General features: G+C 44.2%; 2 long non-coding RNA genes and 2 pseudogenes across 2 annotated transcripts, besides 1 other annotated feature; 1 reads left to right on the forward strand and 3 right to left on the reverse strand.

Moving 5' to 3' along the window:
* LDHAP1 (lactate dehydrogenase A pseudogene 1) lies at positions 537-2,181 on the reverse strand (annotated as a pseudogene).
* On the forward strand, positions 27,721-95,584 carry LOC101928306 (uncharacterized). Its single transcript, NR_125893.1, has 3 exons — positions 27,721-28,073; positions 40,733-40,858; positions 95,395-95,584. It is a non-coding gene; the product is annotated as an uncharacterized LOC101928306 (long non-coding RNA).
* On the reverse strand, positions 27,741-27,977 carry RN7SKP113 (RN7SK pseudogene 113; annotated as a pseudogene).
* On the reverse strand, positions 29,065-30,286 carry LOC107986218 (uncharacterized). Its single transcript, XR_001741497.2, has 2 exons — positions 29,592-30,286; positions 29,065-29,378 (listed from the first exon to the last, which is right to left on the reverse strand). It is a non-coding gene; the product is annotated as an uncharacterized LOC107986218 (long non-coding RNA).
* Positions 102,243-102,392: an enhancer, noted in NCBI's record as "active region_21235". NCBI's record gives its function as "activates an Ori minimal core promoter by ATAC-STARR-seq in GM12878 lymphoblastoid cells {active_cell/tissue: GM12878}" and the evidence as "EXISTENCE:reporter gene assay evidence [ECO:0000049][PMID:35858748]".

Below are 121,013 nucleotides of genomic sequence, written 5' to 3' on the forward strand. Positions count from 1 at the left end.
CTACTTTACGTGGTTGTTCTGATGACTAAATGAGATAATACTTTAAAAATGCTATCAGTGGGTGTGACATGCTGCGGTAGGCAGAATAATGGCTCCCAAAGATGTCCACTTCCTGATCTCCTGGACCTGTGACTACATTAGGTTCATGGCAAAGGGGAATTAGGGCAGCAGGTGAAATTGAGCTTGCTCATCAGCCATCCCTGAGATGCGGAGCTCATCTGGGATGATCTCGGTAGCCTGATGTAATCGACAGGGTCCTTATAGGTGGAGGGGGGAGGCAGAAGAGAGAGAACCAGACCCATTGTAACCTGAGAAGATTGTGGCCCACAATTGGTGGTTTTGATATGGAAGAGGAGGTCATAAACAAAAAAATGGAGGTGACTTCTGGAAGCTGGAAAAGGCAAGGAAACAGATTGACCCCTGGAGCCTCCAAAAAGGAACATAGTCCTGCTGGAACCTTGATTTAGACCCGTGCTGGATATTTGACCTACAAAACTATAAGAATATCTATTGTGTTGTTTTATTTTTATTTTTTTTCACTGTTCAAGGTTTATTGGGGGTTTTAGTTGGTATGACACTTGGATAGTTGGTTGCATTGTTTATATGTAGATGTTTCTTTTTGCACTATACGGCAATGTGTACGACTGATATATATCGTCCACAGAATAAGATCCTTTGGAACAATTATGCACAAGACATGCAATATTGGATTTATACACTGGATCCTAAGATGTGACTGATTGGAAAAAAATGTTGGACTAGGCATGTTCGGTGAAGGAGCCAGGAAGTTATATAACACACAGTAAACATCCATCTGGCTCAAGGGGTAACTGCAGCATTTGCAGCATTGGCAGTGGTGCCTCAAAGGTGGTAGACTTATAGGACTATGCGAGATTAGTACCATGAAGCATCAGGATATAGCTGTAGGATTTTACAAACCATGCCTCTTTCTAACTTTAGGAATTGATGCTTTTCCAAGTCTGTCTTAATATTACTGCTTTAATCACAGATCAGATAAAAAGGACAACATGCACAACCTCCAACTAAAATCCTGTTGTAGCCTAGACAGTGAAGTGGTGTGATCTCAGAAAACTTTAAAATTGCAGCTCTTTTTGGATCCCCCAAAGTATCTGCACTCTTATTCAAACAGGCCTCTTCCTCAGGAGTCAGAGTCACCTTCACAAGGTCTGAGATTCCATTCTGTCCCAAGATGCAAGGAACACTAAGGAAGACATCATCCTTTATTCCATAGAGACCCTTAATCATGATGGAAATTGGGTGTCCCACCTAAGATTCATCATACTCTCTGCCAAATCTGCCACAGAGAGTCCAAAGGCCCAGGAAGTGTAGCCTTTCAGTTTAATCACCTCATAAGCATTCTTGACCACCTGCTTTTGAACCTCTTTCCACCATTCCTTATCTGTATCAGTCCCTAAATCTGGATGCAGAGTCCTCAGGGAGACACCAGCAACGTTCACTCCACTCCATACAGACACAGTAGAGTATCCATGTTCCCCAAGAACTCACCTATGACAGCTTAATGGGTGAACACCCAGCCTTTCCTCCATCAGGTAACGGAATTGGGCTGAATCCAGACTGCAGCCACTTCCAATAACACGGCTTTTGGGAAAGCCACTTATCTTCCAAGCCACACAGGTCAAGATATCCACTGGATTTAAAACAATAAGCAACTTGCAGTTGGGCTGTATTTTACAACATTAGAAATGATGAATTTAAAGATGTTTACATTACACTGGACCCAATTAAGAGAGCTTTCTCCTTCTTGCTGATGTGCCCCAGCTGTGATAATGACCAGCTTGGAATTTGCAGTTACATTATAGTCTTTGCCAGAGACAATCTTTGGCATTCCAAGGAAAAGGCTGCCATGTTGGAGATTCATCATCTCTCCCTTCAATTTGTCCTCCATGACATCAACAAGAGCAAGTTCATCTGCCAAGTCCTTCACTAAGATACTGATGGCACAGGCCATGTGAACAGCACCAACCTCAACAACTATAATCATATTCTGGGGGGTCTGTTCTTCCTTTAGAAGATTATGAATCAGCTGATCCTTGAGAATTGCCATATTGGACTTCAAACCAAAAGGAATCGGGAATGCACATCGGGTGGCCATCGGGGGCACATGGCAAGGAGATCTGGACTTGGTGGCAGCAGCTCCAGACATTGTGTTGTTTTAAGCCACAAGTTCTTTGTAATACGTTACAGGATCAATAGAAAACTAATCACATATGGTAGGCATTGAAGAAATATAAACTTTCAATTTCCTTTTACAACGGTTCAGATGTTTCTTTTCTCACCCCCTAGAGAGCAGACATCGTAAATTTATTTGCAATGACCAGAACCACGCCAGGCATACAGGAGGCACTCTAGAATAGATGAAAAAACAAACTAATGAATATGGGTGTCTTGGTAACTAGCATTGGTTGTGTTCCTAAGGTGTGATGATGTGGTAGGCTGAATAATGGCCTCCATACATGTTCACGTCCTAATCCCAAGAACTGGTGAGTATGTTACCTTATAGGCAAAGGGAATTCGCACCTGTGATGAAATTAAGGTTTTGAGATAGCATGATGGTTAATTTTATGTGTCAACTGACGGGGTCAAGTGATACTCAGATAGCTGGTAAAACATTTCTGAGTATGTCTGTGAGGGCCTTTCTGGAAGGGATTAGCACTGAATCAATAGACTGAGTAAAGAAACTCTGCCTTCACCAGTGTGTGCGGGCATCAAACAATCTATTGAGGGCCAGGTAGAACAAAATAAGTGGAGGAAGAACGAATTTGCTCTGTCTTCTTGAGCTGGAACATCCATCTTCTGCCCTTGGACATTGAAGCTCTTGGTTCTCGGGCCTTTGGATTCCAGGACTTGCTGGGAGTTACACCATCAACTTCCCCTGGATGGGGGTGGTCCCGGTGGTATAAGTCCTGGAGCCAATTCCCATAATAAACCTCCTTTTCTATCTCTCTAAATATCCTACTGGTCTGTTTCTCTGGAGAACTTTGACTAGTACACACAGTATTAGTTTTCTGTTGCTGTGTAACAATGTTACCGCAAATTTAGCAGCTTAAGAGGGCACACATTTACGAACTATCCTGGATTATCTGGGTTGACCTAATGTAATCATAAGTGTTTTTATAAAGGGACACAGAAGACTCAGAAAAGTGATGTGATGATGGAAGGAGGGGTTTGAAAAAGCTACACTGCTCGTTTTGAAGATGAAGGAAGGGGCCATGAGCCAGGGAATAAAAATGGAATTTAGAAGCTGCAAAAGATAAGAAAATAATTCTGCCTTAGAGCCTCCCCAGGAGTAATCAGCCCTGCCAATGCCTCGATTTTAGCCCAGTGAGACTGATTTCAGAATTCTGACCTCTAGGACTGCAAGCAAGTATATTTGTGTTGTTTTAAGCCACTAAGCTTGTGGTACTCTATGACAGCATCTATAGAAAACTAGTACAGCTGAGTATAGGAGAATGGCTTCCTTCCCACTGGCTGAGTGTACATCTGAAAGGTGGTGTATTTTGCCCATTTTCAGAGTGGGAAACTAAGACTGTATTAGTTATGTATGATGGTGTTACAATGTTACTATAAACTTAGCAGCTTAAGCCACTTCACATTTATTATCTCATAATTCTACGGGTCAGGAGTCTGGGCACAGAATGGCTGGGTCCTCTGCTCTATGCCTTCACAAAACTGCAATCAAGATATTGGCTGGGGCTGTGATCTCATCTGAGGTTTGACTGGGAAGATGATCTTCTGTGCTCATAGGTTTTGGCAGTTCCTTGTAGGCTGCTGGACTGAGGGCCTCACTATCTTTTTTGGATGGAGGCTGGAGCTGCCCTTAGTTCACTGCCATGTGGCCCTCTCCATAGGACATCTTACAACATGGCAGCTTGCTTCTTCACACCCAGCAAGAGAGGTTACAATCTTTTGTATCGTAATAATGTGCATCTCGTCACAAATCATAGGCCCCACTGACACTCAGGGCAGGGGATCACACAAGAGTATAAATGTATTAGTTGTTTTCACACTGCTATAAAGATACTACTTGTGACTGGGTAATTTGTAAACAAAAGAGGCTTAATTGACTCACAGTTCCACATGGCTGGGGAGGTCTCAGGAAACTTACAATAATGGCGGAAGGTGAAGGAGAAACAAGGGCTTTCTTCACATGGTGGCAGGAGAGAGAGTGAGAGGGGGGAAATGCCACAGACTTTTAAACCATCAGATCTTATGAGAACCCACTCACTATCACGAGAACAGGAAGGGGGAAATCCACACCCATGATCCAATTACCTCCCACCAGGCCCCTCCCCTGACATGTGGGGTTTACAATTCAACATGAGATTTGGGTGGTGACACAGAGCCAAACCATATCAATAAACATGAGCTTATGGGGCCACCCCAGAGATTGTCGACCATAATGACCCAGAGAGGGTCATTATGAGTTGGAAGAGTTGGAAGCAGGAAGTTAGTGGCTCTCAAAGGGAGGCAGTGTGATAAGGGAGTCAAGAATATTTGCCCAAGGAGACTGTGTTATATCAAATTCCAACTATGGCACTTCTTGACCTTGAGAACATTACTTATTCTGAGCCTCAGTTTCCTCATCCGTAAAATGGGAATGATAGAGCACAGGCCTCGTAGGACAGCTCTGAGGTTACTAGTTGATCTGAATGTAAAGGACTCTGCTCCTTGGAGGCCCTGAATCAATGCCACTCATGTTCACTATATTTCCTCCAAATTGGTTTGTTTTGCATGGTAGGGTGTCTGTAGTTGTAGATTCCTGAAAGCAGTTTGATTGGCAGCAGAGGATGCTCTTTTCTCCCAGTATCCATCAATCCAGTTTCCCTTTGATCATGGGATCCACCAGTTTGGGTTGGGTACGTGGCCATATAGCTGAAACCACTTTTCTTAACACCCCTTGCAGCAAGGGGTATGACCAAATTTTGATAACAAAATTTTGTGTACAAATTTCAGTCAAAGGGGTGTGAGCAGAGCCCATAAAAGGAGCACTCTTCCTCTCCTCTCTTCCTGCAGGTAGGAATGTGACAAGAGCACGCTTTGACACCAGTCATGGTGACAGCTGAGAATGAGCTAGAGTGCCCTGCTTCCCAGCTCCTCACCAGCCCTGGGCCATCTACTCAGACTCTACACAAGTGAAAAATAAACTCTTTCCTTTTGAAGTCACTGTACTCAAGGTTGCTTGTTAAAACAGCCTCATCTGGATCTTATTTAGTACATAGTTGTTCACTGGCTTTAGCTGTGAAGAACAATCACATGCAGCCAGATGGTATAGCCCCTGCTTTAGAATTATGTGTGAATCCTGCCTGAGCCTGGATTCTCCAAAAGCAGAGCTGGAGACAGAAGCTTTTGTTCGAGGACTGTTAGGCAGTGTGGTCCCAGGATCAGGTATGGGACAGCACGTGAGGCTGGGTGGAGGAGTGCCTTGGCTCCACCTTCTGTGACTTCCTGATCTCCTCCAATGATTCCACGAGAATAGTCTCAGAGCAATCATTCAAGGTAGAGAGAGTGCAGAAATTTTCCAATGACTTGAAACTCCTGTTGGTTAAAGGTTAGCCTATTTGATGTTTATTCCTCACTGTTCTAAATAGTGCATGTGCCCGGCCAAGGAGGCTTCCTGCTGTATCCTGAGCCCAGTATTAATAAACGCTGGGTGAGATGCTGTCAGGTCACTGTTGCAGGAAGCTGGGAAGAGCCTGTGCAGACCTGGCTGCCACAGCTGGGGCTATGATCATAGATAGATGAGGCCAAGAGGAGCTAAAGTGGGGCACAGGAGAGGGCCCTGGGAGTCATCAGAGGTGGTGGGTCAATGAGCCAAAAGCCATGCTCACTTCCCCCGAACTCAAGGTGTCAGCAGGGCTGTGTTCCCCCACTCCCAAAGGCTCTAGGGGAGGATCCTTACTGCTTCTTCTAGCTTTTGGTGGCTCTAGGTGTTCCATGGCCTGAGGCTGCAGCATTCCAATCTCTGCCTCCATACTTATATGGCCTCCGCTGTCTGTATCTCTCTCAATGTGGCTTCTCCTTTTCACTGTCTTATGAGGACTTGTCATTGGACTTATGACCTACCCTAATCCAGCATGAACTCACTTTGAGATTCTTACCATAATTACATCTGCAAATATGCTGATTCCAAATAAGTTCACATTCTGAGGTTCTGGGTGGAAATTTCCTTTGGAGGCCACCCCATTCAACCCATGATATACACATTTAAAAACCATCTGAAGGTTTTCCACTTTCTGTTTTAAGGGTCTGAAACCCAACTAATTTACATAAGACAAGGGCTGACATGAGACTGGGAAGGATGGGAGTGGACCTGACCTCAGACATGATCAGGCAACCTTTTTTTCTCTGTTTCTCTCCATTTCCTTCCTCTGTGCCTTGGCCCTGTCTTCTCCCTCTGACAGTGAGCCTTGTCCAAGCAGGAGGAGAAGCAGAGTCGCAGGCCACTCCGAGCTCCAGCCAAGCCAGACAGGAGAGACTTCCTTTCATGGTGACTATAATGAAGTCCCAGACAAGGATTCTCTTGGCCCAGCTTGGGTCACACTCCTGAAAGGAGAGGCATGCAAGGATGCTGCGGGCAGCAGGTGCCCACAACCTATCAACTTAGTGCTCTAGATGCCCAGTGTTTATCTCCTGACTCTCCCACTGCACCTAACAGTGTTCTTCCCAAATCCTCCACGCTGTCTCCCCACTGTTCCTGGCACATACTGTTTTCTCTGTGTGAGCAGTCTTCCTGGGGAAGTCTTACTACCCTGCCCCTGCCCGCAGCCCCCAGCCCTGGCTAAGCTGGGACTCTCCTCAGTGCTCCCTTGACCTGCTTTGTTTCCAGCAATCACCAAGCTTAACACGTGTGTCCCAATGATTTAGTGTCTCCCTCACTGCACCTGAGCTCACCGTGACCAGGCACCAGGTCGCAACATCCTAGCGAGCAGGAGCTTAGGGAATGTGCACTGAATGAATGGAGGCATGAGTGAAGGAAATCTTGGGAAAGCTGGGAGACGAGTCATGGCTGGAGGTGTGGTGGGCAGTTCTGGGAGGCTGTATTAGTTTCCTGTGGCTGCTGTAACAAATGAGCAAAAACTGGTGGCTTCCGACAATAGCAATTTATTTGCTCACAGTTCTGGAAGCCAGAGGTCTGAAATCAAAGTGCCTTCGGGATTAGTTCCCTCCTGGAGGATCTGAGGGATAAATCATCCCATGCCTCTCTCCTGGCTTCCAGTGGTCATCAGTGATCCTTGGTACTTTCTGGCTCATAGACAAACCTCTCCAGTCTCCACTCCATCCTCACATGGCCTTCTCTCTGTGCTTTCACATGGCCTGCCAATAACAACATCAGCCATTGGATTCAGGGCCCACCTGAATCCAGTGTGTCTTCACGTTAATTTAAGTAATTACATCTACAAAGACTCTATTTCCAAATACGGTCATATTCTGAGGCTCCAGGTGGACACAAATTTTGGGGGAACATTATTCAATACAGTATAGAGACCTTCTATACACATTTCAGAAGGTTCTCTGAGGCCTGAAAGCACACCCTCCCCCACTTCCTCCTGCTTCCTGGGGTCACCTCCCAAACAAACTACCCACACCCAAGCTCTGTCTCAGGCTGTGCTTTGGGGGGCACCAAAACTAAGACGGGGTAGAATGCATACCAACTTCAGATCTCTTTTTAGTACTGGCTGTTGGGGCCACCTAGTTCCCCACCCTGCAGCTAAGTCGCCACAAACAGCCACAGACCAGAGACTCTATGATTACAGTTAAAGTCAATTGGAGACTTAGTATGTACAATTACTATTGTCCCCACTTTACAGGCAAGGATACTGTGGACCCGATCCATTCTATCACTTGCCCAAGGCCATATAGCCAAGGAGTGACAGAGCCAGGTTGAATCTAAGCCACTCACCTGCTGAGCACAGGTTCCTGCCCTCTGTGTCTCCAGGGATCCCATTGAGCACCTGATTCCCTGTGTCCTTGGGCCAGCCACATGACCCCTTGACCTGCTGCATGTGGCCATTCACATCTGCCTTGAATTTCGCAGAGGTCATGGCTGAAGACCAGGATTCTTGCTGATGTCCTCAACAGGGGAGGCTCAAGAAGGAAATTCGTGAGTTGTTTCCTTTTCACGCTTTTTTTTTGCAATTAAAATTGTTATTTACTTATTTAACTGACAAATAATAGTCATATATATTTATGGGTATGAAGTGATGTTTTTAATATATGCGTACACTGTAGGAAGTTTAAATCAAGCTAAATAACATATCCATCACCTCACTTATTTATTCTTTTCTCATAAAGTTTAAAATCTACTCTTTTAGTAATTATAAAATATACAATACATTATTACTAATTGTAGTCACCATGTTATGTGACAATCACAAAACCAACTCCTCCTGTCTAAGAGAAACTTTGTTTTGACCTACATCTCTCCTTTCCCCATTCATGACTCCCTCTCTAGCTTCTGGTAACCACCATTCCACTCTGTTTCTATGAGGTCACCTTTTTTTAGATTCTGCAGGTAAGTGAGCCCATACAGTATTTGTCTTTCTGTGTCTGGCTTATTTCACAGAGCAGAATGTCTTCCAGTCTCATCCATGTACTTCCATGCAAACAACAGGATTTCCTTCTCTTTTTAAGTCTGAATAGGATTCCACTGAGCATATATGCCACATTTTCTTTATGTATTTATTCATTAATGGACACTTTAGTTACTTCCATATCTTCACTGTTGTGAATAATACTGCAGGCGCACAGATACCTCTTTGACATATTGATTTTAATTCCCTTGGGTATATACTCATTACTAGTCCATTTTCATACTGATATAAAAAATTGCCTGAGGCTGGGTAATTTTTAAGGGAAAGAGGTTTAATTAACTGACAGTCCAACATGGCTGGGGAGGCCTCAGGAAACTTACAATCATAGCAGATGAGGAAGGGGAAGCAATGCGTCTTCTCCACAAGGTGGCAGGAAGGAGGTGTGCTGAGCGAAGGGGAAGGAGCCCCTTATAAAACCATCAGATCTTATAAGAACTCACTCACTATCATGAGAATAGCATGGGAGAAACTGCCTCCATGATTGTTACATCCACCTGGTCTCTCCCTTCACACATGAGGAATATGAGATTTGGGTGTGGACACAAAGATTTGGGTGTGGACACAAGATGAGATTTGGGTGTGGACACAAAGCCTAACCATATCAGCTCAGCAGTGGTATTGCTGGATCATATGGTAGTTCTATTTTTCAGTTTTCTGAGGCACTTCTGTTTTTCTTTTTTTTTTTTTTTTTGAGATGGAGTCTGGCTTTGTCATCCAGGCTGGAGTGCAGTGGCGCGATCTCAGCTCACTGCAAGCTCCGCCTTCTGGGTTCACGCCATACTCCTGCCTCAGCCTCCCGAGTAGCTGAGACTACAGGCACCTGCCACCATGCCCAGCTAATTTTTGTATTTTTAGTAGAGATGGGATTTCACCATGTTAGCCAGGATGGTCTCGATCTCCTGACCTCATGATCCGCCCGCCTCGGCCTCCCAAAGTGCTGGGATTACAGGTGTGAGCCACTGCGCCCGGCCAGTTTTCTGAGGCACTTCTATACTGTTTCCTTTAATGGCTGTACTAATTAAAATCCCAACAGTGTGCAAGTGTTTCCTTTTCTCTCCACCTTCACCAACACTTGCTGTTTTTTGTCTTCTTGATAATGGCCTTCACATTTTTTTTATAAGGTAAATGGTGGGTTTGAAAAGACGTTCTTGCCTTGATGAAGATCCTTTGTACCCAGAGCATGGCATAGGGATGAAATCTCAAATTACAGTCATGGGCACCCCTCCCTTCTGCCCTGTGCCTTCTCAGGATTCTCACTTGCTCTGGCACCTCTTAGGCTCTTGTTTTGCTGACCATGTTGAGGGGTGGAGAGGATGAGAAAAGGAGGAAAGACAAGAGGACTGATTGGGAGCTGGGGGATTGGGAAGGGGAGGAGAGAGAGAAAAAGATAATAGCAATTGTCATTAGACTTTGGGGACAGAGACAGCAAAGAGCATATCTTATTCTATTTGTGGAATAAACTCCCCTTTCATCGTTCTTTCAGAACCTCCTTTAGAAGAGGTTGACATTGCTGGCCAGTGGATTGGAGCCAGATTTCTGCTTCTCTTGGTGATGACATGTTGAGAAGGTCCTGCAGGAATTAAGACACAATATGCTGCAAACATCAGAAGGCTCATTCAAGGTGGCTTAACCTGTAAGGGTGGAACATATTGGCTCAAACACTGGGAAAGCTCACAGGTAGAGCAGGCTTCTGGGTGGGTCCACATATCATCAGATGGAAGCTTAGTTTCTGTATGATCCTCTTGGTTCTGCCAGTCTCTAGGTATCATTCATCAGGTTTGCTCTCAAGCTGGCTTCCTCCAGGGAAGCCAAGGGGTTGCTGGAGGCTCCCAGAGCTACATGCTTTCTCCTTCACTGGAGAAGAGAACAGGATTCTCTTCCCTTAGCCACCAAACAGAAGTTCCAAGCTTTATTCAGAATGGACTAACCCAGGTCACCCACCCATAGTCCGTAAGCATGGCTTGGAGGTTGTGGAAATTCTTCAGTTAGCTCAGTCTAATCCGGGCCCACCCTCAGACCTGGGTAGAATGGAGTGAGTCTTCATCAAACCACACAACTGCTATGCAGTGGGGTTTGAAAAGTTGGGCATTTATGGCTGCCTGAGCCCTTATGGTGCCTTTACGTATATTAGGAAAATGTGCCACAATTTGTCCTTTACTTTGGGGGGATGCCCCAGCATACCCTAGATCAGTGAACCTCTCAAAACTTCACCTTTATGGCAGTTCTCACCCTTTGAAGCCCATACATCTTAAGGAGGAGTCAGTGTGGTAGACCAATATGATATTCTGGGTTGAACCTAGATGGTCCAGGGTACTTCAGCCTTTCTGTTGCAATCGAAAGTAGGAAAATGAGACTACTCATGCAACAGAGAAAAGCTATGAATGTGTACTGATACCCATCCCTTGTGAATGCATGCTGTTTCCAGTACCTTTCCTAATGGATATAAAAAATAATGCATTCTGCACATTAATAGCCACATACCACATATTAGAAGCTGCATTAAATTTCTCTAGTAAAGATACAATGTCTGGCACTGTGGCTGCAGTTGGGTCATTAATTGGTGAAATTTGCCATAGTCCACTGCTGTCTGCCATGATCCATCCAATTTTTCCAGAGGTCGGGCTGCTGAATTAAATGAGGATATGATGACCATCTGTTTACTCTTAACGTTTTTGAGGGTGGTACTAATCTCGCTACATGTGAAATTGACTTTGGTTTACTATCTTCACCAAAGGCAGAGTTGTTTCAAAGGCTTTCCCTACTATAATGGTTTCCTCCCGGATTTTCCTACTACAATAACTTTTACTCCACAGGTAAAGGAACCAGTATGAGAGTTCTGGCAAATTGTCTATTCTGACTATACTTTTGGGAACTGGAGAAATGACCCAGTGGACATACTATGATATGAACCTGAGCCCTGAGTCCATTTATACCTGACTCTCACCTGTTTCTACCCTCATGGGGGAACCATGATGGCCCTTTGGCATTTTTCAGTGTCAACTTGGACCAGGTATCAAACAGTTCTCAAAAGACTTGGGCATTTCCTTTCCTTGGTGTAAGATCAGCCAAAATAATGTCCAGAGGCTTTTTTGGGAAGATATCAGGGAATCATTTCTGTATACTCTTCAGTGTTACATGGTCTCTCATCATGGAAACAGGACTCTTTTTTAATGAACAAATTCTAGAGAATCCATTCTTAAAAATGGGCAAAGGATTATGACTTTGCATGGGAATGGCTGGAATCAGAATTCTGCTCATTTATTTATTTATTTTTGTTGCTACATAGTAGATTTGCATATTTCATGGTGCATATGATAATTTAATACATTTGTATAATTTACAAAGATCAAATCAATGTAATTGGAATATCCATCACCTTAAATATTTGTCTTTATGCTAGAAACATTTGAATTATTCTCTTCTAGCTGTTTTGAAATATGCAATAGATTATTGTTAATTGTGGTCACTCTATTGATCCATCAAACACTACGTCATATTTCCTCTGTCAAACTGTATATTTGTACCCATTACTCAGCCTCTCTTCATCCTCCTTTCCTCACTACCCTTCCTAGCCTCTGGTAACCACCAATCTACTCTCTATCTTCATAAGATCCACTTTTCTTTAGCTCCCACATATGAATGAGAACTTGTAATATCTGTCTTTCTGTGCTTGGCTTATTTCACTTAACATAATGAACTCCAGTTTCATTCACATTGCTGGAAATGACAAGACTTCATTCTGTCTTATGACTGAATAATATTCCATTGTGTATATGTGCCACACTTTCTTTATCTGTTCATTTGTTCGTGAACACTTAGGCTGACTCCATATTTCAGCTACGGTGAATAGGGCTGCAATAAACATGGGAGTGCAGATATCTCTTCAATATATTGATTTTCTTTCTTTTGAATATATATCCAGTAGTATAATTGCTGGGCCATAAGGTAGTTCTATTTTTAGTTTTTTGAAGAGCCTCCATACAGTTTCCCACAGTGGCTGTACTAATTTACATTGCCACAGTAGTATATGAGGGTTTCCCTTTCTCTACATCCTCACCAGCATCTGTCTTTGATGACAAATGATAGAAGCCATTTTAACGAGAGTGATATCTCATTGTGGTTTTGACTTGCATTTCTCTGATGATTAAGGATATTTAGTATTTCTTAATATACCTGTTGGCCATTTGTATGTCTTCTTTGGAGCAATGTCTATTCAGATCTTTTGCCCATTTAAAATCAGGTTATTCTTCTTATTATTATTATCATTATTATTCTTTGCTATTGCATTGCTTGTGCTTTTTATATATTCTGGTTATTAACCCCTTGTCATATAGATGGTTTGCAAACATTTTCTGTCATCCAGTAGGTTGTCCCTTCACTTTGTTATTGTTTCCTTCACTGTGCAGAAGCTTTTTCGCTTGATGTAATCCTATTTGTCTATTTTTGTTCTGGTTGCCTGTGCTTTTGAGGTCTTACACAAAAATATCTTTGCCCAGACCAATGTACTGGACTATTTTTCCAATGTTTTCTTCTAGTAGTTTCATAGTTTCAGGTCTTAGATTTAAGCCTTTAACTCCTTTTGACTTGATTATTCTCCTGCATATGGTTATCCAGTTTTCTCAGAACTATTTATTGAAGAAACTGCCCTTTCCCCATTGTATGTTCTTGGCACCTTTGTTGAAAATGTGTTGGCTGTGAGTACATGGATTTATATCTGGCTTCTCTATTCTGTTCCACAAATAGATATAACTGACATTTGCAGAACATTTCACCCAGCCGCTACAGAATACATATTATTTCTATCAGCACATGGAACATTCTTCAGAATAGAACATATGTGAGGCCATAAAAGAAGTCAACAAATTTCTAAAAAGTAGAAATTATATCAAGTATTTTCTCTGGCCACAGTGGAATAAAACTAAACAAGAGGAACCTCAGAAAATACACCAACACATGGAAATTAAGCTACATGCTCCTAAACTACAAGATGTCAATAAAGAAATTAAGAAGGAGATTAAAAAACTCCTTGAAACAAATGAAAATGGAAATACAACATCCCAAAATCTATGGGATAGAGTAAAAGAAATACTAAGAGGAAGTTTATAGCAATAAATCCCTATATCAGAAAAGTAGAAAGATTTTAAATAAACAACCTAATAGTGCATCTGAAGGAACTGGAAATGCAGGAATAAACCAAACCCAAAATTGGTAGAAGGAAAGAAAGAATAAAGATCAGAGCAGATATAAATGCAACTGAAATTTTAAAAATACACAAGATCAATAAACAAAAAGTTGTTTTTTTGAAAAAATAAAATCAATAAACCTTTAGTTATACTAAGAGAAAATAAAAAGAAGACCCAACTAAATAAAATCAGAAACAAAAAGGGAGGCATAACAACTGAGACTACAGAAATACAAAGAATCGTTAGAGACGATTACAGACAACTATATGCTAACCAACTGGAAAATCTAGAAGAAATGGATAACTTCCTGGTTACATACAACTTACCAAGTCTGAACCATGAAGAAATGGAAAGCCACAACAAACTGATAACTGTAACAGGATAAAAGCCGAAGTCAAAAACTTTCTCATCAAAGAAAAGCCCAGGGCTTGACAGTTTCACTGCCAAATTCTACCAAATATTTAAAAAAGATCTAATGTCAATTCTATTCAAACTCTTCCGAAAAAATTGAAGAGGAGGGAATACCTCCAAACTCTTTCTACAAGGCCAGTATAACCTTGATACCGAAACCAGACAAGAACATAATGAAACAAGAAAACTACCAGCCAGTATCTCTGATGAATACAAATGAAAAAATCCTCAACAAAATACTAGCAAACTGAATTCAATAACACATTAAAAATATTTGTATCATGAAGTGGGATTCATCCCAGGAATGCAAGGATTGTTCAACATACGCTAATCAATAAACATGATACATCACATTAACAGAATCCAGAACAAAAAACAAATGATCATTTCAATAGATGATAAAAAATCATTTGATAAAATTCAACATTGCTTTATGGTAAAAACCCTCAACAAACTTGGCATAGAAGGAATATACCTCAAAATAATAAGGACATGTATGACAAACTCACAGCTAACATATTACTGAATAGGGAAAAATTGAAAGCCTTTCTTCTAAGATCTGAAACAAGACCAGGATGCCCACTTTCACCACTTTTATTCAATATAATACTAGAAGTCCAGACAGAGCAACTAGGCAAAGGAAAGAAATAAAGGGCATGTGGAATTGGAAGGAAGAAATCAAATTAGCCTTGTTCACAGATGATATAATCTTATATTTAGAAAAACCTGAAGACTCCATCAAAAAAAGGTTACAACTATTAAACAAATTCAGTAAAATTGCAGGATACAAAATCAACACACAAAAATAAGTAGCATTTATATATGCCAACAGCCAACAATCTGAAAGAGAAATCAAGCAAGCAATACCATTTACCATAGCTACAAAAGTTATAAAATACCTAGGAGTCAACTTAACCAAAGTAGTAAAAGATCTATGCAACAGAAACCACAAAACCCTGATAAAAGAAATAGAAGAGGACACCAAAAATATGGAAAGATAGTCTATTCTCGTGGATAGGAAGAATTAATATTGTTAAAATGACAATGCTACTCAAAGGAATTTACAGATTCAATGCAATCACTATCAAAATACCAATGACATTGTTCACAGAAATAGAAAAAATAATCTTAACATTTATATGGAAACACAAAAGACCCCGAATAGTCAGAGCAATCCTGAAGTAAAAGAACAAAGCTGAAAGTAGCCATATGTGGTGGTGCACACCTGTAATCCCAGCTATTCAGGAGGCTGAGGCAGGAGAATCACTTGAACCCAGGAGGTGGAGGTTGCAGTGAGCTGAGATCATGCCACTGCACTCCAGCCTGGGTGACAGAGTGAAACTCTGTCTCAAAAAACAAACAAACAAACACAAAACAAAACAAAACAAAAAAAACAAAGCTGGAAGTATCACACTACCTGATTTCAAAATAGACTACAAAGCTATAGTTACCAAATCAGCCTGGTACTGGCATGAAGACAGACACATAGACCAAGGGTCATTCATTCTTGTTCTCTTTTGATTATACATTGTGATACCTATTCTTGGTTTTCTAGCTATCTTACCTTAGGAATGCCACATTCTATTAACTGTGTCTATAGGTATTTGTGGATTAGGGACCCCTGGTTTCCTATTTAGGGTAATTATCCTGACAATTAAGTGCTGCCCCTCTACTCTGCTATTCTGGGATCTTATCATCCCCATTGCTACTAAGTAGCCCAATTTATCATAGCATCTCTCACCATTGGCCCAGATTACAGAGGACAGTCACTAGGAGCTTAATGTTATTTCTGCTGCTCTTCCTAGAGCATTTAATGCAGTCTTGGTAAATGGAGCATCCTTCAAAGCCTTCCTGGAGAACAGAGTTAAAGCCAATAGGTTTTCTGGTTTGATATACATATCCATAAGGCATGGACACTTTTGTTAATCTTTTGATCCCTTCTTCTAGAACATCCTATCACAGTTCTGGCATCTCTAGTTCATATAATTAGGTCCATCACTTTTCCTGAGCACCTAAAAACAGCATGTTAGAAACTTCTCCTGGGCCGCTTGCCAAGATATTAAATGCTATAAAATGAGAGAGTGTCCCATGCCAATAAAATCCCCCGTACCCGGCTTTATATTCCAACTTTTCAATCCAGCACCTTCAGGGTCTGCTCCTGAGAAGATGCTCAACTTCCTGCTGGTATATATTAGCCAGTCCAGAAACTTCACTGGGACCTATTATCCTGGTCATCCTTTGGAATACTTACCACTTCCCTTCCTGGGTCACGCTGAGATTTGAGGCTACCTATTAGTCTGATGGCTAGAAGAGGAAATGAGGAAGATTCTGAGGAGGAAAAGTGCTGTCTTGTAGGGCATCCACCTCACTAGACCCATGTACGGTCTTCAAGCTGTGGACCCCCATTAACTTCCAACAAGGGGGATGGGCCACTCTTTAGGGTCAGAGGGCTCAAGGGAATTTCAAAGTTCTCGGTTACATCTATGCAAATATCTCTAATCCAGGTCTCAAGATTCTGCTCTGTGCTTCTGTTCCTCTATGTCACAGAAGACTCACCTAGGCTGAGCAATCAATCTTCCTTGAAGTTCTGCTATCTTCCAATTAAGTCCTGTGTCTGGTCTCCAGCTCAGTCCAACTCCAGCTGCAGAGAAAAAAGTCACTGAAACCTTGCCAAAGAGATCTTCTGATTCTCACACTCATCTTTTAATTGGTGATTTATCAATCTGAGCCTGTGGTTTTCTCCCTTCCATTCATCTGTGGCAGGGGTCCCCAATCTCTGGGCTGTGGACTGGTACCGATCCTTGGCCTGTTAGGAACTGGGCTACACAGCAGGTGAGTGGTGGGTGAGCGAACATTACTGCCTGAGCTCCCCTCCTGTCAGATCCACAGCGGCATCAGATTCTCATAGGAGCATGAACCCTACTGTGAAGTGTGCATGCGAGGGATCTAGGTTGTGCGTTCCTTATAAGAATCTAACTAATGAGGGATAATCTAAAGTTGAACAGTTTCATCCCAAAACCATCCCCTGCCACCACAGGCCTTGGAAAAATTGTCTTCTATGAAACTGGTTCCTGGTGACAAAAAGGTTGGGAACCTCTGATCTATGGTGTTTAGCAACAGCTTCTCAGTTCCACAGATCTTACCATTACTGTTTCTCCTATATCTCTTGTTTTAGTCAGTTTGGGCTGTTATAACAAAAATGCCATCTACTGCATGGCTTAAACAACAGAAATCTGGCTGGGTGTGGTGGCTCATGCCTGTAGTCCCAGCACTTTGGGATGCTGAGGCAGGTGGATCACCTGAGGCCAGGAGTTCGAGACCAGCCTGGCCAACATGGTGAAACCCCATCTCTACTAAGAATACAAAAATTAGCTGGGCATGGTGGTGCACTCAGGAGGCTGAGGCTGGAGAATCGCTTGAGCCTAGGAGGTGGAGGTTTCAGTGAGCCAAGATCGCACCATTGCACTCCAGTCTAGTTAAAATTTAGTTAGGAGAAAGAAAAAAGAAAGCCAGAAATCTATTTCTCACAGTTATAGAGGCTGGAAGTTCAAGGTCAAGGTGCCAGCTGATTTGGTTCCTGGTGAAGGCTCTCCTCCTGGTCTGCCGACAGATGCCCTCTGACTGTATCCTTACAAGGCAGAGAGAGATCATTTCCCTCATATTTCTTTTTTATAAGGGCACTAATTCCATCAAGACAGCCCCACCCTCATGACCTCATCTAAACCTAAGTATCTCCCCAAGGCCTCACCTCCTAATATTATCCCCCTGGGGATTCAGTCTTCAATGTATGAATTTGTACCGATACAAACATTCAGCCCATAGCACCTCTCAAACTTCAGAAACATTGCACAGGTAAGTGAATCGCCCTTTCACCTATATATTGCCCCAGTGAACACAGATAAGACTCTTAGCAATTGCACTGTTATAGCATGCCAGGGATGCCCCTGTTACCGGTGATGGGTTCCTCATGGCCATCGGGCTGGCGAGGGATCCAACTCCAGATTCCTGCCCTTAGGGTCTGTTTCCTAGAGCTGCTTCGCCAGGACCCAACCATGCCCACACCCGGATCTCAGCCTGCCAGCCCCCAGAATCGTGAAAAATGAATGTCTGCTGCTTATAGGTCAGCTCTAAGGTAGCTTGCTTAGCAGCCTGAACAGACTAAAGTGGATAGAGATCTACATTTGTTTGAGCACACGCTAGGCACCATCTTCCCATGGCATATTCCATATTGATTTCTTTGTTGCCCTGTCTATTTATCATCTAACAACCCATCGCCAACTTCATCCTCAGATAAACCAAAGTGACTTGTCATGTTCAAAATCCAATTTGGTTAAAAACAAAGCTGAGAGAAAAAAAACAGGTCAAAGAGGCAATGAGGGTGAGGAAAAACAAAGGCAAGCCAGGGTGAAATTGGTGTGTGAAATTTTGACAAAGAGGTCAGGAGACTTGGTAGAGCTGGGTCATAGATTTTGTGCTGACCTCTCTAGCAGCCAATGCTGAGAGCCATGTGATCAGGCACGTGATTGTGTCTGCAAGGTAGCACTAAATGGGTTGCTCAGAAGCCCATATGGTGCTAAGAGTAGCAAGATTATTTCTGGTACTAAAGCTGAGCCTGGTTGGGCACAGTAGTTCATGCCTATAATCTCAACACTTTGGGAGACTGAAGTAGGAGGATTGCATAAGCCTAGGAATTTGAGACCAGCCTGGGCAACATAGTGAGACCCCATCTCTACACACACACACACACACACACAAACACACACACACACACACACACACACACACACACACACACAATAGCTGGGCATGGTGATGCTTACCTGTGGTCCTAGCTGCTTGGGAGGCTAAGGTGAGAGGATCACTTGAGTCAGTCAGGTCAAGGCTGCAGTGAGCTAAGATTGTGCCACTGCTCTCTAGCCTGGGTGACAGTGAGACCTGTCTCAAAATAAGTAAATAGGTAAATGAAATACAGCTGAACCTTCTCCCACAAGTCTTCATGGATGACACATGGGAGGATGACACTGTGTGAAGCAGTGAGCAACGTCCTCAACAATGCCTGCCCAGTAACCACAGTGGGTGGTTTCTTAAAGCAGCTCAGTTGAGGCCCAGATAGAACAAAAAAGTGGAGGAAGAATGAATTTGCACTCTCTTCTACGTCCATCTTCTCCTGCCCTTGGACATTGGACCTCTTTGTTCTCTGGCCTTTGGACTCCAAAACTTACAGGAAGTTACACCATCAGCTTCCTGGTAGTATAAGTTCCGGAGCCAATTCCCCTAATAAGCCCTCTCTTATAGCTTTCTATATATCCTAACAATTCTGTTTCTGCTGTTCTTAGCACTGAATTTATCACACCAGAATGAAACATCATAACCTCTTTTTTAAGGGGGATTAGGTGGGATAAAATGTAGACTAGTTAGGAGAATGGGTAGACTCTAACTTCTCCATCAGTACTTTGTTTTCTTCTCAACTGAGCTTCTAACCCTGCTGCATGGTGGTCCCTGTAGTTCTATTTTTTGTTGCCAGTGAGGTGTTCACCTGTCCATTTGTACAGCCATCCACACCAATCTGCATTAACACTCTCTCCAACCCTGTGAATTAAGCCTTACTGTCTCCATTTTCAGTGGGGCCAAGAGGACTGAGTGACTTGCCCAAATTACCCAAGTAGTAAGTAGCAAACTTGGGTTCCAAACCCCCATCAGCCTGATTCCAAAGCTTGGATCTTTCCCTGCACCATACCAGTTGGATTCTTGTCCTCCAGGTGGCAGACCCAGGGAAAGTAAGAACTGAATGGTTTTACTAATCTTACAAAATGGCAGCCAAGCCATGTCCATTCAGATATCAACTTCCTCACTCTCCAGTAGTCCCCAGGAACCCATGGAACAGCCTGTTCTTTTGACTGGATGGCAACCAGGAGGAATTTCTGTGTTTTCTAACCAGGCCTCACCCTTCTCACACTTGCCTTTGTTTGCTGCTCTCTAGTTTCTCAAACACAACCCCCCTGATTGACTGTGGGTGGCTGCCAAACACATCTGGCCCAAAGGAAGTCCAGAATAGCAGTCAGTCATCCAGGTGTTGGGTAGACCTAGCCAATGGGTCATCTGCGGTCAACAGTGCCACCCCCTGATTGGCCTGGGTCTGGCCCTCCCCCCTCTTCTTTGGAGCCTTCCTTCTGAGGACAGGCCCTGGGGAAGGGGGAGGGAAAGGGACTGGGCCAAACATTTGGAAACGCTTGCCTTTCAAAGAGTCAGCCAAAAAAAGAGAGATTTAAACATTTCTTCTACCACACAATTGAGGAAAGCTTAGCTTGAAATTTCATAATTTTTATGCTTCATTAAGATAAAGTGTCATAGATAATGTGCAGAACTTTGGTTTGTCTGCAGAGGTAGAACCCACCATGGACCCCTAGCATGGGGAAGCTGCTGGGAACCCTGGAGGCTCCAGAGCAAACTCCTCTTATGTAGATGTGGAAATAGCCCAGAGAGGGAAAGGGACTTGTTACACTACAGGGTGGCCATGCTGGGATTTGACTCTGGGGATCAGGAAAACCAGTGCTGTTCTTTCCCTACTCCTGCCTCTCAGCCTCTCCAGCCTGTCCATCAAATGGAAGGGGTCTCCAGGCTGGGTGGTGCAGACTGAGCAGGAGGAGGGGCACAGAGTACCAAGGCCTTGTTCAGGAATGGGCAGTCACACTGTCTGAAGATCACTGGCCATGCATTTCCAGAAAATGCCATTGTTTTACAAATCCTACTGTTTAAGTTCAGGAATGGGCAGTCACACTGTCTGAAGATCACTGGCCATGCATTTCCAGAAAATGCCGTTGTTTTACAAATCCTACTGTTGTTTAAGTTCAGGCTCCAGGCAAGCCAGTTTGCTGAGCACCCTTGGCTAGGTGCTTGTGGGATTATCATGACTGACCCTGTCTGTTGGCTCTCTAAGGTTGCAGATGAGTAATCCAAGGCAGAGGGAGATGATGCAACCCAACAATGAGAGAAAAGCCAGGATTTGTACCCAGATGATTCATTCCTTCCTCTGGGCACCTGCAAGAGTTTTCAACAACAAAAAATAACATTGTATGTAGCCAAGGTTTTGTAGGAAGCAGAATCCCACCCAAAAGGGCCCATAGAGGCAAAATTTAATGAAGGAACCATTTACAGAACTGTGGGCAGGGTTAAGGAAGCTGGCAAGGGATGTAGAGGCTCTCGGTGCTGGTAACGCAGGAAGTCATCACCTCCTTTGGGTCTGAAGAGATGAGGGAGGAAGTAGTGGTATTGGCAGCCAGTAAGAACTATGGCAGGGACCAGGGGTTGCCCTGCTGCCAGCCGCTTCTGGGATTTGTCTGGCCCCTGAAATGGTTTAAGTTTACAACTTGGTCATCAGAAAGCAAATCCCCTCCCTCTCTCCTTCTCTCCCACCACCCCCAACACCTGTCAGTGTCCTCACTGGCTGACCCCACCTGGAAGGCAGGGTGCAGGGGACCCTGAGTGCTGCAGCCTATGGATTAGATCCCAAGGATACACCTGCTTTGAACCATATGGCATTTTCTACAAAAAACAGGCTTCATTGCCAACACTTAGAAGTTGGAGCCATCACATAAAATTCTGTATTTCTGGCTTCTTTTGAGGAAGAGAGAAGATTTGTTATCACTGGAACTGTGTTCCGTTTGGCAGAGGGAGGCTGAAGTTGAACCACTGCCCTGATTAGGGCTGCTGTGTTTGCCAGCCCCACTCCCTGTCCTCTCAAACCCTACCCCTTTTTGTCCATTGATGACTCCCGCCTGGGACCCAGAGTTGGTCATGTGCTTGGAGGGAAGGTAGAAAAGCAGGGCCAGGGAGGAGGAGTGACTCCGCCAGGGTCACCAGCACCAGGACTGGCACTCAGGTCCTCTCTCCTGCAGCCCCAGTTGAATGTTCTTTCAAGGCGTATGTTGCTGTCTTGTGGGGGCTTTGCCTACTGCTGTGATTCCCCCCAGTCCCAACTGGATCTGGGACTCTTCAGCCTGTGCCATGGGGGCACAGACCCCTGCAGAGCCCACCCTTTTCTGAGTTCATGTCAGAGGATTGGGTTTCATTTCAGGGTCAGCATCTCCCAGGCGTGCAGCTGGAGGAGGAAGCCACCAGCATACGGGCAGATCTGCAGGTGGCTGGGCTCCAGGTTTAACAATGATCCCTCCCATTTATCCTGGTGTTTCATACCTCACAGTACCCTCACAGCCAGTGTCCTGTGAGCTCTGGGATGGCCCCGCCAGATGAAGGAGGAGGGCTCCAAAGGGGGCTGCTGGGTCGGGGGGCAGGTGGCAGCGCTGGGGCTGAGCTGGGATTTGACTCCCTATGTAGGTCGTCTTGTCAGGAGCTCACTGCAGCAGTCTCCCTGGAACTGGGTCCAACTTGTTGTGAGGAGGGGTCACCAATTTAGCTTTGGATTTTTCTAGATTGGCTGCATGGTAGTCCCAGGTCAGGTCACTGAATGACAGGGCACAGGAGTCTACACCCAGACTCTTAGAGAAGCTGGGCTCACACTTTGGTGCCCTCTAATGCCACCACCCCTGCCCATCTATGGCCTACATTCTCAACTGAGGCAGCAATAATCCCAGCTCCAATCTGGACTCTGCTTCCTGGAGTGGCAGGGTCTGTCCTGCTCTGGCAGCACCTGCCCCTGCAACTTCATTCAGGGATCTCCTTCCTGCATTTCTTGTCCAAGGCTTGGACTCACTCCTGTCAGCTCCAAAAACCCATGTCTTCCTCATTTCCAAGGTGGAACAGGGGCTAAAATCTTTTAAGCCCACTCCCACAGAGTGAGGGCAGAAGAAGAGTGCTCATTCCATATCACAGGTTGTGGAGTCCCTGGAGAGTCAGATCTGCCCTCAGCCACTATGTAAAACCCACCTCCTGCACAGTTCCATTTGTCTTCAAAGCCTTTGTCATCATTTGCCACATGATACGTTAACTTGCTTGGTTTTCATTGTGTCTCCCTGTTCTCATGATAGTGAGTGAGTTCTCATGAGATCTGGGAAAAGCCACTCCCATGATTCAGTCTTCTCTACCTAGTCCTGCCCTTGACACATGAGGATTATTTAATTCAAGGTGAGATTTGAGTGGGGACACAGAGCCAAACCATATCATTCCACCCCGGCCCCTACCAAATCTCATGTCCTCGCATTTCAAAACACAATCATGTCCTTCCAACAGTCCCCCAAAGTCTTAACTCATTCCAGCAATAACCCAAAAGTGCAAGTCCAAAGTCTCATCTGAGACAAGTCCCCTCCACCTATGAGCCTGTAAAATCAAAAGCAAGTTGGTTACTTCCTAGGTACAATGGGGGTACAGGCTTTGGGTAAATACACCCATTCCAAATTGGAGAAATTGGCCAAAACAAAGGGGCTACAGGCCCCATGCAAGTGTGAACTCCAATAGGGCAATCATTAAACCTTAAATTTCCAAAATTATCTCCTTTGATTCCAGGTCTTACATCTAGGTCATGCTGATGCAAAAGGTGGGTTCCCATGGCCTTGGGCAGTTCTGCCCCTGTGGCTTTGCAGGGTACAGCCCTCCTTTCTGGCTGTTTTCACAAGCTGGCGCTGAGTGCCTATGGCTTTTCCAGGCACATGGTGAAAACTGTCAGTGAATCTACCATTCTGGGGTCTGGAGGATGGTGGTCCTCTTCTCACAGCTCCACTAGGCAGTGCCTTAGCAGGGACTCTGTGTGGAGGCTCCAACCCCACATTTCCCTTCCACACTACCCTAGCAGAGGTTCTCCATGACAGCCCCACTTCTGCAGCAGACTTCTGTCTGGACATGGAGGCATTTCCCTACATCCTCTGAAATCTAGGCGGAGGTTCTCAAACTTCAATTCTTGACTTCTGTGCACCTGCAGGCTCAACACCACATAGAAGCTGCCAAGGCTTGGGGCTTTCGCCCTCTGCAGCCATGTCCTGAGCTGTACCTTGGCCTCTTTTCACCATGGCTGGAGCTGCAGAGAGGCAGGGCACCAAGTCCCTAGGCTAAAGCATAACAAGAGTCACCTTTGCACCTAAGAAGTTCCCAATAAGTTCCTCATCTCCATCTGAGACCACCTCAGCTTGGACTTTATTGTCCATATCACTATCAGCATTTTGGTCAAAGCCATTCAACAAGTCTGTAGGATGTTTCAAACTTTCCCTCATCTTCCTGTCTTCTTCTGAGCTCTCCAAACTGTTCCAACCTCTGCCTGTTACCCAGTTCCAAAGTCACTTCCACATTTTCAGGTATCTTTATAGCAGCATCCCACTCCTGGTACCAATATACTGTATTAGTCCATTCTCATGCTGCCATAAAGAACTGCCCAAAACTGAGTAGTTTATAAAGAAAAGAGGTTTAATTGACTCGCAGTTCCGCATGGCTTGGGAGGCCTCAGGAAACTTATAATCATGGTGGAAGGTACCTCTTTACAGCACAGCAGGAGACAGAATGAGTGCCAAGCAAAGGGGGAAGCCCCTTATAAAACCATCAGATCTTGTGAGAGCTCACTCATTATCATGAGAACAGCATGGGCAAATTTGCTTCCACGGTTCAATTATCTCCATCTGGTCCCGCCTTTGACATGTGGGGATTATTACAATTCAAGGTGAGATTTGGGTGGGAACACAGAGCCAAACCATATCACTTCCCCTCTACATGATGTAAACTTTACAGGGGTGGGGACTGAACCTGTTAAGGTTCAGTGCTGTATCTTTTGTGCATGGAACAGTGTCTGGCATATCATAGGTGCTCCAAAGTATTTGTTAAATAAATAAATGCCCAAATATTGTTTGCCTCCTGTGGGGTGGGTGTCTGCCCCTCATCTCTCCCGTCTTTACCTGTCCCCACAGGTGCTGCCCCCACTCTGAGCTGTCAGCCCCACCCCCTGGCCACTCCAAACTAAACTATGATGCTGCTACCCCCATTGATTCTGGGGGATGCTACCTTGTATAACCCCTGACGTCATGCTCCCTGCTGGACTGGGCTAACATATGCCACAAAACCTAGATTAGTTAATAATGCAAGAAACACTTGCCCTGGGACCCCAGGGGGTAAGGCTTTGCCTTCTAAGTTTACAATCTAGGGGTTAGAGGGCAGAAAAACAAACAACAAACATGGCACCAGACATTGGGTGTGGCCTGGGGAGGACAACAATGTCACATCCTTCAAGGGCGGGATCTTGGTGAGTTGTTGGGTGTCTTCAGTTGCAGATGTCAGAAGCCAAATGTAACCAGCTTAAGTCCAGGAGGAACGTCTATTGGCTCAAGTCCTCAAAGATGGAAAAGGAGCCTGGACGTTGCAGAAAAGCCAGCTCAGCCGGAAACAGAGTGACATTTTCTCCACAAGAGTACCTGCTTCTGTTTGCACACTATGGCTTAGTTTTCTTCTGCTACAGTTAACTGGGGAGACATGCCCCTGGAGCGACATCTGACTCAAGAGGAAAGGGTCTTCTGTCTCCTGCTCCCCCCTGGAAAATCCTCTGGAAGGATGAGGTTGACTCCCCTGGGGTACGAGCTCCCCCTTGGGCCCAAGACTGTGGTCTAAGAGATGAGGCACCAGGCAGCCAGGAGGTCTCACACGCACCTCTGTGAGCAGAGAGACGGGGGCTGCTACCAGACAAGGAGGAAGAGGGCAGGGATTGCACAAAGGGCTCTCTCTAGGCACTCCCTGGGATCTGGGTCTGCAGCCATATCACACCTCCCTCTCCTTGGCCCACCTAGTTGGGCTTCTTCCTGCCTGGTGGCCCATGCTGCAGAAGACCTTCATGCCTTGCTGCTGAAACTGTACACGGTATCGCCCTGTGCCTAAGGCTACTGAGCTTCCACCCTGTCCCAGAGTCTAGATGCCCTCTGTCCTTACCTGCCCAACAGAATGGTCGCTGCTGCCTACCCACCAGCCTCTGCATATGCCCTCCCCACACCCCCGCCCCCACCCCCACAAAAGCAAACTCCTATTACCCTGTAACAGTCAGTGCAAGTGCCAGCTTCACCATTCTGAGCTATTCTTGGGGTCTCAATGCCCCAGGACCTCCTCAGGCTTCCTTAGGCCTCTGAGCCCAGCAGGCTGCAGAGCCAGGGACTGAGGGCTGGGCCATGATAGGTCCATGCCCTGGAGCGCGGATCTGCAGAGTGGCTCTTTTTGGCTGAGCAGGGGCCATCTTGGTTTAGTGCCTGGACTGGGATTATTTTCCTCTTTTCTCCCCTGGTGCATCTCTCCCTGCCTCCCTGTGCAGACGGGAACCCCGGGAAAGGCAACTGGAGCCCCACTTTAAGTGATGTGCAAAACATCCCAGGGGCCAGCAGGCTAGTGCAGTAAAGGAGAGGCTGTCGGGTGTGTGGGGGTAGGGAGGTGGGGGCTAGGTTCCCTTTACCTGGTTACCTTGGAGCCCATCTTACTAAAGAGGATGGCTTCATTAGCTAGGCCCTGGTGTCCCAGAGTTCTGGGTAAACAAATTATCTTGAGGATCCAACTTCCTGGGTGGCTTTGCCTGACTTCACTTCCTTGGAAGCAACCTTGAGTTCCTGGATACAGTTGTGCCTGCCACTTGCCACTCAGAGCTGTCCAGAGAGGACACACCAAGCACACCCAGAGTGGGAAGCTCTTGGAGGGCAGAAAGGCCCAGTGGTCAAAGTAAGCAGATGCAATAGAACAGGCTGAGGGAGCCCAGCAACAATAGCACCAAGAACCCACTGCAGGCCAGGCATCCAGAGAGCACGCTCTGTGCCCACATGCAGCTCACAGTCCAGTGGCTGGCTTGGCTGTGGGACGCCAGTGACTCACTCGGTACTGTTCAGTCCATGTGAATCATGGCGCCGCTGGTTGCCCAGGCCAGGCCCCCGGCCAACCTCTGCACAGCTGGGTAACATTAAGAACTTGGCGACGCCCGCAGCATGCAGCAGATCCTCTGGGCCCTCCTCTTGCTGTTGTTGTTGTCAGATGTTGATGAGAGTTTGGGAAGCAAGTAAGGAGCGTGTTCATTCTGGGCTGGGTCAAAACTGGGCCGGGCTGAAGGGCAGGGTGGGCCTGAGGTGACAGCCTGCAGGGCATCTGGCCCCTCTTTAGCTCAGTTGTCAGCTCTGAGCCGTGGCATCCTGGGTGCATTCATGATCTTCCCCATGCCCCAGGGTCCCCATCTATTAAAGGGGACATTGGGGGACCCTGGGAGGACTGGGTGAGAGTGTATATAGAGAATACCCAGAACAGTGCTGGTACATACCAGCTGCCCCACACACCTTGGCCATCCTGGGTGCCTCAGTCTCTCCTGTGTCCCTTTCTTCTCCCCCACCCTTCCCCGTCTGCCACCCCATTCACACATTCACACCAGCTACAGTTGGCGGGCATCCACGTTCTCTTGAGGGTCCACCTGCTTTTTCCCATCCTCTTTGTCTCCTCCCTCACCAAGCTTTTCTTAATATTTTAAGCTCTAGAGCCCTAGAATGTTCCAATTTCTAGCACTCTAGAACATTCTATGCCCCAACAAGCATGTGCCTCTTTGTCTTTGCTCACTAGATTCCCTCAGCCTTCAACACCTTGAGAGCTTGTTTGGAGGCCCTAGCAGGGGTGCAAAGCTACTCATATACCCTTGGCTGAAGACCAGTCCTCCTCTATCGGGGATTGTCGTGAGTGCAGCTTTGGGAAGGACGCATATGGAGTGGTGAGGGAGGAAGGGGACACCTGCCTAGCCAGCCAGATCAGCCGAATCAACTTTGGCGATCAATGGGGTGACAGATGTCACAGCCAGATCACCCTCACATCCCCCTAGCCTTGAACACCTTTCCCCATCTTCTTCACCTGGCACTTTTTCTTGTGGCAGGAGATGGCAGGATGAGATTGTGGTCTTCCATCCACACAGGTAAGTGACAGTCCTCAGCTCAACTCACCTCCTCTGTGTAACCTTCCTAACCTCACCTCCCCACCCAGGTGGACTCAGCTGTGTCTTCCTCTGTGCCCCATGGAGAGGTGGACATCTGCACCCCACAGTGGCCCACCCCATTGCTCTGTGCTCACTTCCAATTTCCTCCCACTTAGGAGCTCCTGCACAGCAGACAGCCACTGGGGCAAGCTTGTGGGGGCATCCTCCCACACTTTTTGTAAAACTAAATGAAGGACTAACAGGAGGTGCGGAAAACGCTGGCTTGGCAATTAGGAGAGCAAAGCTTCCATGTTCTCCCACACCCCCAATCTTTGTCCCAGACCTTGTCAGGCCTTGCTTTCTATTTGAGGACCCCAGGACTCTGAGAAGACCCAAAGCCAACCTGCTCAGTTGCCGGCTGAAAACCTCAAACTATCAAGAACATTGAACATGGTCTCCTTGGGTGCATTCAGGAGCTTTATGAATGCTCCAATTACCCTGTAGTCACGTGGTAGGAGAGAGAGATGGAATTGGGAAGAGACCTGAGAAATTGTTTTTTTTTTTTGAGATGGAGTTTTGCTCTTGTTGCCCAGGCTAGAGTGCAATGGTGGGATTTTAGCTCACTGCAGCCTCAGTGTTCTGGGTTCAGGTGATTATCCTGCCTCAGCCTCCCAGATAGCTGTGAATACAGGCATGCACCACCATGTATTTTTAGTAGAGACGGGATTTCATCATGTTGCCCAGGCTGGTCTCGAACTCCTGACCTCAGGTGATACACCCACCTTGGCCTCCCAAGTGCTGGGATTACAGGTGTGAGCCACAATGACCAGAAAGACCTGAGAAGTTACCGTCATATTTCAGTTAATGAAATCCTTTGACAGCTTTCCGCTTTGAGTCCCCTATTGCAAGTACATCTGCAGGGAGGTGTGGAAGTGAGGCAAGCAGGGGATGTGGGGAGAGGTGGTGATATACCCAGATCCTTACAATCATCTAAGATTATTCAGGATTTATTTTTTTTAAAGTTATTCAAAGATACATCAAAGATTAGATTCCTGGAAATGGGGAGAGAGTTCAGTCTCTGGAAGGTTAACACTGTGCAGCTGATTTGTCCAAGTCCGACCGATTTTTCTCCCTGAAAGACTGCTGGGCCTTGGGACCCTGTAATTAGACTGCTGGGAGCCCCAGCCCTCTTCCTTCTATTTCCTTCTCTCCATTGCCTCCCGAATGTCCCAGCCTCCTCCTGGCTAGTAGATGCTGATGGCCCTGGGTGACCATCCAAGTGGCTCCAAGCCTTGGATTTCTCTCCTAGGAAATAGAGAATAATTTTTTTCTATCATGCTCATAGGGAGGATGAGGGCTGTGGAGACAAAGCGGGCTCAAACATGAGAAATAACAAATTTCCTATCAAATGTAAAATGGTGAAGAGGAAAAGGAAGTGGGCAGAGAGCTGGGGCTTGTGGTTCTGAGCCATGGCTTCCTCTAGTTCATGAAGGGATGGACCTTGTTTGAGTCACTCACCATCTCTGGACCCTGGTTTTCCTGATGTATGAATAAGTGTCTTGGACCTGCTCATTTGGGGGATGCGGCCAGCTTCCAACTTCCAGACCCTGCATACCCCATTTCCTGACTTAGCAGTCCTTGAGGAGAGGTTCCCATCAGGTTTGGTGAAAGTTTCTTTCCAAAGGATACTGCCATGGAATGCTGGGTCAGGATCTACTCAGAGGCTGTGGCTCCCTCCATCTCTGAGACCATGCTAGCAGACTGGGGCTCTCACATTTTAAAGCATGTTATGGAGTCTGACCTGGCCTGGATTTCCCAGCAGTGGGATTATGTCCTTCTGACTTGGCCATCTGAAGTAGGACCCCAGGCAAGAGGACACCTTCTCAGAAACTATTCATGTTTATGAAAGTCATTCATCACTGTTGAGGGAGTGAGGCTCCCTGTTCATGGCAGAATTTCCTCCAGGATTGGTTTCTCCAGCAGTGAGCTGTCTTGCCAATACCACATAGAAAGCTTGGGGGTTGAGGGTGCTAGTGTCTTGGGCCAATCATGATGTAGATGCAGACATTAGCTCCAGTTCCTTCCTGCTTTTGCCACCTCCTAGCCGTGTAGCCTCAGAGAAGTCACTTGACATTCCAAGGTCTCTGTGTCCCCATAGGCAGAATGGCAGGAAAGAAATTCCCCTGCCCATCTCATAGGGTGCTGTGAGGCTCAGAGGAAACAGTGGGTGGGAAGGGGCTTTATGATCTGTGAGGCATTATTGAGTCATGTGCTGGGGTGATTCTTGCTTGTCATGGTTACTTATCAATGATGATGACAGTACCCTGCTGTGACAAGTCCTCCAGTCAAGTCATGTTGCTGAGGACAGGAATGGTTGAAGTGGGGCAGACTTTCCCATGTGGCAGAATGGGAGGAGCACAGGAGTGGGAGTCAGACCTGGCTTCCAGCTCCACCACCCATCACTGCCACAATTGGGGTGGATCCTAAAATCTGATATGGTTTGGCTCTGTGTCTCCACCCAAATCTTATCTCAAATTGTAATCCCCACTTGTCGAGGGAGGGGGGTGATTGGATCATGGGGGCAGTTTCTCCCATGCTGTTCTCCTGATAGTGAGTGAGTTCTCACAGGATCTGATGGTTTTATAAGCGTTTGGAAGTTCCCCCTTTGCTCTTCTCTCTACTGCTGCCTTGTGAAGAAGGTGCCTGCTTCCCCTTTGCCTTCCGCCATGATTGTAAGTTTCCTGTGGCCTCCCCAGCCATATGGAACTGTGAGTCAATTAAACCTCTTTCCTTTATAAATTATCCAGTCTCGAGCAGTTCTTTATAGCAGTGTGAAAACAGACTACTACACCCCCAAACCTGGCTACCCCATCCATCAAAGAGGGACAATAATAGTGTTGCCCAATAATTAGATTGCATTCACCCAAAGCAGACCCCAATACATAGATTTGATTGAAGTAATTTATTTGGTGATGACCCAGAAGTCAGGGGTCAGGAAAGAGAAGTGAGGCAGAAAGGGAGGTAAATTCATTCTAGTGGGAAGATGGGCAGGTCTTCACCAAGGGCAACCGGGCTTGATCCCCCAGGAGCCTCTTCAGGGGTACATGGAGCACACCTCAGAGCTGCCCCACTGTGGGGTGAGGAACCTGGGTGTTTATCCATTATCTATGGGTTGCTCTTAGGGTGTTAGTGCCTCAGAACCCCCCCCCCCACACACCAGGTGTGTGGACCAAGCACACCCCTGTGACCAGAGAACACCCTCAGCCACAGAGATGCAGGAAGCCAAGGCTATGTTTGGGAACTCTAGGGTAGGCAGAGGGGCATGGGCCAAGAGCTGATGGCACCTGCTGTGCCAACTCGGTTGCTGTGAGGGTGATGCTTAGAACAGTGCCTGGCATGTGACCAGCTCCAGAGAACTCACTTATTATTATTATTAGCTATGGCCCAACTTCCTCCATTCCAAGTGAACCCAGAGTTTTTTTCAGCATCAACCTTTCTCCTCGTAGCCATGGGCTTCAAGGGAGGCTGACTCCAGCCCAGCTCCAGGGCTGGGGTCTTGGTTGGTGTCAGTCAGTCATGGCCCCCATCCATAGTGCCTTCTCTAAAATTTTCCTCAGGAGAGGAACTAGAGCACAGGTTTACCTCCAGGATAAGCTCACCTTCTCACACGGTCAATATCCGTGTGTCTCCTTCTTTAAGAGAATAAAAGACTAGGTTGGGGAAGTTCTCCTGGATAATATACTGAAGAGTGTTTTCCAACTTGGTTCCATTCTCCCAGCCACTTTCAGGTACACCAATAAAATGTAGGTTTGGTATTTTCATATAGTCCCATGTTTCTTGGAGGCTTTGTTCATTCCTTTTCATTCTTTTTTCTCTAATCTTGTCTCCATACTTAATTTCATTAAGTTGATCTTCAATATCTGATATCCTTTCTTCCACTTAATCAATTCAGCTATTGATACCTGTGAATTCTTCACAAAGTTCTCATGCTGTTTTTCGGCTCCATCAGGTCATTTATGTTCTTCTCTAAACTGCTTATTCTAGTTAGCAATTCCGCTAACCTTTTTTCAAGGTTCTTGGCTTTCTTGCATTGGGTTAAAACATGCTCCTTTAGCTCAGAGGAGCTTGTTATTGTCCACCTTCTGAAGCCTACTTCTGTCAATTCATCAAACTCATTCTCCATCCAGTTTTGTTCCCTTGCTTGCAAGGAGTTGTAATCCTTTGGAGAAGAAGAAGTGTCTGGTTTTCGGAATTTTCAGCCTTTTTATGCAGGTTTTTCATCATCTTCATGGGTTTATCTACCTTTGGTCTTTGATGTTGGTGACCTTCGAATGGGGTTTTCATGCAGACATCCTTTTTGTTGATGTTGATGCTATTCCTTTCTGTTTGTTAGTTTTCCCTCTAACAGTCAGGCCTCTCTGCTGCAAATCTGCTGAAGTTTGCTGGAGGTCCACTCTAGACCCTGTTTGCCTGGGTATCACCAGTGGAGGCTGTAGAGCAGCAAAGATTGCTGCCTGTTCCTTCCTCTGGAAGCTTCATCCAGAAGGGCACCTGCCAGATGCCATCTGGAGCTCTCCAAGATACTCCTCGAGAAGAGCAACCCCAAGACAGATAATCATTAGATTCACCAAGGTTGAAATGAAGAAAAAAGTGTTAAGGGCAGCCAGAGAGAAAGGTCAAGTTATCCACAAAGGGAAGCCCATACACTAACAGCAGATCTCTCTGCAGAAACCTTACAAGCCAGAAGAGAGTGAGCTTGAATATTCAACATTCTTAAAGAAAACAATTTTCAACCTAGAGTTTCATATCCAGCCAAACTAAGCTTCATAAATGAAACAGAAATAAAATCCTTTACAGACAAGCAAATGCTGAAGAATTTTGTCACCATCAGGCCTGCCTTAAAGAAGCTCCTGAAGGAAGCACTAAATATGGAAAGGAAAAACTGGTACCAGCCACTGCAAAAACATACCAAATTGTAAAGACCATCGACACTATGAAGAAACTCCATCAACTAATGGGAAAAATAACCAACTAACATCATAATGACAGGATCAAATTCACACATAACAATATTAACATTTGCTGGGGATAGGCCCCCAAATCTGGCCATAAACTGGCCCCAAAACTGGCCATAAACAAAATCTCTGCAGCACTGTGACATGTTCATGATGGCCATCATGCCCATGCTGAAGGTTGTGGGTTTACCAGAATGACAGCAAGGAACAACTGGCCCACCCAGGGTGGAAAACTGCTCAAAGGCATTCCTAAGCCACAAACAACAGCGTGAGTGGTCTGTGCCTTAAGGACATGGTCCTGCTGCAGATAACTAGCCAGAGCCCATTCCTTTATTTCGGCCTATCTGTTTGTTTCCCGTAAGGAATATTTTTAGTTAATCTATGATCTATAGAAACAATGCTTATCACTGGCTTGCTGTCAACTAATATGTGGGTAAATCTCTGTTCAGGGCTCTCAGTTGTGAAGGCTGTCAGTCCCCTGATTTCCCACTCCACACACTATATTTCTGTGTGTGTGTCTTTAATTCCTCTAGTGCCACTGGGTTAGGTTCTCCATGACTGAGCTGGTCTCGACAACTTTAAATGTAAACAGGCTAAATGTCCCAATTAAGAGATACAAACTGGCAAATTGGATAAAGAGTCAAGACCCATTGGTGTGCTGTATTCAGGAGACCCATCTCACATGCAGAGACATATATAGGCTCAAAATAAAGGGATGCAGGAATATTTACCAAGCAAATGGAAAGAAAAAAAAACAGAGCTTGCAATTCTAGTCTCTGATAAAATAGACTTTATACCAACAAAGATCAAAAAAGACAAAGAAGGGCATTACATAATGGTAAAGGGATCAATGCAACAAGAAGAGCTAACTTTCCTAAATACATATGCACCCAATATAGGAGCACCCAGATTCATAAAGCAAATTCTTAGAGACCTGCAAAGAGACTTAGACTCCCACACAATAATAGTGGGAGACTTTAACACCCCACTTTCAATATTAGATAAATCAATGAGACAGAAAATTAACAAGGATATTCAGGACTTTAACTCAACTCTGGACCAAGCAGACCTGGTAGACATCTACAGAACTCTCCACCCCAAATCAACAGCATATACATTCTTCTCAGCACCACATTGCACTTATTCTAAAATTGACCATGTAATTGGGAGTAAAACACTCCTCAGCAAATGCAGAAGCATGGAAATCATAACAAACAGTCTCTCAGACCACAGTGCAATCAAATAAGAACTCAGAATTAAGAAACTCACTCAAAACCGCACAACTATATGGAAACTGAACAACCTGCTCCTGAATGACTACTGGGTAAATAACAAAATTAAGGCAGAAATCAGGAAGTTCTTTGAAACCAATGAGAACAAAGATACAACATACCAGAATCTCTGGGACACAGCTAAACCAGTGTTTAGAGGGAAATTTATAGCTCTAAATGCCCACAGAAGAAAGCAGGAAATACCTAAAATTGACACCCTAGCATCACAATTAAAAGAACCAGAGAAGCAAGGGCAAACAAATTTAAAAGCTACTAGAAGATAAGAAATAACTAAGATCAGAGCAGAACTGGAGGAGATAGAGACACAAAAAACCTTCAAAAAATCAATGAATCCAGGAGCTGGTTTTTTAAAAAAATTAACAAAATAGATAGATTGCTAGCAAGACTAATAAAGAAGAAAAGAGAGAAGAATCAAATAGACACAGTAAAAAAATGATAAAGGGGGTATCACCACTGATCCCACAGAAATACAAACCACCATCAGAGAATACTGTAAACACCTTTATGCAAATAAACTAGAAAATCTAGAAGAAATGGATAAATTTCTGGACACATACACCCTCCCAGGACTAAACCAGGAAGAAGTGGAATCCCTAAATAGACCAATAACAAGTTCTGAAATTGAGGCAGTAATTAATAGATTACCAACCAAAAAAAGCCCAGGACCAGACGGATTCACAGCCAAATTCTCCCAGACGTACAAAGAGGAGCTGGTACCATTTCTTCTGAAACTATGCCAAACAATCAAAGAAGAGGGACTCCTCCATAACTCATTTTATGAGGCCAGCTTCATCCTGATACCAAAACCTGGCAGAGACACAACAAAAAAAGAAAACTTCAGGCCAATATCCCTGATGAACATCATTGCAAAAATCCTCAATAAAATACTGGCAAACCGAATCCAGCAGCAAGTCAAAAAGCTTATCCACCATGATCAAGTCAGCTTCATCCCTGGGATGCAAGGCTGGTTCAACGTACACAAATCAATAAATGTAATCCATCAGATAAACAGAACCAATGACAAAAACCACATGATTATCTCAATAGATGCAGAAAAGGCCTTTGATAAAATACAACATCCCTTCATGTTAAAAACTCTCAATAAACTAGATATTGATGGAATGTATCTCAAAATAATAAGAGCTATTTTGACAAACCTACAGCCAGTATCATTCTGAATAGGCAAAAGCTGGAAGCATTCCCTTTGAAAACCAGCACAAGACAAGGATGCCCTCTCCCACCACTGCTATTCGACATAGTATTGGAAGTTCTGGCCAGGGCAATTAGGCAAGAGAAAGAAATAAATGGTACTCAAATAGGAAAAGAGGAAGTCAAATTGTCTCTGGTTACAGATGACATGATTATATATTTAGAAAACCCCATCGTCTCAGCCTAAAAACTTCCTAAGCTGATAAGCAATTTCAGCAAAGTCACAGGATACAAAACCAACGTGCAAAAATCACAAGCATTCCTATATGCCAATAATAGACAAACAGAGAGCCAAATCATGAGTGAACTCCCATTCACAATTGCTACAAAGAGAATAAAATACCTAGGAATACAACTTACAAGGTACGTGAAGGACCTCTTCAAGGAGAACTACAAACCACTGCTCAAGGAAATAAGAGAGGACACAAACAAATGGAAAAACATTCCATGCTCATGGATGGGAAGAATCAATATCATGAAAATGGCCATACTGCCCAAAGTAAATTATAAATTAAATGCTATCCCCATCAAGCTACCACTGACTTTCTTCACAGAATTAGAAAAAACTACTTTAAATTTCATATGGAACCAAAAAAGAGCCCATATAGCCAAGACAATCCTAAGCAAAAAGAACAAAGCTGGAGGCATCACACTACCTGACTTCAAACTATACTATGAGGCTACAGTAACCAAAACAGCATAGTACTGGTATTAAATCAAATATAGAGGCCAATGGAACAGAACAGATACCGCAGAAATAATGCCACACATCTAAAAACATCTGATCTTTGACTAACCTGACAAAAACAAGCAATGGGGAAAGGATTCTCTGTTTAATAAATGGTGTTGGGAAAACTGGCTAGCTATATGCAGAAAACTGAAACTGGACCCCTTCCTAACATCTTATACAAAAATGAACTCAAGATAGATTACAGATTTAAATGTAAGACCTAAAACCATAAAAACCCTAGTAGAAACCCTAGGTAATACCATTCAAAACATAGGCATGGGAAAAGACCTCATGTCTAAAACACCAAAAGCAATGGCAACAAAAGCCAAAATTGACAAACCGTATCTAATTAAACTAAAGAGCTTCTGCACAGCAAAAGAAACTAGCATGAGTGAACAGGCAACCTATAGAATGGGAGAAAATTTTTGCAATCTATCCAACTGACAAAGGGCTAATATCCGGAATCTACAAGGAACTTAAGCAAATTTAAAAGAAAAAGCAAACAACCCCATCAAAAAGTAGGCAAAGGATATGAACAGTCACTTCTCAAAAGAAGGCATTTATGTGGCCAACAAACATGAAAAAAAGCTCATCATCACTGGTCATTAGAGAAATGCAAATCAAAACCACAGTGAGAGAGTGTAAATTAGTTCAGCCATTATGGAAGACAGTGTGGTGATTTCTCAAGGATCTAGAACCAGAAATATCATTTGAAACAGCAACCTCATTACTGGATATATACTCAAAGGATTATAAATCATTTTACTATAAAGACACATGCACACGTATGTTTATTGAAGCACTATTCACAATAGCAAAGACTAGGAACCAACCCAAATGCCCATCAATGATTAACTGGATAAAGAAAATGTGGCACATATACACCATGGAATACTATGCAGCCATAAAAAAGGATGAGTTCATGTCCTTTGCAGGGACATGAATGAAGCTGGAAACCATGATTCTCATGCAAACTAACACAGGAACAGAAAACCAACACCACATGTTCTCACTCATAAGTGGAAGTTGAACAATGAGAACTCATGGACACAGGGAGGGGAACATCAGACACTGGGGCTTGTTGGGGGATGAGCGGCTAGGGGAGGGATAGCATTAGGAGAAATGCCTAATGTAGATGATGGGTTGATTGGTGCAGCAAACCACTATGGCAAGTGTATACCTACGTAACCTGCACGTTCTGCACATGTATCCCAGAACTTAAAGTATAATAATAATAAAAAAAGAAAACAAAAGGCTTTGGCATTTTTCCTTTAGTACCCTCCCTGTCTTCACAAAGGTCTCGGGTTTGCAGTCAATGTGCCTGTTTCTTGTTCTGAAGTCTGGAGGGCTGGGCCTAGAAAGCAGGAAGGCAGTCATTTGTGATGAAACTGAGAAAGTTGGATGAAACTTCCACATTCTTGCAAATTCACACCTTCTCTGAGTGCTGCACTTAGCCACGTGCTAAGTATTTCAGTGCCTTCTGGGGGCCTGGGAGGCTGGATGAAATTATTGAGTTATGAAGCAATTTTACTTGGAATGAATAGTGAATTTTTTTTCTTGCAACAAAGAGACACCAACGTGTATTTTTGGTTTTTGGTTTTTGTTTTTGTTGTTTTTTTTTCCTTTGCAATTAATTTTAGGAAGTACTTGTGAATGCAATCAAGGTGAGGGTGGACAAAGTCATACTCGGCATTGTCTCAGAGCTGCAGAGCCAAGCAACAGCCTTAATGAACAAAGCCACATGGTCTTGGGGTTGGAGGGAAGGTTTATAACTGACTCAAGGCCTCAGCAATTGTGGGACACTGAGGGCTCACTCAGGCCCAGAGATGTGGGGAACCCTGGAGGCTGGGAGGCTTCCTTGACCCCTGCATAGAAAAACAATGCATCAGGGAGAAAGCCCTTCACTTTTGCTGCTTTATAATGGCCTGATGGAGCTATGTGGACCCTTCAGGTAAATTGGGACACTGGCTATTATAAAAGAGGTGCACAGGCAGTGAGGGGGAGAAGTTAATAATATTAATAATAATTCTGATGATTACTCTGCACGAGGCACTATTTCTATTCCCTATAGCTCTCCTGCAAGATAGACATTACTAGGCCCATTTTTATGTGCAAGGAAATTGAGCCTCAGAGCATTAAGTAACTTGCCCTGGAGCATGTGTCTGGTAGCAGGGCAATCAACTGTCCCAATTTGCTTGGGACTGTCGTGGTTTTAGCACTGAAATTTCTGCATCTCTGGAAACCTTCTATTCTGGGCAAACTAGGACAGTTGGTCACCCTAGAGGAGTCAGGGCCAAGATGACAGCCAGGTCCACCTGGTTCCCAAGACTGTTGCTCAACACCATACCAGCCTCATATGTAAGGCAAAGCTCTTTCCCATAAGGCCGCATGAATAGGAAGCTTCAGAAGAAGAATTTGAACCTAGGACTGTCTTCCTCCAGAGTGGGTATTTTCTTACCAGGCCATCAAGACAGGAGCACCTGACTGTTGATACACAATGGCAGAAGGTTCCAGAATACCTGTAGCCCTGTGGTGCTTCTGTGAACCGATAGGTAGGCCTAGTGGTTATGCCTTTCCAGGGGCACACATATTCCTGGGGGAGAAGCTGGAGTCTTTGCAGCATCTGCATCCTGGCCCTGATTTCAGGCCAGGCCTGGTGGAGAGCAGGGATGTCCTAAAGCTTTGAGGAGTGAAGGAGGGAGGAGACTGCACACAAGTTTGCTTTCATTTAAAGAGCAACACCAGGCTGGGCACGGTGGCTCAGCAAAATGCTGTAATCCCAGCACTTTGGGAGGCCAAGGCGGGTGGATCACCTGAGGTCAGGAGTTTGAGACCAGCCTGGCCAACATGGTGAAACCCCATCTCTACTAAAAACAAAAATAAAAAAATTGGCCGAGCATGGTGGTGGGTGCCTGTCATCCCAGCTACTTGGGAGGCTGAGGCAGGAAAATCCCTTGAACCCGGGAGGCAGAGGTTGCAGTGAGTTGAGATCGCACCACTGCACTCCAGCCTGGGGTGACAGAGCAAGACAATAAATAAATAAACAAACAAAGAGCAACACCAATGTTCAACTGCTCAATAATCGGCAGACACAAATACAGATATAAAATAAAGACCAATTTTAGTTGAGGTGTCACTTCTCTTTGTCTCTCTGTCTTTCTCGCTCTCTCTCTCTCTTTCTCTCTCTCTACATACAATGTGTATAAATAATATATAACATATTCTGTCACCATATTTATATGCTCACAAAAGTTTTTCAAGCTGTTTCTCCTTCCTTGAAGCTGTTTTGAATTTATGAGCAACTAGAGTAGAAAACTTATTCTTCATTGTGGCTGGCATTAAACATCACATTTAGCTCCTTGTCCTAATTATCCCTAGATTTGTTTCTATGTTTTGCTACTCCCCGGAATCCCTGTCTTTCCAACCTCCCTGGTTCCAGGACCCCTGGGTCCTCATTCCTTGTAGGTAGAAAAGATCCCAGATGGAAAGATGTGCCAGCCGAGTCTATTTCAAGTGACTTTGCACCTTGGCTGTTGGCACACTGCTGGTGTGTTCTGATATCTGTTCTCCCCTCTTTCTACGGTAATAAAAGCCTGACGTTTTGGCTGAGCACACAGCCACCCCTGAAGTAAAGACTACATTTAGCAGCATTCTTTGCAGCCAACTGTGGCTCTTTGACTAAGTTTTGGCCAAAGGATATGAGTGTGACTTATACAAGCTCTGAGTTATGCCCTTAAAGGGAAGCCTTATACCCTCTCCAGCACCATTTCTTCTCTTCCTGCTAGTTGGAATACAAATGTGTTGGTGAACTCTTTGGGAGAATTTCTTCATTTATTTAACTGGGATAATCTTGAATAAAAAAGCAAACAAAGAAAAAAGACTCCATGGTGAATAACCAGCAGAAATAAAAGACAATAGAAATAGACCTACAAAGATGTCAGATATTCGAATTATCAGAGGCTGACCACAAAACAACATCATAGAGATGGCAGAACAACATCCTGGGAGAAGCTTGGGTTCCTGATACCTTGGGGGCTGCCTGGCTAGCCTGCATATGTAAGGGAGAAGTCAGTGTCTAACTTGGGCTTCTGCTATGGTAACTGACACCATGTCCGAGTAGCATACTGCTTCTCTGTAGCAGCTAATTTCATTCCTGAGTCATTGTCTTCCAATCGTTATGTTAGTATATGCTATCTTTTGGATATGGCTTATTTGGCCCTGCCAAGTCTCATGTTGGAATTTGATCCCCAGTGTTGAAAGTGGGGTCTTGTGGGAGGTGTTTGGGTTGTGGGGGTAGATCCCTCATGAATGGCTTGGTGCCATTCTTGTGGGAGTAAGTGAGTTTTCATTCTTAATTCTTGCAAGAGCTGGTTGTTGAAAAGAGCCTAGTACCTCTTTCCATCTCTCTCTCAGCTACCCCTTCACCATGTGATCTCTGCATACCAGCTACCTTTTGCCTTCTGACATGAACGGAAGAAGCCTGCAGCCCTCACCAGAAGCAGATGCTGATGCCATGCTTCTTGTACAGCCGGCAGAACTGTGAGTCAAATAAGCCTCTTTTCTTTATAAATTACCCAGCTTTGGGTATTCCTTTGCAGCAACACAAGTGGACTAATAATAATATATTTATTAGCAGAGTCATTTTCAGAAATAGCTTAAGCTGACACCAAACAAAATCTTCAACTTCTAGGGCTTTTTAAATCATAATTTTGGTGAGAACCTGACCACTCTTTTTTTAAATGATGGCAATTGCAAGGGTCCAGAAAGATCTAGAATTGGTTGGAATTGGTAGAAAAAGAGGAGATGAAGATGGTGGAGGTGAAGGATAAGGCATGATAGCATCTAACCTTTATTGAGTGATAACTCTGCCCCAACACTATGCTAAACACTTTACGTATATACTCCTGTGAGTTATGCACTATTACAACTTCCACCTTGTAAGTGAGGAAACTGAGGCTTACTGTGCCCAGTCACACTGGTTTCCCTGCAGGTTCTCTCTAACAGTGTGCTTTGTCCTATGATCATCACTTTGCATATGCTAGTCCCTCTGTCCTGAATACCCTTCCTACCTCAGGTTGCCAGATACACAAACAAAACTCAATGAATAAACAAAAACAGGAGGTGCAGTTACATGTGAATATCAGATAAACAATGAGTAAGATTTTATTATAAACACATCTCATGCAATATAATAATGTTATGCTAAACATTATTTGTTGTCTATTTAAAATTCAAATGTAACTGGGTGCCTGGGCAGCCCCATTTCTTTTTCTTTTTATTATTTATTTATTTATTTTTAGGCAGAGTCTCGCTCTGTCACCAGGCTGCAGTACAGTGATGCAATCTCGGCTCACTGCAACCTCTGACTCCCTGGTTCAAGCAATTCTCCTGCCTCAGCCTCCCAAGTAGCTGGGATTACAGGCACACGCCACCACACCCAGCTACTTTTTGTATTTTTAATAGAGACCGGGTTTCGCCATGTTGGCCAGGATGGTCTTGATCTCCTGACCTCGTGATCCGCCCGCCTTGGCCTCCCAAAGTGTTGGGATTACAGGCGTGAGCCACCACGCCCAGCCTTGGGCAGCCCCATTTTTATCCCAACCCTCTTCCTTTTTTTTTTTTTTTTTTTTTTTTTGAGGGACTCTTGCTCTGTTGCCCAGCCTGGAGTGCAATGGTGTGATCTAGGTTCACTGCAACCTCTGCCTCCTGGGTTCAGGTAACTCTCATGTCTCAGCCTCCCAAGTAGCTGTGACTACAGGTGTGCACCACCAGGCCCAGCTAATTTTTTTGTATTTTTAGTAGAGATGGGGTTTCACCATGTTGGCCGGGCTGGTTTCAAACTCCTGACTTCAGGTGATCCGCCCACCTCGGACTCCCAAAGTGCTGGGATTACAGGCGTGGACCACCATGCCCAGTCCCAACCCTCTTACTTTACCTGGATATTTCCTGCCTACCCTTCCAATCTCAGCTTGAGTGCAACTTCCTTAGGGAAGCTTTCCCTGACTCATAGCCCAGAAGGGGCCCCTTTCATATAGCTTCTCCGGGACTATGCATCATGCCCTCACAGGCCTTACCTCCATTAGACTGTTTGATTAACACGCTCTCCCTCAAGTGGACTGCAATGACCTTGATGGCAAGGTGCGCACCTGCTTTTGCTCACCACTGCATGTCTCCCCCGCTCCTCGCACATGCCTGGCACATAGCAGGAACATGATAAAAAGAATTGTGAAATGAAATAAAGGGCGGTGGAGTAACTGGCCTAAGACAACCCACTTAGCAAGTAGGAGAATTAGGAGTCAATGCTAAGAAGCAAAGGCAAGAGATGTTTGAAAGGAAAACATCCCTCCTTAGCATGGCCTCTCAGGCCTGCTACCTGCCTCCATAGCCCCTCTTAAGGAAGGCAGCTCCGTGGGTTAGTCACGGGCCCTGGAGCAAGACTGCCCTAGATGGAACCCAGGCTCAGCCGCTGAGAATCTGGATGGTCATGGGCTAGCCACCTCACCTCCCTGGGTCTCAGCTTCTCTGTCTGTAAAATGGTGACCAAAACTTCTGGCAGGGCTTTTGGAAGGATTAACCGAGTCAAGACCTATGAAGCCATAGAACAGTGCCTGGCACCTCCTATGTGCCCAGTAAATGTGAGCAACTGTGGTGCCACCTCCACCTCGCTCACTGAGTTCCAGCTGGGCTTGCAGAGTGCTTTCAGACCCCAGGGCCTTTGCATGTGCTATTTCCTCTGCCGCTGAAGCACTTCTCATCTTTTTTTTTCCTGGTCAGCAAATTCTCATTCTTGAAGGGCCTTTCTTCGGCCGGGTGTGGTGGCTCACGCTTGTAATCCCAGCACTTTGGGAGCCCGAGGCGGGTGGATCATGAGGTCAGGAGTTTGAGATGAGCCTGGCCAACATGGTGAAACCCATCTCTAGTAAAAGTATAAAAATTAGCTGGCTGTGGTGGTGTGCACCTGTAATCCCAGCTGCTCAGGAGGCTGAGGCAGAATTGCTTGAACCCAGGAGGCGGAGGTTGCAGTGAGCCAAGATCACGCCACTGCACTCCAGCCTGGGTGAGAGAACAAGGCTCTGTCTGAAAACAATAACAACAACAGAACCTTTCTTCTTCCCACCCACTGAAGTTTCATACTCTTTCCCTCGCCATCCTGTTTCACTGGAGCCCTGTGTGCAGTATGTAATGAAACGAATATTTGGTGTGTATTTGTATAGGGTCTGTTTTCTTCTACCAAACTAAGTTCTACAAGGACCTCTCCTGATTTGCTCCCCACAACATCCACAGTGGCCAGCATAGCACGAGTCATACAGTAGGCACTCATGGTGAACTAATACACAGTGACAAAACCTGCAGGACCTGGTGGCTGTTGGCATGGAGTAGGGAGAAGAGAGGACAAGGAGGGTCCTGAGAAGTGGGGAACAGCTTTGCCTTTAATGGAAGCAGGGCATGGGGAGGTCCCTGGATGCCATTCAGCTCAGTAAATGTTTATTGAGTGTCTGCTAGTTTTTCTACTTCTTTCCCATCAGTTAATCATACAAGCTAGCTCAGAACATGGAAAACATCTCATGGGCCAAATAACGCAGATGAAAGCTCTATGACCTTGGAAGCTACTCCCATAGCAGCTGCCTTGAGATCTCTATGTGTATCTAGGCACAGATGGAAATAAGAATCATAATTGATGCCAGGAATTGCCAATTTAAAAATATAAATGATATACAATGATTTTTAAAAATCCCATAAGATACATATATTTTCCATTTTGCAGAAATGATAACTCAGTCTTAGAGGCAACAAGAGATTTGTCCAAAATCACAGAAAGTAGCAGGACTGTTGAGATTTTACCCCTTGTCCACCTGGCTCTAAAGCCTGTGCTGTTGCCCCATTTACCCTGCAGCCTCTGAAAAGCTGAACCTTGACATGATTGGTCTGTCTGCCATTCCCAGCTTAGCTCGATACAACAGGAGCCAGAGGTCTCATGGTTCAAGCACTCAGTACTGACTAAGCACACCCTCTAGGACCTTGGGGAGCAAGGGGAGCAAATTCAGCAGTCATTATTCTGATTTGCTATTCTTTCATTGATTCTTCCATCTTTTGATTTACTGATTAATGTATTCATTCATTCATTCTACAAAATGAATTGCACAGGCAGACATGTAAATAGGAAATTGTAGCAAGATGTGATTACCTGGGAGTGGCAGTGTTGGAGCAGATTGGCCCTTGTGCTACCAAGGTTCCTAGGATTGGAGGACCAGACAAGTTCTTGAATCTCTAGGACGGGGTGCAGAAATGGAAATCCACTGGAGACATCAAGCATGGCAGCTCCTGTCGGATCCCCGGGAAGGCCAAGCACGTCTCATCTCTTGTTATTCCTCATGTCCTTGCTGCCTTAATCAAAAACAATCGCAGTATGTGTGACTTAAAACGAATGGCCAAGAGGGATAATTCAAAACAGGCATGTCTAGAACTAAGCACCCCACTGGATGGGAATCAAGTGATTATGTGAACAAAGAGAAGGTATCAAGTCAGAGGCCATCTGTTCATTCACAGGCACTCCTCAAGGACTCAGTGCCAGGGCCAGGGCCTCATGGGGCCTACAGTCTAGGGGGCAGAAGAACAATGAACAATGACCATGCAGCAAGCCATGTGCTGGAAGGAGAGATAAACGCAGAGCTGTGAGCCTGGCGGTCTGTGTCTGTAACTGTCCATCTCACCTCTTTCCACACTCAGGACCTGGAGGCCAGAGCATGCCTCTTCGTCGTGTCTGTCTCCCCAGGCAAGGCTGCCAGAGTGCAAAATGAAAATGGCGGGCCCCTTTTTCAAAAAGGAGAAAAGATGTTGACATAGATGTGTTGAAGAGGGATCACTTTTACACCGCTGGTAGGAATGTAAATTAATTCAACCACCATGGAAAACAGGGTGGAGATTCCCAAAAGAACTAAAAGTAGAACTACCATTCAATCCAGAAATCCCATTACTGGGTATCTACGCAAAGGAAAAGAAGTCATTATATTGAAAAATACACTCGCACAAGCATGTTTATAGCAGCACAATTCACAATTGCAAAGATATGGAACCAACCTAAGTGCTCATTGACCAACGAGTGGATAAAGAAAATGTAGTATATATGCACCATGGAATACTACTCAGCCAAAAAATTGAACAAAATAATGTCTTTTGCAGCAATTTGGACAGAGCTCGAGGCCTTTCTAAGTGAAGTAACTCAGGAATGGAAAGCCAAATATCATATATTCTCACCAATAAGTAGGAGCTAAGCTAAGAGGACACAAAGGCGTAAGAGTGATCAGGGACCCTGACGAAGTAGGGAGTAGGGTGAGGGATAAAAACTACATATTAGGTACAGTGTAACTGCTCAGGTGACAGGTGCACTAAAATCTCAGAATCACCACTTAAAAACTTATCCACGTAGCCCAAAACCACCAGTATCCCAAAAAATATTGAAAAATAAAGTTACTGAAATATAAAGCATCTTTTCTTTTGTGGTTTTCTTCTTGCCCTGTGATTCTTTAAATTTACTATTAAACTGCAATCATGGCAGGGTGCAGTGGCTGGCTCATGCCTGTAATCCCAGCACTTTGGGAAGCTGAGGTGGGCAGATCCCCCACGGTCAGGAGTTCGAGACCAGTCTGACCAACACGATGAAATCCCATCTCTACTAAAAATTAGCCAGGCTTGGTGGTGGGCGCCTGTGATCCTAGCTACTCAGAAAGCTGAGGCAGAAGAGTCACTTGAACCCAGGAGGTAGAGGTTGCAGTGAGCTGAGATCATGCCATTGCACTCCAGCCTGGGCAATAGAGCGAGACTCCATCTCAAAAAAACAAAAACAAACAAAAAAACCCTGCAATCTAAGTTAAAATAAAACTAAAAATCCTTAGCATGAATTTTATCACTTATCTTCAAACTGTGTGATGCCAGTCTTCCATGCAAATATGAGCTCATCGATCTCTTATATAGAATCTCAGGAATTACACTTTCCTATCCTATCTTGTAGCTCCTCTGGGCACATGTATTTCATTCTTACCTGAACACTGGAAACGAGGCACAAAACAAACTCATCGGTTTTGGCTGCACCTCTGACACACACACATTCTACCGATGCTCTCTATCTGCGCCTTCCTGCTGAGTAAGGAAGGACTGGACAAAAAGGGAATTCTGTCCTGCCCTGTCTTTCTTTCAATGCCATCATCTCCAGTGTTGGTGACTGGTTAATTCAGAGACGCAACATCAGTACAAAAGGATCGGACAAAGTCCCTCTGTCATTCATGTTTCTTTGAACATCATGGTCCTCTTTCTGCATTTTGACCCAAGTTCAGGTTGCAACAAAAAGCATGGGCTCAGGGGCAGTTGGAGCCCCTGTTACCGAGATGGAGAGGCCTCATGCTTGCGGTATAGTTGCTCTGGGTCACGCTGAACTCTCATGAATCATTGATCCATCAGAATTCTGGACCAGCTGAGTGCTTCATGGAAATGGGGTGGCAGGGAATGGCGGGTACACTGGACACATGCTGTGGTATTTCCTCTGCTCGTGTGCAGGCGCTATTGTCCCATCAGACTTTACTCACAAAACACAAGTTCAAAGACAAAGCCGTTAAGAATTTCAAGACTGTGATAGCAAAACATTAAACCAAGCATGAGGCCCAAGGTCTTGGTAAACTTTTGCTGATGAATGAAAACTTTCCCCAAGGTGATCGTATTTGACTTAGGATCAATTGGTCAAATAGAAGTCTTCTAGGCAGGGAAGGGGGTAAGATAGGCCTAAGTGGAGGCAGGAGAAAGTATACCATGATGGGAAATTGTGGTCAAATTGGCATGGCTGACGGGTCTCGTGCCAGGAAGGGAGGGGCACTTACGAGGCTGAATAGGAAAGCTGGAGCCAGACTGGAGCCATTTTTGTCTTCTAAACTAAGGACACTGGAACTCTACTCACTGACAATGGGAAACAAGTGAAGATGCCTTCAGGTCTTGGGTTCAGAAAGAGGACTCCATTGCAGGGGAAGCCGGATTAGAGGAACTGGCAATGAGACTGATGCAAACTGTCAAAGCCCAGGGCCATGTGGGCTGGACCTGGGTAGTGCTTCAGGACTGGCAAGAGGGGTCCGTTTGAGGGAGAATTCAGAGAGACAACGAAGAGAGGGGGTGAGCAGCCTGCAGGAGGCAGAGAGGCAGGTGGGAGCTGAGGGCAATCCATGGCTTGCTTTCCCATTTGGTCAGCTGTGTTTTCTAACTTCTGAACTCAAGAGCTTGGAGACACTACAGGGTTGAGAGACCTCTGAAAATTCCCTTTGGATCCCACTGCCTGCAATTTCTTCCATTTACTGTTTTCTTCTGCTTAGGATGAGAGCATTTAAGCAAGGGAAGGAAAACATTGTGCAGGGCATGCTATTTTTTAGAAAGCCCATGGCACAAATAAAAAATATAATATTTCAAGGCTTCGTTTGTTTGCAAGGAAGAGACCGTGTCTACCTATAGGTTCTGGACAGCACCCCAAACCCCACTGGCCTCTGTAAACACTCTTGGATGGTAAATAATAGTAGCACCAGTGTTAAATCTATTCATTAGGGTCTTGGCATGAGCATACTATGATTTCAGAAGTCCCTCTTGAATTCTAGGAAACAGAACTTACTGCTTGGGGTTTCTATGCAGAGTTATTGCTGGAGAAAGGTGGAAGAGCGTGTTTGTGCCAACGGAAACTTGTTATTTTTATTTACTTATTAGGTCATGAGCATCATCCATACCTTACACTTGCAACATAAATTCTCTCATGCTATATAACTATATAGCATGAGAGTGAGATTTTCCTCACACTCCTAGGTTGGAGCCTGGGCCCCCCTCTTATATGAGAAAACAGGGGCTCCCGGAGGCTAGTGACTTGCCTAGCATCATACAGTTGGAAAACACTAGAACTTTCTCTCAGTACTTCATGGTCCAAGTTTCCACTAGACCAGTGTTTCATTTTTCCATGAAAGCACTCCTGTTAAAGAGTGAGGCCGTCCTAAGGGTTCTGGGAGAAAAGTTTACAGTGGGTTCCTCTAACAAGAAAAATGTGATAAAAATCTAATACTTGATCTTCATTCATGCATACCTTCCATCTTGCTGTATACTACACCAAGTGTGTTTTTAACATAGAAATAGTGCTTTGAATGACTTATCAGTAGGATAAATGCTTAAGAACACATGTCACATATATCTTGTTCTTAGCCACTAGGTAAGTCCTCGTACTACTCAATCTCACACTGAGGTGAACTGCTCCATACTGTAGCTGCCACTGAGCCCTAAAAACAGGATGAGAAGATATATATTACCCACAATAACACTACCTAACCAACAAACCCAGAATCTCAGCAGCACACAACAATCAGCATTTAGTTAGCTCAGAGGTCAGCTGGAGGGTGACTGATCTTGGCCCATGCTCAGCCAGGCTCCCCTGGGGCAGCCCAGCTCAGGCCCCACAGACCTCTCATCCTCCTCCAGAGACCAAGGCTCTAACCCAGGTGTGCTTTTCTCATGTCAATGGTACAAAAACCCAACCACCCAAACACATCCCGGCCACTGGTGATGTCACACCTGTTAGCATTCCACTGACCAAAGCAAGCTATGTGGCTGAACTCCAAGTCAATGGGTGGGGAAATAGTCTTGTTTTTTTTGTTTTTTTTTTGTTTTGTTTTTGTTTTTTTTAAGAGATAAAACTGAAATAATCATATGGCAAAGAGTGTGATACAGGGAGGGGTGAGGATTTGGGGCTATTAATGAAATCTTCCATAATCGTGAGATAACTGGCCAGGTTATTATGTGACAGTCCTACTGACTTGTGTCAGGGACCTAAATTTTAATGGCAGCTCAGCTACTTTTTAGCTATGTGAACTTCGACAAGATCTTTTCTCTCTCTGAGCCTTATTTTTCTTCTCTGTATAGTAGGAGAAATAGCTCCTTTTTAATAGAGGTCTTACCAGGATACAGTAAATGATTTGATGGAAAAGCATATTATGAGAAAGCACTGTGAAGACATTCTTACTATTACCCCACGTCATAGGTTTCTTGAGTTGCTATACTTAGCTCCAAATAACTTCTGATGCTAAAATTAATCAAATCCAGGCTATCGGCTGCTTTAGAACAGGGATATCATTATCAAAAGTAATGAAAGCAACAACCACAGCATCCATGATAAAATAACAATAGGAATACAGTTGGCCCTCTGTATCCATGGGGGATTGGGTCCAGGACCCCCGAGGACATCAAAATCCATGGATGCTCAAATATCTTCTAATCAGCTCTCAGTACCCATGGGTCCCATGTGGACACTGAGGGCTGGCTTTACCATCGTATTTACAATTGCACTTCCTAGTGGTATCTCAAACACTAAGATGTAGTACTTATTCCAATGAATATTTGCTGAGTGAATGAATGAATGAATGAATGAATGAATTGGCAACAACAGTGATACATTTGAAAAACATTTCTCTGGTTTTAAAAGTGGTTTCCAAAGGGGAACTCTAGAAAAATATCTAGGTGAGGCGCCCTGGGAAGCCAGAGTTTTACCTGCTTTGAGGAGTAATTACTCATCTCTATAGATAGATTGTAAATGTTTTCTTCAAAAATCCCTAGCAGGCTTGCAGAGCCACGCTCAGTGTTTGTCTTTTCTCTTCAGCCAAATAAAACAGTTCTTCAAGCCAAAAGTTCTTATCTTTATTCTCTGTGGCACAGTCTAGCCCCTAAACTTTGATAATTGGGGGAAAGAGAAATTGGCATATTATTGACGACCACAGATGTGTCCAGCATTTTCAAATGTCAATTCCTTGGTTCTCACAAACTCAGAGGGAAGCATTAGAATCCACAATTTACAGATGGGGCTCTGAGCTCAGCAATATTGTGGAATTTGAACCCAGGGAACAGTTCAGGTTGGTTCTGGCTTTTTCCCTGGCCCACGATGGCACTAAATACTTGCTATTTGATTGCTTTATCAGTTAACTGAAGCTACTATTAAGGCAATAGCAATTTGGCATGGAACAAAATGATATAATACCTCTCAGTACCCCAGCTCTCAGGGCAACATCCTGAACCCCACCAGGCTCAACGAATGTTGATTCTGACAATGGTGATGGCTTCTAGAACCGAATTATCTTTTTATCAAACCCAGGATTTTCAAATCGGCCAAGCACAACCAGAAATTTCTAGGATTCTTCTGGGTTTGAAAACATCACTGTTGTCCAAGCCCCTCATTTTCCAGTTGAGAAGACTAAGCTCCAAAAATAAGTGACTTCTTAGGGTCACACAGCTAGTTAGTGGCAGAGCTTGAGTTTGTTGGAAAGTTCTCTCTCTCTCTCTCTCTCTCTCTCTCACACACACACACACACACACACACACACACACACACACAGCCAGGCTGAGGCAGGGGTTGTGGGGTGGGGGTGTGATACTACCAGCTTTTTACCATGAGGGACCAGGCCACAAGCAATGCTTCTCATCACCCCCTGCCTTTCAGAGTGGGGTTGAGAAACTGGTGGAGGCTGAAGGCCTCTGCACCCTGGAGGCCAGGGGAGTCTGTGGACAATGAACACATTTGAACGGCAGCCTCTCAGCCCGTACATTTGTGCAGTGCTCCCTGGGACTGATTTCCCCCGCCGGCCCTTTATTAAAAGCATGACTGAGCTTCAGAAGCAGCCTGGCTGGCAGAGGAGACTTGTGAAAGAGCAGTGGCACGGTGGATTGTGAGCTGTCAAAACAGGAAACAGATTCGCAATGGTGGTTTCAGGCTGGTTGACTCCGTGTGCGAGGGAACCAGCCCGTGACGTGAAGGTCTGTTTTGGCAGGCTGTGGGCAGCTGAGGCATTTCTATCACATGGGTTGGGGACTTCAAATGGTCCAGCAGCTGCCCCTTTTTGCCTCTCGGAGTGAATGGCTGGGTAGAACTGATTCTGCACAAAGACCAGCTCTGCTTCCTGAGAGAAAGAGCTCTGCCCTGTGCCCTGTGCAGAGTTTCAACACTCACCTGCTGTGTGATCTTGACACATTACTTAGTCTCTCTGTGCCTCAGCCTCCTCCTCTTTCAGATGGGGGCAAGAGTAGTGGAGAGTAAATGAAATGCGTAATTAAATGGTTCATCCTCTAATATTATGGATATTAAGTAATTTCAGAGCAATGCAAACAGAGGCACTCAGCACAGGTTGGTTAATGCTCTTGACTATCCCTGACCCTGTACCTTCTGATGCAGGCCAATGAGAGGGAGTTTTGGCTACTTCAACTCTGCCTGGGGTCATCAACCCAAAGTTTTTGGACCTGAGCATTTATCCCTAAAATTAACATCAACTGCTCATTGAGCAGCTCCAGTTTACCTGGCATTGTTTTTGTCCCTTGTACATAGCATCTCATTTAATTGAAACAACAAATCTGTGCACTAATCATACAATAAAACTAGCCAGTGAGCATTATTTGAACATTTGAGGTGGACTTTTAAGCACTTTGCATGTATTAACTCTATTAATTAGGTTTTAGGTCTTATTTCCCCCATTTTGCTCATAGAGAAACTTGCAGCTTAGATAGCTGAACTGAACAGACCAGGTCTGGGCACTGCAGATCATGGGGAGACTTAATTTCCTCTGGATAAAACCTCTCTCTCTCTCTCTGTCTCTCTCTCTTTCTCATACACCCCCCCACACACATACACACACCGTCACACATGTGTGCAACTGTGCATGGAAATAGCATTATTGGAATGGTAGGGAAGGGGTTCCATGGGCTATCCAGGTGGCCTGCCTTGGCCTGTAAGCTCACCTCCCTGGAGCCCAGTGTAGGGTGGAAGTGGCTGGGGGCCGGGAGGATGAGCTAAAGAGGCCCATGAGCAGCAGAGGCAGGGGCTGTGCCATAGCAGGGCAGGCAGGAGGCTGGAGGACAGTTGAAAGAGATGGTGTATTAGTCCATCTTCACACTGCTGAAAAAGACATACCCGAGACTGGGTAATTTATAAAGAAAAAGAGGTTTAATGGACTCACAGTTCCATGTGGCTGGAGAGGCCTCACAGTCATGGCCGAAGGCAAAAGGCATGTCTTACATGGTGGCAGGCAAGAGAAAATTGAGAGAACCAAGTGAAAAGGGCAACCGCTCATAAAATCATCAGATCTTGGGACTTATTCACTACCACAAGAACGGTGTGGGGGGAACCACCCCCATGATTCAATTATCTTTCACTGGGTCCCCCCCACAACACATGGGAATTATGAGAGCTACAATTCAAGATGAGATTTGGGTGGGGACACAGCCAAACCGTATCAGATGGGATGGGGGCTGGATGTCATGCTGGGTCCTGGCTTGCCAGTTTTTCTGGCATCAGGAGGATCTACAGGGGAGTCTAGATTTTCTGGCAAGCCAAAAAATATCCATGTTTCATTGGCTGCCTCTGCTCTGAATGCACTCATCCCTCCCACAGCCCCAAGCTCTCCCTAGTGAGTGAACTTTTATTCATTATTTCAGATCAGTTTGGGGGTTCCTCCTTGACTGCCCAAGAGAGTGGTTCCCTGGGCTCCCATGGCATTTGGAACTTTCTTCCACCAGAGCATCTGCTTGTAGCCTGAGTTCTGCTCTTGACTGAAGGAACCCTCAGGGCCATCTGGGTTCTGCCCAGCTTAGCACAGGGGCGTGGGACATAATGGGAGATGAATAAAAGTTGGTTGACTGATGAAAAATAGGAAGCCTCAGGGAGGAGGATCCAAAAGGAGTTTTTAATTAAAAAGGGGGAAAGAGGAATGAATACAACAATCTCATTGTACAGATCAGAAGGCTGGGACTTGGCCAGTGTTATGGGGCTGAACTGTGTCCTCCCAAATCCATATGTTGAAGTCCTAACCTCCAGTAGCTCAGAATGTGACAGTATTTGGAAATAGAGGCTTTAAATATGTAATTAAGTAAAACGGAGGGTTAGAGTGGCCCCTTATCCAATATGGCTGGTGTCCTCACAAAAAGGGGAAATTGGACACAGAGGCACAGACAGACAGAAAACCGTGTGAAGACACAGGGAGAAGACGGCCATCTAGAAGCCAAGGAGAGGGGCCTGGAACTTATCCTCCCCTCACAGCCCTCGGGAAGAACCAACACTGCCCACACCCTGATCTTGGACTTCTGGCCTCCAGAACTGTGAGAGAATACACTTCTGATGTTGAAGGCTTCAAGGCTGTGGTACTTTGTTCCACAGCCCTAGCTGATTCACACAGTGAGTTGAAGTGACTTGTTTATTGCCACAGGCCTCGTGGTGGCAGAGCAAAGATTTAAACCCAAGTCAGCTTACTCCAAGGCCCGTTTGTTGATCTCCCCACTCTGTGCATCTTTCTTAGGCGTTCTCCCATCTTCCTTTTGGGAGAAGAACCGTTCTTGTATTTACCCAGCCCCTACTACTGGCACTCAAGTAAAACTCCATTTGGTCAGGAGGAGAATGGAGATTCTGAAGCAGGATGGTGAATGGAAGAGTTACATTCAATGGGCCAGGCGTGGTGGCTCACGCCTGTAATCCCAGCACTTTGGGAGGCCAAGGCGGGTGGATCACCTGAGGTCAGGAGTTTGAGACCAGCCTGGCCAACATGGTGAAACCCCATCTCTACTAAAAATACAAAAATTAGCCAGGCACGGTAGCATGTGCCTGTAATCCCAGCTACTCTGGAGGCTGAGGCAGGAGAATCGCTTTAACCTGGGAAGCAGAGGTCTCAGTGAGTTGAGATCACGCCATTTGCACTCCAGCCTGGGTGACAAGACAAGAGTGAAATGCCATCTCAAAACCAGACAAAAAAATTCAATAAACAAAACAAGTGCTTACTATTTCATCTTGATGAAATTTTTATTGTAAAGACCATCAACCTTTACATTGACCCTTTCTGTGCATCTTATCTCAGGAATGAAAGCTTTACAACTGTTTGGAAACAAATGTGTCTGCGTTAAGTCCCTTCACATATAAACTAATGAACACACAATGAGGTGGACATCAGTGGTGCCTCCAGGCCTGGGGCCCAGCATCTGGACCAGGATGGTTCAGAATGTGGACTAAGACATGGAGTGCCTGGGTTCAAACCCTGCCTTTGCTGTTGTAACTTGAGGCAAGGCATTCAATCTCTCTAGGTATTAATTCCCTCCTCTTAAACATGGGGGCAAAGTTAGTACCTACCTCAGACATTTCCTTTGTGTTTCCTGGGAGGATTGGCTGAGGTGGATAGTGCAAGCCCGGTGCTTACAATAGTGCCTGTTCTGCACTAAGTACTCTAGTAGGTGGGTTATTGCTATTGTTCTTGTCATCATTGAGATCAGAGGTTCTTGAATGTCTCCACAGGTCAAAGGCGCTACAAGAAATATTAAAATAATTTAAAAATCAATTATGAGTCAATCACACAAACACACTTAAAAGGTTTGATTTTGAATTTTGCTTCCAAACATTGTTGATATAGGAATGCAGACATTTTGTGAGGCTGGCCGCTCTTCCTATTATTACTACAAACCCCTCCCTGGGCCTGGAGTTTTACTTGGCACCTTGCACATGTTGAAACTTCCTTCTCAACTGCATAATTCTGTGTTACGTAGTACTGAAGTCCATTTCCCAGGGCAGAAAAGACCAGGAGGCTTGCCTGATGCAGGACTTTGGGAAGAGGCAGATCCCAGATTCTAACCGAGTTCTATTTTACTCCAGAGCACTTTGGGGAGGATTATTTCTATACGGTCAGTTTCTAGGAGTAAAAGATTTCTAATTCTCAGAGCCCATTTTCCAACCTCTATGTTCCCTCTCGGAATGCTAAGAACATTATAATTCCTCAAAAACCCAATGTCTGGATTGAATTAATGAGCAAAACAAAGCAACAAAGCAACGAGTTTAATTCATAGGCCCTGCCATGGGTTGGAATGTCGAGTTAGGCATCTTCATGCTTTTAATAACTCAGCCAAGTTGCGTTAGGTTCTGCACTCAGACTGAATGCCCTGGTCCTGCTCCTCTGTCTCTAGTTGGGTGCACCAGGGGAATTTGGATTCCACCTTGGAAGGCTGTTCTTAGCACTTGGTTTGCAGAAAGGAATCATGATTTTGCCTGTATCCAATAGTCATTGTGGAAGGGGGTGATGGGGTTCAGATGTTTCTGTTTTTTCGCAAGAGTTTTCCTCTGTCTCTGGTTGTCATTAGTTCCTGGTACTAAACATTCCATTTTCTAGGAACAGCTTGGGGATCTGACCATCTCCAGGAGCTGAGAGACAGAAAGAAATTGCAGATCCCTCGAGGATGCCTGCAGGGGGAGGGAGAAGAGAGATGTATGAATTCCCCAGCCTCAGAGCTCCCAGGAATTGCAATGTCTTTTTCGTGGGAGCAGTGTGAATAGTTAAATAAATACTGGCTGTAAAACCATTACGGAATCCAGGCAGTACTTGTCAATAATGGCAATTGCTAGGAATTGGAGGTGATGGCATGGACTCAGAGAGATAATAGAGGAAGATGTAAAGAGCCATCGGTCTAAATGTAAGGAACTGGATAATAATGATAAAACCAACAATAACTAGCAAGGCCAACTTGTCTCAGTGTTCCTGGAATTTCCCTGGCTATAAAACCAAAAGTCTTGTGTCCCAGAAAGCCCCTAGGCACTGGGCAAACCAGCACAGTTGGTGACCCTAATAATAATGAGTGTCTTAGATAATATGAGTTCATTCAAATAGAGACAGATTTGCAACACCTTTTAAACAATGACTAAAATGCATCATCCTAAAATGTCTCAGGAAGAGGCATTTTGCAGTCCTTGGTTGATAGTTCCACTGCGAGCCCTGGAAAACCTCAGTCGCTCTCAGGCTCAGCACCTCAGAGCCAGCCTTCTCAGGACATTTAGCTCTGACCTATCCCCTGAGACCTCAGGACTCACCAGAAGCCCTGAAATCTTCATCACAGCCCCTTGCAATCTGCAAAGTGATGCCATCACCCGTAATTCTACATCAGTCTCCCAGCAGCCCAGAAAGCAGAAATAGTGGGCATGGCTGGTCCCGTTTTTCAGATTAGCAAACTGATATTCAGAGAGGTTTAGCCACTTGTCCAAGGTCACATAGCCAGTTGGTGACCAAGCCAGGGTTTAAGGCCTAGTCTGGCTGACGCCAAAGTCTGGGGGCTTTTCACTGTGATATCTACAATTTCCCTGAGTTATTTCCTTCATGTGAAAAACCAAGATCTCATGCATCCAACGGACCAAGGCCAAGATTACCTCCAGTCACAGGAGTCTAGGGAGCACCTGGATGAGCCAAACCCCCACACTCCTGCGCCAGGCCATGGGGACAATGACAAGTTTTCAGGAACCTCAGATCCTCCTGGGGCAGTCACACATGCTTAATGACACCGGTCAGCTGTGCATGGATGTAGCATTGGCTGCAGTGGAGGGAGAGTGGCTTTGGAGTGAGATCAAGTGTGGTTTAAACCCAGCTCCATCCCTTACTGACTGGGAGCCTTGGTTTCCCCATCTGTAAAATGGCATTATGGTAACCTTGCAAGGTGATGGTGAGAATTAAGTGGGAGGACATTTGTCCACACAGGAGACAGGAGAGCTACCATTCACTGAGCACTACCCTTGTGCCAAACATGGTTCTAAGCACTTTGATGGATGAAATAATTTAACTGCAGAGATGGGTTAGGCTGGTATGTGAGTTAGATGCAGGTCAGCAGAAATGGGACTGGAGCTGGGACAGGCAGGAGCAGCAGCTGCATAGGGTTGCTAGATACAAGTTTTTAGTCTAAGTGTGCTCCATGCAATATTTGGGACATACATAGACCAAATAATTATATGAAATTCCAATTTAACTGGGCACCCTCTATTTTTATTTGCTAAGTCTGGCAGCTTTATGTCTGGACAACCGTCTCCAATAAAACCAAAGCGTCTGTGGCTCACCTGCAGTGTTCCTTGGGCACTAGATAGTTGGAGGGGCATGCAGAGGGTCAGAAAGCCTTTTAAGCCTTAAACATACCAAGTCAGGGCATCCCTGCGAATAATTAATTTTGCTTAGATCCCAGTTTCTCCAGCTTTCTATGCAGGCCAAGTGGATTTTTGCCAAACTCTTAAGTTTGTCTAACTTTCTTTTTTGGTGAAATCAATCATTCATCTGAATCCCCATTTCTTTTGTTTCCTGATGCCAGTCAAAATGATTTGTGTAGCTCCCCATTTTTCCTGCTAGTTCTTGCTTATACCCCAGAATTATTTTGAGTACGAATAAGGAAGGAAATATTCTCTCTCATTATCTTGTAAGAAATGTTTTAGGGTAGTGATTCTCAAAGTGTGGGCCTAGGACCGCTGGCATCAACATCGCCCGGGAACTTGTTAGAAATGCAAATTCACTGGAAACTCTGGAGTAGAGCCCAGCAATCTGTGTTTCCACAAGCCCTCCAGGGCCTGCTGAGGCTCATTCAAGTTTGAGAACCTCTGGTTTAAGGGGAACACCTTGCACTACGGAGCAGGAGAGTTTGGATACCAGTTCCTTTCCTCCCAAGCTGATTCAGCTTATGAAAATCACTCACTCTCCTACTCTGTTTCCTTCTGTTGAGTGCAATGGTGGAACCAGGGCTCCTATTTCCTTGCAGATGAAGGAGACATGCAGGGGTTCCCTCAGCACTGTGTCTGGGAGGAGGAGCAGTCAGCTAGGTGGAGGCCCATGGTGCTTCTTGTCCAGACCTAGACACTGCCTGTTCCCTGACACCCAGCCTGCAGGTCCCCAGCCAAGAACAAAATGACGCGTGTTGCCAGTTGGCCTTGCAATGGGAGGTGGCCCAGCGCCAGCCCTTACTAATTGCTAATTTGCACTGAAACAGCAAACAAAGCCCTTCATGTGAATGCCCTGATTATTTGGCCATTTCTCCCCCAGGGGACCATCCCCCGAATCTGGAGCCATTCACCCCAGGATTCCAGGAGGCCACTTGGGCCAGGGGTTCTTCCCAGTCCCAAGAAAAGCCAGTTTCTCTCTGCAGCTAATTGGGATTGGGGAGGAGCTTGCTATTTTTCTGTTCTGTTTCTTTCCAATGTTTATGCTTCACCACAAATAAGAAAATATAATGATTTTTCCCCTGTGGGCAGAGCTTTGGAGACAAAGCAGAGAGGTAGGAAGAGCAAGATCCTCAGCTCATTCACATTCACGTTGTAACCTTGTGAATTTCCAAGCTTTTCAGCCTTGCAGAGATTCACTTCCATACCTGTTTCAGGAGTATCCATTCGTGCCACCCTGGCACCGAGACCTAGGTAGGAATGCCTCCAACTGCAATTCATGGTCCAAGGACCCCCAAATCTCCCCAAGGAGTCTGTTAACCCTGGTTTTACTTTCTCATGGCTCAACTCCCACGTCCTCATTCTCTTTCATTCACCCCCATCACCCTGATGCACACAGAGCAATTCCTTCACCAAGTCAGCAAGAAAAGAGGAATCCGCAGGTTCCAAGCATTCTGCAATCTTGTAGCATAGACAGAAAACTGGCAGGGGTTGGAGAGGGTGGAAGAGTTGAGTTGGGTGGCATTTCCCACCCTCTGGCTACCCAGCCCCTGCACCCAACCCTGCCACATGCAGCTCCCCCAGGTCTCTGAAATGTTCAGAGCTGATCAGGCCATTTTTCCAGCAAGGCTGACTGTGTTTCTCAGAGGAACTTGGTTCCAAGAGCATGAACTTTTCTTCATCTTGTTACATGTCATCAGTGAGAGTGGACTAAGTCCCTTTCTTTTGAAAGCTTACATTTTAGTGGGAGGAGAAGAAAAAAAATGACACAAGTGAGTAATTATAGAATGTGTCAGGTGGCGATAAGAGCCAGTGAGTTTGGATTTGGACAGCCTCTCTTGTACTTTCTACTTTGCATGCCACTAGCATGAAAGCTCCAGGAGACAAGATTTTTTAAGAGTAGCTTTATTAAGCATAATGGAATATAATAAACTATACATAAAGCATACAATTTGCTAAGTCATGACAAATGTAGACACTTGTGAAGCCATCATCACCATGGAGATAGTAAACAGATCCGTTGCCCCAAGTTTCCTGTGCCTCCTTGTAAATCCCTCCTTTTGCTCCTCCCATCTCCTCCTCATTCCCTCTCATCCTCAGACAACCACTGATCTCTCCCTCACTGCAGATTGCTTTGCATATTCTAGAATTTTATATAAGTGGATTCATCTGGTGCATATTCATTTATGTCTGGCTTCTTTTTTTTAGCATTATTATTTTGATGTTCATCTCGGTTGATGCATTCATCATTAATCCATCTGTTTTTATTGCTAAGTATGTTCCATTTATGGGTATACCACTGTTTGTTTCTCCATTTACCTATTGATCGACATTTGGATTGTATTATTATTATTATTATTTTGAAACAGGGTCTCGCTCTGTCACTCAGGCTGGGGTGCAGTAGCACAATCACAGCTCACTGCAACCTCTGCCTCCTGGGCTGAAGCCATCCTCGATCTCAGCCTCCTGAGTAGCTTGGACTACAGGCAAGCGCCACCACCGGCTAATTTTTGTAGATACAGGGTTTTACTATGTTGAGGAAGCTGGTTTCAAGCTCCTGGGCTCAAGCAATCCTCCCACCTCAGCCTCACAAAGTGCTGGGATTATAGGCATGAGCCACCACGACCAGCCTATTTTTTAAATTATTAAAAACAAAGCTGCTGTGAACATTTGTGCATAAATCTTTGCACAGATGCATATTTAATTTATTATGGTTAAATACCTAGGAGTGGAATGCCTGAATCATAGGGCAGATGTATGTCTAACTTTTTAAAAAATAGCTGTTTTCCAACATAATTGTGCCATTTTACATCTTCATCAGTACTGTATGAGGGCTCCAGTTGCTGCATATTCTTGTCAAAACTTGGTATTAATCAATTTTTAAAATTACAGACACTGTGATAGGCATGTAATAGTATTTCATTGTGATATAATTTGCATTTCATAATAACTAATCATGATGAGCATCTTTTCTTGTGTTTATACCATCCAAATACCATCTTGGGTAAACTGCCTGTTCAAATATTTTGCACATTTAAATAATTGGGTTGCTTTTCATAATATTGTAAACAGACTTTTATTTCAATTTCTGATTGTTAATTGCTGGTATTTAGAGATACAATTGAGTTTTCTATATTGATCTTACATCTTGCAAACTCAAAATAAACTCACTTTACTCCAGTAGCTTTTTTTTTTTTTTTTTTTTTTTTTTTTTTTTTTTTTTGGTATATTGCATCAGGTTTGCTACATAAAGGATCATGACATTTGTGAATCAAAATAATTTTACTTCTTTTTTCCCCATTTGGGTATCTATCTTTTTTCTTGCCTTATTACAGTGGCTACAACCTCCAGTACAATGTTGAGGAGAAGAGATGAAACCAGAAATCCTTTTCTTGTTCTTGATCTTAGAAGGAAAACAGTGGATCATTCACCATTAATTATAATATTAGGTATAATTTTGTTATATATGCTCATTATCAGATTGAAGAAGTTCTCATATGCTGACTTGCTGAGATTTTTTTTTATTATTATACTTTAAGTTTTAGGGTACATGTGCACATTGTGCAGGTTAGTTACATATGTACACATGTGCCATGCTGGTGCGCTGCACCCACTAACTCGTCATCTAGCATTAGGTATATCTCCCAATGCTATCCCTCCCCCCACCCCACAACAGTCCCCAGAGTGTGATATTCCCCTTCCTGTGTCCATGTGATCTCACTGTTCAATTCCTACCTATGAGTGAGAATATGCAGTGTTTGGTTTTTTGTTCTTGTGATAGTTTACTGAGAATGATGTTTTCCAATTTCATCCATGTCCCTACAAAGGACATGAACTCATCATTCTTTATGGCTGCATAGTATTCCATGGTGTATATGTGCCACATTTTCTTAATCCAGTCTATCATTGTTGGACATTTGGGTTGGTTCCAAGTCTTTGCTATTGTGAATAATGCCGCAATAAACATACGTGTGCATGTGTCTTTATAGCAGCATGATTTATAGTCCTTTTGGTATATACCCAGTAATGGGATGGCTGGGTCAAATGGTATTTCCAGTTCTAGATCCCTGAGGAATCGCCACACTGACCTCCACAATGGTTGAACTAGTTTACAGTCCCACCAACAGTGTAAAAGTGTGCCTATTTCTCCACATCCTCTCCAGCACCTGTTGTTTCCTGACTTTTTAATGATTGCCATTCTAACTGGTGTGAGATGGCATCTCATTGTGGTTTTGATCTGCATTTCTCTGATGGCCAGTGATGATGAGCATTTTTTCATGTGTTTTTTGGCTGCATAAATGTCTTCTTTTGAGAAGTGTCTGTTCATGTCCTTCGCCCACTTTTTGATGGGGTTGTTTGTTTTTTTCTTGTAAATGTGTTTGAGTTCATTGTAGATTCTGGATATTAGCCCTTTGTCAGATGAGTAGATTGCAAAAATTTTCTCCCATTTTGTAGGTTGCCTGTTCACTCTGATGGTAGTTTCTTTTGCTGTGCAGAAGCTCTTTAGTTTAATTAGATCCCATTTGTCAATTTTGGCTTTTGTTGCCATTGCTTTTGGTGTTTTAGACATGAAGTCCTTGCCCATGCCTATGTCCTGAATGGTAATGCCTAGGTTTTCTTCTAGGGTTTTTATGGTTTTAGGTCTAACGTTTAAGTCTTTAATCCATCTTGAATTGATTTTTGTATAAGGTGTAAGGAAGGGATCCAGTTTCAGCATTCTACATATGGCTAGCCAGTTTTCCCAGCACCATTTATTAAATAGGGAATCCTTTCCCCATTGCTTGTTTTTCTCAGGTTTGTCAAAGATCAGATAGTTGTAGATATGCGGAGTTATTTCTGAGGGCTCTGTTCTGTTCCATTGATCTATATCTCTGTTTTGGTACAAGTACCATGCTGTTTTGGTTACTGTAGCCTTGTAGTATGGTTTGAAGTCAGGTAGTGTGATGCCTCCAGCTTTGTTCTTTTGGCTCAGGATTGACTTGGTGATGCGGGCTCTTTTTTGGTTCCATATGAACTTTAAAGTAGTTTTTTCCAATTCTGTGAAGAAAGTCATTGGTAGCTTGATGGGGATGGCATTGAATCTGTAAATTACCTTGGGCAGTATGGCCATTTTCACGATATTGATTCTTCCTACCCATGAGCATGGAATGTTCTTCCATTTGTTTGTATCCTCTTTTATTTCCTTGAGCAGTGGTTTGTCGTTCTCCTTGAAGAGGTCCTTCACATCCCTTGTAAGTTGGATTCCTAGGTATTTTATTCTCTTTGAAGCAATTGTGAATGGGAGTTCACTCATGATTTCGCTCTCTGTTTGTCTGTTGTTGGTGTATAAGAATGCTTGTGATTTTTGTACATTGATTTTGTATCCTGAGACTTTGCTGAAGTTGCTTATCAGCTTAAGGAGGTTTTGGGCTGAGACAATGGGGTTTTCTAGATATACAATCATGTCGTCTGCAAAGAGGGACAATTTGACTTCCTCTTTTCCTAATTGAATACACTTTATTTCCTTCTCTTGCCTAATTGCCCTGGCCAGAACTTCCAACACTATGTTGAATAGGAGTGGTGAGAGAGGGCATCCCTGTCTTGTGCCAGTTTTCAAAGGGAATGTTTCCAGTTTTTGCCCATTCAGTATGATATTGGCTGTGGGTTTGTCATAGATAGCTCTTATTTTGAAATACATCCCATCAATACCTAATTTATTGAGAGTTTTTAGCATGAAAGGTTGTTGAATTTTGTCAAAGGCTTTTTCTGCATCTATTGAGATAATCATGTGGTTTTTGTCTTTGGCCCTGTTTATATGCTGGATTACATTTATTGATTTGCGTATATTGAACCAGCCTTGCATCCCAGGGATGAAGCCCACTTGATCATGGTGGATAAGCTTTTTGATGTGCTGCTGGGTTCGTTTTGCCAGTACTTTATTGAGGATTTTTGCATCAATGTTCATCAAGGATATTGGTCTAAAATTCTCTTTTTTGGTTGTGTCTCTGCCCGGCTTTGGTATCAGAATGATGCTGGCCTCATAAAATGAGTTAGGGAGGATTCCCTCTTTTTCTATTGATTGGAATAGTTTCAGAAGGAATGGTACCAGTTCCTCCTTGTACCTCTGGTAGAATTCGGCTGTGAATCCATCTGGTCCTGGACTCTTTTTGGTTGGTAAGCTATTGATTATTGCCACAATTTCAGATCCTGTTATTGGTCTATTCAGAGATTCAACTTCTTCCTGATTTAGTCTTGGGAGAGTGTATGTGTCGAGGAATTTATCCATTTCTTCTAGATTTTCTACTTTATTTGCGTAGAGGTGTTTGTAGTATTCTCTGATGGTAGTTTGTATTTCTGTGGGATTGGTGGTGATATCCCCTTTATCATTTTTTATTGCGTCTATTAGAGTCTTCTCTCTTTTTTTCTTTATTAGTCTTGCTAGCGGTCTATCAATTTTGTTGATCCTTTCAAAAAAACAGCTCCTGGATTCATTAATTTTTTGAAGGGTTTTTTGTGTCTCTATTTCCTTGAGTTCTGCTCTGATCTTAGTTATTTCTTGCCTTCTGCTAGCTTTTGAATGTGTTTGCTCTTGCTTTTCTAGTTCTTTTAATTGTGATGTTAGGGTGTCAATTTTGGATCTTTCCTGCTTTCTCTTGTGGGCATTTAGTGCTATAAATTTCCCTCTACACACTGCTTTGAATGTGTCCCAGAGATTCTGGTATGTTGTGTCTTTGTTCTCATTGGTTTCAAAGAACATCTTTATTTCTGCCCTCATTTTGTTATGTACCCAGTAGTCATTCAGGAGCAGGTTGTTCAGTTTCCATGTAGTTGAGCAGTTTTGAGTGAGATTCTTAATCCTGAGTTCTAGTTTGATTGCACTGTGGTCTGAGAGATAGTTTGTTATAATTTCTGTTCTTTTACATTTGCTGAGGAGAGCTTTACTTCCAAGTATGTGGTCAATTTTGGAATAGGTGTGGTGTGGTGCTGAAAAAAATGTATATTCTGTTGATTTGGGGTGGAGAGTTCTGTAGATGTCTATTAGGTCCGCTTGGTGCAGAGCTGAGTTCAATTCCTGGGTATCCTTGTTGACTTTCTGTCTCGTTGATCTGTCTAATGTTGACAGTGGAGTGTTAAAGTCTCCCATTATTAATGTGTGGGAGTCTAAGTCTCTTTGTAGGTCACTCAGGACTTGCTTTATGAATCTGGGTGCTTCTGTATTGGGTGCATATATATTTAGGATAGTTAGCTCTTCTTGTTGAATTGATCCCTTTACCATTATGTAATGGCCTTCTTTGTCTCTTTTGATCTTTGTTGGTTTAAAGTCCGTTTTATCAGAGACTAGGATTGCAACCCCTGCCTTTTTTTGTTTTCCATTTGCTTGGTAGATCTTCCTCCATCCTTTTATTTTGAGCCTATGTGTGTCTCTGCACGTGAGATGGGTTTCCTGAATACAGCACACTGATGGGTCTTGACTCTTTATCCAATTTGCCAGTCTGTGTCTTTTAATTGGAGCATTTAGTCCATTTACATTTAAAGTTAATATTGTTATGTGTGAATTTGATCCTGTCATTATGATGTTAGGTGGTTATTTTGCTCATTAGTTGATGCAGTTTCTTCCTAGTCTCGATGGTCTTTACATTTTGGCATGATTTTGCAGCGGCTGGTACCGGTTTTTCCTTTCCATGTTTAGCGCTTCCTTCAGGAGCTCTTTTAGGGCAGGCCTGGTGGTGACAAAATCTCTCAGCATTTGCTTGTCTGTAAAGTATTTTATTTGTCCTTCGCTTTTGAAGCTTAGTTTGGCTGGATATGAAATTCTGGGTTGAAAACTCTTTTCTTTAAGAATGTTGAATATTGGCCCCTGTTCTCTTCTGGCTTGTAGGGTTTCTGCCGAGAGATCTGCTGTTAGTCTGATGGGCTTCCCTTTGAGGGTAACCCGACCTTTCTCTCTGGCTGCCCTTAACATTTTTTCCTTCATTTCAACTTTGGTGAATCTGACAATTATGTGTCTTGGAGTTGCTCTTCTCGAGGAGTATCTTTGTGGCGTTCTCTGTATTTCCTGAATCTGAACGTTGGCCTGCTAGATTGGGGAAGTTCTCCTGGATAATATCCTGCAGAGTGTTTTCCAACTTGGTTCCATTCTCCCCATCACTTTCAGGTACACCAATCAGACGTTGATTTGGTCTTTTCACATAGTCCCATATTTCTTGGAGGCTTTGCTCATTTCTTTTTATTCTTTTTTCTCTAAACTTCCCTTCTCGCTTCATTTCATTCATTTCATCTTCCATCACTGATACCCTTTCTTCCAGTTGATCGCATCGGCTCCTGAGGCTTCTGCATTCTTCACGTAGTTCTCGAGCCTTGGTTTTCAGCTCCATCAGCTCCTTTAAGCACTTCTCTGTATTGGTTATTCTAGTTATACATTCTTCTAAATTTTTTTCAAAGTTTTCAACTTCTTTGCCTTTGGTTTGAATGTCCTCCCGTAGCTCAGAGTAATTTGATCGTCTGAAGCCTTCTTCTCTCAGCTCGTCAAAGTCATTCTCCATCCGGCTTTGTTCCGTTGCTGGTGAGGAACTGCATTCCTTTGGAGGAGGAGAGGCGCTCTCCTTTTTAGAGTTTCCAGTTTTTCTGTTCTGTTTTTTCCCCATCTTTGTGGTTTTATGTACTTTTGGTCTTTGATGATGATGATGTACGGATGGGTTTTTGGTGTGGATGTCCTTTCTGTTTGTTAGTTTTCCTTCTAACAGACAGGACCCTCAGCTGCAGGTCTGTTGGAATACCCTGCCATGTGAGGTGTCAGTGTTCCCCTGCTGGGGGGTGCCTCCCAGTTAGGCTGCTCAGGGGTCAGGGGTCAGGAGTCAGGGACCCACTTGAGGAGGCAGTCTGCCCGTTCTCAGATCTCCAGCTGCATACTGGGAGAACCACTGCTCTCTTCAAAGCTGTCAGACAGGGACATTTAAGTCTGCAGAGGTTACTGCTGTCTTTTTGTTTGTCTGTGCCCTGCCCCCAGAGGTGGAGCCTACAGAGGCAGGCAGGCCTCCTTGAGCTGTGGTGGGCTCCGCCCAGTTCGAGCTTCCCAGCTGCTTTGTTTACCTAATCAAGCCTGGGCAATGGCGGGCGCCCCTCCCCCAGCCTCGCTGCCGCCTTGCAGTTTGATCTCAGACTGCTGTGCTAGCAATCAGCGAGACTCCGTGGGCATAGGACCCTCCAAGTCAGGTGCGGGATATAATCTCGTGGTGCTCCATTTTTTAAGCCCGTCGGAAAAGCGCAGTATTTGGGTGGGAGTGACCTGATTTTCCAGGTGCCGTCCATCACCCCTTTCTTTGACTCAGAAAGGGAACTCCCTGACCCCTTGCGCTTCCCAAGTGAGGCAATGCCTCGCCCTGCTTCGGCTTGCGCACGGTGCACGCACCCACTGACTTGCGCCCACTGTCTGGCACTCCCTAGAGAGATGAAGCCGGTACCTCAGATGGAAATGCAGAAATCACCCGTCTTCTGCGTCGCTCACGCTGGTTGCTGTAGACCGGAGCTGTTCCTATTCGGCCATCTTGGCTCCTCCCGTGAGATTTTTAAAAACCAGAAATGAAGGTTGGATTATGTAAAATGTGTTTTCTGCATTAGTAATGATGATATGTGTTTTTTCTGATTTGTTCTGTTAATAATGTGAATTATATTGAGCAATTTTTAATGTTGTATTAGGCCATTTCTGCATTGCTATAGAATACCTGAGGCTGGGTAATTTATAAAGAAAGAGGTGTAATTGGCTCACGTTCTGCAACGTGTAATCTTTTTTTCTAATTTCTTAAGTTAGAAGTTGAAATCATTGATTTGAGGCCTTCCTTCTTTTTAAATACAGACATTTTACATTATACATATCCTTCTGAGATTGCTTTAGGTGAATCCTAGAACTTTGAATATGTTGTGTTTTCATTTTTATTCAATTAAAAATATTTCAAGTGTCTCTTTTGATTTCCTCTTTTACCCATGGGTTCTTTATCAGTGCATTATTTAGTTTCCAAATATTTGGGGATTTTAAAAGACACTTTTCAGTTATTGATTTCTAATTTCTATTTTAACTCTGTCATAGTCAGAGGGAATACTTTGTGTGTTTAATTTAAATTGAGTTTAAATTTATTTATTTATTTATTTAGAGACACATTCTCACTCTGTTGCCCAGGTTGGAGTGCAGGCACGATCACAGCTCACTGCAGCCTTGACTTTTTAGGCTCAGTTGATTCTCCCGTCTCAGTCTCCTTAGTAGCTGGGATTATAGGCCTGTGCCACCATGCCTGGCTAACTTTTGCATTTTTTTGTAGAGACAGGGTTTCACCATGTTGCCTAAGCTAGCCCCGAACTCCTGGACTCAACCAATCCACCTGCTTCAGTTGGTCAAAGTTCTGGGATTACAGACATGAGTCACCATGCCCAGCCAAGTTAAAATTTATTGAGACTTGTTTTACAGCCAAGAATATGGACTACTTTGGTTAATATTTTATATGCACTTGAAGATAATGTGTTCTGTTGTTGTTAAGTAGGGTGTTCTCTAAATGTCAATTAGGCTAAGTTGGTTGATAGTATGGTTCAAGTAATAGCTATATTACTAATTTTCTGTTTACTTTTTCTATCAATTATTGAGATGGGGTGCTGAAATCTGACTATTATGGATTTCTCTATTTGTCCATTTGTCCTTTTAGTCCTGTCAGTTTTTGCTTAATGTGTTTTGAAACTCTGTGATTATGGGTCCATAAATGCTTAGAAATTTTGCGTCCTCTTAATGAATTTACTCCTTTATCATTATGAAATTACTCTATTTGTTCCTGGTAACATTCTTTGCTGAAATTTACTTTGTCTGATGTTAATATAGCCATCCTAGTTTTCTTTGATTAGTATTAACATGGTGTATCTTTTCCTAATCTGTTACTTTTCACCCTGTTGTGTCTTCATATTTAAATATTTTTTCATTTTGAGGGGGTTATTTTTCAGTTTTTTTTTTCCCTTTTTGTAGTGGCATATAGTTAGGTCTTATTTTTTTCCTTATTTGATAATCACTCCCTTTTAACTAGTGTGTTAAATGTCATATATTTAAAAGCATTTGGCATTTAATTTGTTTATTGATATCATTGAGTTTAACTTGCTGCTTATTTTGTATTAGTTCCATCTGTTTATAGATCCTTTTGCCTGGTTTTGGATTAAATGAGTATTTTTAATGATCCCATTTAACCGCTTTTGTTTACTTATTAGATATCACTATGTATGTATATGTGTGCGAATGTGTGTGTGTGTGTGTTTTAGTGGTTGCTTTAGTTGTTTATATTATTTATCTTTCATAGATCAAAATTTACCTTTGTAAGAATAGTATACCACTTTGTGTACAGCATAAAAGCCTTACAACAGTATACTTCTATTTCTTTTTGGTCTTTATGCTGTTGTTATTATACATTTGGCTTTTATATATGTTATTAATAACACACCACATTAATATCAGTTTTAATTGAAAGAGTTCATTCTTTTTAAAAAGAGATTTAAATCACAGGAGGAAAACTTTTCCTGTTTATCTACATAGTTATAATTTTGAGTGCTCTTCCTTTCTTTGTGTAGCTTCAGACTTTACCTGATATTATTTTCTTTTTGTCCAAGGGACTTCCCTCAATATTTATTGTAGGGGAAGTCTGCTGTTGAGGGATTCTTTCAGCTTTTGTATGTTTAAAAGTATTTCGATTTTATCTTCATTTTTTGAAAGATAGTTTTGCTGGGTATAGAATTCTAGGTTGACAGTTCCCTTTTTTCCCCTATACTCTAAAGATGTTGCTCCACTGTCTTGTGGCTTCATTATTTCTAACAGTCTGCTTATAATCCTTATCATGTTTCCTGTATATATGACATGTGCTCTTTGCTCTGGTTGCTTCCAATGTTTTGTATTTATCACTGTTATTTATTTATTTATTTATATTATTTAAAAGTTTTTTGAGACAAAGTCTCGCTTTATTACCCAGACTGGAGTGCAGTGACAGGATCATGGCTCACTGCAGCATTGATCCTCTCACTTCAGCCTCCTGAGTAGCTGGGATTATAGTCATGTGCCACTATTCCTGACCAATTTCAAAGCAGAAGAGAGAGGCAGAAGCAGTATAATCAAAGATATGACAGTATCGCACTATGTTACCCAGGCTGCTCTCAAACTCCTGGGCTTAAGCAAACCATCCTCTTTGGCCTCTCAAAGTGCTAGGATTACAGGTGTGAGCCACTGCACCTGGCCTATCACTGGTTTTGAGCAAGTAAGTTTATGATGTTTCTTAGTCTTATTTTCTTCAGGATTTTTGTGCTTGTCCTGTGTTGAGCTTCTTGGATCTGTGAGTTTATGGTTTTAACCAACTTTGGAAGTTTCTGGCTATTCTTTCTTCAAATACTTTTTCTTCCCATTTTTCTATCTCCTCTGTTTCATGATTCCAGTTATACGTGTCTGCTTTTTGCGGGAGGAGGGTTCTTTTTGCTCTCCTTGTGTCAATTTAAATAGCTTCAGTTAAATCTTGAATTTAACAAATTATTTCTTCTGCAGTATCAAATCTGTCCTTAATCCCATCCAGTGTATTTTTTATCTTAGAAGTATTTTTAACCCCTAGAAGTTCAATTTGGGCATTTTAAATATCTCTTGTGTTGCTTCTTAATATGCTCAATCTTTCATCTACATTTTTGAATACATAAAACATAGTGAGAATAATTGTTTTTGATGCCCTTGTCTACTAATTCTACAACCCATGTCATTTCTGGGTCTGTTTCTATTGACTGCTCTTTCTCTTAGTGATATGTTATATTTTCCTACTTCTTTGCATGCCTGGTAACTGTTTGGTCGATGACAGGCACTGTAAATTTTACCTTGTTGGGTGCTAGATATTTTTGTATTTTGTTATATTTTTGTGCTTTCTTTTGGGATACAGGCAAGTTACTTGAAAACAGTTTAATTATTTTGGTTATTTCTTTTAAGCTTGTGAGGTGGGACCAGACCATCATTTAGTCTAGGACAAATTTCTCTCCACTACTGAAGTAATAGGTTTCTGATTTTTCTACTGGATGTTCCACAAATAGTAAGGTTTTCCACTCTAGCTGGAGGGAAGAGGAACTCTTCTTGTATTTAAGTAAGCTGCAGAGATTGTTCCCTCTAATCCTTCCTAGTGGTTCTTTCCCTAGTCTCAGGTATTTTTCTTTTATTCCCTACTTTTCCTTATTCCTCTTTTGTAATCTCCTTTGTGGATTCTACCTGCTTTAGCTTCCCTGGACTCCCAGCTCAATCACTTCCAGTCAAGGTGATCCCTGGGCTCCATGTGGGCTACTGCTTTCCCTGTCACTTCATGAGAATTCTCTCCAGGCTGGGTGTGGTTGGCAGGAAAATGGCTGCCTAAAGATTTCCATGCAGTGATGTGGTTTGTATTTGTGTCCCCACTCAAATCTCATGTCACATTGGAGGAGGGGCTTGGTAGGAGGCAATTGGATCATTGGAGCAGATTTCCCCCTTGCTGTTCTCATGATAGTGAGTGAGTTCTTAGGAGATTTGAAGGTTTAAAAGTGTGTGGTACTTCCTCCTTCATGCTCTCTCTCTCTCCTGCCACCACATAAAGAAGGTGCTTGCTTCCCCTTTGCCTGCTGCCATGACTGTAAGTTTCCTGAGGACTCTTAGTCATGCTTCTGGTTAGGCCTACACAACTGTGAGTCAATTAAACCTCTTTTCATCATAAATTACCCAGTCTCAGGTAGTTCCTTATAGCAGTGTGAGGATGGGCTAATAGAGATGGCAAAGGGGAATTAAGGTTGCAGATGGAACTAAAGTTCTAATCAGTTAACCATAAAAAGAGAAGCTTATCCTAGTTTATTTTGGTGAGCCTTTGAATAATCACAAGGATTCTTCAAAGCAGAAGCGGGAGGCAGAAGCAGTATACTCAAAGATATGACAATATAAGAAGAACTTGGTCCAACATTACTGACTGAAGATAGAGGTATAGGACCACAAGCCAAGAAATGTGGGCAGTCTCTAGAAACTGGAAAAGGCAAGAAATCTCCTCTACAGCATCTAGAAGGGAATGGAGTTCTGCCAACACCTTGGTTTTAGCCCAGTGTGGCCTATTTGCATTTCTGACCTCCTAAACTGTAAGATAACCAATTTTGTTGTTTATGCCATTAATATTGTGGTGATATGAGACACCAGCAATAGGAAACAATAATACATGTTTGGTACCACAAATGTTGTGCTGCTACAAGAAATACCTCAAAATGTGGAAGTCACTTTGGAATTGGGCAATTGGTGGAGTTTGGAAGAATTTTCAGGAGCATGATAGATGAGGCCTAAATTGCCTTGAACCTACTCTCAGTAGAAATAGGGATCTTAAGAACTCTGCTGGTGAAGACTCAGGATCAAGTAAGGGGCACAGCAGGGAAAGCCTATATTGTCTTAGAGAATACCTAAATCATCATAAATAGGCTGTTGGTAGAAATATGGGTGCTGCTGGTGAAGACTCAAAATGAATTGAGAGGCGTGTTATTGGGAACTGGAGTAAAGTGAGTCCTAGTTACAGAGCAGCAGAAGACTTAGTGGAATTGTGACCAACCATTATTTGGAAAGCAGAACTTGTAGACTATGAAAGTGGACATTTAGCTGACAAAATTCCAATCAAAGAGATGAAAGTCTGGACATTACCCGCAACATATTCCCTCCTACCCCTTCCCAATTGATCCCTGCCCCCACATCTGTAAAGGTAACCTCTGTTTCTTCAACTATAGATTAGATTAGCTTGTTTTAGATCTTTATATAAATGGAATCACCTAATATGTACTCTTGTGTAAGGCTTCTTTCACTCACATCATATTTTGGAGATTATCTGTGTTTGTGGGTGTATTGGCAGTTCATTTTTTTTCCAGAGTAGTATATCATTGTTTAAATACCACGGCTTGTTTACCTGCTTTCCTATGAATGGACTGTTTCCAGTTTGGGCTGTCATGAATAAAGCTGCTATAAACATTCATGAGCATATGTTTTCATTTTTATTATTTCATCTTTAAGTTATGATGTTAACTGGGAAACAGCAGGGCCTTGAGAATTGGAAATGGACACATGGGCAGATTCCAGTGACAATGAAAACTTTGAACTTCTAGACTTTGCCAAGCCTCCTTTGCCAGCAGAAGCAGCACTCCTCCCCTGTCTGAGGAGGTTCACCTCCTGTTGCTTGCAACTCTAGTGAGATTCACTGAGGTTGTTGCTGATGGGGGGACTGCCAACCCTCCTCAAGACCTCCTGCAAAAACACTTCATTACACCTAAGCCAATAACAACCCTCAAATTCTGGCATTATCCAGTGGGCTGGGGCAAAGTGTGACCAGGGAGAAAGAATCACACATAACAAGACAAAGTCCAGGATGCTTTCAATGTATGTAAGAGACTCAAAACACATCACATTATTTTTTCACATTAAGGAATCAGTATAAATTTGGTATTAAGATAATTTGATATTTTAGAGTGGTAGTCTTTTGACTCCAATTAAATATACAGTTCAATAATTGATTTATATTTGTGATTTTAAGCGGAAATCTTACTAAGCTTATATATATAATATAAAATATATATCTTATATAGATATAAGATATAGATCTTATATCTGTAAGATGTAGATCTCATATCCTGTAGATGTCATATCTATGATATAAGATATAGATCTCCTATCTTATATATCGTATATCTATATCTCATATATATATACTTCATTATTTATGTAAGTTTATCTGATGTATAAGAATTACTTCAGTATTGGGAAGAGTTGTCAGATCATTGAGATATTTAAAATCAAATTGAGTGTAAGCAATTTATAAATGTAATTTAAAGTTTTGAAGATGTTTAATTATTTGATTTGGTTAGTGGGATCCAGCATTATTTTTGGATCCTTTATAAGTGATTATTTGCTGGGCATAGAACCAGCTTTTAAAACACTAATAGAAAGTGATAGTGGCTCATCAAAATCCGTGTCTTTTGCTCCTTGGTGGACACTATGTTTCCCCATCTCGTGGCAGTGAAAGTAGCCAAGTAACTAAGTTCTAGCCAAATGGAATTGAGCAGAAGTGATGTGTGCCATTTTCCTTCTTGGCTGACGAAAACCTCTCACGGGCCTTCCTCCCTCCTATTGTCTGGAATGGAGATGATGAAGGCAACTTTGCAAGCAACTAGTTGGAGGGGGCAAAGCCTTGGTCAGCTTGGGTCCCTGAGTGGCTTCATCAAATAAGGGATATTCCCACATCCATTTTTCACTTGTGCTATTCTGTCACCACTGTGGCTGTTACATAAGCAAGAAATACACTTCTATTGTGTTGGGCTACTCCATGTTTAAGACTATTGGTTACCTAGCCTTCCCTGATGAATACATTAACAGAATACCAAAGCCTAAGAGACAATTAGGTGTTGGTGAGCCAGGCACTGTGGCACATGCCTATAGACTGAGGCAGAAGGATCCCTTGAACCCAGGAGTTCAAGGCTGTAGTGTACTATGAATGCACCTGTGAATAGCCACTGCACTCCAGTCTGGGCAATACAGCAGAACCGTATCTGCCTAAAAAAAAGATTGGGTGTTAAGAGTTTGTAACTTTGTAAAAAGCAAAGCAAACTTCTGCCCAGACTTTTCTTGGCACAAGAATTACCTTTTGCAAAGCTTCACATTGGTGGTGATTTTTCACTTGGGGGCTCATACCTAACAGAGCTGTTGGGGACCGTCACTTTTTCCTTCTTCTCTAGTCTCACTTCTGATTTTCTCCCATGACAGATCTAAACCCTGCTGTAAGGGAGTTCACAGATCAAGAATAACGTTGAGGAGAATGTTAAAATAAAATATCTTTCAATTTTTAAAGGTAATATGCACTCAAAACATTTGGAAAACATAGAAAAGTCAGAAAAGTATCATAGAAAGTCAACCACTGACAATATTCTAGTACTCAGTATTTCAAGTTATTTTTTGTTTTACATAGTGATATCATATTATATACAAAAGATTATTCTTTTTTTTTTCTTTTTTATTTCTTTTCTTGAGACAGGGTCTCACTCTGTTGCCCAGACTGGAGTGCAGTGGCACAATCTCGGCTTATAGCAACTTCCGACTCCTAGGCTCAAGTGATTCTCCTGCCTCAGCCTCCTGAGTAGTTGGGATTATAGGTGCATACCACTACCACCCACTTAATTTTTGTATTTTTAGTAAAGATGGGTTTTCACCATGTTGGCTAGGCTAGTCTTGAACTCCTGACCTCAAATGATCCACCTGCCTCAGCCTCCCAAAGTGCTGGGATTACAGGCATGAGCCACCATGCCTGGCCCAAAAGGTTATTCTTATGTTGCGATTTAAGGAGTTTAAAGTCTGGAAACAAGTTGGAAATAGATTCAGGAGTCAGAGAGATCTTAGCTTCATTGCTGGAGGGGAGAATTCAGCTTGACTCTGCCACCATACCCAGGCCTGCTGAGGCCTGCTGTAGGACCCTCTATGGGGAGATTTTACCTATAGCAGGACATTCACCTGGCCAACTGCAAGGCGAATCACCAGGTCACATACCTTGGAGCCTTCAGAAGTGAAAGAGAGATGGAAGATACAGGAAAGTAGTTTTTAACATATTAACATACCCACTTGAGAAAAGTAGATGATTGCATGGCAGCCTCTCACTGCATAAAAAGTCTGCCTCTGCTGTTATTTTTTTATTTTTTCATGTTTGACTGATGATGCCTTTTCAGTCTCACCCACCCTTTCCTTATCTGAGCAAACTGATAAAAAAAAAAACTGGATTCTCTCTCCATTGGCATCAGTGGGAGATTCAACCAGGTAAGCCCTTGCCCACAGTGTGCAGGAATTTTCACCCAGCCCAGCCCCCTAGCCATGATAAAATCCCCAAGCTAGTCTCCTTTTTCCAATTTCTCAAGCCATTTTTGGACCTGTTGGAGAGGCCTATCCGGCTCTCCCCAGAGACAGTCATGATGTCAGTAATAAACCTTTTGATTCCCTTGGGGCATGCATGTGACATCATCAGCCTTAACCTTTGACTATCTTGGCTGGGAACCCATGTGCCTCTGCAGATGACCCTACAAGTGCCATCTCATCTATCAGATAAATCATTTCTGTGTATGTCTGTATGCATGCACATATATTTATTTTGCTAACTGACACTACCCTCAGCAATGCTGTGTGTAAAGACATCTCTGGACCTGGAGTTATCCTGTTCCCTTGGGATAACACATTAGAACGGGGAGAATATAGGGGAAAGGCTGTGCTCATTTTAAGTTTCCTGAGATGTATCGGCGAATAGCTTTTCAAAATGTTGAGCCACATCCCAAGGGAGCCAGACAGTGTGGCAATCATGAGTGTGCTGTGAAGACCTCCAAGAGAGGGAGCTATGGACCAAGGGCCCCAGCAGCTGCTCTCTGAGGGTCTGGGAGAAACTGAAGTTCCCTGACAGTGACTTTGGTTTGAAGACACGACAGTGGCTTTGCTCAACCCTCTCTAGGCTGCACCTCTAGGGCACTTCCACCAACCTCCCTTCCCTCTCTCCTTCATGGGGGCACCTGGCCATGTAGTTCCCCAGCCTTCCCTGTGTCCTCTTGCAGGTATTTCCCCTAACAAAAGAGGAAGGTGTTTCCGCTTTGCACATTTCATCCCACCTCAGTATCTGCTTCTTAGAGTATCCGGACTGACACATAGGGAGGAGTGGGCAGAATAGCAGCTCAGAATCTGAACTCCTGAGTCCCAGGCCCAGCTCTGCTCCTCCCTAGCTGTGGGAACATGGCCAATTGACCTTCCCTCTGAGTTCTTCTCAGTTCCTGCCTCTAAAGGATAGGGATTCATGATACACATTTGACAATGTCACTGTGAAAACAGTGAAACTCTGAATGTGCAATGCACACATGGCCACCTTTTCGTTCCTTTCACATTTCATAGAAAATCTGGCCTGTTTAAACATGTACAAAAGTATACATGGCACAGAGGCACCCATGTGCCCAAGATTGAGTGTGAACCTGAGCTGTCATTGCAGGCACCTCCTGATGGGAAACTGTAGAATGTCGCTTTCCAAGTGTCAACCTTGGCCCATGCTTTAGTGACTCATGGGAACTCAGGCCAGACCCCGCCCTGGGCGCCTCATCTGCGTGAGTCAGGAACACAGATCTTAGCCCATGGCCTTTGGCTCATATCTGGACAGCTGACCTAGGGTGGGGTTTCTAGGAGAGATTGTTTGGAAGACAAGTCCACATGGCGAGAAGATTCGGCAAGTCCCTGACATCTGAACGAGCACCGCCAGGCTAACAGAATTTGTACTGGAGGTAGGGCAGGGACCTATCCTGAAGAATTATTCCAATGACTCTAAATCTCAGGCTGGGAGGCTTTTAGCAAGTCACTCTGAAGCTCGAGTTTTAAGTCTGTGGCCAGAGACTTATTCACTGCTGCTTGTTCTCCATTGGTCATCTTTTTATATTTAAGACATCCTGGGTTTGACCTCCAGCTTAAGAGAGAAAAGTCATGAATGAAGAAAGTCCTTAGGGCACTTGATTTTCCTCTTCATATTTGGTAAATATTGGGGATAAGAGATAATTAGTATAATAATGCTCATAGTCAGAAGGCAGTAGCATTTGCTGGGATTACGATGAACCAGAGCTCTCAGCCCATTCAATTCTCACCAGTCTTGTGAGGCAGATGCTCCATTGCCCTCATATTACAGATGAGGAAACTGAGGCTTAGAGAGGGGAAGCAAACAGACCCAAGTGTCAAGGTGAACTTTCATGAATCCCTGTAACTGGACCTTGAGGTGCTTCTTGGTTTCCTTCCCTGGGGCTTTAGGCTTCCTGCTGGGACTGAGGGTGGCTGTGAAATGTTCCAGAGAGAAATCTTGGATCCTACTGAGGATAAGCCTTTCTTTTATTTTGCTCTTGATTTAAAATGTTCAAACACAAAAACAATTACTGAGGGCAACATAACAAAGACCCATGCTCCACAACCAGGATTTCTTAATGTTAATATTTTCTCCTATTTGCTCAAATTTTTATTTTCAAAAGAAATTAAGCACTGCAGACATAGCTGGAGTCCCATCTCTGCCCTCCTCTGGGCCCAGTCTCTCTGTAGTATCTCAGAGACAACTATTTTCTGAATATGAGGGTGACTTTCCTATGCAGGTTCTCATGTTTTTACATGTATGCATATGTTCATAAAGAATACTGCATATAATGCTGTTTTCTGGGCTTCAAATTTTACAGATGTTTCTTACAGGACATATTTTTGCACAGCTTATCTTTTTTCCTACTTGATCTTCTTCTCACTCTCTAACCTTGCTGATCCAAACAGATCTGGCTAGTGTATTTTAACTATTATATGGCAATCAGTCATATAACTATACTACCACTGATCTTTCAATTTCCATATTGATTGGTGTATATGTTGCTGTCAATTCTTTGACATTATAAACAGCACTGAAAGGAACATCCTTATTTGCATTTTCTTGTGCAAAAGTTCTTCTAGCATATAGACCAAGGACTGTACCTGTTGAGTCATAGAGAATACACATTTTCCTTTCTCCATCTCTCCCTCTCCTGTTGTTTCTTCTTTCATTAGTGCACAGAACTAAACTATTTATCATTCTTGATTCAACAAACTCTCATTAGTGGTCTATGCATGGCTCACTTGTTTGTTTGTTCTTTCTATCTATCTATCTATCTATCTATCTATCTATCTATCTATCTACCTACCTATCTCTCTCTCTCATCTCTCTATCTTTCTATGTATGTATCTATCCATCTACGTCCAAATGTATCCCCCAAATTTTATATGTTGAAACTTAATCTCAGCGTGATAGTAGTAAGAGGTGAGACAGTTAGGGGGTGATTAAGTCACGTGGGTGAAAGCTTTATGGGTGGAATTAAGGCTTTGTTAATATGGGAATAAACAAACTCAGTTTCTCTTAATAAATTCTCACAGCATGTTTCTGTCATCAGATATGTGGGGATTTTCCTTCCACACATCAAAAAAGCAGTCAGTTCTGTAGTGGACACCAGCAAGGTGTCCTGTAATTCAGTTCAATTCTGACATAGTCTACCTGGAAACAGTGTCAGGTCCCACAGGTTGAGGGCTCAGTCCCACAAAGCTGCCCCCCAACTTCAGATGCCAATCACAAGCTCCAGATTGTCTTATCTGTGCTTCTGACCCACTGGCTATAAATTGGGATTCCCAAGACCCTGTCTTTGGGTTGGATTAATTTGCTAGAGTGGCTCAAATATCTCAGGGAGATACCTACTTACATTTACTGGTTTGCTATAAAGGATATTACAAAGGATACACGTGAAGAGATGCATAGGCTGAGATACGGGGAAAGGGGCCCAGAGCTTCCATGCCCTGTCCAGGCGCATCACCCTCCAGGAACCTCTATGTGTTCAACTATCCTGAAGCTCTCCAAACTCAGTCCTTTTGGATTTTTATGGAAGCTTCATTATATAGGCATGATTGATTAGATCATTAGCCATTGGTGATTAAGATAACTTTTAGCCCCTCTGTCCTTTCTGGAGGTTGGGGTTGGGGGGCTGAAAGATCCAATCTTCTAATCCTGCCTTGGTCTTTCCAACCCCCATCCTGAAGCTACCTAGGGGCTGCCGCCATCAGTCAACTCATTAGTATACAAAAAGGCACATCACTTTGAAGATTCTAAGGATTTTATGAGTTGGATGCCAGGACACTGGGATGAAGACCAAGACCAAATACATATTTTACAACATCACAAGGGGCCTTATAAAAGGGCTTGAGAGCATGGGCTCATTTCCTTACATCTCTTCTGCCATGTGAGGACAGCATCTATCCCTTTTACCCTTCCACCCTGTGTGGACACAGCAACAGGGCACCATCTTGGAAGCAGGGAATAGACTCTGAGCAGACGCTGAATCTACCAGCACCTTGATCTTGGATTTCCCAGCCTCCAGACCTGTGAGAATACATTTCTATTGTTTATAAATTACCCAGTCTCAGGTATTTTGTTATAGCAGAACAAACAAACTAAGACACTATCATCTATCTTTTAATTATTTTTAATAGCATGATAAGAAATTTGAAATCCATTACTAAAACAAAATCTAACCTATATCTAATATGTTTCTGTCTCCTCCCACCTGAAACATCTAGCCAGCCAGAGACAGAGGGACTTCATGGTTTTCTTTTTGGTGCTTTTAGGCATCACAAGGCATCTGAGGGTGGCTATAATATAGTTGTTAGATGGCTCTGTGGGTACAGCTATATATTTTTGGTACAAAGCCTTTGTCAGTGATATTTCAACTAAATATTTCAACTTCTCCAAACCGTGTGCATTTTTCATTTTACTGAATATTGCCAGTCACTCTCAAGTCACTGCATAGGCATACCTTTCTGGAATTGTGCAGAAGTTCCCACCTGCAAACATTCCATCCACACCACTGTTATCAGGCTTAATATTGTTTGCCAGTCTGGTGACAGTAGTATGGTGTTGTCTTTGCTTGATCTTGTGGTTTTATGATTCCTAGAAAGAACGAGCATCTTTTTATATGTTTATACACCACTTGGACTTTCTGTTATGTGAATTGTCTCTCATGTATTTTGTCCATTTATTTTCTATTATGCTGTTTGTCTTTTTCTCAAGGGTTTAAAAGCATTTTAATTTGTTCCTATTCTAAAGGTTGCTAATATGTTCTCTCAAGCTGTCTTTTACGTTTTTGTGGTGCTTTTTGTCTTACATGCATTAAATTTCCATGTAGTCACAGTTATTCATATGCTTGTGATTAGTGTTTTTTACTGTTACAAAATACACATCACATAAAACTTACCATTTTAAACGTTTTAAAGTCTATAGTTCTGTGCCATTAAGTATATTCACGTTGCTGTGTAACCATCACCACCATCCATCTCCAGAACTTTTTCATCCTCCCCAGTTGAAACTCTTTCTCCATTAAATGCTAACTCCCCATTCCCCTTCCCCTATCCCCTGGTACTCACCATTCTACTTTTTGTCTCTATGAACTGACTATTTTAGGTACCTCATTTAAAAGTGGAATTATAAAATATTTATCCTTTTTAATTGGCTTATTTAACTGAGCATAAGGTCTTCACAGTTCATTTATGTTGTAGCATATACCAAAATTTTTCTTCTTTTTAAGGCTGAGTAACCTTTCAGTGTGTGTGTGTGTGTGTGTGTGTGTACCACATTTTGCTTATTCCTCATCCATTAATAGATAGTTGATATAGTTTTGGTGTCCCCATCCAAATCTCATGTTGAACTGTAATTCCCACATGTTGAAGGAGGGCCTGGTAGGAGGTGATTGATTCATGGGGGCAGACATCCCCCTTACTTTTCCAGTGAGTGAGTTCTCATGAGATCTGGTTATTTAAAAGTTTGGAGCACTTCCCCCGTCTCTCTCTTTCCCCTGCTGCCATGTGAATAAGGTGCTTGCTTCCGCCTTGCCTTCACCTTGATTGTAAGTTTCCTGAGGCCTCCTAGCCATACTTCTTGTTAAGCCTGTGGAACTGTGAACCAATTAAACCTCTTTTCTTGATAAATTACCCAGTCTCAGGTAGTTCTTTATAGCTGTGTGAGAATGGACTAATACAGAAAATTGGTACCAGGAAAGTGGGGCATTGCTATAAAGATACCTGAAAATGTGGAAGTGACTTTGGAACTGGGTAGTGGGCAGAGGTTGGAACAGTATGGAGGGGCCAAAAGAAGATGGGAAGATGTGGGAAAGTTTGGATCTTTCTAGGGACTTGTTGAATGGTTGTGACCAAAATGCTGATAGTGATATGGACAATGAAGTCCAGGCTGAGGAGGTCTCAGATGGAGATGAGGAAGTTACTGGGAACTGTAGTAAAGGTCACTCTTGCTATGCTTTAGCAAAGAGACTGCCAGCATTTTCCCCCTGTTCTAGAGATCTGTGATACTTTGAACTTGAAATAGATGATTTAGCATATCTGGCAGAAGAAATTTCTAAGCAGCAAAGCATTCAAGAGGTGACCTGGCTTTTTCTAAAAGTATACACTCATATGTGTTCTCAGAGGTAGTCTAAAATTGGAACTTATGTTTAAAAGGGAAGCATAGGGTAAAAGTTTGGAAAACTTGAGGCCTGACCATGTGCTAGAAAAGAAAAACCCATTTTTTGGGGAGAAATTCAAGCTGCCGGCTGCAGGAATTTGCATAAGTAAAGAGAAGCTGAATGTTAATCACCAAGACGTTGGGGGAAATGTCTCCAGGGCATTTCAGAGACCTTCAGGGCAGCCCCTCTCATCACAGACCTGAAGGCCTAAGAGGGAAAAATGGTTTTGTGGGCTGGGTCAGGGCCTTGCATCTCTGTGCAGCCTCAGGGCATGTCATCCTGCAACCCAGTGCTCCAGCTCCAGCTGTGGCTATAAGGGGCCAAGGTGCAGCTCAGGCTATTGCTTCAAAAGGTTTAAGTCCCAAGCCTTGGCAGCTTCCATGTGGTGTTGGGCCTGTGGGTGCACAGAAGGCAAGAGTTGAGTTTGGAAACCTCTGCCTAGATTTTGGAAGACGTATGGAAATGCCCAGATGTCCAGGCAGAAGTCTTCTGCAGGGGTGGAGCCCTCACGGATAATCTCTGGTATGACAGTGCACGGGGTGGAAATGTGGGGTTGGAGCCCCCACAGAGAGTGCCCACTGGGGCACTGCCTAGTGGAGCTGTGAGAAGAGGGCTGTCATCCTCCAGATCCCAGAATGGTAGATCCACTGACAGCTTGCACCATGCTCCTGGAAAATCTGCAGGCTCTCAGCACCAGCCCGTAAAAACAGCCATGGGCGCTGTACCCTGCAGAGCCACAGGAGTGGAGCTGCCCAAGGCCTTGGGAGCTCACCCCTAGCATTAACATGCCCTGGATGTGAGACATGGAGTCAAAGAAGATTTAGGAGCTTTATAATTTAATGACTACCCTGCTGGGTTTTGGACTTGCATGGGGCTTGTAGTCCCTTTGTTTTGGTCAATTTCTCCCATTTGGAGAGGAAATATTCACCCAATGCCTGTACTCTGTATTTATGCAATGTCTGTACCTGATTGTATCTTGGAAGTAACTGACTTGTTTTAGATTTTATGGGCTCATAGGCAAAAAGGACTTGCCTTGTCTCAGATGAGACTTTAACTTGGACTTTTAAGTTAATGCTGGAATGAGTTAAGATTTTGGGGGACTGTTGGGAAGGCAGAATTGGTTTTGAAATGTGAGAAGGACATGAGATTTGGGAGGGGCCAGGGATGGAATGATATGGTTTAGCTCTGTGTCCCCACCAAAATCTCAGGTTGAACTGTAATCCCCATGTGTTGAAGGAGGGCCTGGTGGGAGGTATTGATTCATGGGGGCAGACTTCCCTCTTGCTATTCTAATGAGTGAATTCTCATGAGATCTGATTGTTTCTTCTCAAAAAAGGAGGTTTGAAAGTCTGTAGCACTTTCCCCACCTCTCTCTGTCTCCTGCCGCCATATGAATAAGTCACTTTCTTCTCCTTTGTCTTTCGCCATGACTCTAAGTTTCCTGAGGCCTCCCAGCCATTCTTCCTGCAGAACTACGAGTCAATTAAACCTCTTTTCTTCATAAATTACCCAGTCTCAGATAGTTCTTTATAGCAGTGTGAGAATGGACTAATACAACAGTTGAGTTACTTCCAACCTTTTGGCTATTGGGAATAATGCTGCTCTGAGCATAGGTATATAAATATGTGTTTGAGTCCCTGCTTTCACCTCTTTTGGGTATAAACCCAGAAGTGGAATTGCTGGATCATTTTTTTAATTTTTCTGAGTAATTTCTATTATATTTTCCACAGTGGCTGTGCCATTTTACATTCTTATCAATAATATACAAGGGTTCCAATTTCTCCACCTTGTCACCAACACTTGATTATTCTGTTTTTATTTTTTTTAATTAATAGTCATCCTAATGGGTGTGCAGTGGTATCCTGGTTTTGATTTGCATTTCCCTAATGATTAGTGATGTTGAGCTTCTTTTCATGTGTTTATTGGCCATTTGTATATCTTCTTGGGAGAAATATCTATCAAGTCCTTTGCCCATTTTTGAATTGTGCTGTTTCTTTTTTGTTGTTGTTTAATTCTAGGAGTTCTTTATTCTGGATTTAAATCCCTTATCAGATATATAATTTGCAAATTTTTTCTCCCATTTTATGAGCTACCTTTTTACTCTGTTGATAGTGCTCTTTGATACACAAAAGCTTTTAATTTTGATGAAATCCTGCTTATCTATTTTTTCTTTTTCAGATTGTGCTTTTGAGTTCATATCCAAGAAATCATTGCCAAATTCAATGTCATGAACTCTCCTCCTCCTTTTTTGCATTTTAAGGTATCTTTACCTTCAATAAATTTATATTTTATTTTAAAATGTCTTTTATTTTTTATATTTAATCTTTTGTTGAGGAAAAATATATTTTTATGAATGAAATGAGAAAGGGATCCAATGTATTTAATTTCATGAGGCTTCCTGATTGCTACAAACCATTTCTTGAATAATACTTTTTCTCCAATTATTTGTAATGTTAGCTTTGTACCTATATATGGGAGTGGGGAAGTCTACCTCTCTCATGCTCTTTATTCATTTTTACTAATCTATATCTTACCCCTGGGTCACCATTACACTGTCATTAAATCATTAATACAGTATATAATTAGCTTTGCTCTCTGGTAGGGCCTGTTCCCCTTTGTGGAGAAAAGAGCTCATATAGCAGTCCTGATACTGCTCTCTTTAGAAAGTCCTGCTTACAAAGTTGGCCGTGGAATGATGGCTGGGAACTTGGATTTGGGGATGGTTGCCACCATTTCCAGAACTGATAAGAGTGGCTCACTGTGTCTAAAGCATTTGTACAAAGAGTAGGTTCATGTTAACCACCTGCTTTACTTCCAGGAGTCTGGAAGTTTGGTGCATGTCAGGCAGAGGGGGCCCATGTATCCAGCCAGCAGTAAAAACCCTGGACAATGAGTCTCAGTGGCCTTCCCTGATAGATGTGCTGTCATAGCACATTGCTGGAAGAATCAAGTGAGTCCCATGCAACTCCACTTGGAGAGGACCCTTAGAAGCTTGCACCCAGTTTTCTCTGGACTTTGCCCTCGTGCCTTTTCCCTTTGATAATTTTGCTTTGCATCCTTAACTGTCATAAGTTATAGCCATGAGGGTGACCACATGTCAAGTCCTGTGAGTCTCCTGGTGAATCATTAAACCTGGGGTGGTCTTGGGACCCTGAACACACCCTTTCTCCTTCTCTGGTGCCTCTTTCTTCTTCTTTTTATTCAACAATATCTTGGTTATCCTCATATTTTTATTCATTTTTATGACTCTTACAATTCTCGAGGATTCAGTTGACATCTCATTGCATTTGCCAATAAATCTGGGGGTGGAAAGGGATCAATATCTATGTCTGTGTCAAATATTGTGTCTTCATTCTCAGTACCAGCCTCATCATCCTGAGCTCTTCCCTGTGCCTCTGGATCATGGAGCCCGAAAACTACATTTCCCAGACTCTGTTGTTCATGGGCCCAGTGAGAGTCCATCATGCGAGGCACTGGCATGAGGTTGGAAGGAGGAAGTGAAGGCCTATTTCTTCTCTCTGGGACTCTGTGTGTATGGCAAAGCACAGACAAGGAATTTTGACCACAACTTTGAGCATCCTTTTGAGAAGCACTCACACTGGGCTCCAGCATCTGCCCTGTGATCCCAGAACCCTCAGAATTCCTGACCGTGCCCTTCCTGGGTTTTGCTCCCTCAACTTTCCAAAGACTATGAAAACCTCCAATTCTGTATCGTGTCTCTTCATCCTTAGAGTTCCCAGAATATTTTTTCTTTCCCTGGCCAGATCTTAACTAATATTGTTAAATCAAGTTTAGACTAAAGCTGCCTCCTTATACATTTTACGTTCAGTCTAAAGTTGTATCTGTACATAATAAACTGCAACTGAATTGGATGTGTAAACAAACTAACCTACTCTTGCGCCAGTCACTGTGTTTGGGCGAATTAAAGACAGCCAAATGTTCAAACTTTTCAAATAAGGCAAATGCCGAGCTATAATCCATCTAGCTCTTTCTGTGCCTCAATTCTATTGTCTGTAGGTCACTTTCCTTTTTCTGACCATAAATGTTCTTCCACCACATGGCTGTGCTGGAGTCTCTGAGCCTACTCTGGTTCAGAAGTTTGCCTGATTTGCAAATCATTCTTTGTTCAACTAAACTCTTTTAATTTTAACTTGTCTATGGTTTTGCTTTTAACAATATAACACCAGCTGGGCACAGTGGCTCATGCATGTAATCCCAGCACTTTGAGAAGCTGAGGTGGGTGGATCACTTGAGGTCAGGAGTTCGAGACCAGCCTGGCCAACATGACGAAACCCCGTCTGTAGTAAAAATACAAAAATTAGTTGGGCATGGTGGCACCCACTTGGAATTCCAGCTACCTGGGAGGCTGAGGCAGGAGAATTGCTTAAACTCAGGAGGTGGAGGTTGCAGTGACCAAGATCCCAACATTGCACCCCAGCCTGGGTGACAAGAGTGAGACTCCATCTCAAAAACAAAAACAAAAACAAAAAACAATATAATACCACTCTGGTTCTTCCTTGCTCCATCACTTCATTTATTTAGGTCTTTTTTATATCCTTGATAGTTTTATAAATTTCTCTGTAAAGTTCCCCAGCAGAATTGAGCTCCCATTGTCCACAGCAGCATTCGTGGTAACTGTCATAACAGTCTGAATGTTTGTATCTTTGCAAATTCCTGTGTAGAAAGCTAATCACCAATATTATAGTATTAGAGGGCAGGGTCTCTGGGAGATGATTAGGTCATGGGGGTGGAGACCTCATGACTGGGACAAATGAGGCCCACAGAGCTCCCTTGCCCCTTCCACAATGTGAAGATGCAGCAAGAAGGCCTCCTCTAGAAACCATAAGAAGGCCTCCTCTAGAAACCATAAGAAGGCCTCATCTAGAAACCATAAGAAGGCCTCATCTAGAAACCATAAGAAGGCCTCATCTGGAAACTATAAAGCAGGCTTCTCGAGACACCAAATCTGCAGTGCTTTGGTCTTGGACTTGCCAGCCTCCAGAACTGTAAGAGATAAATATCTGTTGTTTATAAGCCACCCAGTTTATAGTATTTTGTTATAGCTGCGTGAATGGACTAAGACAATAGCAAACCCTCACACTGGTTTCTTTTCCTGCTTTCCTGTCTCATTTGCCTTGTTCCCTTACTCCTGCTTCCTGGGATCATCTTCCTTAACAAGCCACGTGTTTAAGTCCATTCTCACACTGCTATAAAGAAATACCTGAGACAGCCATTTATAAGGAAAAAAGTTTATTTGGCTCAGAGTTCCACGGGCTGTACAGGAAGCACGACTCTGGCATCTGCTCAGCTTCTGGGGAGGTCTCAGAAAGCTTACAATCATGGCGGAAGGCAAACGGGGAGTGAAGCATCTCACATGGCAGGAGCAGGAGCAAGAGAGAGAGGGAGAAGGTGCTACACACTTTTAAACAACCAGATCTTGTGATGACTCACTCACTATCATAAGAACAGCACCAAGGGGACGGCGCTAAGCCATTCATGAAGGATCCACCCCCATGATCCAGTCACCTCCCACTGGGCCCCACTTCCAACTTTGGGGATTAGAATTTGACATGAAATTTTGGTGGGGACACAGATCGAAAACGTATCACTACTTATACCTAAATCCCTGTCTTAGCTTGAAAGAAACCCACACTAAAATATGCATTTACTCAGAAGCCATAACAGCAATAGCTACTATTGCTGGATATTTACCATATGCTGGGCATGTGGTTATGCTGAACAAACACTATCTCCTTTAATTCTCCCAGAATTCCCATGGTGCACTTACTTTATGAACAAGGAAACGAAACACAGAGTTGAAATAACTTGCTTGAAGTCAGAAAGCAAGGACCTGGCAGAGTCTGGGTTCTAACCCGGGACTCTCCAACTCCACATTTTTGAACTTGCCCCACCCCTATTCTGATGTCAAAGTCCAGATCCTTCCATGAGTGTGTTGTGTGACTTTGGTTCCATCATTTTAAATCTCTGAACTCACCTGGGTCTGAATTAGATGATCTCAAAATCTCTCTCTAGCATTAGCAGATGATAGCCCCATGACTCCAGGATGCAGATCACCTCCCGAGTGTCCCTTCCTCAGTGGTTTGCATGGAACTAAGTACATAGTTCCACCTCCAGTTCTACAGCCCTTGCAGATCCCCTACACCATGGCTGTCTCACTGATAAAGGCCAGAGCCCAAGTCTGGAAATCCACAATCCACGCAGAAAGATGGAAGGAGCCTGGGAAGAGGGAATGAGCTCCCTCCGTGAGGCCCAGGGTCAAGAGGAGCCCCTTACTGTTCCAGCCCCCACAAGGGATGGCTTTATGCTTCCTGCAGAGGGTAGCCTTGCAATGTGCATAAATTAAGCACGGTTCAGTCTTTATTGCCACGCAAAGCCTTGGGAGGACTGTTTTATATGTCTCTGTTCTCATGGCGTTAGCATCATATAGGCTGAAATTAATTCCACCAGACGGGCTGCTCACAAGCAGAGCCAAGAATTTCCTGGGAAGGAGTTAGGTCTGACTTTGGCAGCCGCTGTGTGCAGTGATAAAGGCGTCTCAGACGGTCTCACACAGCTGGGGCATCCAAGGGTATTATATTCTTTGGCCCTCGAGGGCTATTTCTCCCTCTTCCAGAAAACTGGGTGTGGAGTATGGGCTTGGAGTCAAGGCTGATCACAGATGGGAAATAGACCCTGGCATTCTCCCTCATCCCTGGATCATTTGATCGATGAGGCTAGGGAATCCCAAACAGGCCAGCCATCGTCCCTGTCTCAGAGCGCCGGAGCCATTGGGCCTGACTTCTGGGCTGGCTCACCTGCCCTGAAACCAGACTATTACCCACAGGAGATGGTTGCCTGAGCCCTGTGGCCTTGCTTCTGCCTTGAGTTCTGTTGGTCCTTTGTTTTGCAAAGAACTTCTAATATGGTGTCCAATTTGAGGTACCCCAGAGGCCGGGAAAGTAGGGGAGGTGATATTATTAGGCATGCTAATAATCATTATGATAATCACCACTATTTACCAAGTATTTCCCTCTGTACCAGCCCCCTTGGAAGCACTTTACACACATGAACACATTGCTTTGCAGAGAGGCCCATAGAGGAGAATGAAATGACCGAGGGCAGAGACACTCCCAGGGAATCTGCTCTGTGCCAGCCTCCTCCCCAGAAATTTCACAATCCAGAACTGTTGCAAAGCTTGCAGCTTGCCAAACATATTGTGTTAATCTCCATCCCTTTGCTTATGCTCTTCCATTTATGTGTCTAGCATTCCCTGGAAAATGCCTATTCATCCCTCAAAACCCAGCTCAGGATGCGTTTCCTTCTGCAAGCCGTGTTGTATCTCCCCAGGCTGATTGCATCTCCATTCAACCAGCACGTATTGGGAAGATTTCAAAAGGAATAAAGAACTCTTGTCTGCACGGGAGCTTAGTTTAGTGGCTGCTGAGTCCAGTCCCTCTTCAGAGCCACTCCCCTCCCTGACTGTCCCAGCCATCTTTCTCACCCTCCAGATTCCTGTTGGGTTTGGCCAAGGGGCGACATCAGCAGGAGATCTGAGGGCGGGAGAAGAGTGGGAATGGGTGTTGGTTCCCCTAACTCCCTCTCTGTGTGGTGTATGCACGTGTCTTTTGTGTTCTGTATTCAGATTCTTTGACGTCTGAGGCCTTGCTAATCCTGGAGGGACTGCCCCTCCCAGGGCTGGCCAATCTAGAAATGGTCAACAATTCGCTCAAGAGTGTGCTTTTCAAACGCCAACCAACTGATCCAGAGCCCACACCCTCCACCTCCTCCCCTATGGGGCTGTCACACTCCACCTGCCCTGATCATCCCAGGGCTGGAAACCAGACAATGCAGGGCAGCAACTCTGAGCCCCAGATCAGCTAAAATTATTCAAACCAGCAATCCTAAGCCTGCCTGCCCTGCCTCTTTCATTCCTTCCAATCAAAACCTCAATGGAGGTTCTTGCCTACTGTGTCTCCCCTCCCTGTCTCCTGACCCACCTACGTGTTTCCCCAGTGGCTCTTCATAGCATGGTGGGCCCTTTCTTATTGGGAACTCTAAGGGACAAATGATCTTTTCAGTGTCAGTCCTCTCCCAATCTGCTGGCCTTATCATACCGAAATAATATTCATATGGCCAGGCGTGGTGGCTCAGGCCTGTAATCCCAGCACTTTGGGAGGCTAAGGTGGACGGATCACCTGAGGTCGGGAGTTTGAGACCAGCCTGACCAACATGGAGAAACCCCATCTCTATTAAAAATACAAAATTAGCTGGGCGTGGTGGCACATGCCTGTAATCCCAACTACCTGGGAGGCTGAGGCAGGAGAATCGCTTGAACTCGGGAGGCGGAGGTTGCGGTGAGCCAAGATCACATCTTTGCCCTCCAGCCTGGGCAACAAGAGCAAAACTCCGTCTAATAATAATAATAATAATAATAATACATACATACATACATACATGAACACATGAGGTTGCTTAGGACGGGCTGCTTCTGTCTGCTAGAGCCCCACTGCTCTGGCCCGTTGCTCCCATCTTGTGTTTCTGTCTCCGTTCCAGAGACCACCCCCTCACTCCCCATCGGGCCTAGGAGCAGTGACACTACCCCCTGCCCTTAGCCCCTGGGTTCTACACTGTCTCTTGCTGGTTACCCAAACCTCGTTCACAACTTGGTGAGTAGTCTTTGTATTAAAGTCTTTGTATTAAAGTATTTGTATTAAACAGTTTGAGAGTCTCTGTTTCTTGGTGGGGATGGAGCCATGAGCAGACCAGTTGAACACCCTCCTCTCCATCTATCCAACCGCCTTCACTTGCTTGTCTCGAAATCTGCCTCTGGCAGGACTCTTGAGTCCAGCCTCTGCTTCCCACATCTTGGTGTCCCTGCACAGCAAAGCAATCCCCAACCTGCAGGGAGCTGAGACAAGCAGCAGGATGGAAGGACAGCATTTGGTGGTTGGTCCAATGGAGGGATTGACGGAGGAGTCACAGAGGATGCCCAGGTCTCCAGTGTCACCAGTGGTGGGGCCAGACAGAGAATAGGCTTGTGGGGGAAAGAGATGAATTCATTCATGCTGTACAGAGCTGGAGGGGCCTGTGGCATCCACATGGCCAGTGAACCACGTAAGAGGGGGTCATGGTGTGGAGAGACCCCCCAGGAACCATGCAGAGAGGAATGGGAGTGGGTCCAGGGGAGCCGGGCTGGCATGTGGAAGCAGCAAGAAGCCACTGCTGGGGTGAAAAGCAGAGAAAGGAGAGGAGAGGGCAGAGCCCAAGGACCAGGCAAGGCAGGCTCTCATGGGGAAGTCCCAGGGACGTGGGCTGAGAGGGACCTTTGCATTTGCCCACTGAAACATCATGCGGGTCTGTGAGTTTTGCGGCAAGGAGGAGGGGGCAAAGGTGTGTTTGAGCAGGCGAGGATGACCATGGAAGGTGCGTGAGTCCTGACATGGGTGTGCTCAGAGGATAGCCTCGGATACGCGCAGGTGCGTGAGAAACTGTTGAAGGAAAGCGAACACGGGCAGGAGGGGTGTTGGGGGCTAAACTGTGTCCCCCTCACCCACATTCACATGTGGAAGCCCTGAAACCCCATACTTCAGAGTGTGATTGTCATTGGAGATAGGGCCTTTAGGGAGGTGATTAAGGTGAAATGAGACCATCAGAGTGGGGCCCCAATCTAGTACAGTTGGTGTCCTCATAAGGAGGGGAAGAGACACCAGAGCCCTCTCCCCTCGAGCATCCACACAGGAAAGACTGTGTGAGGACACAGCAAGAAGGTGGCTGTCTACAAGCCAGGTAGAGAGGCCTTACCAGGAACCAACCCTGTTGCACCTTTATCCTGGACTTCCAGCCTGCCGAACTGTGAGAAAAGAAACTCCTGTTCTTTAAGCTGCCTGGTCTGTAGTGTTCTGTTAGAGCAGCCTGAGCTGACTAATACAACAGGTATGGCCACCTGGCCCAGGTGGGGCAGGTGGGGGAAGGACAGGAAATGGAGACAGCTGAAGGACGGGCAAAGTTGAGTGGCTGAAAGTGTAGGGAACAGCATTTCATGCAGAGGGAATTGCATGTCCAAAGCCTGGCATGCAGCAAGCATGGCTCATTGGAATAATCAAAAAACAGGTCATTTTTACAGTAGGATTTGCCTGTGTGTGTGTGTGTGTGTGTGTGTGTGTGTGTGTCTGTGTCTGTGCTTAGCTTTTCCTTATGTTTTCTTTCTTATGGAGCCTCATATGCAGAGGGTTGTGGTGATCATATTCTTATTTCCTGACCTCATCCCCATCTAGTAGGAGAAAGCCTTTATTTTCTCTGATTTCTTCCCTCTTAGCCCCATATCCCAGCTCCGTTCGTCCCATAGTCAACCGTTCTACAGTTTTGACGTGTACTTTTCAATTATAAAATATGTGCTGCTATTTGTATGGATATATATATTTTTGTAGGACGTGTTGGGTCCTATATCTCAATTTCTCCCTTTCTTCTTTCTTTCCTCCTGTCCTTTCTTCCTTCTCCTTCCTTCCTTCTTTCTTTCTTCCTTCTCAGCCTTGTGTGAGGTCTTAAGATCCATCATGTTGCTGTGAAGTGGTGGTGAAATCTGTCACTTATACGCCAGGGCATTGCATCCCCTCCATCTTCCCTGTGATGGACACACAGGGTCTTTTCCTCTTCTTCTCCTAGGGTGGAGATTTGCAGAGTGTCTGATGAAGGAGGGAGTGAGACAGGAGGCCAGGAACCCCAGGGATGGCAGGATGGGGAGGGTCTAGTTCAGGACAAGGGAGAAGAAGGAGGTCCTATGACCTTGTGTGATTTCTCCAGGGACAGTGTGAGTGGATGGATTTGCCCAGGGTTGGGAATGGCTGGGACCCACAAGATGACAGGGAAGGGAGCAGATGACGGCACCTTCTAGAACACCCTTTCATTTCACCCTGTGAGCAGGGGAGGCCCAACTGAGACTGGCTAGTTGCTCTGGGAGGTGGGCTAGTTGGCATCCTTTCAACAGATTGTCTTTAAATACTTGTGGAACACTTATTTGCTGGGGTGCAGAGAGGAACTTATTTTTATTAATAAAAATTGCATGCCTCTCTATGCTCAAAATAAGAGATTTATTATGTGCATTTATTATAGGTGATTTTCCAAACCAGACAGCATCTTGGGAGGCATATTAAAGAGTCTAAAATGTAGATGATAATAAAATAAAGCCCTCATCTGGGGTCAACAGCCCTACATAATACCTCATTCTGTTTCTGAATCTCGGCTGGCTGTGATTTGCAGCTTCACATTCCCTATTGATGGCTGGAGCCAAGTGGATACAGCTCGCGGAGCTTGGCACAGAAATCTATGGCTGAGGCGGGTCATCCAGAGAATAGTGTGGTTTAATTTCCACTCCAGGCAGTGTCCACACTGGCAGGACCAGGGTTCAAGCTCCCCTTTGGCCAACTCTGTAAGCTATCGTGAGTGGAGACCTGCACTAACTGGAGCTGGATTTCTGATTTTTGCCAGTGATGTTTTCCTGCCCTTATGAGCCATGTCCCAGGCAGAGGCCTGGCTGGCCACTCTTGACACACCACTAGAGGTAGCTGCTGTAGTCCTTATTTTACAGCTGATGGCACAGGGACTCAGAATGGCTTAGTGACTTGCTAAAAGCCACATAACAAGCCTGGGCATGGTGGTTCATGCCTGTAATCCCAGCACTTTGGGAGACTGAGATGGGAGGATTGCTTGGGTCCAGGAGTTCAAGATCAGCCTGGGCAACAAAGTGAGAACCCCATCTCTACAAAAATTGAAAAAATTAGGCAAGCATGATGGCACGCACGAGCTACATGAGAGGCTGAGGTGGGAGGATTGCTTGAGCCTGGGAAGTTGAGGCTGCAGTGAGCTGTGATCACACCACTGCACCCCATCCTGGGTGACAGAGTGAGACCTTATTTCAAAAAATGAAAATTAAAAAATGAAAAACCACCAACACAAAAGCAATGAAACTGGGATTTGAATTCAGCTGATCTCAGAGCCCTGCTATTGCATTGGGCCTCGTAGTATATAAACCATGTCTTTTTTTTTTTTTTTTTTTTTTTCTGAGATGGAGTCTCACTCTGTCGCCCAGGCTGGAGTGCAGTGGCGCAATCTCGGCTCACTGCAAGCTCCACCTCCTGGGTTCATGCCATTCTCCTGCCTCAGCCTCCCGAGTAGCTGGGACTACAGGCGCCCGCCACCACGCCCGGCTAATTTTTTGTATTTTTTAATAGAGACGGGTTTCACCGTGTTAGCCAGGATGGTCTCGATCTCCTGACCTCGTGATCCGCCCGCCTCGGCCTCCCAAAGTGCTGGGGTTACAGGCGTGAGCCACCACGCCCGGCCAAACCGTGTCTTTTATTTTCTGTATTCTGATGCTTTCATGTCTGAGACCTTGCAGACCTTAGAGAGACTGCCCCTTCCCAGGGCTAGCCAATTTCTATAGATTGGAAACCACTCCTGTGAGTGTGACTTTCAGATGTAAACCAACCAGTCCAGATCCCACACCCCAACCACCTCCTCTATTGAGCTCTCAGTCAGAACCACTGTTCCCCTCTATGCCCCTAGGCAACCCAGGGTAGTGACGCTGCCTTGCCCATTCCTTCCCATGGAAACCACAGCAAAGGCTCTTGCCCACGTGTTTCTGCCCCTTCTGCCTCCTGACTGACCCTGGTGACTTGCACGGAGTGCTGTGCCTGTCATTTCCAGGGATCCGTGAGAGAAACACTTTTTCATTCATGATAGTCACTTCCTTGAGTCTTATATTTGATTAAAATAAATCCCGGGTCCCCTTAAGAGTGCACAGATTTTCTAACAATCGATATCCTGTTGATGCCAGGTGCCTGGCTCAGAGCTTTCACCCTCCCTTTTTCATTTTGGGTATAATCACATACAGTAAAATGCCACCCGTCTTATCTTCATCAGCACCAGCACCACCTCCTATCGTCCCCAGTTTACCCACAAGGAAACTGTATGGCAGAGAGGTTCAGTAATTTGCTGGACATGCAGAATAAACCAGTAGCTGAGAAGGAATCAAGTCAATGTCTCATCAATTCCTCTGACTCTCTAATGACAGGGTTGGAAAATAGCCTCCTGTTACTTCTGCTTGTGCACCTGACTGAGCCCTCTCTAAATTCTGCAAGAATCACTCACTCATTCATTGTCTCACGTGATCATTCACTGTCAGTGACTCTGTGCCCAGCCCTACGTAAGGCACTTGGGCAATAGAGAAATGATTCCAATGTGGTCCTTGTCCTCAAGGCCCTACAGCCCAGCTGGGGTCGGGCCTACACAGAGAAGCTGGCCAGGCTCAGTGGAGTTGGCGCTGGACTGGGGGAAGCAGAAGCATCCAGGGGCCTCCCTGGCCCCGCATGATAGAGGGAACCTACAGCCGACAAGCCCCGGGCTAGCTGGGCTCCGCCCGTGCCCGTGCCCTTGAGATCAGAGCCCTCCATGTCCTCTCTTGTTTTAACAAGCAGGGAATTTCCGCATCTTCTACCACCTGGAAGCAAATTCCACCAGCCCCTCTGCTCGCCACTCTTCCCTTCTCTGCCCACAAACCCCTTCTGTCTTTCCTATCTGGTACTGAGTGCTGTGTGATGTTATCTTTTTACTGCAAATGACGATGTGAACCTTAGTTATGAGGGTATCCAAAGCCACTTTCTAAATTGTGATAATTATCACAATTATCAACTTATCCCCTTATCTGCAGGGGATATGTTCCAAGACCTGCAGATGCCTGAAACCTCAGATAGAATCAAACCCTAAATGCGCTATGTCTTTTCCTATACGCTCATAACTATGATAAGGTTTAATTTATAAATTAGGCAGGCACGATAAGAGATTGACAACATTAATAATAAAATAGAACAATCATAACAATCTACTGTAATATAAGAACAATTATAACAATCTACTGTTATTACAACAATCTACTGTAATAACAATTATAACAATCTATTATAATAAAAGTTATGTGAATATGGTCTCTTTCTCTTTCAAAATATCTTATTGTACTGTACTCATCTACTTCCAGAGCTCAGTTGATCGTGGATAACTGACATAAGGAAGGCAAAAGTGGGTGAAGGAGGCCTGCTGAATTGGGAAATTGTTAGACAACATTCTACAACGGCTGAACAGTGCTTGTCATTTCAGTGCTGTACAAGAATATTAATGATGTGGAAAGCTGTCCATTATAATAAAGTTCAAAAAGAACTTGCAAAATACAAGATGCATTATGATCCCATTTGGTATAAATATTGGAAATGTATGCATCAGTGTCTAAGGATTGGGATTCAGGAGGTTTTCCTTTTCTCCCAGCTCATCTGTGGTCTTCTCTATTTCTATAAGAACAGGTATTGTGTAAAACAAAAACATTTGCATTTACTACGGTCCCTCCCTGCTTTCTACCGAGTCTGTGTTACTGGGCACAGAGATGGTCCTGGAAGAACAGAGATCTTAAGAAGGAACGGGCCTGTTCCAGGAGCTGGGAATTTGATTGCCTTTTTGTCCCACGGTGATCCCTCCAGGTCCCCAGGTTGGGTTGAGAGCTCTGTCACAACAACCTTTGGGTTGTGGTCCATGCCCATGTCACGCAGTAGAGGGTTCCTCTGTAAAGTAGAAATAATCGCCTCCACTCTCCCTGTTGGAAATTGAATGGCTTTATGCACGTAAAGCACCCAGCCCGAGGCCTGGTACACACTGAGTGCGCAGTAAAAGCCCAGCCATGGGCACCCTACCTTGTGCTCTTCTCTCAGCTGTCCTTGTGCTTCTCTGCTTCCATTCCTGATTCCTCCTCGCTCCGTCTTTTCTCACCTTCCGTCTCTAGTCCTTACTCCCATAATTCCTTCTTTCTTTTGCTGTCTCAGCAAGACAGGAGCAATCCTTGTTATCAAGACCAAGTTTTTTCCCAATGGTGTTATCTCATCGAAGCCTCCTAACCTTGCCGTCAAATCAGTGGTGTCATGCCCATTTTACAGAAAAGGAAACTGAGGCCCTGCATGATGCACTGTGCATTGGGATTGGTTTTGGATGGCTGTCTCAAGTCTCCAACGATCCTGTAAGCACTAAGGGTAAAGACTGCGTCTCCTTCACCCTCTGTATCCCACACCCCCTACCATGCACCCATCTTGTGAAGCCAAAAGAGGTGGGGCCTGGGTGAGCAGGAAGGATCTAGTATGACAGTGGCGGTGAGAGGATTATGCCACGGTGTAGAAAGAGTAGTTAGATTTAGAACTCTTAGCTCCTGTTCGGGCGGCCTCAAGCCAGTAGCTAAGTTCTCTAAGCCCAGTTTCCTCATCTGTAAACCAGAGATAATAACAGTCCCCACACTCCATGGGCCTCTGTGATGATTAAACGAGAAACATACATAAAACTCCTAACAGGAGAACCGGGTGGGCCATGTATGTGCAGGCAGGTCAGCCGGGTGGCGCAGTGCTCTGGACTGGAGGCAGGGTGTCGTCTTCAGCTTCCTCACCTGGGGCAATGACTCTGCCCCAGCCTTACCAGCCTGGTGTTCTGGGTGCTAATGGAGTGGGGGTGGCACTCAACTGAGGGTTGGGGGCTTCACAGCAAATTCATTTCCACCCACCCAGACCATCCCCTGCCCTCTTTCTTAACAGGACTCATGAAAACCGGGTCACATTTTCCCTTTGCTCTTGATGAACCAATAACCTTGAACATCTGAAAATAAAACGTCTATGGCCCCCACAGCCTACTGAGGTTGTGTGGCTCTGCAGACATTATAAAACATCAAATTAGATGGAAAATTGCCCGGGGTCCCTGTAAATGAAAATTACTCTTTTTTATAGGGGGAAAAAATGACCCTTATAATCGCAACAAACAATTCTGGGCTCTTCCTTTTATTAGCCGGCTCACATGGCAAGCAGTATTTTCTCATTCCACCGCTTTGGCCCCAACCCATGTTTTTACCACATTTTACTTTGCACATTTTCACAGCATTGTAACATGAAAATGAGGTTCTGCCCTTGTCTTGAGTTCCTGTTGGAAGGGGATGTTTTGCCTCCGCAAAGTTTTAGCCTCCTGGTGAGTGCTGGCTGGATCCAGGCTTGGTGTAGGGTGGTGAAAGAGCACTGGATAGGGGGTTAGATGACTAAGCCTGCTGTGTGACTTCCAGCTGGTTGCTTAACCTCTCTGGGCTGCACTTTCTTCCTCCATGATAGGAGAGGGCTGGATTGGGTTAGGGATGGCACAGTCAATGCCTCTAGGTGCCAGCAAGGTGATGTCCATGTGTGATGGCCCTGTGTAAAACACCCTCGACCTCCATGGGGTCAAGCCAGGGCTTGTGGCCTCCCATTCTTGTCCACATCCCGACATAAAAACTTAGGCATTTTTTTTCTTTTTTCCTGTAGAACCTCACAAGAATATTTTGGAAACAAGACAAAGAGGGAGGATGCTGTTGGCTGTAGCTCAGAGCTTCTCAACACAGGGCTGATTTGGGCCCTGATTTGGCCATGTCTGGGGCGTTTTTGGCTGTCATGACTGGGCCATCATCTGGTGATGCTGCTGACATCCTGTGGGTGGAGGCCGGGTCTGTGGCTAAACACCCCACAGTGCAAAGCCCCACCACCGACAAAGGACTAGGTGGCCCCAGACGCCCCCAGTGCCCAAGGCTGAGAGCCCTGCAGCAGGGCGGGGTTGGGTTGGATTTGGGAGTGGAGACTGGCTGGCCTGGGTGGGTCCCTGCCACTGGCTTGACACCCTGTGATGCAAAGCAGTGCCCGTGGAGCCTTGGATCGCTGGCTGTCAGCCACATGAGTCAGCAGGGCCCGAGCACAGCCTCCATGCTCTCTGGCTGTGATGGGCCTACAGACTGACCTTTGTCAAGGGCTGGAGAACCTCGGACGGCTGCCACCAAGCCCCAGGCAGAGCCTAAAGATTTGTCAGGGTTGGGGGTGGGGGACCAAAGATGCTGGTTAAGTGTTGAGGAGTGAGGAAGCCACAGTGACTAAGCCGCGCCTGGGCGCCGCGGGCTGATCCTAATGAAGCCTAGCCAGTCTCTCCTCCACAGTTTTGACACAGTTAGAAAAACTTTCTCTTGTTTAACTGGAAACAGCCACCCACACTCACCCTTTCACATACCAGTTGCCTTCTTGCAGATCATAGGAAATAAACTGACCTTTTAAAAAATCACAAGTGAAATATAAGGAAACAGAGTGAGCGGAGGCGTTTAGGGGTCTTGAATTCGGCCCACTGGGCAGGAGTGAGCAGGAGTGAGATATGTGAGGCTGTGTGAGTCCATCCTGCCTCCACTCTCTGTGCTCCCGTCTGTGGAGTGGGGCAGTGGACACGGGCTCCTCAAGCCTGCTGGCTCTCTCGGTTTAGGTGTCTCCTGACGGGAGTGGGAATCCGGGCAGGGGCGGGTGGCTGCTTCTCAGGGCCTTCTCACGGCTCCCTTCTCGGGACATTTCATTCACAGATTTGTGAATCTGCAGTTTTGGGAGGATGACTAAAGGTCACTTTGTCCAACCTCAAATGCAGATATGCCCTCTACTTTCTTCCCAAGAGGTAACATTGTCTCTCCTTGGTGGCTCCTGGGATGAGGGGCTTACTCCTATGCCCAGGCCAGCCAATTTCATTCCTGGACACCCCTGGACAGCTCTCGCTTCCGTGCGTGCTGTTTTTTTTTTCCTTTTTTCTTTTTTTTTTTTTTTTGAGACAGACTCCAGCCTCGCTCTGTCGCCCAGGCTGGAGTGCAGTGGTGCCATCACCACTCACTGCAACCTCGTCCTGCAGACTCAAGCGATCCTCCCACCTCAGCTGGGATTACAGGCATGTGTTACCACACCTGACTAATTTTTGTATTTTTAGTAGAGACAGAGTTTTGCCATGCTGCCCAAGCTGGTCTTGAACTCCTGGACGCAAGAGATCCTCCTGCCTCAGCCTCCCAAAGTGCTAGGGTTATGAGTGTGTGCCACTGTGCCTGGCCTCCATGCGTGCTCTTAATTCTACTTTTTGGCACCAACTGGAACAAAGCTAATAATCACCTCCAGCCCCAGATGGAAGCAAGGCACACAGCCACAGAGCTCTTGGGTATTTTTCTTTTCTTTTTTTTTTTTTTTTTTTTTTTTCGAGATGGAGTCTCACTCTGTCGCCCAGGCTGGAGTGCAGTGGAGTGATCTCAGCTCACTGCAAGCTCCACCTCCCGGGTTCACGCCATTCTCCTGCCTCAGCCTCCCGAGTAGCTGGGACTACAGGTGCCCGCCATTACGCACGGCTAATTTTTTGTATATTTAGTAGAGAAGGGGTTTCACCGTGTTAGCCAGGATGGTCTCGATCTCCTGACCTCATGATCCGCCCGCCTCGGCCTCCCAAAGTGCTGGGATTACAGGCTTAAGCCATCGTGCCCGGCCAGCTCTTGGGTATTTTATCTGTTCCAAGTCTTCCTAGTTTTAGGGTGAGCACCCCGAGATTCTTCATCTGACGCTCCTAGTGGCTATTTGGGTGTGTGTTTGGGGGTCCCTCCTCTTGGCACACACATCAGTGTTCACTCTGGGTTGGACTGCACGCTGGGACAGGTGCCGTGAGCTGTATCCAGGGGGCATCACCTCCCATATTCTGGCCGCTCTACTCCTATTGATGTGGTCCAGTACCATCCAAAGCATTTACAACAATATTAGCAAGGCCCTGTTAATTATTTTTAAGTGGGAATAAAACAGGTTTTCTAGGTCTTGAATCATATTTGTGGCTAACAATCCAAAAAACCATGGGGAAATGCCAGAAGAAAAAAGTGATTTAGGGACACAGGAGGTAGATTCCATTCCACTCATCCAGGTCATGGCCATATAAGATCCAGGAATCATGCCTGTCACTCCCCTGCCCTTCTACTGATTGTTCTGGTCCATAGGCTTCCCATCCCCCACCTGCCACCTCCTCTTCAGCCCTCCTGCTGCTGTCCCCCCACAGCCCATGGGCTCTCACCTGGACTAGTGCAGCAGCCTCCTGGGGGGCTCCCTGGATCCTCCAGCCTCCACACAGCAACCAGAGCAACCTTTCTAGAACACAAGAATGCTCACTCACCTCCCTGGTTTCCAACCCTTCCTGCCCAACCCCAACCTACCGCCACGTGGTCTGTACATTAAGCCCTGCCAAGCTTTTTTTTTTGTTTTTTGAGACAGAGTCTCGCTCCCTTGCTAGGCTGGAGTTCAGTGGTGTGATCTCGGCTCACTGCAACCTCCGCCTCCTGAGTTCAAGCGATTGTCCTGCCTCAGCCTCCCGAGTAGCTGGGACTACAGGCACGTGCCACCATGCCCAGCTAATTTTTTGTATTTTTAGTAGAGATGGGGTCTCATCGTGTTAGCCAGGATGGTCTCCATCTCCTGACCTCGTGATCCACCCGCCTCAGCCTCCCAAAGTGCTGGGATTACAGGTGTGAGCCACCGCACCCAGCCCACCCAAGCTTTTCAATGCAGAGCTTGCTTTTAATGCGAAGTCGTGTGCCAAGTGACCACCTGTCTTCCTCCTCCTTTTCTCTCCTGGGTCCCTGGACTCCCACACCCTTGGTCCCAGCCACCCTGGTGACCCTGCTCCCTTTCTATGCACCTTTCTGTGACTTCTACACTTGCTGCTTCCTGGCTTGGACATCGCCTCACCCGGGAAAACTCCTATTTATTTCCAATCCCAGTTTCTATGTCCTCCTGCCCGTCCCCACCCCCCAAGAGCCTTGCTGAGGTTAGGAAACTATGAGAAAGGGATTTCTGTGCCCCACAGCAGTGAGGACACCCGCCCTTGGTCATTTCATATTCGATGTTAGCTCAGAGAAACAATACTAGGAGATAACATTTGCCAACCCCCCCGCCCAAGATTCACTCGCTGATACTAATCCAAACTTGTTCACTCACGTGTTTGTTTAATTAACAAATATTTATCGAGCACCTGCAATGAGTTATGTACTATAATAGATGCTAGGGCACAGTCAGGGATGAAACAGACAGAAGTCCTTGTCTCCATGGAGCTGACATTCTGGTTGGGGGAGGCAGCCATTAGGTGAAATGAATAAGTAAACTGTAGACTGTAATAGCAACAGGTGTGGCGGAGAAGAATGAAGTGGAGATGGAGTTGTCAGGTGAGAGCTGCAATTTGAAATTGAAATTCCAGGGAGGATACACAGAGGGAAAACCTGAAGTTGAGGACGTCAGGTGAGCTGCTACCTGGGGGCAGGGAGCTCCCGGGGAAGGCTTGTACGTTCCAGGACAGGCATCTGGGCGCTGTGTGGCTGCATTGTGGTGGGCTGGGGAGAGGTAGGTCCTGAGACCTGAGAGGTGACAGCCCAAAATCCTGTAGGATCCCAGAGGCCATAGCTGGGACTCAGCTTTTCCTCCAGGTGGGCTGGAAAGCACTGGAGGGTGGTGGACAGAGGATGGCGTGGTCGGATTGCAGCGGGATTCCGTGCGTCCCCTGGCTGCCCTGTGCAGAAGGAAAGGTGCAGCGCAAGGCGGGAGCCGGGAGAACAGGGAGAGAGGCTGGAGGCTTGGTCCAGGCTGGGGGCAGTGGGAACAGCGAGCAGGCGCTGGATCTGGGACATAGTCATGGTGCTCAGCTGCTGCAAGGAAGTCATTTTATTTTTAGCCCAGTTATAACGATGAATGAAGTAGGGATGCAGAAAGGTTAAGGTCACTTTGCTAAAAGGCGCTATGTGTGGCGCCCACCCAACCCATGCACCTATCCCTCTCCAGGAGTGAGTCTCCCATGGGCAGGCATGTGCCCCTCACTGGGCACACTGGGTCCTGACACGCAGTGGGAACTCAGCGCTGTTAAATGTGGATTTCACTGAGCCCCACAGGCAGCCCTTTAGGACCTCGGCCCAAGGTCATTCTGGCCAAAGGCCGCTAGAGGGCAGCGGTGCTTTTCCCTCTGCATGAAGTTTGGGACAACGTCCGCAGTCAGCCTCGTCTGGTCCCAGGTCACCACTGAGGGCCTTGCAACTTAAGGGACAGGAACACGATCGGTGAGCACCACCAACCCCAACCCCTTGCCCAAGCCAGGGGAAAGGACCCAGGAGGGAGGCTGGACAGGGCCGTGGAGAACCACAGCATGATCCCCTCCTGGGTCCCCTACTTACACCTGGGAAAGCAGGCAGAGAAGGAGGAAGGGGTTTGCCTAGGTTACCCCGGGGACTCGCTGCTAGACCCACACCAGCCCTTCTCCCAGGCGACCTTTCCTGTGACCCCAGGGACTTCCGTCAGCACAGCTGACCCTGGAAGGCTGTGGGGTTGGGTGTGCTGGGTGCACCAGGTTAGATCAGTGTCCTGAGAACGTCCCTCTGGGTGGAGGAGAGGTGGGTGCAGGGGCCCCGAACAGTCGGAGAGGAACCTGGCTGAAGCAGCCTGCTGGCAGGTCCTGGCCTACGTTTTATGCCCAGACTGGAGGGCAATAATTGTGAAAGGCAAACAATGTTAAGTTTCTCAGCTTCAGTTATTGGTGGCATTAACGAGCATAGATCGATTTTTAAGAATCTACATACCACTGCAACTTGACCTTGGAGAATCGTTAATCACTTTAGAAATGCACATAGAGAGGTCACACTGATGCTTTGTGTAAAAAATCCCCGCCTAAATAGTTGCTAGCAGAGAACCTCATTTGCAAGCGTAAATCTGTTTATAATTAATCACGTTTGGCAAGGCTCCCCCTCCACAGCCTGGCTGGCTTCGGGGCCTCTGGCTTTTGCTGTCGATGCTCATGCTCGATGTATCCAGGCCAAGCTTTCACTCTTCCCCTGAGCTATACCACATTTTCCCTGACCCTTTTCCTGAGAGGCAATGCCTGTCCAGGCCCTGCTCAGGCTCAATCTGTCTGCCGCCAGCCTTGCCTCCCTGCTTCCCGGGGGCACCCTCCTGAGGACAGTTGCTACCATCGGTGGTGAACCATTGGTGTGTGCCAGCCTCTTCTCCAAATGTTCTCCACGAAATAACTTACATGGCTCTTCACGCAACTCTATTCAGTAGGTATTATTATGAACCCCATTTTACAGATGTGGAAACTGAAGCCAAGAGATGCTTCGAGGAGTCAGCGTCAGGATTTAAACCCAGACTTCTGGTTCAATTTAAACCCAGTTTTGTCCTAATGCTCTCCCTCCCCTTGCTCTCCACCCACTGACAGGCCCCAGGCCCCGGTGTGTGATGTTCCCCTCCCTGTGTCCATGTGTTCTCATTGTTCAACTCCCACTTATGAGTGAGAACATGTGGTGTTCGGTTTTCTGTTCCAGTGTTAGTTTGCTGAGGATGATGGCTTCCAGCTTCATCCATGTCCCTGCAAAGGACATGATCTCATTCTTTTTTATGTCTGCCTAGTATTTCATGGTGTATATGTGCCACATTTTCTTTATCCAGTCTATTATTGATGGGCATTTGGGTTGGTTCCAAGTCTTCGCTATTGAAAATAGTACTGCAATAAACATACGTGTGCATGTGTCTTTATAGTAGAATGATTTATAATCCTTTGGGTATATATCAAGTAATGGGATTGCCGGGCCAAATGGTATTTCTGGTTCTAGATCCTTGAGGAACCACCACACTGTCTTCCACAATGGTTGAACTAGTTTACACTCCCACAAGCAGTGTAAAAGTGTTCCTATTTCTCCACAGCCTCAACAGCATTTATTGTTTCCTGACTTTTTAATAATCGCCATTCTGACTGGCTTGAGATGGTATCTCATTGTGGTTTTGATTTGCATTTCTCAGTGATGATGAGCTTTTCTTCACATTTTTCTTGGTCACATAAATGTCTTCTTTTGAGAAGTGCCTGCTCATATCCTTTGCCCACATTTTGAATTTTTTTTTTCTTGTGAATTTGTTTAAGTTCCTTGTAGACTCTGGATATTAGACCTTTGTCAGATGGGTAGATTGCAAACTTTTTCTCCCATTCTGCAGGTTGCCTCTTCACTATGATGCTAGTTTCTGTTGCTGTCCAGAAGCTCTTTAGTTTAATTAGATCCCATTTGTCAATTTTGGCTTTTGTTGCAATTGCTTTTGGTGTTTTAGTCATGAAGTCTTTGCCGATGTCTATGTCCTGAATGGTATTGCCTAGGTTTTCTTCAAGGCTTTTATGATTTTTAGTTTTACATTTAAGTCCTTAACCCATCTCAAGTTAATTTTTGTATAGGGTGTAAGGAAGGTGTCCAGTTTCAGTTTTCTGCATATGGCTAGCCAGTTTTCCCAGCACCATTTATTAAATAGGGACTCCTTTCCCCATTGCTTGTTTTAGTCAGGTTTGTTGAAGATCAGATGCTTGTAGGTGTGAGGTGTTATTTCTGAGGTATCTATTCTGTTTCATTTGTCTATATGACTGTTTTGGTACCAATACCATGCTACTTTGGTTACTGTAGCCTTGTAGTATAGTTTGAAGTCAGGTAGTGTGATGCCTCCAGCTTTGTTCTTTTTGCTTAGGATTGTCTTGGCTATATGGGCTCTTTTTGGGTTCCATATGAAATTTAAAGTAGGTTTTTCTAATTCTGTGAAGAAAGTCGATAGCTTGATGGGAATAGCATTGAATCTATAAGTTACTTTGGGCAGTATGGCCATTTTCATGATATTGATTCTTCCTATCCACAAGCATGGAATTTTTTTTCCATTTGTTTGTGTCCTCTCATTTCCTTGAGCAGTGGTTTGTAGTTTTCCTTGAAGAGGTCCTTCACATTCCTTGTAAGTTGTATTCCTAGATATTTTATTCTCTTTGTAGCAATTGTGAATGGGAGTTCACTCATGATTTGGCTCTCTGTTTGTCTATTATTGGTATATAGGAATGCTTGTGATTTTTGCACATTGATTTTGTATCCTGAGACTTTGCCGAAGTTGCTTATCAGCTTAAGCCGTTTTGGGGCAGAGACAATGGGGTTTTCTAAATACAGAATCATGCCATCTGCAAACAGAAACGATTTGACTTCCCCTCTTCCTATTTGAATACCCTTTATTTCTTTCTCTTGCCTGATTGCCCTGGCCAGAACTTCCAATACTATGTTGAATAGGAGTGGCGAGAGAAGGCATCCTTACGCCAGTTTTCAAAGGGAATGCTTCCAGCTTTGGCCTATTCAGTATGATATTGGCTATGGGTTTGTCATAAATAGCTCTTATTATTTTGAGATATGCTCCATCAATGCCTAGTATATTGAGAGTTTTTAAAATGAAGGAATGTTGAATTTTATCGAAGGCCTTTTCTGCATCTGCTGAGATAATCATGTGGTTTTTGTCATTGGTTCTGTTTATCTGATGGATTACATTTATTGATTTGCATATGTTGAACCAGCCTTGCATCCCAGGGATGAAGCCAACTTGATTGTAGTGGATAAGCTTTTTGATGTACTGCTGGATTTGGTTTGCCAGTATTTTATTGAGGATTTTTGCATCAATTTTCATCGGGGATATTGGCCTGAAGTTTTCTTTTTTTGTTGTGTCTCTCCCCAGTTTTGGTATCAGGATGATGCTGGCCTCATAAAATGAGTTAGGGAGGAGTCCCTCTTTTTCAATTGTTTGGAATAGTTTCAGAAGGAATGGTACCAGCTCCTCTTTGTACCTCTGGTAGAATTTGGCTGTGAATCCGTCTGGTTCTGGGCTTTTTTGTGTTGGTAGGCTATTAATTACTACCTCAGTTTCAGAACTTGTTATTGGTCTATTCATGGATTCAACTTCTCCTGGTTTAGTCTTGGGAGGGTGTATGTATCCAGAAATTTATCCATTTCTTCTATATTTTCTAGTTTATCTGCATAGAGGTGTTTATAGAATTCTCTGGTGGTAGTTTGTATTTCTGTGGGATCAGTGGTGATATCCCCTTTATCATTTTTATTGTGTCTATATCATTCTTCTCTCTCTATTTCTTTATTAGTCTAGCTACCAGTCTATTTTGTTAATTAAAAAAGAACAGTTCCTGGATTCATTGATTTTTTGAAGGGTTTTTTGTGTCTCTATCTCCTCCAGTTCTGCTCTGATCTTAGTTATTTCTTGTCTTCTGCTAGCTTTTGAATTTGTTTGCTCTTGCTTCTCTAGTTATTTTAATTGTGATGTTAGGGTGTCGATTTCAGATCTTTCCAGTTTTCTGACATGGGCATTAATTCTATAAATTTCCCTCTTAACACTGTGTTAGCTGTGTCCCAGAGATTCTGGTACATTGTCTCTTTGTTCTCATTGGTTTCAAAGAACTTATTCATTTCTGCCTTAATTCCATTACTTACCCAAGTGTAATTCAGGAGCAGGTTGTTCAATTTCCATGTAGTTGTGCAGTTTTGAGTGAGTTTCTTAATCCTGAGTTCTAATGTGATTGCACTGTGATCTGAGAAACTGTTTGTTATGATTTTCATTCTTTTGCATTTGTTGAGGAGTGTTACTTCCAAGTATGTGGTCAATTTAGAATAAGTACTACATGGTGCTGAGAATGTATATGCTGTTGATTTAGGGTGCAAAATTCTGGAGATGTCTATTAGGTCCACTTGATCCAGAGCTGAGTTCGAGTCCTGAATATCCTTGTTAATTTTTTGTCTCATTGATGTGTCTAATGTTGACAGTGGGTGTTAAAGTCTCCCACTATTATTGTGTAAGAGCCTAAGTCTCTTTGTAGGTTTCAAAGAACTTGTTTTATGAATCTATGTGCTCCTGTATTTGGTGCATGTATATTTAGGATAGTTAGCTGTTCTCTTGTTGCATTGATCCCTTTACCATTATGTAATGCCCTTCTTTGTCATTTTCGATCTTTGTTGGTTTAAAGCCTCTTTTATCAGAGACTAGGATTGCAACTCCTGCTCTTTTTGCTTCCCATTTGCTTGGTAAATATTCCCCCATTCCTTTATTTTGAGCCTATGTGTGTCTTTGCGTGTGTGATAGGTCTCCCGAATACAGCACACCCATGAGTCTTGACTCTTTATTCAATTTGCCAGTCTGTGCCTTGTAATTGGGGCATTTATCCCATTGACATTTAAGGTTAATATTGTTACGTGTGAATTTGATCCTGTCATCATGATGCTAGCTGGTTATTTTGCACATTAGTTGATGCAGTTTCTTCACAGTGTCGTTGGTCTTTATATTTTGATGTGTTTTTGCAGTGGCTGGTACTGGTCTTTCCTTTCCACATTTAGTACTTCCTTCAGGATCTCTTGCAAGGCAGGGCTGGTGGTGACAAAATGCATCAGCATTTGCTTGTCTGTAAAGGATTTTATTTTTCCTTTGCTTATGAAGCTTAGTTTGGCTGGATAGGAAATTCTGGGTTGAAAACTCTTTAAGAATGTTGAATATTGGCCCCCATTCTCTTCTGGCTTGTAGGGTTTCTTCATAGAGATCCACTGTTAGTCTGATGAGCTTCCCTTTGTAGGTGACCTGACCTTTCTCTCTGGCTGCCCTTAACATTTTTGCCTTCATTTCAACCTTGGAGAATCTGATGAGTATGTGTCTTGGGGTTGATCCTCTCATGGATTATGTTAGTAGTGTTCTCTGTATTTCCTGAATTTGAATGTTGGCCTGCTTTGCTAGGTTGGGGGTGTTCTCCTGGATAATATCCTGAAGTGTGTTTTCCAACTTGGGTCCATTCTTCCCATCACTGTTAGGTACACCAGTCAATCGTAGGTTTGGTCTTTTCACACAGTCCCATATTTCTTGGAGGCTTTGCTTGTTCCTGTTCATTCTCTTTTTCTCTAATCTTGTCTTCATGCCTTATTTCAGCAAGGTGGTCTTCAATCTCTGATATCCTTTCTTCTGCTTGATTGATTCAGCTATTGATACTTGTGTATGCTTCAAGAAGCTCTCATGCTGTGTTTTCTTGGCTCCATCAGGTCATCTGGTTATTCTAGTTAGCAGTTCCTGTAACATTTTATCAAGGTTCTTAGCTCCTTTGCATTGGGTTAGAACATGCTCCTTTAGCTCAGAGGAGTTCATTATTACCCACCTTCTGAAGTCTACTTCTGTCAATTCATCAATCTCATTCTCTGTCCAGTTTTGCGCCCTTGCTGGAGAGAAGTTGCGATCATTTGAAGGAGAAGAGGCATTCTGGCTTTTGGAATTTTCAGCCTTTTTGCACTGGTTTTTCCTCATCATGGATTTATCTACCTTTGATCTTGGAGGCTGATGACCTTTGGATGGGGTTTTTATGTGTGAATCTTTTTTGTTAATGTTGTCGTTGCTGCTTTCTTTTGTTAGTTTTTCTTCTAATGGTCAGGCCCCTCTTCTGCAGGTCTGCTGCAGTTTGCTGGAGGTCCACTCCAGACCCTGTTCACCTGGATATCACCAATGGCAGCTGCAAAACCACAAAGATTGCTGCCTGCTCCTTCCTCTGGAAGCTTCGTCCCAGAGGGGCACCAGCCTGATGCCAGCTGGAGCTCTCCTATATGAGGTGTCTGTCAACCCCTGCTGGGAGGTCTCTCCAAGTTAGGAGGCACGGGGGTCAGGGACCCACTTGAGAGGCAGGAGGCAATCTGACCTTAGCAGAGCTGGGGCGCTGCGCTGGGAGAATCCCCGTTGGCAGGATCAGCTGCTCTCTTCAGAGCCAGCAGGCAGGAAGATTAAGTCCGCTGAAGCTGGGTCTGCAGCTGCCCATCCCCTCAGGTGCTCTGTCCCAGGGAGATGGGGGTTTTATCTATAAGCCCCTGACTGGGGCTGCTGCCTTTCTTTCAGAGATGCCCTGCCCAGTGAGGAAGAATCTAAAGAAGCAGTCTGGCCACAGCCGCTTTGTCATGCTGGGGTGAATTCCACCCAGTCCAAACCTCCCAGTCTCCTTAGCAAGGAGTGCATCTTCTTAAGTCTGGATATTGTCTTGTGCCTGGCACTAAGCCATGTGATAGCCCTCAGGCTGGCTCACATAGCCACACCATCCATCTACTATGCCCTTCCTGCCCCTCTTTTATTTGTCTGGCAATTCAGGGTGTCCTCTTCTGTCCTCCCCTCCAGGAAGTCTTCCTGCATCAGGCCCTTTGTTGGTAACTGGGGAGTTCTGTGCTCATGGTTCATCCAACCAAGGAAGACTGCTTTCCACACTGCTCTCTACAGAACAGCTGCGTCCTTTCGCCAGGTCCACCGCAGGCCTTTGCTCCACTTTGTGAGGCCTGACGTGTGCCCACTTTTTGATACCACTGTCTCCTATGTGATACCACTGCACAGTCAATGGGTTTGTCCTATTTTTTGTTTTTGTTTTTGTTTTTTGTTTTTTGACCAAGAAGCAGCCAGTAGGTTGGAAGACTTCAGGGTCAAAACAATCCTCACTCCATGCAGCTGGAGGCCTCCTGTGGAACCCCATGAAGTATCCCCAGCTCTCCTCTGCCTGCTGCCCCAGCCACCCACCCACCTAGGGGTGGTAGCAGTTAACCATCTCACTCCCAAAACACAGGACACAAGAGAACTTTGTAAAACAATCTTTGAAAACATGGAGGCAGGGCCAGGCGTGTTGGCTCACATCTATAATCCCAACACTTTGGGAGGTCGAGGCAGGCAGATCGCTTGAGGCCAGGAGTTCGAGACCACCCTGGCCAACATAGCAAAACCCTATCTCTCTAAAAACCCAAAATTAGCCGGGTATGGTGGCATGCACCTGTAATCCAGCTATTCGGGAGGTGGAGGCACGAGAATTGCTTGAACTCAGGAGGCAGAGGTTGCAGTGAGCCAAGATTGTGCCACTGCACTCCAGCCTGGGCAACAGAGCGAGACTCTGTCTCAAAAGAAGAAAAGAAAAGAAAACATGGAGGCAGGAGGGAGTAGGGTTATTCCACAGCTGAGAGACCAAGGCACTTGGCGGGAAGAGCCTTGTGTTCAAACTAGAGGAAGTGGTCCAAAGCCTGCTTCTGCCAGACACCTGTGCCTTCAGGTGAGCCACATCACTGTCTAAAAATCCCATTTCATTGTAATCTTTAGGATGGGAGATATCCACTGTGTTCTGAACACATCTTTCATTCATTTTGCATTTTGAAACACAAGGTGTAACATCAGCCACCATGTCTGTCCATGTTCTGTAAACTGCAGGGCATTAGAGAAAAAATAGAGGTGCAGTGAAGATGGGGGTGGCCCACAGGTCTGAAGCTGGACTGGGGAGGGGCGGCGGCTCCTTCCTCTAATGCATCCCCACTCTGAAGGGGAGACTTATTCCTCGGGCCCAGTCTCCTTGGAGGAAGCACCACCTGTGGCCAGAGATAAGCAGAAGCTATAAATCCATTTTACAGAAGTCACTCAAACAACAAGTGTGGCTTTATGACATCTGGGCTCCCCCTCCCAAGCCAGGCTGCAGTGCAAGAGAGGCCAGGCCAGATGTGAGAGGCTTATCAGCGATTTCAGGTGGTCTGCAACACTGATAAGAGGCTGACGACACCACAGCCACGGAGGGCCGGGGAGTGAGACGAGGCCATGCTGGCTGGGGTCTCAGCTCAGCAGGCCAACAGGAGTGGAGGGTGTCCTCTCCCTGGTGGCCCGTAACCCTCTGCACTGATCCTCCTCAGAACAGGTTTTCAATTTGTCACCAGGGTACTATGGCCCCAGGTAAATTCTCCAGCGTCAAAACTGTGCATACAAATTAATTTTCTTTGCTAGATAAGTGTCTTAGCCATGATATTATGCCTTCAGAAGAGGAATTGCTGTATTTGACTAATTTTACAGTAAACAGTTCCTTCATTGTTTTCCCACTTTTAATCAAAAGAACACTTAAAAAAGTAAAATACGCTGCTTGAAGGTGTGAACTCGCGGAATGATTGCAGACCTTTCCATGTGCAGCTGAGCAGAGGAGAGATGGTTTGGGAGGGAAGAATGGGGGGTCAGGTGCTGGGGGTTTGGAAAGTGTAAGAGGCAGAGCCTTGGAGACCCCATGGATACACAGGGGTGGAACTCAGAGGGTTGGTCCAGAATTACAGACTTGTGCATGGAGAGGGGAGAAAAGAGGAAGGATGGAGGGAGGGGAGGGCTGACTAGTCTGGTGGGAACAGCCCATTGAGTCCATGGCTGGGGAAGGGAATTCTCACAAGTGGCTGAAGACGTGAACGCAAAGGGAACACAGAGTGAAAATCCACACCCAACAGCAAAGGATAAAGAGCCAGGGGACAGCAGGGACAGACAAACCAGCAGGGATGCCTAGAGAACGATTTCAAGGCCTGGGATGCTTCAACCTTTATTTTTTTCTCCTTTCCTCAGGGAGCAGGTAGGATGCCAGGATGGGACTCGCATCTGCTCTGGTTGATGAGGCGCTGTGAGGATGGCAGGGAATGTTCTTCCCTCAGGAGGTGAGGAGAAGGTCTCTCACTCCCACAGCTTCTTCTGGTACTTTCTGGTAGATTAGCCCAAGACCCCTGCTTTCGGTGAGTGGATGGCCAGCAGGGGAGGGGTGGGCCCGGGAGGCCATTGACTATCCCAGCACACCTTGAGGAGGGATGGGGGTTGCGGGTCAGGGGAGGGGACTCGCGCTTTGGAGGTTCTACAGCTGAGCAGCTGTGTGGCTCCAGGCTGGTCTCTCTACCTCTCTGAGCCTCGTGAGCAATTGTCTAAGCTCCAGGCCTGCCCCTCAAACTCCTAAAGGCACATGTCAGTCCTGAAAAGCCCCCCAAAGGGTCTCATCAGGGAATCCCTCCACACGTGGAAAGAGCTGGAGCTCAGGGTCTGGAGACAGAATTCTACCACTTTTATGGCTGATCTGGCCTCAGCAAATTACTGAACCTCTTTGAATATCACTCTACCCCAAAGGCTGTCTCTGGTTTTGTTTTAAATGACGTCGAAGTTCAGCTATGCTCTTTGTAGGAAGATGTGGTACTTTATGTTAAAAAAAAAAAACAAACAGAAAAAACAAAAAGGAAATAATTGAATGATTGTGCCATTAATTGAAAGTTTATCTCAGTGATTCCAATGGATAGAATTGTTATTTTAACATTTTAAATTCTGGAATAATTGAAACATTGGAAAAAAGTCAGAGAACCATAAACAAGCACATGCGCCCACCACTCAGATCCAGTACATGTGAACATTTTGTCATAGACACTAATTTAAAAAGATCAAAGTTCCTGATGAGGTTGAAATCCTCCACATTTCCCTCCCAGCACCATCCCCTCCTCCCTTCTCTGCAGAAGCAACTAGTCTCAAGTATGTGATGTGTTTCCAGTCCATTCACCCAATGGACATATACTTTTGCAATCGGTTTTCTTATTAGGCAAAGGTTTTTAAGATCAATGCAAATTGAATCTTGGGTATCTGATTCATTTTAACTGCTGTGTGATATTTCACAGGTGACTATATCAAAATTTATTCAGTTTTTGGGATAGACTTCTAGGATGTTTCTTTTCTATTCCCATTATCGCCAATCCTAGGATGAACAACCTTGTTCCCTTCTGCTTGTGAGAGTTTGTCTAAGACATATCCCCAGAAATGAAGTAGCTTTTCCAACTATCATGACACTGTTCATCAAAAAAAAATTATATCAGGACCTGAACCTGTAAAACAACTGGAAGAAAACATAGGGAAAATCTCCATGACGTTGGTCTTGGCGATATCTTGAGTATTACCCAAAAAGCACAGGTAATGAAAGCAAAAATAGACAAATGGGATGGCATCAAATGCAAAAGCTTCTGCACACCACAGGAAACCATCAGGAGTGAATAGACAGCCTGCAGAATGGGAGAAAATACTTGCAAACCATATAGCTGATAAAAGGTTAGTATCCAAAATATATAAGATACCCAAACAACTCAACAGCAAGAAAACAGATAACCTCGTTAAAAAATGGGCAATGAATTGCGATTTCTCTAAAGAAGACACACAAAGGACCAACAGGTTTATAAAGTGCCCAGCATGGCTAATCATCAGAGAATGCAAATTAAAACCACAATGAAATATCACCTCACACTCGCAAGAATGGCTTTTATCAAAAAGATGAAAGATAAGTCGTATTAGTCCATTCTTGCATTGCATATAAAGAAATACCTGAGACTGGATAATTTATAAAGAAAAGAGGTTTCGTTGGCTTATGGTTCCACAGGCTGTACAGGAAGCATGATGCTGGCATCTACTCGGCTTCTGGGGAGACTTAAGGAAATTTAAAATCACGGTAGAAGGCGAAGAAGAAGGACACACATCACGTGGCCAGAGTAGGAGCAAGAGAGAAAGGGAAGGAGCTGCTACATACTTTTAAACAGCCCGGTCTATGAGAACTCTCTCACTATCTATGACGAGGACAATACCAAGGGAGAGGGCGCTAAACCATTCATGAGAAACCACCCCCATGATCCAATCACATCCCACCAGGCCCCACTTCCAACAGTGGGGATTACAATTCCACATGAGATTTTGGCAGGAACACAGATACATGCCATATCGCAAGAGTAGAGATATAAAAAATGAAACTACCATATAATTCAACAATCCCACTTCTGATTATTAGTTTTTGATTTGATTTCAAAGAAATAAAATCAGTATGTCAAAGAGATGTCTGCACTCCGATGTTCACTGCGGCACTATTCACAACAGCTGAGTTACAGAGTCAGCCTAAGTTCTCCATCAACAGAGGAAAGGATAAAAAAATGTAATATATTGGTCGATAGCCAACCTCCCCAACAGCACTTGGGTTTTCCTGTTGAGAGAGGGGACTGAGAGACAGGACTAGCTGGATTTCCTAGGCCGACTAAGAATCTCTAAGCCTAGCTGGGAAGGTGACGGCATCCACCTTTAAACACGTGGCTTGCAACTTAGCTCACACCCGACCAATCAGGTAGTAAAGAGAGCTCACTAAAATGCTAATTAGACAAAAACAGGAGGTAAAGAAATAGCCAATCATCTATCGCTTGAGAGCACAGCGGGAGGGACAAGGATCGGGATATAAACCCAGGCATTCGAGCCGGCAACCGCTACCCTCTTTGGGTCCCCTCCCTTTGTATGGGAGCTCTGTATTCACTCTATTAAATCTTGCAACTGCAAAAAAAAAAAAAAAAAAATTTAAAAATGTAATATATGTACACAATGGAATACTATTCAGCCAAAAAGGGGGAAAGTCCTGTCATTTGTGACAGGAGGGATGAACTTCAGGGTTGTGATGCCAAGAGAAATAAGCCAGACCCAGAAAGACAAATGCCATGTGATCTCACCCAAACGTGGGCGCTGAAAACGTTGGTCTCATAGAAATAGAGTAGAATGGTGGGACCAGAGATTGGTGTGGGGGGCTGCATAGACATTGATCCAAAGATACAAAATTTCATTTAGACAGGAGATCTATTGTATTGTATACTTGAAAACTGTGAAAAGAGTGGATTTTGCATGTTTTTTACCACAAAAAATAACTGTATTAGATAATGGATATGTTAGTCTGATTTAGTCATTCCACAATGTACACATATTCCAAAACATGTAGTACACCATAAATATATACAATTTTTATTTATCAATCTAAAAAAATATAATTTAAAAAACAATTTGTATCAATTTACTATTTCAAAATCAGCTTATGAGAGTTTCTGTTTTTCTCATCTGCACTAACAGTTGGTATTATCAGACTGTATTTTTTTTCTCCCTATTCGATGGGTGTAAAATTTTATCACATGGTTTTAATATGTCTCTCTCTGGTTACTAGAAAGACTCAACATCTTTTCATATATTTAAACAGCCATACAATTTATTCTTCTAGATGGGGCAGTCTGTATCCTGCCCATTTTTCTCTCTCTTCCTTATTGATTTGTAGGCAATTTGGATAAATATAGTTGTGAATTAACACATTATCTTTCTAATTTCTGCTTTTTTTTTTTTCTTAGCTTTGCTTATTGTGTCCTTCAAATGTTTTTATACTGTCTTTTTATACCATCTTCTCAGTGTTTTTCTTTCGTGGGTGCACTGTTTATGTCTTGTTTAAGGATGTTTTCATAAGGAATACACAAATACACAAAGGTATTGTCTTGTGTGTTATATGATAATATTGTTTTACTTGTTAGCTCTGTCATCATTCTCAAATTTATTTTTGTTTATTGTGTGAGGAAGAGATATATAATTATTTTTTAATTGGATAGCCTATTGTCATAACACCGTTTATTGTATTGTCTATTATATTCCCTGTGACCGGTATTGTATTCTCAGCAATTTACCAAATTTCTCTGGGTCTGTTTCTGGGATCTCTCTTCTGTTTCACTGGTTATTTATTATCTTTGCATCAATACCCCATTTGATTAATTTGTATAACTTTATAAGGAATCATGATACCTTATAGGGAAGTTCCTCTCCCTCCCATTTGTCTTTTCAAAACTTATTGATCTTTTACATTTGTCTATAAATTTTAGAGTACATCAAGATCCATCCTGTTGGGATGTCCATTGGACACACAGAATTTATGTTAATTTGAGATTCATAAACATGACTATCACTTTAGTTATAGAGGACATTTTTAATGTCCTTTAACAAAGTTTCATAATTTTCTCCATACAGTTTGTATACATATTTTCTTACATTTATTGCTAGGTACCTTATATTTTTTTCTGCTATTATAAATAAGATTAGTTTTAAAATTGAATTTTCCAATTAGTTTTTAATATTTTATGGGAATACCATTCATTTTTATTATAAAATTTTGACTAAATAATTAAATAAATGTATAAATGTGCATGTGTATATATGAATGGTAAAACAGTGACCCATTGTGTACCTACTACTCTGCTTAAGAATAAAGTATTGCTATTAATTTTAAAGTCCTTCTTTAAAATTACTGTTCTCCTCTATCCCATCCTCTTCCTCTGCTCCTCACGTGGATTCCGTCCTCCAATTTTTTTTAATCACTCTCTTTAACTTCTTTAAAGTTTTAACCCACCTATTTCTAGCCCCAAAATATATATTTTATGTTTTTCCTGTATTTGTTCTCTACATTCTGTATGTCTTCTTCTGCTGCTTACATTTTCTTCCTCACTTTATGTACCTGAGATTCAGCCATATCATTACGTGTCATTATAGTGTATTAATTATCATTATCATTGTATGACTCTACAACAATTTATATATCTGCTCTATCATTGATGGGCATTTGGGTTATTTCCAGTCATTTGCTATTATAAACATTCTGCCATGAGCATCCTTAGACATATTTGCTGGTCCATAGGTAAAATAATTCATCTAGGGTACATTTTAGGGTTAAAACTTGCTGGGGTATAGGATATGCACATTTCTAAATTTTCTAGGTAACAATAAATTGTTTTTCCATGTAGCCATATTACTAGCAGTATGTCATGTCCTGGTTGCCTTAGGTCCTCATCAACACTTGATATTGTCAGATTTTGAATTTTTAAGCATGTTTGTAGCTATAAAATGATATTTACTTGAAACTTCACTTTTAAATCTAAAGATAGAGACAAACTGTCCTAATCCACTTATTCTAACTTCAGACCCTTCCTCTCCAGAGAAGAATAATTTCTAAACTCAGAATATGTATAACTGCCCAGGCCAGAGGAAGGATGCCCAATGCTGAGGAAGTGACAAAAACTTGAGCCCATGTTCTGACTTAGGAATGCCTTGAGCTGGATTGAGGCAGCAGAAGTGGGATTGGAATCAAATGAATTAAGAAGCAATGACTCTGGAGCAAGTTTCCTTGTCTTTGTGTGGCAGCCAGGAAATTATCGAAAAAATAAGCAGACTTGCATTTCAGGAATTTGATTGCAAACATTTTAGAAATGCATATCGAGTGCCCAAATAATGCCTGGGTTGCCTTCACCATGAAGAAACATAATCTAAGTTATGACTCTGCTGACTTGACCATTTTCCACATATTGGTACTCTATTTTTTTTAATCTTCTGTCCTCTAACCCTTAATCGATGTCAGGACAGCCCTTTCCTCTATCCTGTGTGTTCTTGATCTGACAATCTACAGAACTGAACATTCTGCAAATGCGGAAGGGGATTTTGCATTTTTAGCACTCTTGCAAATCAACTAGGCTTAAATGATGAGGATTTTTGCCTAATAATTCTCAGTTGGTTTAAATTGCCCCTGGGTGTGAAGGTGCAATGCTGATTTCAGCAGTCAAAGGACATGATCTGCCTTCCATTTTAATGGCTCACCTTGACCACTGTGCTGAGGATAAGCTGTGTCGGGGCAAGGATGGAAGCAGAGAGACCCTCTAGGTAGCCACTGCAGTAATCTGGGGAAACAAATTCAAGTGACCTTGGATCAGGTGGGCAGCTGGGGAAATGCTAAGAATTGGTCACATTCTGGGTTATTTAGACATTAGAGAGAGCAGGATTTCTGATGCCTTGGAAGTAGGTTATGGGAGAAAGAAAGGAGTCAAATTTAACACCATGCTTTTTGGTACAAGCACAAAGATGGTCTCTAAAGCCACGAAGCATGAGATCCCAAAGAGAGTAAAGAGCACGCAGAGGAAAGGAAGGGAGTGAGAGCTGAGCTCGGATCACTCCAATGCCGAGAGGTCATGGGAAGAGAGGACCTAGCAGCAGAGGTGGAGAAGAAGTAGCCAGTGGAGTGGGAAGACTCAGAGAGGTGGCGCCCTGGACGCAAAGTGAGAAAAGTACGTCAAGGGGGAGGAAGCAATCAGCTGGGGCAGGTTTGATGATGAGTATGATGAACATACAAGGATGAAATAAGTACAAGAGAGAAAGGTAGTCCAGAAAAGAGAGTTGTTCCTTCTATCGGGGATTCTGCAAAAGTTTCAGGGTACAAGTTACACTTAAGCAGTTGAAAGACCATAGGGGTTTCCAAGGGTGTGGGAGGTGGGAAGGCAGCCCGGCATGTGCTTAGACATGGAGGTAATGCTACATTCAGAAAATGCTTTGTTGTGAGAAGTGGGCATATGTGTGGGTGTAGGGGGAAAATAGCAGTGGGTGAGATCAGGGAAGGCCAAGGCCAGATGAGGTGAGTCTTTACAGGAGCAGCTGGTGGGCATGAAACAGAGGAATATTGGAAGCAGATTTGCACCATAGGAAGATTGCTCTGGCTTGTGGGTGGAGGGTGGATTTGGAGGGAGGGAGGAAGACATGAGGACATACAGGAGGGAGCTGTTGCTGTTGTCCAGGTGGGAGGCTGGAACAAGGGTTTATGTTCAACTGTGCTCTTGTCTTGGAAAAGGGAGTGCATGGACTTTTGTACTGCAGGTACTGTCATCCAAAAGTAACCCTGGACTCTTCAGCAACTACTGCATTGGCTTTGATGGTAATTAGAGCTGATTAGAGCTCTTATTTCCATCAGATCCTATAAGTGCTTGAAATGTGTCAATTCATGTTATCTCCCAAATAAGCCTATGACATTTGTATTATTGTCATCCTTATTTCTCAGATGAGAAAACCGAAGCACAAAGGCGCTAAGTAAATTGCGCACCCACACATAGCTAAGAAGCGGCAGAGCTGGACGAAACCTCTGCACTCACCACTTCCGTGGCTGTGCTTTGTTTCACGAGGTGAGACAAATCAGCTGAGGAAGTAGAACATAGGCCCTAATGACTAACAAGCCTATGAAAAGCAAGTCCCGCTTCTGATGGGGAAGCCTTAGGGGAGAAGGACCAGTGACTGGCAGACCCTCACTTGGGACAAGAACTAATGCTGGGGTAAGACCCACCAGAAGATTGAGTCCTGAGCACAGACACAACCCGGTGTTTGTTCTGAGAAGCTTCTGAACTAAGGCTGAGTCAGAAAAAGCCAATGGAGAAGGCAAGAGATACAGAGGAAACAGGGATAACCAGCTGGCTGTGCAGAAAGCTGAAGAAGGAGTCCAGGGTGGCGGCAATGGGCTGGGACACAGAGGGAGGAGCAGTGTCCTTGTTTTGTTACTGTTGTAACCCAAATCAAGGAGGCCCCTTCAGGAAGTGACAGCCTCCAACCATGTCCAATCCTTCTGCTTAGAAAGGGATTCTTCTTTACGTGACCCTGGTCATGCAACTAGTGATGGGGTAGGGATGTGCTGCCTGGTAGCCTTTACCGCAAGCAAAGCCATTTACATTTGGATCCCTCTACATTTTCAGCTCCACTTCTCAACCTCCCTAACCACACAATGGCATCCAAACCATGCCATTCACTTCCCCTGGAAGCCTCCATGCCTGTGGTGGTGCTATAGCTTCTGCCTCCACCCCTTTTCAGCTCAACAAGCTCCCCGTCACATTGCGAGTCCTTGCCCAAACTGCAGATCCTCTAAGAAATCTTTCTGCCCCTTATTTGCGCCTTCCTCTGCTCTCTTTCAGATTTTGCATTTGTCTCCCTTGGTAACCTAAAAAGGGAAATTCTTTACTTTTCATCTCAGTGTTTGTTGAGTTCATAGTAAGCACTTGGTAAATATTGAAGAAGTGAACAAACAAATAAATGTCCTTTGAAGGAATGCAGATGGAGCTGGAGGCCATTATCCTTAGCAAACTAATGCAGGAAGAGAAAATCAAATATTGCGTGTTCTCATTTGTAAGTGGGAGCTAAATAATAAGAACACATAAACACTTAGTGGGGAGCAATAGACACAGGGGCCTACTAGAGGGTGGAGGGTGGGAGGAGGGAGAGGATCCAGAAAAATAACTAATAGACACTAGGCTTAATACCTGGGTGACAAAACAATCTGCACAACGAATCCCCATGACAAGAGTGTGCCTACATAACAAACCTGCACAGGTACCCCTGAACTTGAAAGTTTAAAAAAAAAATTAAAAAACCACAAATAAATGTCTGAAATGCTTTAATTAGTTCTTGTCTTCACTGGTTTGCTTTTACTGCCTGGAACTAGCAAAGGGTTAGCAGAGCTATGAAATGACTGTGTCACTTGCCTGTTTGTCTGGAATCCCTTCACCACCACGTATTAGCTGTCTGGAGAAATCACTTAACCTTTGAACCCCATTGTGTTTCCTCCACTGTAAATCAGGGCATATAGCCCCCATCCTGCAGCATCTTTGTGAAGAATCAGTGGCTAAGGAATGCTGTGTGCTGGGTTCCATGCCGCCATATTCAGTATCAGCCAGGAAGTGGTAGATGGTGGTGGTGGTGGTGGTGGTGATTTAAAAAAAGAGTCAGTCTGTTGCATTATTTTCCTTTGCAAAAAGGTTATTTATTGAAAAAGTGATTGTTGTGGGTTGAATTGTGTCTCCCAAAAAGATACGTTGAGTCTTAACCCTCTGTACTGTTAACATGACCTCATTTGGAAATAGGGTCCTTGTAGATGTTATCAGATTAGGATGGGATTATACTGGATGAGAGTGGCTCCTAATTTAATAGTATTGTTATAAGAAGAAACAATTTTGAACACAGAGACACAGACACAGGGAGAACACCAGATGTTGATGGGGGCAGAAACTGAAGGGACACATCTAAAAGCTGAGACATGGTGAAGAATGCCACCAATGGCCAGAAGCCAGGAAGAGATGAGGAAGAATCCTGTCCTAAAATCATCAGAGGGAGTGTGTCCCCGATGATGCCTCGATTTCAGAACTTCTAGCCTCCAGAACTATGAGACAACGCATTTCTCTTCTTTCAAGCCATATAGTTTGTGGTCTCGTGTTACGGCAGACCCAGAAACTAATAATTCTGTGGACTTGTGCTTCTAAATAGAAAATACAAACTTATAAATCTTTCTCATAAATCATCTGAGAAGTTAGAGGCATCTAGGATTAAGGAGGAAAATCCTGGTCTATATGTTGAGAAAAGAGGAAAAGAAGCCAAAAGACTCCAATACAACATGTGGAATTTAGCAAAATCAACATTTGAGATACTTTTTCAACAATCCCGTTTCTTAACTGAGATTTTATTGTTGGGTTCATAA

This window comes from Homo sapiens, chromosome 4 (assembly GCF_000001405.40).
Source record: "Homo sapiens chromosome 4, GRCh38.p14 Primary Assembly".
Taxonomy (NCBI): Eukaryota; Metazoa; Chordata; class Mammalia; order Primates; family Hominidae; genus Homo; species Homo sapiens.